Source organism: the organism of the source record quoted next, unplaced genomic scaffold (genome assembly GCF_019419815.1).
Source record: "Pyrus x bretschneideri cultivar Hongxiangsu unplaced genomic scaffold, Pyrus_bretschneideri_v1 Contig3, whole genome shotgun sequence".
In the NCBI taxonomy this organism is placed as follows: Eukaryota; Viridiplantae; Streptophyta; class Magnoliopsida; order Rosales; family Rosaceae; genus Pyrus; species Pyrus x bretschneideri.
The window spans coordinates 8,664,812-8,773,385 of record NW_025999612.1 but is presented as its reverse complement, the minus strand read 5'-3'; the positions used below and the strand labels follow the sequence as shown (position 1 = coordinate 8,773,385).

General features: G+C 36.1%; 7 protein-coding genes, 2 long non-coding RNA genes and 3 pseudogenes across 24 annotated transcripts; 2 read left to right on the top strand and 10 right to left on the bottom strand.

Annotated features, from left to right (window-relative positions):
• Positions 1-5,692: 5,692 nt before the first annotated feature.
• LOC103937133 lies at positions 5,693-14,706 on the bottom strand (annotated as a pseudogene).
• A 3,835-nt stretch (positions 14,707-18,541) lies between these two features.
• LOC108866399 (elongator complex protein 3-like) lies at positions 18,542-20,485 on the bottom strand. The gene is made up of 3 exons (XM_018644968.2): positions 19,958-20,485; positions 19,662-19,731; positions 18,542-19,544 (listed from the first exon to the last, which is right to left on the bottom strand). Exons 1-3 carry the CDS (start codon positions 20,302-20,304, stop codon positions 19,356-19,358), a joined length of 606 nt encoding a protein of 201 aa, XP_018500484.2. The 5' UTR covers positions 20,305-20,485; the 3' UTR covers positions 18,542-19,355.
• A 538-nt stretch (positions 20,486-21,023) lies between these two features.
• LOC103937131 (disease resistance protein RPM1) lies at positions 21,024-27,258 on the bottom strand. The gene is given in 5 exon segments (XM_048589341.1): positions 21,024-21,402; positions 21,900-22,389; positions 22,392-24,658; positions 25,619-25,705; positions 27,225-27,258. Coding segments are annotated over 3 exon segments (2,751 nt in total). The 5' UTR covers positions 24,628-24,658; positions 25,619-25,705; positions 27,225-27,258; the 3' UTR covers positions 21,024-21,377.
• A 3,318-nt stretch (positions 27,259-30,576) lies between these two features.
• On the bottom strand, positions 30,577-37,466 carry LOC103937145 (annotated as a pseudogene).
• Positions 37,467-46,493: 9,027 nt separating this feature from the next.
• Positions 46,494-47,313, bottom strand: LOC103929109. Its single transcript, XM_009338257.3, has 2 exons — positions 46,890-47,313; positions 46,494-46,761 (listed from the first exon to the last, which is right to left on the bottom strand). The coding sequence occupies exons 1-2, from the start codon at positions 47,296-47,298 to the stop codon at positions 46,577-46,579; spliced, it is 594 nt and encodes a 197-aa protein (XP_009336532.2). The 5' UTR covers positions 47,299-47,313; the 3' UTR covers positions 46,494-46,576.
• A 2,395-nt stretch (positions 47,314-49,708) lies between these two features.
• LOC103929146 lies at positions 49,709-52,901 on the bottom strand (annotated as a pseudogene).
• A 3,927-nt stretch (positions 52,902-56,828) lies between these two features.
• LOC103937136 (26S proteasome non-ATPase regulatory subunit 6 homolog) lies at positions 56,829-59,815 on the top strand. Its single transcript, XM_009347048.3, has 8 exons — positions 56,829-57,088; positions 57,198-57,312; positions 57,969-58,059; positions 58,169-58,314; positions 58,407-58,626; positions 58,748-58,856; positions 59,047-59,215; positions 59,363-59,815. The coding sequence occupies exons 1-8, from the start codon at positions 56,953-56,955 to the stop codon at positions 59,535-59,537; spliced, it is 1,161 nt and encodes a 386-aa protein (XP_009345323.2). The 5' UTR covers positions 56,829-56,952; the 3' UTR covers positions 59,538-59,815.
• A 289-nt stretch (positions 59,816-60,104) lies between these two features.
• Positions 60,105-61,119, bottom strand: LOC103937135 (cytochrome P450 736A117-like). Its single transcript, XM_048589421.1, has 3 exons — positions 60,915-61,119; positions 60,789-60,868; positions 60,105-60,503 (listed from the first exon to the last, which is right to left on the bottom strand). The coding sequence occupies exons 1-3, from the start codon at positions 61,117-61,119 to the stop codon at positions 60,105-60,107; spliced, it is 684 nt and encodes a 227-aa protein (XP_048445378.1).
• Positions 61,120-61,801: 682 nt separating this feature from the next.
• Positions 61,802-70,920, bottom strand: LOC103929113. Of its 6 annotated transcripts, XR_007260170.1 has the most exons (4): positions 70,769-70,920; positions 69,309-69,816; positions 67,338-67,413; positions 66,863-67,232 (listed from the first exon to the last, which is right to left on the bottom strand). XR_007260170.1 is itself a non-coding variant. In XM_048589371.1 (2 exons), exons 1-2 carry the CDS (start codon positions 70,848-70,850, stop codon positions 61,961-61,963), a joined length of 552 nt encoding a protein of 183 aa, XP_048445328.1. In that variant the 5' UTR covers positions 70,851-70,919; the 3' UTR covers positions 61,802-61,960. The 6 variants fall into 6 exon arrangements, 3 of the variants coding, with proteins under 3 accessions (XP_048445328.1, XP_009336539.2, XP_009336535.2); XR_007260169.1 differs by lacking the exon at positions 67,338-67,413; XR_665772.3 differs by lacking the exons at positions 66,863-67,232; positions 67,338-67,413 and adding an exon at positions 68,638-69,080.
• Positions 61,890-69,486, top strand: LOC125479676. Its single transcript, XR_007260171.1, has 2 exons — positions 61,890-61,999; positions 69,385-69,486. It is a non-coding gene; the product is annotated as an uncharacterized LOC125479676 (long non-coding RNA).
• An 11,332-nt stretch (positions 70,921-82,252) lies between the features above and the next one.
• LOC103937140 lies at positions 82,253-95,277 on the bottom strand. Of its 10 annotated transcripts, XM_048589364.1 has the most exons (13): positions 95,067-95,277; positions 93,443-94,144; positions 92,627-92,856; positions 88,508-88,577; positions 88,080-88,223; positions 85,956-86,186; positions 85,275-85,844; positions 85,011-85,185; positions 84,143-84,903; positions 83,667-83,763; positions 83,368-83,533; positions 82,744-82,855; positions 82,253-82,600 (listed from the first exon to the last, which is right to left on the bottom strand). In XM_048589364.1, the coding sequence occupies exons 6-9, from the start codon at positions 86,122-86,124 to the stop codon at positions 84,543-84,545; spliced, it is 1,275 nt and encodes a 424-aa protein (XP_048445321.1). In that variant the 5' UTR covers positions 86,125-86,186; positions 88,080-88,223; positions 88,508-88,577; positions 92,627-92,856; positions 93,443-94,144; positions 95,067-95,277; the 3' UTR covers positions 82,253-82,600; positions 82,744-82,855; positions 83,368-83,533; positions 83,667-83,763; positions 84,143-84,542. The 10 variants fall into 10 exon arrangements, 9 of the variants coding, with proteins under 9 accessions (XP_048445321.1, XP_048445320.1, XP_048445324.1 ...); XR_007260168.1 differs by lacking the exon at positions 88,508-88,577 and having other exon boundaries at positions 85,011-85,178; positions 95,067-95,271; XM_048589363.1 differs by lacking the exon at positions 88,508-88,577.
• A 2,662-nt stretch (positions 95,278-97,939) lies between these two features.
• On the bottom strand, positions 97,940-102,848 carry LOC103942805. Of its 2 annotated transcripts, XR_007260167.1 has the most exons (5): positions 102,336-102,848; positions 101,722-101,819; positions 101,486-101,587; positions 101,253-101,343; positions 97,940-98,484 (listed from the first exon to the last, which is right to left on the bottom strand). It is a non-coding gene; the product is annotated as an uncharacterized LOC103942805 (long non-coding RNA). The 2 variants fall into 2 exon arrangements; XR_007260166.1 differs by having other exon boundaries at positions 97,940-101,343.
• Positions 102,849-108,574: the final 5,726 nt, after the last annotated feature.

The window sequence follows — 108,574 nt, the reverse complement described above, 5'->3', positions numbered from 1 at the left end:
TTGGACTAAAAATCAAAATAATAATAAACTTTAATATTACATTATTTAATACATACTTATTAATATTTTTTTATTATGCAACATTTTTCATTTTCTTAAGAACTCTCCCTCTCCCTAGAAACTGTTCTGTTTTTCTCCCTCTTTGACCCTGTCATATTCTCTTCGTTTCTCCATCTTTTTTTTGCATTTCAGATCCTTCAAAACTATTTTTCTGCAAAATTTCACATTCCCTAGAAACAAGCTGATGGGTTATTTCTCCCTCTGATCCATTTATTACTGCCTGGCTTTGTTCTTTCAATCGTTGTTGTTGAAATGTTGAGATGTTTCTTTTATTCAACCATTTGCTTTAGTAGCATTTTATCTCCATTTCAACATATATGAGCTTTAGGAAAGCCTATATCTGCCCTTGATTTGATTTACTTCGTCAATTTCTCTTTTCATTTTTTCGTGTTTCTAAATTCTTTGAAAGGTTAAGATGTTTGGTCTACAGTTGGAGCATGTGGTTGAGACCGCTGTCCTGATTTTGCAGTGTGAGATTGCCTTCTTGCATCTGTAGTGCGAGACCACTGTTGCTATTGATGTGCGAAGGACGAGATCCATGGGTCTGAAAGCAGAAAGGGCGAGATCGACAGAGGATTAGAGGAGCCAACAAAGCTGGTCTTAGCAGTCTGGCTGTTTTTGGAGGGTCTCGCTAAGACCCTTTAGTGAAGGCTTTAGTGAACGTGAGTCCCTCCTAGTCCCACTAATGCTAATCCCTGATACTAACAAACACAGAATTAGACTAGATGTTAGTCTAGTCCAATCCAATGAGGGCTAAGGAGGGCAAACAAACATGCCCTAATTGTACATGACTAGTTAACTATGAAATTGATGCATAACTTGTGGATTGACTGAGAGTGACAGAAAGCATCTGGTGGCAAGAACAAGAACATTATACAAGTGAATGAGGTTTGTAGTAATTATGTGACAATTCTCGTTTGTATTTTATCTATTTATATGAGAATTATGGTTGGTCATGTGATTATATATATGTTTATAAAGAAGTGGTGAACATATGTATGTATTTCATTCAAAGCATATGACTAAAATTGATAAGCATAAGTTTTCAAACTTGTATATAGTTTGCTAGTTTTTCCTATGCCTAAAAAATTTAAACAATATTTTGATGAGTCAAATTTTTATGTGCCATCAGGGGAGAAGAAAAGATATTATTCAAGGCTAATGTATGGCATGTATTGGAGATTTTTCTTTTGGAAGAAAAGAATTTTGGTTGTTCCTTTACTTAATTTGGTATTTACAAGGCTAATGCATGATTTTGATGCTAATGGTTAGGAGTCTTGTACTACGGAAATAAAGGTACAAAAGGAAAGGAACCCGTTTGACTTAAGAAAGCATTTAGGTGATATCACAATTTTGGCTTTTGAATTAAAAGCGATTGTGTTGTTTAAAGTGTTTCCATTTTGAATCTATTAGCTCCATCATGTTTTCTCATACGTGTTGATATCCTTGTGGCGGAAGATTGATATTATAGTTCTTATATAACTTGATCTATATGTGATTAATCTCTTTTCAAGTATGTTGTCAGGTTTTTTGAGATTAATTGGATATTGAAGGGAGTCATGAAGGAGATTATTAAATTAAGGCCATTTGTTGGCAAGACTCGAAGCTTGAATCAGGTTATCATAATTTTGTCACTTACAACTAATTAATCCATGTGACGTTTGTATTGTTTCAGGCTGGAGGTGATCAAGGTCTTGTCAACTAAGCAAGCCGTAGCGGCTTAGCTAGTTGATGCTGGGACTATGGTTTTAAGTTACTTCAATCAACATGGCATCTTAATTAGAATAAAAGAGATTATCTTCTTGCCCGTAGATGTGGATTGTTTCCTTTGTTTTAATTAAGATGGCATAGTATGGGTTTTATTTCAAAAGAGTTTGTGAAAACTTCATCTTGCCCATAGGTGTTGAAGTTTTTTTTTGAAGGTAACTCTTGTGACATATAATCCAGTACTAGAAACTAATTAATTTGCTTGCCCGTAGGTATAAATTAATCTAGCTTCATGAAGTTGATTGGGGATAAAGTTCCATGCCATCAGTTACAAAATCCCACTATGAGCCCCATAATAGGTTGTGGTTTTAAGGCATGGAAATCGGTTGCATCATGACATATTTTGTGTCTCTTCATGAGACTTGTTGACGCAAAGTATTGGATCCATGAAGGTTAATCAAGGATTGCTAAGGTACGCATTATTTAAGTCTTATGCTTGTAAACCTTTTCAATTTGAACTATGATGTTGTTTTTAGAGGATGAAATTTGACTACTAGAGTTTCCTTTGGACATCGAAATTGAAATGATATGAAATTGAATTTGTTATGGATGTATAAATTCATGATAGATGCACATAATTATTTCTGGTAGATTGCGTGTCTTGATTTAAATCAGGTGAATGACACGTTTAATGGTCACAAAATGACCTGAATTTTTGATATGTTCAACATATATATGTCTACTATGTGTCTGCAAATTTTCGTAAGTTTTTTCCATGTAGTGTAATTACGGTGAATTTACTAGTAACCCATGCTCGTACAGACAGTTTTGCTGGCAGATTGTTTTTGTCTTTTGAGACGTCACTTTAGATAATTATTTTGACCTAAAACGGCTCTATATTTTTATTTTATGAAGATTAATATGTCTATTTTGATCTGCAAAATTTTGGTAGCAACTAAGCTTATAAATTAATTATGATAAATTCTAAAGTAAGTGTAACTCATTGCTGAAATTCTGTTTGATAACTTTGTGTTGGTTGTGATGTCTATTTAATTATGTCTAAAATATGAAGCAATTTTGTTTAGGTACATCCTTGAAAGAATATATGAATGAATGTTTGCCCAAGTGGGAGAATTAGTGAAAGAAAATTGGGCTTCACACTCATTAACTTATTTGCAATAAGTGTATAAACTCTAAAAGCTTAGTAGGAGTTGTTCTAAAGTTTTGAGCATAAGTGGACCTGCATAAAGTGTTATTCTATCTTCCATGAATATGTGTTTTGGTTGATGAAATTAGAATTATGCCATGACTCGAATGACAATAATATGTTTAAGTTGCAGAATGAGTACTTGGTGTATGTGTATATTTTTACTTGCAATCATTTGGATGCCTTGATTGATTATTTGTTAATCTTTAGAAAGAATTTTGAGGCTCATGGGGACTTAGCACAAATATGGAATTATTAATGCAAATAGATGGTTGTGAAATTCATGATTTTGTATAAAAAGCGGTGAATGTCTGAGTTTTACCTTTCATTGAGATTATGTTATTTAAGGTGTTAAGGAAAGGTTAAAGAAAGATAATTTTGTTGAGACATGCGTTCATTGACAAAGTAAGGGTGTTCCCACAAGGATATTTCAAAAGTATGATTTAAGTAGTGATTTGCAAATTAAGTGACGATGTTGCAGATCAGTGGGAGCTTAAGTTTCATGTAATTAATGCCTTACATTTGCAGATGACCTATAAGGTATGTATGGTTGTTTGAATCCATTTATTGAGTTTAATCTCCGGTTGGATTCATTGAGTCACATGTTTATGTGTTGGTCAATTATCAGATGGCGATATATCTGATATCTAGTTAAGCAAATTGCATTTTAAATCATAAATGAATGGTTAATCTTCTTGCTTGTAAGTGTGGATTAATTCTTTTGGTTCGACTTAAAATGGCATGAATTGATATATATGTTGTATTAGTTGTGAGGGTTTTTTCATCTTGCTCATAAGTGTTGAAAATTTTCTCATGAAAGTAACTGATATGGTATATGAATCAATGTCAAAACATGTTAATTCATCTTGCTCGTAGGTGTTGAATTAATTATGTTTTATGAAGTTTTGTTTGCAACTGCAGTAGAAGTTTGCATTAAAGAGGACCTGAGATGATAAAAGTTGAGACATATTCAGGTAATTAAAGTTCATCTCTGCAATCATAATTTGACGGTGTTTCATGTGGATGAGGATTTTAGCATGTGTGATTATGAAGGTTTTGGGTTGTGTCAACCTTACAACCTTGTTAGTTCCATGTTGAAAGACTTATTTGACATAAACTTGTATCAAGATAGGATGTTATCACAACTACATGGCCATTAAAGTGATATTAATTTCTAATTTCAAGTATAAACATAAATATTATATGTGAAGACCAGTGGGAGAATGTTGGATTTATTCTGATGTAAATCAACCTTAAATGGTCTACAACATATAATAGGAATGTAATGTTGGAGATTAATGTAGATATTGTGATTTGATTTCTTAAAGATATCAATATTATATTAGGTGTCTTGTAATACAAGTAAGATTGATGGAATCCTTGATTTTATGTGATTATGATACCTAACTGATAGGATAAAAAGGTGGATTTGGGATTCCTTTATGGACGGAACCTTAATACCTTAGTCAGTATAAATACTAAGGTCCCTGCAAACCCTAGATATACAACAAACGCTTCCCATAAAGTAGTTGTATCCGGCTAGGTGCTTTGTAGAAGACTTTGGTGTTGCCGCATCCTACATCATTCGCTTGGTATCCAATAACTATTGCTTCATGATCAGGTCAGCTAACTCCTTGTTTGTGTTTAAATTATATAGCCACATAAAGTTTACAAGTACCACCCATTAAGATGAACTCAACCTGAAAACACAAATTCAGTACTAGTTATAAGGCGACAACTATGCATATTACTCTATCATGGAAATCTGCAAACCCGAAAATACATTCTTTAAGCTCTAAACATAGAAGATGGCCTCATCTATCCTGCTTCTAGCTTGGACATATGGGTTTAGTAAACACACAAAACCAAAGATTGACTACCCAAATTAACTTCACTAATCCATTTTAAACAACTAATTCCTTCAAATATCTCTTCATTACAACGCCTCTTAATTCATGGGGAAAAATCATCAAGCCGAAAATAGAACTTTTGAAAACGAATCACAGATAATAAAAACGTGATTCCTTATCAAAGGTGGTATCGTTAAAATTGCGCATGACGCGAGAAAAGCCATACCTTGCCTCGAATTGCGCGCATGCTAGTTGGCTCGTATCTAGTGTAACACTGAGTGCTGTACTCGAAGTCCGAATCGAGACAGCCGGGGTAGTACACGTAAATATTTTTCTAGTGGTGGTGATGTGGGGGCACCGATGAGGCTTCGACATCACAGCCACGAAGGCAATGCTCGAAGCGGTTCGGACTGGTTTGGCCCATAACTTTGGGAGAAGAGCCTCACGTTCCGACTTCGGTAAAGCTGCAATCATTTCGACCAGCTTCGGCGCACGTGAGAGGCCGTACTTGCGGCACGCGGTGGTCTTGAGGGCGTTTAGGTCGACGTTTTGGCCCTTCCGAGAGAGGTCGACCATGGAGCTGACGATTTCGATGATGGCTCGGACCCGGGCCTCTTCTTCGGATAGTCCATGGGCCTTAAATCAGCCCCGACCCCGTCGGGGTTGCTTTTGGTGGGCTCGGATACTGGCAGAAAGCTTTTAATCCAGCTGTAAGAAACTGCACATATGTTAAAATTTGAATAAAAGTATCACCAGCTGACGTGGTAATATCGTACCATCTAATAATTTCTCAGGTAAAAATCATAGTGAGCTAAAACATCCATAAAAAATTTGCTTCTCTAAAACAATATATATTTGAAAACTTGATAAAAAAACAATAAATATTGAAAATGAAAAATGGTTCATAATCATTGGTTTAGTTAGAATTGGTCTCATCAGTGACAGATTCAGTTCCAAACCAATATTATTACATCAAAATACACGCAAGCAAACATATAAGTTCCTGTTACACAAACAGAATCTGGGCATTATTCTTATTAGTGACATATTCAATTTCAAACCAATATTATTACATCAAAACACACGTAAGCAATCAATAATATAAGTTTCAGTTACACAAATAGAATCTTAGGCATTATTCAATTTCACAAAGGGCAAATAAGAAACCAAGATCGACCAATGTTTGCAACTTCACACAACACACAAACTACGGACGGATTCTTCCTTGCAGGGTGAATGACTCAACACGTATATAGTCAGCTCTGTTATTATAACGAAAGTTGACATTCACCGTAAAATCAACTGACACAAAGGAGAACTCACTGCAGTCTCACAAGTGCTTCTGATGCTTGATTCTACAAAAAGATATTACAAAACAAAAGAAACACAGTTACCGAATAAAATCTCAATGCATGCATATTTTATGTCTTTGCAGACTTCTGTATAAGATTGGACATGCAAATTATAAGGGAAAATGATTTTTACACTCCGATGCACTACTTCCTCTCTTTCGTAGCCTAACAATTGAATAAATAAGAAACACTAACGAACAAAAACAAGAGGAGTGCACAAGAAAAAAAAAAAAAAAGGAGTACGAAAATCATCAACCTTTTAACTTTCTAACGTAATATTTCAAATGATTATGTTGTGGAATTTTTTTTTTTACAAAAATACTACTTTTATCATATTTTTCAAATCACATTTGTTCCATATCTCTAATAGAAATGAGATCTACATATGTCAATGAGTCCTATCTCTATAAAAGAAGTGGTACAAATGTGATACAAAAAATATGGTAAGTCTAGCATTAATCAAATTTTTATATAAGGATAAAAGTGTGCATACCTTTTACGAGAGTGAATACCATAAAAGCTTTCATGACACCACATATTTTCTCTTTCATAAAACAGGTGGATTTCAGGAATATGTTGTACCTTTGGATGATCCATGCCTCCTCTTACGGACTCTATAAGTTGCATTGGAACAGAATCCAGATTCAAGCGTTCTACGTTAGCAAGGAACTCAATGCCCTGCGGCAATGCCTTTAACTCCAGGCACTTCCCAATGTGTAAAACTTGGAGATTTGGCATCGCCCCTTTCTCTATAGCTATACTATTCAATACCGGGAAGCTGCCAAACACCAAATGCTTAAGCTTTATGAAGCCTCTGGAGAAACACAATTTTTCGCCAACATATGCATTAAATAGCTCAAGCCTTTCAAGATTCGGCAATGCTTGAATGTGAGGTAGCACATCTTCTTCAAGTCTAGACCAACTTAGATGCATACGTGTCACGTTATGGAGTGAACTTAACCAAGGAGGTACCCTTTCTAGTTTTCCGGTCAAATTAATCGTTTGAAGGTTTGGAGGAGGCGAAGGTAGTGCATTAACTCGAAGAAACTCCTCTTCATCACTTGCCATTAAATACAAATCGTGAAGGAGCTCTAACTTTGAAGGGAGTCACAGAGGTCCATCTCATCACTTGCTTTCACATTTGTAATACCGAGGCTTGTAAGTTGGGTCATATTCTTGATGCCTTTAATAATCTTTCCTTCTGATTCAACAGAATACAAAACTTGCAGTTTCTGTAAATTACTTAGATCAGATGTTGCTTTTGTCCCTTTGAGATACACAAAGCCATAAGATCATCAGTGCAATGATCCATGTTTAGATGACGTAGGTTTACTAACTTGGAGATTGCTTTCGGAAGTGCCTTTATCTTACTGTCACGGATGTTCAAGGTTTGAAGGTTGCGAAGCCGTCCGATGCATTCTGGAAGCTCCTCAATTAAAGTTCCCCTCAAACTTAAATATCTTAAGTTGAACAAGTACACTAGTTCATCTGGAAATGTATCAATTGGAGCATCCTCCAAATCTAGAACTCTCAACAACTTGAATCCAGAAGGCAATTTCTTTAACGCACCAAAGACAAGAAAGGAGCGAAGCTCTGACATACCTGTGCAAGAATTAATTTCTCTTTCAGTTGTTTGAATTGACAATCGGCGGATTTCAGCTTTATCTACTATTTCTCTGCCAACATATGTAGCAACAAACTTTTCCTTTTTTGCTGTTGACAAAGCAAGCTCACGCACAAGATCATGCATTTTACATGCTCTTAGTCTTCCAGCTTCATTCATTTCAACTTGTAGCATGCTACGAACAATAAGTTCCACAAGATAGCCTCTGCAACTTCTTCTGGTGTGACCCCATCAATTGGTTCAACAAGCCCTTCAGCTATCCACAACTTGATCAACCTTTTTCTTTTGATGAGATAATCTCTGGGAAAAGGGCACAATATAGAAAACAGGGCTTCAACCGGTTGGGCAAATTGTTGAAACTAAGCAACAAGATGCTGCTCATTGGTTCTAGCATAGGATGGTTAGTCAAGTGCCAATTTAAGCTGCTGTATACTCTTCTCCATTCCGAAGATGACCTCTTGGAAGACATTAGACCACCTAGAGTTACTAATGCCAGAGGTAGGCCTTCACACTTTTCCACAAGTTTCCATGCTAATGATTCAAGCTCTGGCGGACAAGATTTGTTATCGTAAGTTGGGAATGCTTTCTTGCTAAAGAGATTCCAAGCTTCATTGTTTTCCAAGGGCTCAATTTCAAGAGGACGACATTCAACTTCAAAAGAATAGAAAGCTATGTCTTTCTTTCGAGTTGTAAGCATGATTCGACTTCCATGATGTCTATTAATAAGTGGTATCCTTATTTCTTGCCAAAGTTTAATATCCCACACATCATCCAATACAACGAGGTACCTTTTAGACTTCAAGTATGTCGACAACATCCCTAACAATTCTTTATAAGTCATGGAATTCAAATGTTCAGGCAACGCTTCCTTTCTTCCTTGGTAGAATTGCCTGATCAGATTTTTGAATAAGTCTTCGATCACGTAAGTTTGAGAAACAGTGATCCATGCATAACAGTCAAAATGTCGCTTTACATTTTCGTTGTTGAAGGTATTGGCAACAAGAGTTGTCTTGCCTGATCCTCCCATCCCGACCACAGACACAACCATTTCATTTTCCTCTCCATTCATCAACAATCCCATTAACGTTTGCTTCTTGTCTTCAATCCCGATTAGTTCGTCTTCCATAATATAAAGAGAAGACTCGGCTTTGTTCTTCACCCATCTGGGAACACTATCCGAACTTGTTCCTTCTATTGTAGAGACACCATATCTCTCATTCCTCTCTGGAATGGCTTTGATCTTTTTTGTGATTTTCTGTAATTTTTTGGCTATTCTATGCCTAAACCAAAGATTCTTTGGAAAGTAAATGGTTTTGTGGAGCCATTTTGCAAATGGAGCTGCACTTTGCTGGTCATATATGTGATACAGGAACTCATCAATGACATTTTCCGCATCGCAGGTCAAATCTCTGACGCTTGTAACCCACGTTTTCTCTCCTTCTGTTCGTAGTTCCTTGCCTTCAGCATCTATTAAGAAAGATTTCATGCTTATGAGCTCCAGCTTAAGCTCATCAACTTCATCTCGAACTGCCACTACGGAAGATGCTTCGTTCTCAAGAATGGCCGCAATTTTCCCAATCAATAGTGATGCAGCTGACTCCATTTTGACCTTCGATACTTGGTATGCAATCTATCTATAGAATAGACAAGTTTCAAAACAACAGAAAAAGAAAAAAGAAAGCAATGGATAAAATTTTGTATTTTACAAACTATGTGCTTAGTTTTCAAAACGAAACCACAAACCAAAAGAAATCAAGATCTAAATAAGGTACCTGAAATTGTCTAGTACTCAAGAAATTTAAATTTCTGTTCTTAGCTTTCATTTAGTTTAACGAAGGGCCTAACTTAGTCCAAAAACTACTTTCTCGAGTCTTTTTTCCAAGAACACAGAATTAAAGAATTTGGTTCAAGAATATGTTTGATAATATTTGAACTCGTTCAATCTAATTCTTCCACCAAATGTCATGGTTTTTTTGTCAGTGTCAAGGATAACAAAAAGTCCCAATTCTTTGTAGGTGGCAGTTGACAAGTTCCACAAAATTGTTGTTAAGTGAAAGTGCATACGTCGAAAAGAAGATGGCATATTGAACTCTACATAAAGGCCTAAAAATATTTTGCACGACCTGTTAATTGAATAGGAAACGATATGAAAATAATAGGTTTTGGGTCAACACGTTATCTATAGTTCAGAAAATTCCCACCTAGCACCGTCTAGGAGCTACGCGGTTGTCCGCCGCCCATATTAATTCCTAAGTATTTGAAAATTAAGAAAGGGCGCCTAGACCTACCTAGGCGTCCGCCTAGACCCGTCGAAGTCATGACTCTCGCTTACATAGAAAATAAATAACTTTTAGGTTGCATTTTATTTTTTCAATAAATTGTAATAGACTTGTTGAACACTTTCATTTTGCATTTTTATTTTTTAATAAATTGTAATAGACTTGTTGAATACTTGGATGAGCACTCATTATGATACACCCCTATCCGAAATGTCCACCTGGACAACCAAATCAAGCTATACAGGTCGATTCCTAGAAGGTGACAAAGCCATAAAGTGATAGTGATGTGGAAAGTATGGACTAATTTAAAAATAGAGTAACTAATTCTAGAGTGTCCATGTGAGGGGCGTTGAACCCTTTTCACACAAGTAATGTCAGAGCATAACTAAATTTAGTAAAAGATAGAGTAAGAACATTTATACCGAAAGGAGAAATCCTCCTACATGTCAACTCTAGCCAACAATCCTCGTCGTCACACAAGCTCTGACACTAAAATCTTGGAGGGGCAAAAAAGAAGGATGAGTAGGACTATAAAAAGTTTTGAAAACGTGCAACACCCTCGTTGTAAAACAAGCATAAGTCACAACTCATTAATATGTAGGCACGTAAGTCTATTGTAGAGATATTCTGACAATGGAACAGGCTGGGCGTAGATTTTACATTGTAGCACTACATCACATAAAGCTGGCGCTAAGCACATCACTACGAGTCTAAAATCTAACCTAGGGATAGGCTAACACCTAACTTTGGATCCAAAGCGAATATCAATGGTACACATGAACATACATGTGAAGCTGGTCCTAGACCCAGGACAATACAAATAACTAAGAGACACTGTGCAAACATGTAATAATGAGCAGATAAGATGTAAGGATGTCATGTCACAAGTTTATGCTTACGAATACTATTATAAAATTGAAGTATACGAAAAGTCTATTTGTAAAACTAAACATGACATGTCACATATATGCACAAACAGTTATCGAGGAAAACCATATACTAGGTTGCAGGGACACTCCAACACGCCCCCAACACGGGTTTGACAGGGTCAAGACACGGTAAAGGCATTTTTGTAAATTTGAAAAATAGTTTGAGTGAGTTTTGGCAACATTGAAACATTTGGGGCAATTTAGAAATACAAAAACTAAAGCCTAAAGGCAACCTGACCAAACCTAACTTGATTCTCCCACTCTTCCTCTCTTTCGAAGCAACCTATGCAGCCCCTTCTTTACGGACAAGGATTGTTTGCCCTCCCACGTCCGGTGCCCTTCTGTTTTGTGTGGTCACGGTTAAGCCACGTCAACATTTTATATTATTTCTTTTATAGAGATAATAAGACAAAAATGAATAGTAATATAAAATGTTAACGTGACTTAACCGTGACCACACAAACAGAATGACACAAGAGGGACCCTTGTCCCTTCTCTACATCCTCTACTCCAGTTGCATTCTATTTTAATTGGAGGTGAGTGGTTGATGTTCCACTCACGCCCTTTATTTATAAATGATGTTAGGCTTATTTTTAAAATTTGTTATTGGGCATAAATATATCTTTCTTGTTTTAATTATTATACTTGTTATTATGTTTGTGTTATTTTAGTTAATATGTATGACGAATTCACTGATGAACATAATTATTTTATTTTATTATTTTTTAATTTTTTTTAAAATGGCACAATTGGTAGCAAGTTACGATTATCTACCCTTTTTGTGTTACATTTTGTCCTAATCGTGTCTGTGTCCTATTTTTTAAGATTTATCGTGTCGCCGTATTGTTGTATAACGTGTCGCCTTGTCCATGTCCGTGCCCATGTTTGTGAAACTTAGACCATATATATATATATATATATATATATATATATATATATAATACTCAGAAAAACCAAAAAACCCACTCATAGTCCATTCGTCGAGTCAAAACCACCTTGCAGGTTTTTGGAAGTCCTTGAGATACGCTTCACCCAATTACGAAACCATTTATGTAAATATTAATTACGATCGTAAATTCAAATATTGTACAAAGTACGGTCATTGAAGAAAATATATTAAAATAATTGAATTTAGGAAAACGGAGGACGATTTGAACTCGGCACGTTGAAAAGCTTAAGGAGGGACCTGGGTTCCTTCACGCACTGCTGTACACACTGCCACAGGGCGGCGACTTGGGAAGTCAGTCCCTCACCGGAATATTCTCGGATTCGAATATAGCTCAGAGTAACTCGGGTCGAAGTCACGCTTAAGAGCTCTGCTCTCATTTCTGGCCTTGGTGGCTAGTAAAACCTTCCATGGTGGCGAGGTTGGTAACGCCAGCCGTAAAAAATGTCGAATGATGGTGGTGTTCCTGCTGCGTTTCTGTGCAGCGTGCGTAGAGATAAGGTCGAAAGAGAGTGTGAGAGAGAGATGAGAGGTTTGGTGGTCTGGTGGGGTGGCCGTTCTCTGGTGCTCGGCTTCTCTGTAAACACAGAGAAGGGAGCGATGACGAGAGTTGAGAGAGAGAGAGACAGTGAGGGAGATAGAGAATTAAGGCAGATGAATGAGAATGAGAGAGTTTGAGTGTTTTAAGAGAATGAGCATGACATAGAAAGAGTGTGAGAGAGAGATGAGAGGTTTGGTGGTCTGGTGGGGTGTCCGTTCTCTGGTGCTCGGCTTCTCTGTAAACACGGAGAAGGGAGAGATGACGAGATTTGAGAGAGAGAGAGACAGTGAGGGAGATAGAGAATCAAGGCGGATGAATGAGAATGAGAGCAGCCACATCATTTAATAGGGTTCATATTATAATATTTTTAATGTATAAAAATTATATTTTTGCCACGTGGCAGCCACATCAGCACAAATGTGGCAGCCATGTCAGCATTTAACAAATCAATGGATAGAAAATCTAACAGAGGTATTATTTTGAAATAAAATAGTAGGTGATGTATGAAAGTGAAATGTTTTAAAGATGTTGTATAGAGTTGTAATAGACCTCAAACATGAGGGTGTATTATGTAATTTACCCTTAAATAATTGGTAATGCATAGATAATAGTATTACAATAATGCCCTTGATGTTCCGAGTTTCGTAAAATCTTCGTCGTAACTCAAACGTAGCGACGAGCATTACGAGAATATGTGTGTGCACGTCTTTGGTCAACCCTAAAAAATAATTAATTAGGCACGATGCCTAATTAAATAAATACTAACGGAGACGAGCCTACTTGCTCACTTGCTTAAAGAAATCAATGAATAGGTTCTGAATATTAGAGTTTGTAGCCTACAGTACTGACAATCCATTGTTATCTCAATAAACAAGCCATGGATTCGTGAGGGTGCAAAATTATTATTTTGCTCCTAATTTGGGAAATGTCCGTAAATCGTTCGATTTACACTTTGTTCACGCTCACGTGTTTGTAAAGACACGTGCTATCTAGAAAGATGTGAAAAGGGACAAATAGTGACAAGGACCCAAATTTCTACTTAGCCCCTAAGGGGAGTTTTTGTAATTTTCCAATGTCATAGAGTAAAATATGTTTAAATTTGGGACGGGATGTGACACATTACATGCTTGTTCCTTATATTTTTAATATGTTCTAATATTTTATAATCTATGTCATTTTATTTTGCAATTTATGTACATACAATTATGTATGTTTTTAAGTATAAGTAGACATTTATTTATATGTTATATAATAAATTTAGGTAATATTATTGGCTACTCCAAAAATCTAGTTGTGTACTTTTCATAACAGTTTTTTTTTTTTTTGTTGAAAGTTTAGACTCTGGAGTGTACAATTAGATTTTTACTACCAATAACAATTCCCTAAATTTAAGTAAAATTAAAAAAAAAAAAACCATCTAGGCCAAAGGCTAGCCCCCCCCTCCCTTAGCCCGTCTAGACGTCTTTGTTTGCCACCCGATTAGAGTTTAGCGTGATTCGTTAACGATGCAGGGTCATTATCGGGTAGTCCGTTAAGAACCTGATAAGATATGGTTTCCATATCTAGATATTAGGTATATTAAATTCTTGCATGGCCTGTTATCTGAATATGAAACGACACAATCGTTTAACGAATTCAATAGTTATCAGGTCACCTGCTAAGAATTCGTTAAGACAACAGGTTTGACACAACACGACATATTAAGATAATGGATATAACATAAAAACAAAATAAAAACACGATAAAGATGACCCATTTGCTTGCTTAAATTATTTAAATAAAACACCAAATAATATTGATTAGACTTGCAACCAAATTCAACTTAACGGTCAATAACTTACCCCTCTTTTTATGCTAGCAAATATTGTTGAAGCCGAAATCGAATTTGAAATCTTGTTTTCAAGGCTGAATACTCGAACCTAAGTGACATATATAATAAGAAAAAACAAGTGAAACAAAAAATCAGATACAGCTCATAAGCAATACTTTTTTCCAGATAATTTCTAGAAGGATATTGCATATGGCAATAAGAGTGCAGAATAACATACTTGAGGGCACTTGGAAGCTCACAAAAAGAGTTGCAATGATACTCCCTTGTCAATGAACTCAATGAAAATATCAAATATGAGACGAAGACACAGAAGTTCACTCTCAAAAATATGTCTGTACCCCTTCACGTCAATCTCACAAGCCTTTTATTCATTTTCATTTGATCACGACGGTGAAGCAAGTAAAATACAAAAACCCACATTAAAATTAAAAATAATCAAGCTCAAACTGGTGACCATGACGTAAAAGCAAGTAAAAAAATACAAAAACTCACGTTAAAGTTAAGAATAATCATGCTCAAACTGATAACCACGACGAAGAAGCAAGTAAAAATACCAAAACTCACATTAAAGTTAGGAATAAGCAGGCTCAAACTAATGATTCGTACCATTACCGATACTTTTTGACAAAGAACAATACTTTTGGAAACGGTGAAACTGAAACCATGTAGGATGGGACTTCGATCCTTTCCTGAGTCCCAAGTCCTGTAGGATGTACTTTGCAAGCTGACAATAATTAACGAGGTGGGGTCCTATTAAAGTTAAAAACTTGGATTTAAACTCTTGCGGTGTACTTCGTTAGCAAATTTAGTTTAAAAGTGATTTTTTTCGGTAGCTATCTGTTAATACATGGGTAAAATTGTACGTTGACATTTTTACTGGATTTTGGTTTAACTGCTATCTGAGTTTTCAATTTCTGATCGGTTAGAATTCTATTAGAGTTGGCAAGCAACAGGAATGGATTCTTACTGTGTGGCTTTGAAAAACACCCATTTGAGAAGACCAAGTGGTTTATGCAATGGTGGTTCTGGGTTTTTGGGGGAGAGGGTTAGAGGGAGTTTCAATAACAGGCTTTGGGCTAATCAGTTGAGAACTGACAAGAGGAAGGTGATACCGGGAGCTGTTCTTGCTGTTCTTACCTCAAAAGATGCGAAGGTTGTCGTAAGTTAATCCTTTCTTACGTTCGATTGCCCATTTGATAATTTTTGAGATAAATAAGTAATTTGTATGATCACTGCCATTTGTGTATGTTAATATTTGTTATTTCGTTAACTTTATATGTATGATGAATTATGAAAAATGTTTTCTTAATCATGGGTTCGATCTCAGACTCTGCAAATGCCATCGTTACCTAGGCGGAGAGTAGATCCGAAAAATGTAGCTTCGATTATATTACGACGAGGAAGAAGAAGGTGCACATGTCAAAGTACAATTTTACCCATGTATTAACAGTAATTAACAGAAAAATCACTTTTGGATTAAATTTGCTAACAGAGTACACCACAAGGTTTAAATCGGAGTTTTTTTAGCACAGGACTATCTTCCGAATACCTTATAACCACATGAATCATTTATTCGATTCGAAAAAAAAAAAAGAAAAAAAAAAAGAAAGCTCTTATTTTACATCCCAAGATTTTAGAAAATCACTCAAGCACACTGGAATTACATTACAAAAGTTTATGATAAATGTTAAAGATACTATTTTAAAAATAGAATTCTTTAGGGACAATCCAACACATTACGTTTTTAGCATAATTCTCTTATTACATTATAAAATATTATGAAAAAAGATGATGTGACAGAAAGTTCATAAGAAATTCTACTTTAAGAAAGTTTCTTTAGTATTTTTAAATTTACACTTTAAAAAAAAAAAATCAACTACTTGTCAAGTCTCTACTTCAACACCGGTAAAATCAAGTACTTTTCAAGTCTCTAAGTCAATACCTGTCATGGATAAGCTACTAGTTCAATAAGGTAATAATCACAATGCATTTAATTCATCGGAAGCAATAATAGTACATGAATGTAATGATTGCTCTTCATTCTATAATGTTAATCCAGTTAACAGATAGCTAAATTTCTCTTTTCATTAGTCATTTTTTTTAAACTCTCAGTCTGCAATTTTGAAACACAATTTGGTCATTTTATTGGACTCTAACTGAAAGGGCTTCGCTCCCTTATTTCGTGACTTTGGGCTGAACATAGATCTTGGTGCTCCGAGAGTCTCTCGACTGCTTTTAGTTTCATGTTTCTATGAATCTCATACTTTCCTAATTGTCGACTCTAACGAATGCATGATCATAGTTATTCATTTGCATTGATACTTTTCCAATAATTTTAGTATGCATGACACATTTATCGTTCATAATAATTCTATATCAACATCCAAATAACATTTCCAACCAATAATTTTCGTCGACGAATATCAACTGAGAAAAGAAGGCTATGTCTTATTTTCGTGTTGTGAACATGATTCGACTTCCAAGCTTCTACGAAAGTGGTATTCTTATTCCTTCCCAAATTTTAGACTCCAAGTAGCTCAACGTCTTTACCAATTCTTTAATTCGTGGAATTCAAACGTTTAGGGATCTATTCCTTTCTTCCTTGATCAAATTTCTTGACCACTCTTTCAGATGTCTTCAATCACATAGGTGGTCATTTTATTTTGTTTTTTGTTTTTTATTAAAAAGTGAGGTTAGTTTTATAAAAAAAAAAAAAAAAAAGTTGCAAAATCGGACAATGGTTGGGCAATTTCTCCGAACGTGGGCATTTTTTTTTTATATCTGATGTATAATAATAATAATAATTTTATCTTTATATTGTAAATATTATGTATTAAAAGTAAGGTTAAAATAGAAAAAATAGGGTTATGATTGTCATTTTGAGAAAGATGTTGATTAAGCCTCTTTGCATAATAATATTACTAGTATATGTGCGTGTGAACATTTATTTTTAAAATGGAAGGAGGGAGAAGATAGAGAACGTGGAAGTGGAGGGAGAGAGGAGAGAGGTTTTTATTTTTATTTTTATTTTTATTTTTTTTATTTTTAAATTTTAGAGATATGCTATATTCATATGTGGGTGAGGCTTTACAAAAAATAGCAATATTTGGTTTGTTTGATTATATTAATGCCCATATTTCCTTTTTATATTCAGTTTTGATTAAAGGGACAAAATGTTAATTTTATGGGATTTTAATTGATTCAAAGTTTCATTAATATGTGGTTTAGATTTTATAGACTAGCATATGGGCACAGACAAAGTGTGTGAGAAATTTTTTTATTTTTGTTTTTGAAATAAGAGAGATGAAGGGAGTGATAGAGAACATGTGAGTGGGAAGTTTTTATTTTTTATTTTTTATTTTTTATTTTTTTTAGACATATGTTAGCATTACATGTAGGTGAGATTTTGAAAAAAAAATTAGCAAAATTTGGTTGTGTGAAATTACATTTATGCCCCATATTTCTTATTCATGTTTTGTTTTAATTAGAGGATTAAACTGGTAATTTCATAAGATTTTAGTTGACAATAAATGTTTTATTAATTAGTAGAGATGTATAAAGTATGCATTTTCAATTAAAAATAAAGAAAAAAAAGCAGCATCTAGCATGGCAAGCACGACACAAGCAGAATTAGATTATTGTTGTGGGGTGCACTGGGCTAAAGGTTTCAAATATGGGATGGGTCAGCCCATCTTGTTTATTAAATGAGCCAGCATGAGCACGACACGAGGCACAATTGAGCTGGGCTTAATTAGGTGTGCATGTTGTAGTGAGCATTGTTTAAAATATCGTTACTGGTAGAAATAATAATATGTAAATTTATGAAAATATCTATGGATATATCGATATTAATATCAATATCAGTTTTTTTGTTTTATGGAAATTATGAAAATTTAAAATAAAACTTTGGAGAATATCAAACACGGGTTCAAACGAAATATAAGAGTTTCTTCGATATTTAACTGATATGTCAGAAATATTGACGAAATCTGTTGATTTTAGCTGAAATGTTAGAGTTCTTTCTATCTAGGGTGATGTTTAGACTCCACCCTCCGTTTCCATATCTTTTTGTGAGAACGTAGGAACCAAAAATTTAGGAACATGATAGGAACCATATGAAATTGAAAAGAGAATGGCCAAAAAAAACACGCTTGGAGATCATAGAAAGATAGTAGTGAGAATGTAGAGTAACATATTCTTGGATATACGAAATCCTGCTGCGTTCAATTTCCCCGTCACCCAAACCTCACTTTTTAACGGTAGTCTTCGAAGCACTACTGCATTTGAGTCCCATAGGCCTCATATTCCAAAGATCAAATCTTCTGCACCCAAAATAGGTGTAGGCTCTCTTCGCGTTTGGTTGTAGGCTTGTAGCATGATGCAATAAATTAGATCATAAAACTATTTCCTTGCTTTAATATGTTGGGATTTAGAACACTTGTCCAATTAGTGCAAGAAGCAACTTCTGTACAAGATGGCATTGTATAACCCGGATAAAGAAACATCCAAGTGATCATCTTTCCTCTCTTAAGATCTGTCTTTTGTCCTTTGGTACTCCTGGGAAGGGTCGTTAGCATCTGGTTCAAGCATACTTACATGATACATCAATGCTTAGCTGATTTATGCGGAGCTTTGCATTGCGATGCTGTGATGAATACCAAGTCGAGCAAAACCAAATGCAATCCTGCAGCTGTTGCACGGAATCACCACCTATGTGAGGTTGCGTTAAGGCACTTTTATTGTTTGCATTGTTGATTCTTATACTTCACCTTGTTTGATCTTTTTTCACTTGTCAGGGTCTTGCCAAAAGCTGTTTTCCGATTAATCAAAGTCCTTGAGCACGCCGTCTTAATGGTATTATTTCTTCGTTGTCAACCGAAGCTCTACCACTTGTGCGTTTATTTTACTTGTGTAGAGTTTTTCTTGCACCAATTTGTCACGCTCATACTTTTTCCTAGAGGAGGAAAGATAAGGTCTCAGTCTCTTACTGCAGTTGGTTTCGCTATAAAGAATGAATTGTGCCGCAGTTTCAATCTTCTGGCTTATGTTCCATCGCAGTTCCAATACATTTAGTAGCACCATGCTCGGAGTAGGCAACTGCCTCTTCAACATTGGCAGAAGTGTGTCCTGATAACGCATCGTGCAGATTTCTAATAAAGTAATCACGGCAATCCGCGGGCAACGACACGAAAGGACCGCCCATTAAGATGAACTCGACCTGAAGACACAAATTCAGTACCAGTTATAAGGCGACAACTACGCATATTACTCTATCACGGAAATCTGCAAACCCGAAAATAAATTCTTTAAGCTCTAAACATAGAACAGGCCAAACCTTGTCTACACTGTGACCCAATCTCTTCAGCTGATCTATCCTGCTTCTAGCCTGGACATATGGGTTGTATCTAAACACACAAAACCAAAAGATTAACTACCAAATTAACTTCCCTAATCCAATTTTAAACACCAATTCCTTCAAAGAATCTCTTCATTACAAAGCTCTCAATTTCATGCTGAAAAATCAATCAAGCCAAAAACTTAAAACTTCGAAACGAATCATGAATAACATAAAACTTGAATTCCCTATCAAGTGTTCGATAAAATGCGTCAATGAACTAGAGAAAGCCATACCTTGCCCGAATTGCGCGCATGCTAGTAGGCTGGTATTCAGTGTAAGACTGAGTGCTGCACTCGAAGTCCGAATCGGGACCGCCGGGGCAGTACACGCAAATATTTCCGGTGGTGGCGATGTGGGGGCACCGATGAGGCTTCGACATCACGGCCACGACGGCAATGCCCGAGGCGGTTCGGACCGGCTTCGCCCGGAGCTTGGGGAGAAGAGCCTCACGGTCGGACTCCGGCAGAGCCGCAATCATTTCGACCAGCTTCGGCGCACGTGAGAGGCCGTACTTGCGGCACACGGTGGTCTTGAGGGCGTTTAGGTCGAAGTTTTGGCCCTTCCGGGAGAGGTTGACCATGGAGCTGACGATTTCGACGATGGCTCGGACCGGGCCTTTTCTTCGGAAAGCCCATGGGCCTCGAATCCGCCCCGACCAGGTTGGGGTTGCTTTCTGGCGGGCTCGGATACTGGCAGCACTGCAGTCGCCATGGGAGGGAAGAGGGAGGGGAGTAAAAGAGGGACAAGGATTGTCTGCCCTCTCCGGTGCCCTCTTGATTGTGTGGTCACGGTTAAACCACGCTAACATTTTATATTATTATTTATTTTTGTTAACGTGACTTAACCGTGACCACACAAAACAAAAGGGCACAGAAGGCATCGAAAATGGAAGTGGGAAGGTAGACAATCCTTGTCCGTAAAAGAGCCTATCTCAAAATTTTAAAACGCCTCTTATTTTTAGTTCTTTTAATTTTGTTTAAACTATAATAAAACTTTAATTTTAAATTAAAAAGGCTTTTTAATCCATACTGGCTTGATAGCACACATGTTAAAATTTGAATACAAGTATCACCGATGTGATAATATCGTACCATCTAATAATTTTTCAGGTGAAACCATAGTGAACTAAAATATCAACCACAAAATTTACTTCTCTAAAACTATATATATTTGAAAACTAGATAAAAAAATTAAATATTGAAAATGAAAAATGGGTCATAAACATTGGTTTAGTTAGAATTGGTCTCATCAGTGACATATTTAGTTCCAAACCAATATTATTACATCAAAATACACGCAAGCAAATAATAATATAAGTTCTTGTTACACAAAGAGAATCTTGGGCATTATTCTCATCAGTGACACTGACAGATTCAGTTCCAAGCAATATTATTACATCAAAACACAAGCAAGCAATCAATAATATAAGTTTCAGTTACACAAATAGAATCTTGGGCATTATTCAATTTCACAAAGGGCAAATAAGAAACCTAGATTGATCAACGTTTGCAACTTCACACAACGCACAAACAACAGGGAGATTCTTCCTTGTAGGGCGAATGACTCAACACGTATATAGTCAGCTCTGTTACTATAACGAAAGTTGAGATTCACCGCAAAATCAACTGGCACAAAGGATAACTCACTGCAGTCTCACAAGTGCTTATGAGGCTTGATTCTACAAAAAGGACATTACAAAACAAAAGAAACACAGTTACTGAATAAAATCTCAATGCATGCATATTTTATGTCTTTGCCAGACTTTGTCTAAGATTGGACATGCAAATTGTAAGGGAAAATGATTTTTACACTCCGATGCACTACTTCCTCTTTTTCATAGCCTAATAAATCAAAACACTAACGAACAAAATCAAGAGGAGCGCATAAGAAAAGAAAAAAAAAAGGAGTATGAAAATCACCAACCTTTTAACTTTCTAACGTAATAGTTCAAATGATTATGTTGTGGAATTTTTTTTTTTTTTTTTTTTTTTTTACAAAAATGCTACTTTTACCATATTTTTTCTACCATGTTTGTACCACAACTCTAATAGAAATGAGACTCATGTATGTCGATGGGCTCTACCTCTATAAAAGAAGTGGTACAAATGTGATACAAAAAAATATGATAAGTCTAGCATTAATCAAATTTTTATGCAAGGATAAAAGTGTGCGTACCTTCTGTATACCAAAAAAGTTTTCATGACACCGCCTATTTTCTCTCTCATACCACACTGGATTTCAGGAATATGTTGTACCTTTGGATGATCCATGCCTCCTCTTACGGACTCTATAAGTTGCATTGGAACAATACTCAGATTCAAGCGTTCTACGTTAGCAAGGAACTCAATGCCCTGCGGCAATGCCTTTAACTCCAGGCAGCACGCAATGTCTAAGCCCCGGAGATTTGGCATCACCCCTTTCTCTATAAATATACCATTCAATAAGGGGAAGTTGACCAAGCATAAATGCTTAAGCTTTATGAAGCCTCTGGAGAAACACAATTTTTCGCCAACATATGCATTAAATAGCCCAAGCCTTTCAAGATTCGGCAATGCTTGAATGTGAGGTAGCACATCTTCTTCAAGTCTAGACCAACGTAGATGCATACGTGTCAGGTTTTGGAGTGAACCTAACCAAAGAGGCACCTTTCTAGTTTTCCGGCCAATAAAACGTTTTGAAGGTCTGGAGGAGGTGAACGTAGCGCATTAACTCGAAGAAACTCCTCTTCATCACTTGCCTTTAAAAGCAAAGTGTGAAGGAGCTCTAACTTTTGAAGGGAGTCACAGAGGTCCATCTCGTCACTTGCTTTCACATTTGTAATACCGAGGCTTGTAAGTTGGGTCATATTCCTGATGACTTTAATAATCTTTCCTTCTGATTCAACAGAATGCAAAACTTGCAATTTCTGTAATTTACTTAGATTCGATGCTGTTTTTGTCCCATTGAAATTTCTAAAGGCCGCCCAATCACCAGTGTAACAATACATGATTAGATGGCATAGGTTTACTAACTTGGAGATTGCTTTTGGAAGTGCCCTTATCTTACTCTGACATATGTTCAAGGTTTCAAGGTTGCGAAGCCGTCCGATAGATTCTGGAAGCTCGTCAATTAAGGTTCTCTTCAAATTTAAATATCTTAAGTTGAACAAGTACACTAGTTCACCTGGAAATCTATCAATTGGAGCATCCTGCATATCTAGAACTCTCAACAACTTCAATCCAGAAGGCAATTTCTTTAACGTGCCAAAGACAAGAAGGGAGTGAAGCTCTGACATACCTGTGCAAGAATTAATTTCTCTTTCAGTTGTTTGAATTGACAATCGGCGGAAATCAGCTTTATCTACTATTTCTCTGCCAACATATGCAGCACCAAACTTTTCCTTTTTTGATGTCGACAAGGCAAGCTCACGCACAAGATCATGCATTTTACATGCTCCTAGTCCTCCAGCTTCATTCATTTCAACTTGTAGCATGCTACGAACAATAAGTTCCACAAGATAGCCCTCTGCAACTTCTTCTGGTGTGACCCCATCAATTGGTTCAACAAACCCTTCAGCTATCCATAACCTGATCAACCTTTTTCTTTTGATGAGATAATCTTCTGGGAAAAGAGCGCAATATAGGAAACATGGCTTCAACCGGTTGGGCAAATTGTTGAAACTAAGCAATAAGATGCTGCTCATTGGTTCTAGCATAGGATTGTTAGTCAAGTGCCAATTTAAGCTTTTGTATACAGTTTTCCATTCCGAAGATGACTTCTTGGAAGACATTAGACTACCTAAAGTTACCACTGCCAGAGGTAGGCCTTTACACTTTTCCACAAGTTTCCATGCTAATGATTCAAGCTCTGGTGGACAAGATTTATTATTGTAACTTGAGAATGCTTTCTTGCTAAAGAGCTCCCAAGCTTCATTGTTTTCCAAAGGTTCAATTTCAAAAGGACATCTTTCAACTTCAAAAGAATAGAAGGCTATGTCTTTCTTTCGAGTTGTAAGCATGATTCGACTTCCATGGTGTCTATTAAGAAGTGGTATCCTTATTTCTTCCCAAAGTTTAATATCCCACACATCATCCAATACAACGAGGTACCTTTTAGACTTCAAGTATGTCGACAACATCTCTAACAATTCTTTGTAACTCATGGAATCCAAATGTTGAGTCACCTCTTCCTTTCTTCCTCGGTGGAATTGCTTGATCAGATTTTTGAACAAGTCTTCGATCACATAGGTTTGAGAAACAGTGATCCATGCATAACAGTCAAAATGCCGCTTTACATTTTCGTTGTTGAAGGTATTGGCAACAAGAGTTGTCTTGCCTGATCCTCCCATCCCGACCACAGAAACAACCATTTCATTTTCCCCACCATTCATCAACAATCCCATTAACCTTTGCTTCTTGTCTTCAATCCCGATTAGTTCGTCTTCCATAATATAAAGAGACGACTCGGCTTTGTTCTTCACCCATCTGGGAACACCATCCGAACTTGTTCCTTCTATTGTAGAGACACCATATCTCTCATTCCTCTCTGGAATGGCTTTGATCTTTTTTGTGATTTTCTGTAATTTTTTGGCTATTCGATGCCGATACCAAAGATTCTTTGGAAAGTAAATGGTTCTGTGGAGCAATTTTGCAAATGGAGACGCACTTTGTTTATCATATATGTGATAAAGGAACTTATCAATGACATTTTCCGCATCGCAGGTCAAATCTCTGACGCTTGTAACCCACGTTTTCTCTCCTTCTGTTTGTGCTTCCTTGCCTTCAGCATCTATTAAGAAAGATTTCATGCTTATGAGCTCCAGCTTAAGCTCATCAACTTCATCATGGACTGCCGCTATGGAAGATGCTTTGTTCTCAAGAATGGCCGCAATTTTCCCAATCAATAGTGATGCAGCTGACTCCATATTGGCCTTCGATACTTGGTATGCAATCTGTCTGCAGAATAGACAAGTTTCAAAACAATAGAAAAAGAAAAAAAGAATGCAATGGATAAATTTTTGTATTGTACAAACTATGTGCTTGGTTTTCAAAACGAAACCACAAGCCAAAAGAATTCAAGACATAAATAAGGTACTCAAGAAATTTAAATTTCTGTTCTTAACTTTCATTCAGTTTAACAAAGGGCCAAACTTCAAAAGTTCGAAAACTATTTCTCGAGTCTTAATTTTTTGCAAGAACACAGAATTAAAGAATTTGGTTCAAGAACAAAAATCTATGATTGAAAATGTCTAACTCATTCAATCTAATTCTTCCACCAAATGTCATGGATTTTTGTCAGTGTTAAGGATAACAAAAAGTTTCAATTCTTTGTAGGTGGCAGTTGACTAAGTACCACAAAATTGTTGTTAAATGAAAGTACAAACGTCGAAAAGAAGAACGGAATGTTTCGGGTATAGTAGATTGAACTCTACACAAATGCCACACAATTTTTTGCCCGACCCGTTAATTAGACATTGAACGATGCACAAATAGGTTTTGGGTAAACACGTTAACCACTGTTTTAAAAATCCCTACAACCCTAAGTGGTTGGCCACCGTCCAGATTAATGCCTAAGAATTTGAAAATTACGAAAGAGCACCTATACTTACCTAGGCGCCCGCAGCCGCCTACATAGAAGTTAGATAACTTTCATGTTGCATTTTATTTTTTCTAGACATTGTAATAGACTTGCTGAATACTTTCATTTTTTCAATAAATTGTTATAGGCTTTACAGAAAATAGATAACTTCATTTTGCATTTTATTTTTTCAATATATTGTAATAGTGTCACGCCCCGATCTTGAGATACGTCCGGAATCGACACGCGCATGTGATCAGTAGCGGTACAATATAAAATACATAGTCACTGGGACTCATACATATAATATACATCAAAGCTCAGCGGAAATAACTTACAACAAAGGGTGGCAAACCAATTCTCAAATGCGATGCCCACATAGCTACATAACCTGCAATCTTCTTCTCTAACCACTACCTATTACTCTGCAAAATAACGGGCAAATGAAACCCGTGGGAATGGCACTCCGGGCAAATGAAACCCAGATAAGCTACGAAGCTCGTGTAAAAATAAAAAAATCGCCTAAGCTCTTGCCTGCCACGGACTAGCGCCTAGTGCAATTCGTTAATGATTAAGGTAATTATCGGGTCGCCTATTAAGAACCTGATGAGATATCGTTTTCCAAATCTAAATAGTAGGTATATTAATTTCTTGCATGACCTATTAAATGAACGTGAGATGACACGATTCGTTAAGGAATTAAGGCGTTATTGGGTCACTTGTTAAGAATTCATTAAGATAACAAATTTGACACGACATTACCTGTTAAAGTGACAAATATGACACGAAAACAACAAAAACACGATAAATATAACTCGTTTGCTTGCTTAAATTACTAAAATAAAACACCAAATAATATTGATTAGACTTCCAACCAAATTCAACTTAATGGCGTATAAATCAATAACTTACCCCTTTTTACACAAGCAACGTTATTGAAGAAGAAATCGAATTTGAAGTCTTGTCTTCAAGGATGAATGCTCATAATCTGAATTACATATATAATAAGAATAAAAAGTGAAACAAAAGTCAGATGTAGCTCATAAGCCGTTATACTTTCTACCATAAAATTTCTAGAAAGATATTAGATACTGTAGTAAGACTGCAGAATAACATACCCTGGGGCATAGGGAAGCTCACAAAAGAGTTGCAACGATATGCTTCAGTTGCTTTGATGTTGTTATTGTTGGGCTCCTTTGTCAATGAAAATAAAAATATCAAATACGAGATGAAGGGATTGGAGCTCGCTAATAGAATATAGCCATTCCTAACCTCTCCCTCTCCCGTCAATTCCACAAACCTCTTATCTATTCTCATTCGACTCGACGGAGAAACAAGTGCAATTAGAGAATTCACTTTAATAGAAACAATTGCAAGTTATGATTGAAGTCATGAAGTCATGAAACAAGGACCAATACTTTTTGGGTCTTACGAATAGTTTCTGTCAAAGACCAATAATTTCAGACGAAGACCAAAACCTTTGGACAAAGATGATAATGCGATGTACGTGGAAATTTGTAAACCGTGGAACTGAAACCGCGTGGATGTGTTTTGCTCGCCGACAATATTGACGTTGCGCTAGCTTCGAATAAATTAAAAATATAATAGAAAACTCTTATTTCAAATAACAAACACAAGATTTTGTAAAATCACTCAAGCACACTGTAATTTTAATTCACATTACGAAAGTTTATATACACTTCCAGTAAAGTTTATATACACTTCCAGGAATTAAGGCGTTATTGGATCACTTGTTAAGAATTCATTAAAATAACAAATTTGACACGACATTACCTGTTAAAGTGATGAATATGACACGAAAACGACAAAAACACGATAAATATAACTCGTTTGCTTGCTTAAATTACTAAAATAAAACACCAAATAATATTGATTAGACTTCCAACCAAATTCAACTTAATGGCGTATAAATCAATAACTTACCCCTTTTTACACAAGCAACGTTATTGCAGAATAACATACCCTGGGGCATAGGGAAGCTCACAAAAGAGTTGCAACGATATGCTTCAGTTGCTTTGATGTCGTTATTGTTGGGCTCCACTTGCAACTGAAGAGTTGCAACGATATGCTTTCAGTTGCTTTGATGTTGTTATTGTTGGGCGATATGCTTTCAGTTGCTTTGATGTTGTTATTGTTGGGCTCCAGTTGCAACTGAAGAGTTGCAACGATATGCTTTCAGTTGCTTTGATGTTGTTATTGTTGGGCTCCAGTGATACCGTTGCAACTGAAGCATACTTTTTATGTCTTACGAATAGTTTCTGTCAAAGACCACTAATTTCAGACGAAGACCAAAACCTTTGGACAAAGATGATAATGTGATGTACGTGGCAATTTGTAAACCGTGGAACTGAAACCGCGTAGGACGTATTTTGCTGGCCGACAATAATTGCGAGGTGGGGTCATATTAAAGTTGCACTAGCTTCGAATAAATTAAAAATATAATAGAAAACTCTTATTTCAAATAACAAACACAAGATTTTGTAAAATCACTCAAGCACACTGTAATTTTAATTCACATTACAAAAGTTTATATACACTTCTAGTAAAGTTCAATTACATTTTTAGTCTCTGACTCAACACTCATCAAGGGTGAGTTGCTAACTCTAGGATGAATTTTTTTGGTCAAATTATGGTGACACCGATTGACAACTGTACCATACTAATTTTGTGTAAATCAATAATGATATAGTATTGTAGCAAACTGAAATTTTAGGTACGATATTGGTATTTGATAATATTACCGACGATATCATCATACCGTATTGAAAAATTAATAAATAATAATTCATATTCATATATAAAAATACATATAGAATAGGATTAAGGGACAAAGATTTTCATTCTTTTTTAGCCATTAGATTTTATAACATTCAATGATCTTAATTAAGACTAATGTTGAAAATTTTAAACCTTAAATGACATGGATGATGATGTGAATTATAAGTAATAAATAGACAATTATATTAAAGGGGCATTTAGATTCAGGTCCAAAAAATCAGCTACTTTTGGATTGAGTCCAGTTAGATATTCTTTCTAGTTTAGGTATAATTGATCTCATCTTATTCCTGTTTTGCCCTTTATAGTAAAAATAAATATATATTTAAATTTCCTAATTTATGCATTATTTACTCAAATTTGAATTTCAAAATTTGAATCTTCGAATTCCTCAGTCTAGCCACAATTTAAGGAAAAAATATTTAAAATGTGTGATAGGTAGATAATACAATTTATCCATGACACAAGTAGTATAAAACACACAGAGGTAGATAAGAAAAAAAATGTGATATATATACCAAGAAGATCCATAGAAAATGATGAATAAAAAGATGATGCTGAGGGAGTAAAACACGAAGAGGTTTAGAATAGAAGAAAAAAAAAAGAACAAAGAAACATGAAAAAAAAAAGAAGAAGAATTAAAGCATACAAGATTGGCTAAATTCTACAAATCAAACCAACAATAGAAACTTGAGGTTGGACATCTTTGATCATCTACGCTTGGGAGCAGGGAGGAGGGAAAAAAAGAAGATATCGTGAGGGATGAGAAGGAGACATCGTGAGGGAGAAAGAGAAGGAAGAATAGGAAATGTTTTAAAGAGAATTAAATTCCTATACTTAATCCGATCATTAAGCATAAGATAATCCTATGAATAAGGATAAAAAATCATCATAAATATAAAAAAATTAATAATATATTAATTACTTAATTAGTCAATTTAGGGATAAATTTGGCAAGAGAAGAAAAATAAGTTGATGTGTACAATGAGTCATTGGACCTAAGTCAATAATCAAGCAAAATTGGACTATACCTCATAAAGGCTCACAAAATTGGACTCATGTCAAATTTCCCCTATATTAAATCAACTAAATCAATTAATCCAATAAAACTCAAAAGCAAAAAAATCAACTGCTCACGAACGTAAGGAGGAGGAGAGAAAATCCGTCTTTACTGCATGTTGATTTGATTCGATTGATAAAAAATTAAGAAGCACACAAAACGTATCGAGCAATTTCGATCTTTTGAATTATTTTGTTCGGTAAACAAAACTCAACCTAAAACCCTAATTCTTCATTTTGGGTATTTTGAGTGATAAATTAGATTGTGGAAGACTTCCAAATCATAAACTGGCACATGGGTAAGACGAGCTTCTTCCGTCAAAGCTCTCCTACCACATTTCCGGGGTCTGGTAAGGCAGAGAAGAGATAAGATCCATGCTCCAATTCTCAACCCCACATTCCCCAACAATCTCCATAGCCTCATAAACCTCCCGAACGCCATGAGCTCTCCCACAAGCTTTCAGCGGCTCTTCTTGAAACGCCTGAACTCCCAACGACACCCTATTCACACCCAACTCCATCATGGTGGGGGCTATGGTTGAGGTATTTTTTTCGAACAGCTGGCGCGGTGTGTGCGAAGCAGGTGAAGGTAGTGCGTGGCGGTGGCTTCGGCGGCGATAGGCGTTTGGCGGGAAAGGTTGAGAAAATGGGAGCGAAGCTTGATTTAAGCATTAATGGAGTCGGAACGAGGAGCGTGAGCGAACAGCTTTCAGCTTGTTATTCCGAAATTGGAAATGGCTTCGCTGGTTCATATGAAACACGAGACGACGACGTTTCAGTGATGTGAAAATATCATTTTCGAATTTGGAGAGTTTAATTATAATTACAATGCCTCATTTTAGCTACTCTGTGAATATCTCCATCCATTTTGACCATTTTACATTTGATTTTGTGTCTCAAATAGGAGAACAACTTACATGAAATAAGTTCATTATCTCTATGACATTTCATCTAATAATACATTATCATGTGCATTATTAAACCAAAACATTACGCGACGTTCAACTGTTCCACGTAAGTCCTCAAAAGTAGACCAAACGAACAAAAATGTATGAACATGAGCCATCCAGGTGAATCAATGGATGACATTTACAACAACCTAAAAAGGTTGGTGATATTGACACTCATTTTACCTCTTACACATTCCTATTAATTTATATCCTTTGATCTTTTTCTATACATTCGATCTGATAGATGAAAATTAAGAGGAGTGAGAAAGACACAAGGGGAAGTGTGAATACGACCACCCTACGTAAAATGGGAAGACCAAAGTCAAAGAAAGGAATTAAAACTGAGAACTTTAACGAAAAATCATATTTTTAAATTAAAAAGTCAATCCTGATACTATTTATTTTACCCTTTATTTTGTCCTTGTCATTAAAACTCAAATTTTCAAGTTATTTTCATTAGTTTTCCTATTAAAAAGAGGTGACCAAAATGAGAGAGTAAATAGCACACACTATTGGAATCTCAAAACAAGCAGACTGGTTATGCAATGCAAGTTACAACCTGTTTAGGATAATGTTACAAAATTGTATGAAAACTAGTTTTCTTTATCTCGTCATACGAGATGTTTCACCATGTAAGGCCCTTCGAGCTCGTAGCCTAATTTCCTATAGTAATGACGAGTTCCTACTCCTGAAATAACAGCAATCTTTTTCGATCTATGCTCCCTGCTTGCGATCCGCTCGGCCGCCTCCATCAAAAGGGTACCATAACCCTGTTTGAAACAATTAGGGAATGGAACATGTTATTAGAGAGCATACTCCTATGACTTTCTGAAGTTTGATGGAGCACATTACCCCCAATATATGCATCTCAACACTTACGGTAACATAAAGAGTTGATTACAAGATACATTACCTGGTGTTGCAGCTTGTCAGAATGCCGCCCATGAACTGGAACAGCAGTCCCATAAACATGGAGTTCACGAACAACAGAATACTTCCCCATGAGTTCGGGACAAGTAGTGTTCGGGCCACACTTTCTTAATCGCAGTAACCCAACTAGAATATCCTGTTTACAAAAAGAACAAAAACAAATCATGGTAAGTGTCAGTACAGACAACCTGCTCGATTGGTAAAACCCAAGCCTTAAGATTCTGTGCACAAATTACTACGCAAATCAGAGAAACAAGAAGTTCTGGAAAAGTGAGATCCTCTGTTCATCTATATATGCTGAAGCGAAATTAAATTAGATATTCTACTCAATATTACAATCATAATCTTTTTAAGTGTTTATCTTCCATCAGCACAACACTTCTGCACATGACAAGCATAGAATGATCATTTCGTTTGACGAAGCACTCTCTCACATATAAAGAACGAATACCAGGCAAGTATCTTCATATGAAAGAAATGTTTCCCATCCTTTATTTGCCATATAATCACGACGAACAAGCTCCACTTCGTCTGGCCTAATTTTGTGAAAGAAATGTTTCCCATCCTTCATTTGCCATATCATAGTTATTCATTTGCATTGATACTTTTCCAATAATTTTAGTATGCATGACACATTTATTGTTCATAATAATTCTATATCAATATCCAAATAACATTTCCAACCAATAATTTTCTTCGAGGAATATCAATTGAGAAAAGAAGGCTATGTCTTATTTTTGTGTTGTGAACATGATTCGACTTCCAGGCTTCTACGAAAGTGGTATTCTTATTCCTTCCCAAATTTTAGACTCCAAGTAGCTCAACGTCTTTACCAATTCTTTAATTCGTGGAATTCAAACGTTTAGGGATCTATTCCTTTCTTCCTTGATCAAATTTCTTGACCACTCTTTCAGATGTCTTCAATCACATAGGTGGCCATTTTATTTTGTTTTTTGTTTTTTTATTAAAAAGTGAGGTTAGTTTTTAAAATAAAATTAAAATTTAAAAAAAAAAAAAACAAAGTTACAAAATCGGACAATGGTTGGGCAATTTCTCCGAACGTGGGCATTTTTTTATTTCTAATGTATAATAATAATAATTATTATTTTATCTTTATATTGTAAATATTGAATATTAAAAGTAAGGTTAAAATAGAAAAAATAGGAATATGATTGTCATTTTGAGAAAGATGTTGATTAAGCCTCTTTGCATAATAATATTACTAGTATATGTGCGTGTGAACATTTGTTTTTAAAATGGAAGGAGGGAGGAAGATAGAGAACGTGGGAGTAGAGAGAGAGGGGAGAGAGGTTTTTTTTTTCTTTTTAATTTTAGAGATATGCTATATTCGTATGTGGGTGAGGCTTTACAAAAAATAGCAATATTTGGTTTGTTTGATTATATTAATGCCCATATTTTTTTATATATATATTCAGTTTTGATTAAAGGGACAGAATGTTAATTTTATGGAATTTTAATTGACTCAAAGTTTCATTAATATGTGGTTTAGATTATATAAACTAGCATATGGGCACACTACAAAGTGTGTGAAAAAAAATTTTATTTTTGTTTTTGAAATAGGAGAGAGGAACTTATTTTATTAACATCCCACATATTCTTGATTAAACCCCACATACTTAATACACACCACATTTGCTTTTTCAATTAAAAATTATTTTAATACACTCACATACTTTCTCATAATACCCTTACACCCCACATTCTCGTACACCTAATATTTTCCGCATATACCCACACTTTCTATACACCCCACATTCTTCAAATCTTATAATACTCATTTTCAATTTTTATAAATTAAATTGACTTAGGATTAAAACCCTAACAATCTCTAAAAAGAAAAGTCTACAATCCAGTCTGTCTGCTAAAAAATGGCAAGTAGGAGGAACCTAACAGAGCAAAAGTAAACCCCAGAAGATGAATAACGGAAAAGGTGTTGCTGGGTTGGCCTCCTATGAAATTGGGTAGTATGGAAAGCAAAAGCAGGCTTAAGTAATCACCGATGTCGTTGAATAATTAAAACAATGACAAATGTGAAATTTTACCTCATTTGAAGCTTCCGAAATATTGATATCGTGTTCCATTCGTTAATTTTTTTTTTCCATCAACATGTTTATAGTTTCAATAGTTAGAATTTTATTCAACAATGGAGTGGAGGGTGAGAGGGGTTTTGGATAGTTGAAGAAGATAAATAATACATTAAAAGTAATTTGGGGTGTATTTAGAAATTTCTTACTTTCTTTAAACCTCATAAGGTCGAAATTGTCATTGCATAGTAGGTTACACAAGTCATTTAATATTAAATTTTAATGTGGGGTGCATTCAACATTATGTGGGGTGCTAATAAAAAAAAGCCTCTTTTTATTTTTTATTTTTTTTAGAGATATGTTATGATTACATGTAGGTGAGACTTTGAAAAAAAAATAGCAAAATTTGGTTGTGTGAAATTACATTTCTGCCCCATATTTCTTATTCATGTTCTATTTTAATTAGAGGGTTAAACTGGTAATTTTGTAAGATTTTGATTGACCATAAGTGTTTTATTAATTAGTAGATATATATTAAGTATGTATTTTCAATTAAAAATAAAGAAAAAAAAAGCAGCATCTAGCATGGCAAGCACAACACAAGCAGAATTAGATTATTGTTGTGGGTTGCACTGGGCTAAAGGTTTCAAATATGGGATGGGTCGGGCCATCTTGTTTATTAAATGAGCCAGCATGAGCATGACACGAGGCACAATTGAGCTGGACTTAATTAGGTTTGCATGTTGTAGTGAGCAGTGTTTAAAATATCGTTACTGGAAGAAATAATAATATGTAAATTTGTAGAAATATCGATGGATATATCGATATTGATATCAATACCGGTTCTTTTTTTATGGAAATTATGAAAATTTAAAATAAAACTTTAGGGAATATCAAACACTGGCTCAAACGAAATATAAGAGTTTCTTCGATATTTAACCGATATGTCTGAAATATCGACGAAATTTGTTGATTTTAGCTGAAATGTTAGAGTTTCTTCTATATAGGGTGATGTTTAGACTCCACCCTCAGTTTCCATATCTTTCTGTGAGAACGTAGGAACCAAAAATTTAGGGACATGATAGGAACCATATGAAATTGAAAAGAGAATCGCCAAAAAAATACGCTTGGAGATCATAGAAAGATAGTAGTGAGAATGTAGAGTAACATATTCTTGGATATATGAAATGAACTTTTAACAGCATTCACCCAATGCCCTCGAAATCCTGCTGTGTTCAATTTCCCCGTCACCCAAACCTCACTTTTTAACGGTAGTCTTCCCGAATAATCAAAGTCCTTCAACACGACGTCTTAATGGTAGTTTTTTTGTTGTCAACCGAAGCTCTACCACTTCTGCTTTTATTATACTTGTGCTTACATTTTGGTTTGTTGTAGAGTTTTTCTTGCACCAATTTTGTCACGCTCATACTTGCTCGGGGAAACGGAAACTTACTGCAGTTGGTTTCGCTATAAAGAATGAATTGTGCCGCAGTTTCAATCTTCTGGCTTATGTTCCTTTGCAGTTTGCAATGATTGTCTGTTGTTTTTTATATCCGTATTTTTCTTTCTTTTGAAGATTTTTGCGTCACGGAGAATATGTTGTCACGTTGCTTTGTTTTTGCAGAAACATATAAGTGTATTCTACCTGGCTATCTCCATACTGACTTTGATGCTGCTCCCCATTTTCTATCTGATAGTGTATTTGCACCCAAAGGCATCACGTTTTTCGGGCACTTGGATTTCACATTTGGATTTGTTGCAAGATTTTCCTAGTTTCTTTGCAATTTGCAGAGAGATGAGGAAAGGAACCCAAGAGCTTAGGCGCATCTCAAAAGTTGGGCAGAAAACAAAACCCTCGTAGTCACTTGTAAGCTATATACAAGTTCATACATAGATAGTTCTTGCTACCATGGAAAATGTGCAAGTAAATCACAAAATGCGACTCGGATTTCAAACTCTATATGTTTCCTATGTTTCAATTCAGGGACTTGGAGTCGATGAAATGAACATCAAGGATTTGTGGAACAATCTATTTCTTCCGTACACCTGTAATTCATCGTCCATAGTTTGTTGTAGCTCATCGTCTAAACTTGTAATTCGGCCTCATGTCGGTAGGTTTTGTGGAACAAAAAACTGAACGAAATGCCTTTGCGAATGATATTTGATTACAAATGTTACAAGCCTTCCTTTTACTACTCATGTTTCAATCGACCTCAACATCTTCTTCTCCGCGATGCCTCCCCAATGCCGGGAACTTGAACCTGTTGGTTTCTTGATATACTCAGCTGGTCGCTTATCACTTGAATGACGCATGTTCCGACCATGGTTCTCTGCTGCACCATTTTCTCGTCGACTATGACAACGGTAGGTGCAAGAGTAGAATCTCTCTTCTGATGCTCTGCTATGTAGAAAATACAAAGCCTTCAGCTTTGATGATGCCATGAAACTACATGAATGCTAGTGTTCCACTCTAGTACTCTACCACCAGACGCTGCAGGTACATGGAATTGCACTTAGCTTACAGAGCTACAACCGCAAATGCAAGCGATATCAATTCATTCGATAAAAGGAAACCATCTGGATCACTTAGCCGAATGTGGGCAGGACTTCTTTCAGTCTTGTCCTCGTTTACTAGCAAGGTGTTGAATTCATCTGCAGCGATGGCCCTTCCCTGCTCATCGAAGAAAACCACATGCCCACTTTCAACATAAGGTTTATAGGCCTTGCAGAGGGAAAGAACGAGAGAGCTAACATATGCTCCTCCGAAATACTTCAAATCCAAACATCTTGAAGTCCTAAGAGAGAGAATAACAACATCCGTGGCCATGTCCTGCACCGTAAGGGGACTCTCACCGCACTCCACCAAATAATTCTCCATATTCTCCATATTCTCCATATTCTCCACATAACCTGTGTACTCTTTCACCCTCTTTGGTCTCAAAAACCTCACGCCACCGACATAGCTAGCGGAGCTAAGGCCGAAAGCATAGAAAGGCTTGTTCTTCCAATAAGTTAGATTGTGTTTGCAGTGATATCCACTCTTGCAGTAACTGCTAATTTCGTAGAGGTTGTAACCTGCATCCGAAAGCGTCCTAGACGCCATCTTATAGAACTCAGCTGACCGTGTTTCTGAAGGCAACGGGAACTCCCCTGGTGTATACCAGCAAACAAAAGAACTCCCAACTTCAGAACCAAATTCATTCCAAAACTAAAACCGTGGATTTCACCACTCGGTCCACTTACAACAACCCGAATTTCGGTCCACTTACAACAACCAGTTATAAGGCGACAACTATGCATATTACTCTATCATGGAAATCTGCAAACCTTGTCTACACTGTGACCCAATCTCTTCAGCTGGTCTATCCTGCTTCTAGCCTGGACATATGGGTTGTATCTAAACACACTAAACCAAAAGATTAACTACCAAATTAACTTCACTAATCCAATTTTAAACACCAATTCCTTCAAATAATCTCTTCATTTCAAAGCTCTCAATTTCATGGGGAAAAATCAATCAAGCCAAAAACTTTAAACTACGAAACGAATCACGAATAACATAAAACTTGAATTCCCTATCAAGTGTTCGATAAAATGCGTCAATGAACTGGAGAAAGCCATACCTTGCCCGAATTGCGCGCATGCTAGTAGGCTGGTATTCAGTGTAAGACTGAGTGCTGCACTCGAAGTCCGAATCGGGACCGCCGGGGCAGTACACGCAAATATTTCCGGTGGTGGCGATGTGGGGGCACCGATGAGGCTTCGACATCACGGCCACGACGGCAATGCCCATGGCGGTTCGGACCGGCTTGGCCCGGAGCTTGGGGAGAAGAGCCTCACGGTCCGACTCCGGCAGAGCCGCAATCATTTCGACCAGCTTCGGCGCACGTGAGAGGCCGTACTTGCGGCACACTGGTGGTCTTGAGGGCGTTTAGGTCGAAGTTTTGGCCCTTCCGGGAGAGGTTGACCATGGAGCTGACGATTTCGGCGATGGCTCGGACCGGGAGAGGTTGGGGAAAGCAAGGAGCACGGAGAAAAAGGAGGATGCCCAAAAAAGTAAAACGATTTCTAGGGTTTGATGGAGTCTGCAGCCAGTTGGACTCGAGAGTTTTATCACTGTGTTGTCGAAGAGAGAGAACGCCAGCTACGAACTCAGCGGAAAGAATGGCAACCTTGTAATAACACAAACTAAGCAAGGGTAAAATCGGAACTACACTGTGCTTATGAACAGCGTTTCAGTTGATTTTCAGTTTTAGTATATATTGAATTTCTTCGCAAAATTCACACCCATGCACCGCACCAAAATCAAAAATCGTTTCTCCCTCTCTCTCTCTCTCTCTCGGTTTCTTTCTTCAGAGACCCTCTCTCTGTCACACTCACGCTGATTCTTTCGCCAGAAAGATCATTCGTCGAAAGAAAGAACAACAATGTCAGGAGACCGAGTAGACGAACAAGAACTGACCAAGATGGCGTTCGAGATTAATGGAACAAAGCAGAATCCATCCATGAAGTCAGAAGTTGATATTCTACTGATGTCTGAGTTTGAGTTTGTTAAACAATCAGTTGCTGGAAAGCTTCGAGGGGATGAAGAGAGGTCAGACCTGCAATGTTTTCAAGAACTCATCAAGGTTTTAGACATTGATCAATGTGGGGCAACCCGATCAGAAGTCGATACACTATTGAGCGCAGAGTTTGCAACCGTTACAAAGTGTATTGCTGGAAAACCCATCACCGGAAAATATCGGTCCTCTGCGCGGCGGAAAACTTCGGAACGCTTCAAGATTTCGGTGGGTGACATCAAGAAAGTAATTCAACGAGTATTCAAATCTGCGAAGATCCTTTTAGAAAGCAAACCAGCCCAAGACCTGAAAGCTTTCATTAACTTAGTTGGCTATATTTCGAAGGGGGTCCAGTGCATTATCTTCATAGTTGAAGCCGCAACTTTCTTGTGTCCATACTTGTTTGAGGGGGTTAATTTCATAAGACAGATGACAATTTTTGTCAGCAAAGTTGTCAGAGCTTATTTGTGTGCAATGAAAGAGTTTCTAACAGAAACTATTCAGTTTGCAACCAATCGTTATAGCTTTCGAGGATTACAGTCTGAAGCAGAAGATCAGCATCAAGATTGAAGAATAAAAAAGTAATAAGAAAAATAGCTAGATAGATTCATTAAGAGGTTCTTCTGGTTCAAGTTTGCTGTTGAAAATTTGTCTTCTTTGGACGTCGTCCAATTCAATGTGCTAACAATAAAGTCTTAGTCATTTGTTGTATAAAGTATAAACTAGTCTTTTTTTGGATTGTTTCCCTTCAAGCTCAGGCAATCTTTTTCTATCGATGCTCCTTGCTAGCAATCCGCTCGGACTCCTCCAGGGTACCATAATCCTGTTTGAATCAATCAGAGTACATTATCACCCAATAAATTAATCTCAACACTAACGGTAACATAAAACAGTTGATGTAGAAGCTACATTACCTGGTGTTGCAGCTTGTCAGAATTCACCCATGAACTGGAACAGCAGTCCCATAAACATGGAGCTCACGAACACCAGAGCACTACTCATTGATCTGGGACAAGTAGTATTCCCGCCAAGCATTTGGGACAAGTAGTATTCTGGCCTCACTTTCTTAATCGTAGCAACCCAACGAGAGAATCCTGTTTACGAAAAGAATAATAACAAAATCATGTTACACAACCTGCTCACCTGGAAAAACTCAAGCCATAAGAACGTGTGCACAAATTACTAAGCAAATCCGAGACACGCAAATTTCACATGACAAGAACAGAATGATCATTTCGTGTGAAGAAGCACTCTATCACATATATAGAAGGAATACCTGGCGAGTTTCTTCATACGAAAGAAATGTTTCCCATCCTTCATTTGCCGCACAAGCTCCACTTGGTCTGGTTTTGGATGTATGTCCTAAATTGCAGCAACCCAATGAGAATATCCTGTTTAATGATAGAATAAAAACAAAATCCTCTTAAGTATCAGTATACACAACCTGCTCATGAGAGAAAACGCAAGCCATAAGATTCTGTCACAAATCAATATGCAAATCAGAGAAACAGCAAGTTCTGGAACGGTGAGATCCTAAGTTCATCTATATGCTGAAGCGAAAATTAGATATTCTACTCAATGTTACAATCATCATCTCCCCAAGTATTCATCTTTTATCAGCGCAACACATTTGCACATAAGAAGAATAGAATGATGATTTCATGTGAAGAAGCACTCTCTCACACATATATATAAAGGAATACGTGGCGAGTATCTTCATATGAAAGAAATGTTTCTCATCCTTCACATGCCTTATAATCACAATGAACAAGCTCCACTTGTTCCGGCCTAATTTTGTGATGTTTGTCCTAGAACCATCAAGAATGTTCGGTAATGTTTTATTCTAGGGTTAGGTCCAAGTCTTCCATCCGAGCCAAAGGTAACTCCCAAAGATTTCCTTTCTCAACCCCAGAAGTTACTATAGGCATTGGAATGTCTCGCTGAACTCTGTAAACACGTGTCCAAGGGGGCACCATGGCTAGGATCTGTGCCAAAATGTCCACAAGTTGCTCAGGTGGGTTATTTCTATGCCTGAATATGGAGATAATAAACTACCACCAACATCGCTGAAAAGAAGGGAATCAACAATACAAACATACCTGCCGGTTCCCAAAGCTCACAGAGTCCAGTTCCACGGATCACGAGTGTTGGATAAATTTTAAGCCCATCTGCTCTGAACGAGGGGCTCTCAAACTCCCGGGATACTACCCATGTCTCACCCTAACCCTTCATTTGGAAGATTAGGCATCATGCGTCTGACAACCAAGAGGAAATGCGTAAAATCATTAGGGTGGAAAAAAAAAAAAAGTAAATCAACATGAACGACTAGCACACACTGCAAAATGCATATTGTAAATAGTCCAGAAAGTACTAGGTATAATCGGCTTTGCATAAAAATTATTGCCATACAAAGCCTCGTCTGAACTTAGAGAAGATGATTGGTAAAACCAAAACCAACTAGAGTTCCATAAAATGTTCGAGCTGAGTTAAGGGAGAGCACAACATATTCTGAACACTGGCGGAGCCAAGTTAAGGGCTGCCCTGGGCTGTAGCTTGCGGTGAAAAATAAAATTTTACATGTAATTTTGATTGATTTTCGAATGTAGCCCATCAAATATTTAGTCACTAATTCGAATTCTTTAGGTTTAACTATATAAAATTATATAATACAGTTTGCAAACCATCTCTTTTTCTTACATTATTTTTCTCATCGCTTCTTGTACGTGTACAAGTTTGGATTTGTTTAATTTTAACACGTATTTGTTTAATTACAAAATTTTTTGGCTCACCTTGTGAATTTTTTAAGCTAGCTGATACTATGAAAAATAAGGTATCAAGTTTCTTTATTTATAAAGATTTAAATTTTTGAGCTAGCCCACCCAGGTAAAAAGTTTCTAACTCCGCAATTGATTCTGAAGTTAAAATTTAGTGAAGTGTAAACCAATTTATATACATGACTGCAAAGATGGGTACTAAGATCTTCAAAAATGAAACTAAAAACTCACGTTTTTAACGGTCATTCCAATACATTTAGCAGCACCGTGCACAGAGTAGGCAACAGCCTCTTCCACAGTGGCCAAATAACGCATCATGCAGATTCCTAATAAAGTAATCATGGTAATCCGCGGGCAACGTGCAGATTTCTAAGATTGTAATCACGGTAATCTGTGGGCAACGACTATGCATATTAAAGCATATCCGAAAGAAGGCAACAACTATGCATATTACTGCATATCCGAAGTTGGAAATACAGAAACAGTCACAACCTTGTCTACAATATTATGACCCAATCTCTTCCGTTCATATGCGTTGTATCTAAAAACGCAAAACCAGACAATTAACAACCAAATTAACTCCACTAATTCTATATTAAAACACCACGTTTCTTCAAAAATAATATCTTAATTACAGAGCTCTCACTTTCATACAGTCAAATTAATCAAGCCGAAAACTTTCAACTTCGAAACGAACCAAGAATAACATAAAACTTCAATTGCCTAAAAAAAAAGTTCGATAAAATGCGCCAAAGAACTAACCAAAGCCGTAGCTATCCCGAATTGCGCGCGCATGCTAGTAGACTCTATCCAATGTAAGACTGAGTGCTGTACACGAAAATATTCGCGGTGGTGGCGATGTGGGGGCACCGGCCGGTGAGGCTTCGACTCCACGGCTCCGACGGCAGTTCGCTTGGCCCGGAGCTTGGGGAGAAGAGCCCCGCAGTCTGACTCAGGCAGAGCCGCGATCATTCGAGCTGCTGGCCGTGCATGGGGCACGAGGCGGTTATTTTCAAAATTCCCGATAAATCCATTAAATATTCTTGGCCGGTTTATAACGTGCTAATTTAAAAGTTGGCTAAATTTGTAAGATAATATATTATAAAATATTTATATAGGTCTCATTCTCATATAACGTACTAACCTTCATGCACGCGCTCATGCTTGTGCAGAAGGCATTTTTTGAATCACGGCATGCTATGCGCGACTTACACGTTTTAAATGTATTTTATATGCGTAAATTGACAAAAAGAAAGTCAAATATTTGAAGCAAACGAATAATCTTAGATCATGAAGAAACCCCTTATAAACTAATTAAAACAGCTGAAGCCACGTAATAAAATCAGTCTCTATTGAATTTACATTAAGAATAGAGAAAATAATATTTAATAAACAACTAATTGAATCACATTATTGCTAGCTCATTGTGAGGCTAAATTCACCCCTCTCTCCCTTAGTCTAGATAATATCGTTTGTTAAAAAAAAAAAAAATCATTTGACAAATAATTTAATTACATTATTATCCACGTCCGGAAGACATTTTTTATAGCCAGCATTACATGTCTTTTAAGATGTTTTGAACGTGTTTAAAAATATAGAAAATAATATTTAATGAACAACTGATTGAATTACATTATTGCTAGCTTATTGTGAGGTACTAATTATTAAAAAAAAACCTGTACAAAAAAATTAATCATTAAACAACACTATTAAAATGACAAAAATACCCCTGCAACATTTGATGCATTATTTGGTTTGTTTTTGAAGTTTTTTGTTTGAGGAGCATTTCTGTCTAATAATTTTTGGTGAAGCTTGTAACACCAAAAAACACTTTATTGGGCCATTGGCTTTATATATAAGATAAATAAATGAATAACTTTTTGATACATAGTACTTATAATCTAGAGTTAATCTCAGTTTACTATCCTAAAGTTTCTTAGTTTTCAACATTTGGTACATGAAGGTTTTTTCATTCCAGAGTGGTACATAAAGTTATAATTTTGGGACACTTTCATACATCTGTTAAGGTTGCTGTTAAGTTTTCCTTTAACTGATGACGTGTCATCCACGTGGACAATGATTAAGCATCACGTGTCACATCCTAATCCAGGCTCCACCACACATCCTAATCCAGGCTCCACCACATCTCGGGCTCGACTCCGCCATAGCACGATATTATCCGTTTTGGGCCCTGACCACGCCATCACGGTTTTGTTTCTGGGAACTCAGACGAGAATTTCCCACTGGGTCACCCATCCTGAAATTGCTCTCGCGTGAACTTGCTTAACTTCGGAGTTCCGATAGAACCCGAAGCCAGTGAGCTCCCAAAAGGCCTCGCGCTATATGGAGGTGGGCATGTACATATAAGGTATAGAGGATCCTCTTCCTTGGACGATATGGGATCTAACAACACGTGGATATTAAAAAGGAAAATAAATTAATAAAATAATAAAAACTAAAAAAATTAAAATAAAATAAAAATTTGGGCGTCTGCACCTACCCTTCTCCCTCACCCCTTCCGACCCCCCTCCCTTATCCCCCATGCACCCACCCTTCCCCCTCCCTTTTCGACTCCACCCACTCCATTTCTCTCTTTCCCTCCCACATCTCTCTAACACACAGCACACTGGGATGAAAAAAACTTCATGTACCAAATGTTGAAAACCAAGAAACTTTAGGATAGTAAACTGAGATTAACTCTAGATTATAAGTACTATGTATCAAAAAGTTATTCATTTATTTATCTTATATATAAAGCCAATGGCCCAATAAAGTGGTTTTTTGGTGTTATAAGCTTCACCAAAAATAATTAGACAGAAATGCTCCTCAAACAAAAAACTTCAAAAACAAACCAAATAATGCATCAAATGTGGCAGGGGTATTTTTGTCATTTTAATAGTGTTGTTTAATGATTAATTTTTTTTGTACCACTCTGGGATGAAAAAAACTTTATGTATTTTTGTCATTATAACTCTATGTACCACTCTGGGATAAAAAAAACTTCATGTGCCAAATGTTGAAGACCAAGAAATTTTAGGGTAGTAAAATGAGATTAACCCTATAATTTAATAAGATAATTATTGATTCTTAACAGTATAACCATACATACTATTTTATTTTAAGCTAATTTAGTAAAAATTTGATAAAAACTTTACAATATTTAATTATATATCAATGACATATTTTTGTTTTGAACTTAATCAATGATATATTTTTATTAATTAGAGACAGGTCAATGATGAATGTCACATGTGCTTTTATGTCATTTTCAATGGGGATGGAGGAGAGGGTGAGAAAAGCAATCGCCAGTGCAGGAAGGGCAAGCGAAAGAGGAGGAAGAAGAAAAGTGGGAGACGGCGACTAAGCCCTCCATGATGTGCCAGTATAGAGGTGGGCCCACTATGTAACTGCCTATGCACATCCCAGCTATCACCAGCCCTGCCTTCAGTATCGTCGGACTCGTCGCCATCTCTCTCTCCTCTGCTTTTGAAATCGAATTGGACTTAGCAGAATTGGGAATCGATGACGTCGATTCTCAATGGTTCGACTGCCGGTGTTTAGTTGGGACTTGCGGAGATCAAAGACAGGTGCTTTCTCATTTGTGAAAGGTTGTGAAATTTTGTAACTTCTTAAGGCCTTTACATCTGTAAAGCACAATGGAGTGATGATATTAAAAACTCAATGTTTGAAGGAAGAATTCATTAAATCAGGAAAACATTTAGATACCAAAAATGAAACTTGAGTAGGATTAAAAGCTATTCTTTTGTAGTCGAGTTGATGTACCAGAGAGGAAATAGTTTCGCAAATTCTTGGAGCTTGTCAATTTCGATTGCCAATTAAGCAATTGAAATTGTTTGGATTTTATTTCTCCCATTTCACAAAATTGTTTCCTTATACGTTCGTGTTTTTCCCACCACCATTTACATGTCTACAATGCGAAATAAAAAAAGGGACATTGTGGTCAGCAATTCAAACGAGAAAACACAGACTTCTATGATCAACAATTGAAAACTAGGAAACGGACACTGCGGTGCAGTCTCTGAATCCAAATGTTAAAAATAGAGATCAGGAAACAGACATTGCGTTGCAGTGTCTGAATCCAAATGTAAAAATCAATAGTCACGTGAGGTGTTAAGCATAAAAGGCATGTGAGTGATGAAAAAAAATAGAACCAGGAAACGAACATTTCAACGTAGTGTCTGAATCGAAAAATAAAAACAATACTAGGAAACAGACATTGCATTACAGTGTCTGAATCTAAAGTAAAAACGGGCACGTATGAGGCATGTGATTGATGGAAAAAAACAAAACTATGAAATGGACACTGCAACATAGCATCTGAATCCAAATGTAAAAACCTGAATTAGGAAACAGACACTACATTGCAATGTTTGATCCGTATTAACCTATTCCAAAATATAAAAAAATATGAGAAAGATGGTGCTAGTTAAAGTGGGTGCCAGCTGTAGTGGTAGATTATGTAATTTTTGTTTAGTTTAAATGCATTTAAGTGTCACAATACATGATTGACCTATTTATAATTGACATAAATATTGATGATCTATTGTCAATGTGGTAACTTTGTATTGATTTTATACAAAATCACTCTTTATTTTATCTATTATAATTTTATACAAAATGTTGCAAAAAAAAAATTATAAAAAATATTGAACAGCAGATACATAAAAGTTCAAAAAATTTCAAAGTCTTACAAAATGTAGGAAATTCAAATTATATTCCAAATTTTTTGAGATAAAATCAATTCCGAAATTTCGATAAATTCCGAAAAATACAAAATTCCTAATTTGGAACTAATATTTGTTCCGAAACTTTTTCGGATTGGCATTGGTTACTTGTTTCCGATCCGACCGGACGGAAAATCATCCCTAACCTTAAAATTAAATTGGTATTATCTTATCGATTATTTAATATTTGCTAAATTGATAGAGGTTCTATTGTAAATGTTGATTAAATGAAAACAACTTGTATTGCATGGCTTTAGTGCCATTGTGGTATCCCGTGCCAATAAATACAAGGATATGTGAAAAAAGCTAACATATGTCCTTGTATTATTTTATTGGCATATGACGCCATGTGACGGTGTATTCGTTCCATGCAAGTCAAGTCCTCCTTAAAATTGAATTGAAGGCCATCTTCGTCCGTTCAAATAACAAATATTAATTGCAACAAAAAAACTAACATTTTTTTAATAGAGCGATAGCATTAGTGAGTTAAAAAATTAAGAAAAATGAGAGTCCATGGAGACGTGAAATATTAAATTTTGACTAAAATATATATATATATATATATATTCTGACAAAAAATGATTTTTTTTTTGAATTTTTTTATAAAAGGAGTATTAGTTGAAAATGTGTGAATTTACCAGTCGAAAAATAATTTTTAAAACTCCCCTTTCTTTTCCTTGCTTATCTCTTCGTTTGTGACTTTTTTTTTTTTTTTTTTACTTTATTCAATCAAACCGCTAGAAAAATAAATAAAAAAGCGCAAAAGAATGAAAAAGAGTGTGAAAATGGTTTCCAAAACAGTTTAGCCAAATTGACTAACCATAATTAGCAAAATCATTGGCCAAACAATTCCACTCCTTACATTTATGCTAAAAATGCAAGCTTAAGCGAGCACTATATCATAGGCAATTTACCGTAAACAACTTTGAGAAACAAGGGAACTTTCGTAGAACGAGTTCATAGGAGATGAACAACATACATAGAGTCTGATTCTAACAAAAAGTGAGGGTATGGCCTCTCTTTTAACCCACGCAATTCGAAATCCTTGCCAAATAAATTTTCTTGGACTCTAATAGTTCGATTATCTATGTTAAAGTTTCAATCACAGTCGTGCTCCTGTAATTAATTGAAAAAAATTACTTCCAAGTGAAGAAGAATAATACATAGATGCTATACTTTAACCATAATGCTAGATATTTTGTCACAAACCGCTCTTTTTTTTTATATTTTATTTTATTTTATTTTGTATCGTAATGTCACAAGTCGTTCTTACCGATGCTAGGTCGTTCAATACGCTCTCCGATAAATGGCGTAGTTATTTAGAAAGAAAAATTAAATTAATAGAGAGAGAAAAATAAACAGAAGCAGCAATTTTAATTTTATGGTCATCCAATCTAACAATCTCTACATACATGCCATAGTAACTCTGAGATCTTCCTCAATCTTCTTCCAATTTGAAGCCCCACATGAACGGTGCCCAATATGGAGTGGATTCACCAAATGATTCGAAAGGTGGAAGAGGATTGTTTACCAACCACGTGCAGAACTTATCAAGGAAGTCGTCATACGAGATCCCCGCGCGGTTTCGTCTTGTGAAGAACAGATAGTGTGCCCGACCGTAACCTGCAAGAAAAGAAACGAAACAAAAAACTCATTGAATCGTTTAAACAAACAGTTGGTGTGCAACGAACAAACAATTAGAAATCAAAGTCCAATAATTTGCAAGTCGAAGTCGATGGTCAGTAACTTACGGACACCGACAACGACGATGAAAAAAATAAAAAGCACTGGGATGCCGATCAAACCAGCGATTCCCACCCTAATCAGCATCACAGCATACATGGCCAGCACACAAAGGGGCACCAAAACGATTGCCTTGGTAAATTTGATTGCCAAATTCAAAACGTTCCGGAAACTTCTGGGTTCCCAGAGCAAAGCTTCCATAGCGACTCTCGCAGATTTCAGAAGCTCTTGGCGTTTGGTTATAAACCAGTCCTGCAAGTTATCTTCCATCCTTAACAAGTTATCTATCATCGACATCGTTACCGTCGGATTCTTCAGATTCCACTTTCTGGAAGGAACAAAAACAGACGACGAGACAAGACGGAAAGAGCCAACGTTAGGGTTTGAAACTTTAACGTCGATGATGTATGTATGCATGTAAATGGTGTGTCTTGTTGTATATATAGGATGTCGAAGCCAAGTACTCAGAGTCCTGGTTGGAGATTGCGTCCGTCTCTCTCGCGGATTTTGATTACAGCCCTTAGATCGATCGAACGGTCAAGATTTAACGACAACACTAAGTAATTACTGAGTTTTAGTTCTAATCCTACTCTAATGTGTTTAAAAAAAAAAAACTTTAACGAAAAACTCTCGGTACTGTTTACTTTAACGAAAAATCATATTTTTATACTAAAAAGTCAATCATGTCACTATTCGCTTTACCCTTTATTTTATCCTTATCGTTAAAATTCAAAATTTTCAATTCATTTTCATTAGTTTTCTTTTAAAATAATAATTGGTAGTGTCACCGTTTAGTGTGCTCTTGATGATACACGAGAGTAATTTACATGACATAAGTATATTATTATTATGACATTTTATTGTAGTGATACATTGTTTTGTACAGAAAAACTTAAACATATCGATGTTGTATTATTAGCATGAAACGTAACAACGTACCTAAATTACTTAAGTCATTATCTCACCCCAAGGCCCTCAAACATTTGTACTTGTGTCCATTCCGAATAGGGGTCTATCTAGCTCTAGGCACATATAATTTAGGGTCTTCTAAACATTTATACTCGACCGACCATGTTGGCCGACGATAAATTCTAGAATGGGCTCGTTGTTAATCATGTGAGAACATTATCAACTGAACTTGTTTGAAACACCATAGAGTCATGTTGTCGTAAGGTCTTCATTTTGATGATATATAAGGACCAAATGATATTAACTATAAAATTGTATTAGTTTAGATCCAAAAACTTAAAATATTTGACAACTTAAGCAAAACAAGAAAATGATTTTTCTAATAGTTCATGGATTTTAAGTTGGTTTTGCTCTATTAAGTTGTCAAATATTTTAAATCTTTAGATTTAAAATAATACAATCTTATGACTAATGAGGACATTATGAGAGTAGGATTGAACACGATAACCTCTAAATTCTAGAATGCGCCCTTTGTTAATATTCTTAAGTAAGTACATAAGTTCCTGCCATTTAATATTACGGTCTAGTGGTACTCCTTTTCATTTATAAGTGAGAAATCTTAGGTTTGATTCTGCCAAAGACAAATTTGAACCACATTATTACTAGCTCATTGTGAGGCTTAGCTTACCTCCCCTCTCATTCTTAGTGTAGATAATATCGTTTTTTCAAAAAAAATAAAAATAAGTTGCTTAGGAATGTTGAGGTTTGTAGGTTTTTAATGAATATAGTTTTTTTGTTATACAGTAATATATTTACACAAATTGGTCAATCATTATTATTATTATTTGGGCAATGTTATACGCATTAAATTTATGCACTAAATTTATGTACTAAATAATGTCACATGTATTCCACTGTATAAATTTTTGTTATAATTATTAATCAAATCCAATTTGAATTAAAATCAAAATGTAATTAGCCACATCATTTAGGTACCGTTTGGTACGTGGGACGGGACGACACAGAGTGGGACAAGGCGTTCCTTCCCACGTTTGGTGCGCCTAAAACGGGTGGAACGAGCTGTTCCACGGAACGAGTTTTGGGTGAATTTTCGTTCCACCTCACCCCCTGGAACGAGTCGTTCCACATTCGTGGAACACAAAATTATAACATCTCCGTCTGCTTCTTCTTCCTCCTTGTTTCCATCCGAGGGCATCTTTGCTCCCGCTCCGTTCTGTTCCGTTCTGTCCTGTCTCGTCCCGTCTGCATACCAAACGATACTTTAGTGTACCTAGCATTATTCTTATTATTTATTTACTTAACAAAAATCACTTCTTTTCATCTAATACAATATATATTTGAGAACTTGATAAAAAAACAATATATATTGAAAATGAAAAATAGGTCATAACCATTTATTAAGCTAGGACTGGTCTCATCAGTGACATATTCAATTCCAAACCAATATTATTACATCAAAACACACGCAAGCAATCAGTAATATAAGTTCCTCAATTCCAAACCAATATTATTACATCAAACACACGCAAGCAATCAGTAATATAAGTTCCAATTACACAAACAGAATCTTGGGCATTTTTCAATTTCATAAAGGGCAAAGAAGAAACCAAGATCGATCAATGTTTGCAACTTTACATAAACAATATTATTACATCAAACACACACAAGCAATCAGTAATATAAGTTCCAGTTACACAAACAGAATCTTGAGCATTTTTCAATTTCATAAAGGGCAAAGAAGAAACCAAGATCGATCAATGTTTGCAACTTTACACAAACAATGGATTCTTCCTTGCAAGGCTAATGTCTCAACACGTATATAGTCTGCTTTGATACTATAACGAAAGTTAAGATTCACCGCAAAATCAATTGCCAAAAAGGAGATCTCACTGCAGTCTCACGACAAATGCTTCTGAAGCTTGTTTCTACATAAGGATATTACAAAACAAAAGAAACACAATTACCTAAAAAATTCTCAATGCATGCATACATTATGTCTTTGCCAGACTTGTGAATAAGATCGAACATGCAAAGTATAAGGGAAAATGATTTTTACACTTCGATGCACCACTTCCTCTTTTTTCGTAGCCTTAAAATTAAATAAATCAAAATACTAACGAACAAAAACAAGAGGAAAATTGCATAAGAAAAAAGGTTTTAAAGTTTTCAAACCCTTTTATTAGTTTTCCTAAGAAAAAATAAGAGTGAAAATCACCAACCTTTCTAATGTAATAGTTCAAATGATTACGTTGTGGAAATTTTTTATGCATGCATAAAAGCGTGCACACCTTCTACGAGAGTGAATACCAGACAAGCTTTCACGATACCACCCATAATCCAGGTTGATTTCAGGAATGTGTTGTACCTTTGGATGATCCATGCCTCCTTTTTACGGACTCTATAAGTTGCATTGGAACAGACTTCAGATTCAAGCGTTCTACGTTAGCAAGGAACTCAATGCCTTGTGGCAATGTCTTTAACTCTATGTAGTCATCAATGTCTAAGACCTGGAGATTTGGCATCACCCCTTTCTCTATAGCTATACTATTCAATAAAGGGAAGATGGGCAACATCAAATGCTTAAGCTTTATGAAGCCTTTGGAGAAACACAGTTTTTCGCCAACATACGCATTAATTAGCCCAAGCCTTTCAAGATTCGGCAATGCTTGAATGTGAGGTAGTACATCTTCTTCAAGTCTAGACCAACTTAGCTACATGCGTGTCAGGTGATGGAGCGAACCAAACCAAAGAGGTACTTTTTCTAGTTTTCCGGCCAAATTAACCATTTGAAGGTTTGCAGGAGGCGAACGTAGTGCATTAACCCGAAGAAACTCCTCTTCATCACTTGCCATTAAAAACAAAGAGTGAAGGAGCTCTAACTTTTGAAGGGAGTCACATAGGTCCATCTCGTCACATGCTTTCACATTTGTAATACCGAGGCGTGTAAGTTGGGTCATATTCCTGATGACTTTAATAATCTTTCCTTCTGATTCAACACATTGCAAAACTTGCAGTTTCTGTAATTTACTTAGATCGGATGCTACTTTTGTCCCATTGACAAATCTAAAGGCCTCCCAATCACCAGTGTAACAATACATGATTAGATGACGTAGGTTTAGTAACTTGGAGATTGCTTTCGGAAGTGCCTTTGTCTTACTGTCATGGATGGTCAAGGTTTGAAGGCTGCGAAGCCGTCCGATGGATTCTGGAAGCTCGTCAATTAAAGTTCTCTTCAAATTTAAATATCTTAAGTTGAACAAGTACAATAGTTCATCTGGAAATCTATCAATTGGAGCATCCTCCAAATCTAGAACTCTCAACAACTTGAATCCAGAAGGCAATTTCTTTAACGCGCCAAAGACAAGAAAGGAGCGAAGCTCTGACATACCTGTGCAAGAATAAATTTCTTTTTCAGTTGTTTGAATTGACAATCGGCGGATTTCAGCTTTATCTACTATTTCCCTGCCAACATATGTAGCATTGAACTTTTCCTTTTTTGATGTCGACAAAGCAAGCTCACGCACAAGATCATGCATTTTACATGTTCTTAGTCCTCCAGCTTCATTCTTTTCAACCTGTAGCATGCTACGAATAATAAGTTCCACAAGATAGCCCTCTGCAACTTCTTCTGGTGTGACCCCATCAATTGGTTCAACAAACCCTTCAGCTATCAACAACCTGATCAACTTGTTTCTTTCGATGAGATAATCTTCTGGGAAAAGGGCACAATATAGGAAACAGGGCTTCAACCGGTTGGGCAAATTTTTGAAACTAAGCAACAAGATGCTGCTCATTGGTTCTAGCGTAGGATGGTTAGTCAAGTGCCAATTTAAGCTGTTATATACGCTTCTCCATTCCGATGATGACTTCTTGGAAGACATTAGACCACCTAAAGTTACCAAAGCCAAAGGTAGACCTTCACACTTTTCCACAAGTTTCCACGCTAAGGATTCAAGCTCTGGTGGACAAGATTTATTATCGTAAGTTGAGAATGCTTTCTTGCTAAAGAGCTCCCAAGCTTCATTGTTTCCCTAGGGTTCAATTTCAAGAGGACGACTTTCAACTTCAAAAGAATAGAAGGCTATGTCCTTCTCTCGAGTCGTAAGCATGATTCGACTTCCATGATGCCTATTAAGAAGTGGTATCCTTATTTCTTGCCAAAGTTTAATATCCCACACATTATCCAATACAACTAGGTACCTTTTAGACTTCAAGTATGTCGACAACATCTCTAACAAGTCTTCATAACTCATGGAATTCAAATGTTCAGGCACCTCTTCCTTTCTTCCTTTGTGGAATTGTTTGATCATTTTTTTGAATAAGTCTTCAATCACGTAAGTTTGAGAAACAGCGATCCATGCATAACAGTCAAAATGTCGCTTTACATTTTCGTTGTTGAAGGTACTGGCAACAAGAGTTGTCTTGCCTGATCCTCCCATCCCAACCACAGACACAACCACATTTTCGTTGTTGAAGGTACTGGCAACAAAAGTTGTCTTGCCTGATTCTTCCATCCCAACCACAAACACAACCATTTCATGTTTTTCGCCATTCATCAACAATCCCATTAACGTTTGCTTCTTGTTTTCAATCCCGATTAGTTCGTCTTCCATAATGTAAAGAGAAGACTCGGCTTTGTTCTTCACCCATCTCGGAACACTATCCGAACTTGTTCCTTCTATTGTAAAGACACCGTACCTCTCATTCCTCTTTGGAGTGGATTTGATCTTTTTCATGATTTTTTGTAATTTTTTGGCTATTCGATGCCTATACCAAAGATTCTTTGGAAAGTAAATGGTTATGTGGAGCAATTTTGCAAATGGAGTCACACTTTGCTTGTCATATATGTGGTACAAGAACTCATCAATGACATTTTCAGCATCGAAGGTCAAATATCTGACGCTTGTAACCCACGTTTTCACTCCTTCTATTTGTGGTTCCTTGCCTTCAGCATCTATTAAGAAAGATTTCATGCTTATGATCTCCAGCTTAAGCTCATCAACTTCATCACGAACTGCCGCTATGGAAGATACTTCGTTCTCAAGAATGCCCGCAATTTTCCCAATCAATAGTGATGCAGCTGACTCCATTTTGGCCTTCGATACTTGGTATGCAATCTATCTACAGAATAGACAAGTTTCAAAACACCAGAAAAAGAAAAAGAATGCAATGGATAAACTTTTGTATTTTACAAACTATGTGCTTAGTTTTCAAAATGAAACCACAAGACAAAAGAAATCAAGATCTAAATAAGGTACCAAAATTGTCTAGTACTCAAGAAATTTAAATTTATGTTCTTAACTTTCATTCAGTTTAACAAACAAAGGGCCAAACTCAGTTGAAAATTCCGAAAACTACATTCTCGAGTCTTTTTTCCATGAAGAATTTGGTTCAAGAACAAAAATCTATGGTTGAAAATTTACAGAATGGACAATTTTCAAAACAACAGAAAAGGAAAAAAGAACGCAATGGATAAATTTTGGTATTTTACAGACTATGTGCTTAGTTTTCAAAACGAAACCACAAGCCAAAAGAAATCAAGATCTAAATAAGGTGCCGGAAATTGTCTAGTACTCAAGAAATTTAAATTTCTGTTCTTAACTTTCTTTCAGTTTAACAAAGGGCCAAGCTTAGTCCAAAAACTACTTTCTCGAGTCTTTTTTTCCAAGAACACATAATCAAAGAATTTGGTTCAAGAACAAAAATCTAGGATTGAAAATTTTCGAATTCATTCAATCCAATTCTTCCACCAAATGTCATGGTTTTCGATAAACAAAAAGCTCCAATTCTTCGTAGGTTTTTTGTCACTATTAAAAAGTTCCAATTCTTTGTAGGTGGTAGTTGACAAGTTCCACCAAAATTGTTGTGGAACTTCTTGTTAAGTGAAAGTATACCAAGAATCATCGTTTTCTGGTGATTGTATCTGTTTCTCAATCTCTTCCAGAGAGCTAATGGATCTTCAACTATTAGGTACTCGCTCTTTAGTCCTTCATCAAGGTGGCGATAGATAAAGATCATGGCCTTCGCCCGATCTTGAGATGATGCATTGTTTTCCTCCCTAATGGTTTCTCCAAGATTCCCTGCCTCCAGATGGATCTTGATATCCACTATCTAAGTAAGGTAGTTCTTCCTAGTAATGTTCAGGGCAGCAAAATCAAGCTTTGCCAAGTTCGCCATTTTCTTTTGTGAAAGAAAGATGAGATGTGTAAGAACTTGCAATAATATGTATTCCTGGAGAAATATAGTGTTAGAAATTATGGTTCTTACAAAATTTTCATTTTGATCTTCGAGCCAAAATAATAAGCATTCGAAATTTCAGGCTCGAGATTTACATGATTAATGAGAATGGTGATTGTACTGCACCATTCTCATTGAAGTAAGCATAGGATGGGCGATTATTTCGCACCACTCAAATTGTAGGAAAATTTAAATATGCAGAGCAGGGTGGGCGATTATACCACACCATCTAAAATTGCAGTAAAATTAAATAGTATGCAAATTAAAATATGCAGGGTGGACAATTATACTGCACCACCTAAAATTGCAGTAAAATTAAATAGCAGGCAAATTTAAATATGCAGGGTGGACGATTATACCGCACCCCTAAAATTGCAATAAAATTAAATAGCAAGCATGGTGCAAACAGTTATTCAGGAAGGTATATCCAGCAGGTGAGGCAAAGGAAAAAGAAGAACAGTAAAATCCTAGGAGGAAACATTTTTTTTCTTTCGGCGAAGGGAAATGAGAAATGGTTAGAGGGTCGTGCTGATAACGTGTTATAAATAGGCAAAAGTTAGAGAAATAACATTTGCTAAAGACAAGAGCAAAGCGGGTGCAAAAGAGAGGGAGGGAGATATATTGATATTATTGTTTTAATCCTTTCTTTCGCATTGTGTTTTGATAACACATGGATCACTCTATTTATAGAGCTACTTCCATGAGAACATCCAAAGATGATATGAAGGCTACTTTTGACAATATTACATAACAACAAATATATCACTATCCTTTTCACCTTTTTCTAAATACATGTGGGATGTGGGCATACACCATACAACTTTTACAACAACTAATAAATTAATTAGAAAATAATAAAGAATTATTTGTATATGAAAATAATTTAGTCTGTAGGTTAGTCCGATATTGTAAAAAACGTTTCATTATTCTTATACTACTTAGTCCATGTCAAGCCAATCCAACTTGGTCTTGAAGTTAGTCCAATCTGACTTAGTTTGATGTAACAAACGCACCCTTAGTATACTAACATCACATTGCAAAAGAGTGTAGTTTCTGGCAAAAATAATCCTAGCCCTTGGAGTGAAACCAGAGTCGGTTTTGAGAATGTGCAAGTGGGGCCATCGCACAGGCACCTAGTTTGGGAGGGTCCTTGATAAACATTTTTATTTTACCTATTTATAAAGAGTGTGTGTGCGCGCTCGCGTGTATTTAAAGGCCTAATAACCAAATTAAACTTTTAGCGTAAGTGTTCTCTAGTTCCACATCTTTTTATATTTTATTTTATTTTTTATTAAAAATTAAAGAGTTTCAGACCAAGTATCATTTTTACTTTTTTTTTTTTTTTTTTTACTACGCTATATCAATTTATGTACAAAAAAATATATATATATATATATTTATATATATAACAACCAAAATTTAGATTTTATACGGATTTGTGTCCAGAGTCTTGCACAAAGCTTCTAAAACCTTACGATCGGCCCTCGGAAAAACCACTCTTGTTTCATCTGCAATTACCAAATGAAAGGTCGAGTCCATAACCGATTAATTTTTTTACCGTGCATCATAGAGTAAAATCATGTGACAAGAGGTTGAACTTAAACTGGTAGCCAAAAATAGCCCCCAGCCCTTGAAGCACCACTGTCGATTTCCTATTGGGGGTGGACCCAACGAATACGCCATTTAAACTTTAGAGGTGGGTGTTTTGGCTCTACAAATGATTCGAGAACAAGATTTCTCATTGACAAGTGAGTAAGAATATCATTAAATTGGAGTATTATGTCGTGGTTTTAATATTAGATTTAAAAGAAAAATGAGTTATCACTTATATATCAACATGTGGCTCAAGTCAAGCTATCTTCAGAAAACCGAAAAATTTGGAATCAAAAGTTGTACTTACCTCTAAATGTTGGAATTAGATCATCTCTAGATCTTTTCATTGGGGATTCTGGGAATCAATGAATAATAATCGTTCATCAAAAATCGTGCGATCATAATTTTTTTAATATTTCTTCATGCAAAACGAGGTGTTTTACTTTTAAAAATATAAAAAACATTCAATTATAGATGCACGATCTTTGATGAACGGTTATTATTCATTAATTCCCCGGATCCCCAATAAGAAGATTCGGAAAGTATCTAATTACCTAAATTTTGACTTAACATGCCTACAATGTACTGGAATAGTTGAGATCATATTCAATGCGAAATTATATTTGCCTTTCAATATAACTTTGGACTTAAAATGTTATTACACTTAGTACCACAGTCTAATGATATTTCTCTTCATTTGTAAGTTAGAGGTCTTAGATTCGATTCTCGCAAAATGCGAATTTGAACCATATTATTATTAACTCATTGTGAGACTTAGCGCACCCTTACTTATTTAATGTAGATAATATCATTTGTTCAAAAAAAAAAATGTGATACAAAAACTCCTATATTTAACTTTAAAATGAACTTAAATTCCCTTCTAATACATAAGAGTTAAAAATTAAAAGCAAATTTAACTTGGTATGCACTAGATATATTGAAACTTCCACCGCCACATTATGAATTTATGAGTCAAATACGATTTTGTAACTTTTTAACTTTTGTAACCAAATTCAATTGAAGATCAACTTTTTAAATATTTTTCCGGTTCTATCCGGTCCGGTTCACCGTTCAAATGCCAACCTCTAGTTATCGTGTCCTAAAAAGACTATAAAGCCACCTTTTACTTCCCTTAATTACCAATTTACCTTTCGTGTTGAAAAAGACGAACCTGTCACCGAGCGAGAGAAGAAACACCCCTCTCGAGGCCGAAACACACTGTCGTTTCACTTCCTCCTCCTTCAAGCAAACACAAAGAACTCCCCACTCGGAGACCTAACTCACCGACCGAGTCTCCACCACCGATTCCAAATGGAAGCCCAAGAGGGGACGCAGCAGCCGCACCTCGTGCTCGCAAACAAACTCTTCCTTCTCTCCCATTCCGATGTCCCGGACATCGAAAAGGTCCAACTCAGGGAGGAGGTTTTTGCCTCCGTCAAAGACGACGGTAACATCGCCGATTTTTTACTAAACTGAACCGGTTTTCGCATTGCCTGTAAGTTCAATTTCGGTTTTTGCGTATCGGGAATTGAGTTTCGGTTTGGGGGATTTTGTAGATATGGCGCCGTTGTACGAAACCCTAGTCGCCGAATCGGTGCTCAAGCTGGACCAGGGCGTTATGGACTCGATGAGGGCGAAGAACCAGGAGGAGCTTAAGAAGCTTGATGAAAAGTGAGTGCTTTATTGGGTTTTTTTTTTTCCAATTTTAATTTTGATTTTGGTCCAGATTCTGTTTGGTTACTGAGAATTGTGAGAAAAAGGAATAGGGATTGAAATTTATGCTTTGAACTCTTCACTGTGAGATTCGAAGCTATGAAAATTCGCAATTACTTAGGAACTTGTTGAACTAGGCTTACACAAGTGATGTATTTTTGTTAGATCGGATGCTGATGAAGCCTGATTTCTCCATTGACTTATTCGCAATCCGTTGGGCGTTTTACTGTTAATTAAGCAGGTTGACAAGATTTGTTTGAACTGTATAGTGTGAAAAATATTGTTGTTTATACTATTATTATAGCCATTGCGATCAAGTAATTTCTGTTACCTAGTTATATGGTCGGCTTTGTTTAGGATTGCTGATGCGGAAAAGAACTTGGATAACTTGTTGAATTAGGCACACAGGTGATTTAGTTTTGTGAGATTGGATGCTAATTGAGTATGAGTTCTACGTTGACCAACCGTTGGGATTTTTACAGTGGCCTAAGTAGAATGACAATATGTGTTTGAATTTTCTAGTTTGAAGAACATTGTTATTTGTGCTATTATTATAGCTGTTGTGATCAAGTAGTTTCCTTTACCAAATAGCTTATCTGGTTGCCTTTGTTTAGGATTGCTGATGCGGAAGAAAACTTAGGGGAAAGCGAGGTTCGAGAAGCTCATCTGGCCAAGTCCCTGTTTTTCATTCGTATTGGCGACAAGGTATATAAGTTGTTACTTATTTGTTCCACGAGTCATATCTGCCTTTTATTTTCCCCCTTTTAGTGGTGTTGTCCAATTTGACTTTAAACTTCTTCCCTTATGAACCTAGGAGAAAGCATTGGAACAACTCAAGGTAACGGAAAGCAAGACAGTTGCAGTTGGGCAAAAGATGGACTTGGTCTTCTATACACTGCAACTCGGTTTCTTTTACATGGATTTTGACCTCATTTCTAAGAGTATTGACAAAGCGAAGAAGTAAGTACTAGTGACATGGATCTGTGACCTGCATTTTTTTGTTTAAATCTGGTAGTTGAGCTTTGTTTGTAACCATTGTATCATGATATCAGTTTATTTGAAGAGGGAGGTGATTGGGAAAGGAAGAACCGTTTAAAGGTGTATGAAGGCTTGTACTGCATGTCCACTCGCAATTTTAAGAAGGCTGCTGATCTGTTCTTGGATTCCATTTCTACCTTCACCACTTATGAGATATTTCCGTATGACATCTTCATATTTTATACCGTCCTTACAAGCATTATATCGTTGGACAGAGTTTCTTTAAAACAAAAGGTAAACTGCTTTCTTACCACATGTTTATGTGATTTCGCCTTCTTGTTTTATATGTTTCTACCATTGTGTTAGTAATGTTTGTTCTTACAAGCAATTATTAATTTCAAACAATATGTTTCAGGTCGTGGATGCTCCAGAAATATTGACAGTGATTGGGAAAATTCCCTACCTTACAGAGTTTTTGAACTCTCTATATGATTGCCAATACAAATCATTTTTCAAAGCATTTGGTAAGTAGATCTATGCAGCGATAAATGTCTGACATGATATATTAATCTATATGATTGCCATGATATATTAGACTTTTGGTTTGCATGTTCATAAGCTACCTGAGCTTCAATTTGGTCCTGTCATATATCAACCAAATCAATAAATTTCATAGTTGTAATTTCTTTCTTTCTTTTCTTTTTTGTTTTTCAGCTGGCCTGACAGAGCAGATAAAGTTGGACCGTTATTTGCACCCACACTTCAGGTATTACATGAGGGAGATCAGAACTACTGTTTATTCTCAGTTCTTGGAGTCCTACAAGAGTGTTACTATTGAAGCTATGGCTAAAGCTTTTGGCGTGACCGTGGATTTCATTGATCTGTAAGTGACTGAGTCTTATGGTTACCTCGTTTCAGGTTTACTTTATATAGTTCAAAAAAATATGGTCCCTGATTTCGTGGAGATGCTGTTAAGTATTTTACTTTTAAGTGCTTTCTGTATGTATCTAACCCATTCTACGACATACAGGGAGCTATCTCGTTTCATTGCAGCAGGGAAGCTTCATTGCAAGATTGACAAAGTTGCCGGTGTTTTAGAAACCAATCGTCCTGATGCTAAGAATTCACTGTACCAAGCAACCATCAAGCAAGGGGACTTCTTATTGAACCGTATCCAGAAGCTATCTCGTGTCATTGACCTGTAGGTAGGCTTTCTGCAATTTGAATGCGGTCACAATGAAATTCAGAGCAGCATAGCAACTTGTGCGTTTTCACTTTTAATTAGATAAAACTAAGTTGTATTTCTCCTTTTCTCCGAATTTGTGTAGAACCGAAGTACTTGTATCGAGATTGTCCTTTTCTTTTCCAAGTGCTATTCTTTCATGGTAGTTTTTTGAGTGTGTGGATACAATCGTATTGTTCTCGACTCTTGCATTGAAATTTTATTGAATTGGCTCGGTGCGAGAATTTGGAACACCTGCTACCTACTGTGTTTAATTGCTGTTATTTCCCTAATTTCTTAATGTTTGTAGCGTCATTGGATTCGAAAAAAGATGCACAAGCATATGATAGCATATACAAAAGTACATACATTCTTGTCTAACCCAATACAAGAATACAGATACAATACAGCAAAAGTATTTATCCAATACGGACGATCGGAAATTAATAGTTATTTACTGAAGTACGGCAACTTCTTAAACCAGTACAACACCAAATACAGCAAATCCAATCTAAACCACTTGTTGGAACCCTACAGCTCCCTCTCTACCTTACACCTTCAGAAAGATGGAATTTTGTACGGGACAACAACGGCCTCGAGAGGGTACTTTCGATGTTCGGTTTTTAGTACGCTTAGGATCTCTTGCAGTCTGCCATACATTGACCAGTACTTGTGTATTGGCTTTAATGTTGCAACCATGTATTTTCACATCTCCGGTCGACAGCCTGGAAATCAGTAGCGGAACTGGGGGGTGTAACTGAAGAGTTTCCTTGATCACCGCCTTCGAGTAGTGCATTTCGACCAAATCATCCTCTCTATCTGTTTTGCTTGCAACTATTCCCCTCCCCTCAGTCTGTGACTTATCAATGACCCTTGGATGCCTTGTAAGCTCAGCCATCGCCCACTCTAGGGTTGTATGCGTGGTATCAGTACCCGCAGTAAACATATCCTGCGAAAACATCGATGATTAGCGAACTAATTAATGTTAATTAATTATCTACACACAAACACACAGAGTATATATTTGTATTGTTAAAATCCTTCAAATATTTGATAAGTTTTTAAAATTATTATTTACTTAATTTGTTATTGTTTCGCTGAAGATCAAGAAGATGATGAAAGCAGGCACATATGATGTTGATAGGCAAAAATTGGATCAACGTGATTAGTGCGGTTAAGCAAGCAATCACCATAGACATAAGAAAATGCCTAACTAAAAAGAGAGGGTACGTACTTGCTGGAGCAGTATGACCACCTTTAAATAATCGACCTTGAAACAAAATCCAGGATTTATTGAGAGAGCTGCTGCACCAACTGGACACCCACAAGAGTAGCCAAGGCCTCCATATGATCTGCATACCCAATGTATGCAAACCCTTGCAAGCTGACGATCGATGTGGAACAGCAATGGAGTTCAAGAGGAGATCCTTTACGCAAGCCATATCTAAATCTTCAGCTGATGTTGGCAGTTTCCGATCGAACTTCTGCACTACATTTGCCAAAGCAAGCTCAATAATAACCGAGGAAAACTGAATTGCTGGGCAGCTCCTCCTGCCAGCTCCCATACGGAAGGGTTTGGAAGTCAATCCCTTTGTAATCTATTAGGCCATCTCCAACGAAAGGAGGGGGTCAAATGACTCTTTGGTCCTATAGCCCTCTAAAAAATTATATTTTAATGAACACTGTCAGGTCATATTTCACATCATCTCCAATCGAATGAGCCAAAGGCCATAGGCCGAATATAGCTCTGTGACAAAAAATCATCTCCAACTGGGAAGGCCAAAGAGTCATAGGCCAAACATAATTTATTATTTTAATTAAATTAATATAGTTAATTAAATTAAAATAAGATTTTGGGACATAGGAAGATTATTAGAAATGAGATAAGATAGTATAGAATTGTGAAAAGTATGTGAGAAATGGTGTAGGAAAAAAATTAGAATTTAAAAAAAAAATGTCCAAAAAAAAAGTAGGCTGGTAAAAAAAAAAAAAAATCATCCAAAAACAAAATAGGCTGGGCGAAAAATATCCTCAAAAAAAAAAAAAAAAAAAAAAAAGTGGGCTGGCTGGAGATGGTCAGCTTGCTAGCCTGATTGGCTGGTTTTGGTCCCATAGGATCCACAAGCCCTTTGGCCTAACCCTCAGTTGGATACGGTTTTTGTGTCAGTTCAAGCTATTTTCGACCCTACGACCCTCAAGCTATTTTCGACCCTATGACCCTTGCGAAGATGGCTTGAAGAAGGAAAAGATAACAACTGAAGAGATAGTTGAAGAGGTAGGAAATGTAGATGAAGTCCCAAACTCTGTTGCAGAAGAAAAAGATAACAACATATATGTAACCTAAAGCACTAAAATGAAATGGTAATTCAAAAGCTGCAGCACACGTGCACCCAGTCCTCCTCAGCTTCAGCAATCAGCAAGTGGTCTATGACCGAGGAAACAGAGGTGCCAGGGCGCATCCCCTCCATTTTCCTCAAGTAGTTTTTTAAAATGCGGGCAGTCATTAAGCATGTGGGTACCAATCTCATGACAATAAACACACTCAAGGCGAACAGCACGACCACGCTCTACTACATAGCCCTTGCCAACCTGAGTAACGCCTTTTGGGAGCCGTTTCCTCCAGGGGCACATATCATACCAGTGGTCAGGCTTAGAGCAAATTTCACAACTAGACGGCATAGAGGAAAATGTGCCTGGCTTGTTTATGAGTTCATCAGCTAAGCAAGTGGGATTATTGTCCTCCTTGAGAAAAGTTGGAACAGTATCCTCCTCCTCAAGCTGGAATTGAGTCTGAGAGTCTTGAGCAGCCTCTACTTTTGTGAGATGAGTCGTTGGAGAGTCTTTAACAGAATCTATTTCTTTATTCTTACCTGCATCTGTGTTTTAGAGAAAAGCATTGATACATTAATCAGTGGCGAACCAAAGATTTAGCTCAAAAAAAAAAAAAAAAAAAACCAAATTAACTGAATATGTTTCAACAAATTATGAGAGTGAGGACATTCGTAACTTGAGACCACTTCAATATTAGAAAGAGAACAAACACTATACCAATAACTAATAACTGGTAAGAAACCTAAAATATGAAGTAAAAAATTTTGACCTTTCACAATTGATAGCATTTTTAACAAGTTAATTTACAATTATCCAATAATGCATTTTAGTTTTCAACGGTATAGATTTGTTTTATGTGAACGCACAAATATTAACCTATAGTCTTATTAGCCTACAAGCTGTATCAACTACATAGTTAAAGTTAACTCTTTGTATAACCAAGTGAGGGTATAAGCTAAGTAAGCCAGAACATCTGGGTTCAGGGCCTTACTTGTATTCTCGATCTCGCTCATTCAATCATCAAGTACTTTTTACTACTTCATGCTCAATTACGTTCTACACAGGTAATAAATAGCTACTTGAAATATTTCTGCACGAGTGGCCGGCCAGGCCAAATCAAACAGAACTGCGATACTTAATTGCTTGAGAAATGAGTATCTAGCTTAGCTACACAATTCGGTTTAAAATTCTACTCAGTAACTGGGAAAACCAATCAAAGTTGCAATACTTAATTGATTGTAAAATAAATCTCTAGCTATTAATAATTAAACACCGAAAAAAATTGGGACCCTAATTAAATTCCAGCACCGGAATCCTAAAAACATATGCAGCCGCAATTGAAATGCATGAAACCCTAATTAAACATAATGCTGCTGCTAATCTTCCTCCACACAAACCCTAAGAACAAAAATTGAAACAGATAATCGTCCTTCTCACAAACCCTATAAACTAAAATTGAAAAGCATACCGATACTAGGACTCTGAACCTCACCTCGGAGCTTCGTGGGTTGGGCCGGAATTGGACTCTCCCCCTCCGCGGGTTCTCCTGGTCCGCCTTCGAACCGGCGTTTCATGGTTTTGCGTTTGTCAGAGAGAGAGGGAGAGAAGGGGGCACGAGTTTGGGTTTGGCGACAACTTTTGTTTATTTTAGTGAAATAGTTTTGGGGATAGTTAAACGTTCAGGGATTTGACTATAATACCCTTCACACTTAACAGATTATGCTTTCTTTTCCTTAGTTTCTATTTATTTATTTACTTATTTTGCGTGTAAAAATAATCATTGACCGTTTGTCAATTCAGAAAATTCTCAAACGCACAAAATGCGTGTCTTGTGCTTTTTTTTGGGTACATCGCATTTTATCTCCTTAGGTTTCGGTGCAATTACAATTTTATATAATATATTTAAAACATTTTAATTTTATATATTTATTATAATATTTATTTCAATTTCATATAACCTGTTACAAAGTCTGTTAAATTAACCGTTAAGTGATGACATAGCAAATATGAGATTCTCATTTATGCTGACGTGACTGCTACATTTATGTCACGTGACTAAACACTTAATAAAAAATTTAGAATTATTAAAATAATTAATTTCTTCCGTCCAAAACATAGTGTAAACTTTCGTTCTTCCTCGGTTAGGCTGCACATGAGTTTCATTGACCAAACTGTTCCGCTCTCTCTCCCCCTATGAACCTCTTATTCGCCTTAATCGTTGAACCCAATTTTTCCAATTCTTGCATTCCAACCTAGAAACCCAGTTTCCACCGACTCTTGAGATTGACGGCGATCACTCAACACAGAAAGGAACGCTCTCCAAATCGATTCCTAATTTCCCACGCTCTTTCAGTTTGGTTCTTCAATTGCCGTCGTTTGTTGTTGTGATTGAATTCATCTTTTACGAATTCCAATTCTTGTTTTTGTTTTCAATTGTTGTTGTGATTGAATTGGTATTCTCTTATTTGGGTTTGCAATTGTTTGGTTCGAGAGTGACAAAGTTGGGTGTTTTGGGTTGAATTTTGTTTACTATTTCAACTGTTTAATTTCGTGATTTGTTTTATGCCAATTCAAATTGACCGTGGATTTGATTGACTTGATTTAGTTCTTGCATCCAATTTATTAATTTTTTAATGTTCTTGAATTGTGCCAAGAAAATGTGGGTTTCGTAGGAATTTTGCCTAAATATTTGAGATATTGTAACTGGACCTCTAATTTTTGCAATTCTTTGATTATATGTTTGATGGGTAATTTGGTTTCGTATCGATATCAAAATGCTGCTTTGGTAGTAGACTGGAAAAGAAACCATACACCTTTAACTTAAGCTTTCGACGGGGTCTGCTAGCAAGTAGGCTAGAGTGGAAAAAAAACCATACACCTTCTAACTTTGACTATACGCTGACACCCAGTCCATTTAAAATATTAAATAATTTTTTTTATAAAATAATAAATTTAAAAATAGTTTTAATTTCGGATAGGATTTTTAACCAATCTCGTTACGCCACGTGTCATTATCCGAACGTATTATTTTGTGAACAGATTTCCGCTAAGATTTTCAACCAATCTCGACAAACCACGTGTCACTTCCTGTTTACAATAATTTATGCAAGATTTTGATAAGATTTTCAACCAATCTTGTCACGTCACGTGTTATTATCCGAACGTACTATTTTGTAGATAGATTTCTGATAAGATTTTCAACCAATCCCGACACGTCACGTGTCACTTCCTGTTTACAATAATTTTGCCAAGATTTAAATAAGATTTTCAACCAATCATGTAGTGTCACGTGGTATTGTCCAAAACCTCATCTTTTCTTTTTTTGTCCATATAAACCCTACATCCCTACATCCATCCTCACACTAAACTCAATCTTTTTTTTTTAGCTCATAATCCTTCTTTATCGTTTTCAAATCTTGAGTTCTTACAATGTCTTCTTCAAGGAGAGTGTATAAACAGTTGCAAGAGCAGTAGAAAAGGTTGTTGGCACAACAGGAAGAATTGGTCAATCTTGACGAAGGTGGAGAGTGGAGATGAGGCATATAAATTACATAAGAAATTACATAAGAAATTGCATAAGAAATTACATAAAAATTACATAAGAAATTAAATAAATTAAAATATTGATGTGGATTGAATGCATATAAATAAATAAAAATATCGTTACCTGATCCGCTAAACTTGTCCCATTATGCAAATTGCTGGAAGCATGAGAGATGACATTTTTCCAACAAGTAACGGATGCGTTGAGTTTTTTCCAACGACCTTGAAGACCTTGACTAGATCTAGCATCTTTTCCATGTACATCGCAAAACGCTTTCGTAATTTTACTCCACATTTCTCGCTTATCCATCTCATTACCCGTAATCGGGTCATGAATAGTGTGAACCCAACATTCACACAACGTAACATCTTCAATGAGCTTCTATGAAGTCATTTTTTCTCTCAAAGTGTACAAAATATTCAAATGTAGAAAGTGTAGAAAATATTGAAATGTGGTGTAAGGTGGAAGATGAGGGTTAGGTATTTATAGAAAAAATTAATTAATTTTTTAAAATTTTTCTGTATTTTTTTTTTTAAAATTCATAATTTTTAATAAATTTTAATGTTGTCAATTAATCTGGACCGTTAGATTTGAAAAATATTCAAATCCAAGAGCCAAGAGCTGCCATGTGGCCAACGGTCAAAATTCTGACCGTTGGGCCTTTTTTTTTTTTTGGTGAAAAAAACGTGGACCGTTGATCTGTGATCGGACAGTCCATTTTAAAAGTCAAACGTAAAATTTTTTTACCGTTGGAAATCCAATGACTTTGAGGAGGGCCACGTAGCCCTCATCCGGGTAAACACAAGTGGGCTGACAAGCGGGCCTTGCCGCCTGCACCCTTGTCTCCTACTCGCGCCTAGTCGGGAGTGTTATGCACGCGCCAGCCAAATAGGCCGGCTTCTGGGTCTGTCCGAAATAGGTTGGTCTGTTGCCTGGCTTGGGCTGGGTGCCAGACTATTTTGCGGGCTGGAGCACTTGGACAGGGTGCTGGTGCTGGCCTTTGTTTTGGACAGGGTGCTAGGCTATTCCACCTCCGATGGAACTACTCTAATGCAGGTAGTGGGATCCCTCACGTGCAGGCTAACGGAAAAGGACAGACGTTAAATTTTGGAATAAATTTTAAAAAACTTTACTACAAGATTTTAAATCTGAATTTTCTTACCATATCATCCAAATACCTTATGACCACTAAAATCATTTATCTGATTTGGCCCATTTAATTATTTTAAAACTTGTTAAAAAAAAAGGGTAAAATGAGTGTTTTCTTAAAATAGTATTGATGGATGAGAGTCAATCAATTGGGTCTTTTTCCGCGTATTTAATTTGAATTTGTCTTTTAGTCTAAAACTGCACTAAAACGGAAGAGGTTTTGAACTCGGATACAATAAGATTAATACGAAGAGGCCCTAGTCACAGAGGCAATCGATCACATGTGCACAAACAAAATAAATATTGATTCATATGAAAAAAAACAGTTTGTCACTACTTATCAAAGCATCCAAAAGCAAAACAAGGATATCTGAGCACTCCTCTCTTTTCCCCATTTTACATAAAACACAGCATCAGCGAAGCAATTATAAACCTTCCTAATCGAGTCGCCAGCTCTCACTTCGATTGTTTGGTTTTCTCAGCCATACACACACTCTTTCTCTTCTACCCCAACACTCACAGATATCGATTCGTCTCTTCCCCAAGTTCTGATTTTTAAGCCGCACCGCACCATCCTTTATCCTGTCTCTTGACATCACGATTCCGCTATATTCGGTCCCCCATCTTTGTTCCAGATTCAGCAAGAGGTATAATCTGGCAGATTGAAACTTGTTACTTTCACTTGATACACGTCCTAATATTCATATTGAACAAAAATGCCTAAGAGAAACTAAAGATATAGTCAAAAGCTACTCTTACTCGAGGATGAATAAGAGTAGCCATGCCTGGAGAAAGTATGTAAAAGTTTACTTCCACCAACCAAAAGAGCACAAACCTGCAAAAACTAGAACTTGTTTTTAGAAAAATAAAATAAAAAAAAACTTTATGAGGCACTTTCACATATATGTCGATCTCATATCTGTCATCACTCGATTTAACATACAAGCATGAAAATTAAATACGCAAGTACTAACAGACCTCTCCATCACGAAGATCTGTCCGTATTTGAGAATTCCAAAAACCCCAACAGACATATATAGAGTGAAAGAACACAATAACCCTAATGACACCTTAACTTGCATATCATAAGTCAAGAAATTAGTTTCCCTTAGGTGATGACAAGCATAGGTAGAGAGGTCCTATGAATATGCCAAAATATGTGATACCTCAATACAACAGAAAAAGAATATCTAAGCCTGAAATGCTCTGGACACTTGCATCATACTAAGTCCAATCGGATGGCAGGTATTCAACAAGTTTTTCCTTTAACAGAAGGAAAAAAAAAAAATTACATAGAAAAAAATATAATCTATTTGTAAGATGAACGTTATTAGCAGGACCAGTTGGAGTGTACATGGAAGTTATTGAGATTAAAAGAGTACAAAAGCATGTATCAAAATTAAAAAACAACAATAACTTTTAAAATAAATAAACAACTAGTGTATGCCCACACACAGAGTGTGTGTGAAATGTCTCATTTTTGTTTTTAAAATTGAAGGAAAGAGGAAGATAGTGAAAGAGAATGTGGGAGTAAGGAGCGATGGAGGGAGGTTTTTTTTTTTTTTTTTTTAATTTTTAAAATTAAAAATGTTTAAATCATTTGTAAGTGATGCTTAAACAAAAAACAGCAAAATTATGTTTTATGAAATTACATTACTACCCTTAACTTTTTTGTTATGATAGAAAACTAAATAATTTTTTCACGTCTTTTAGTTGACAAAGAGAGTTCTATTATAATATGGAGTTTAGATAAGCGAATCATATCTACATGAACTGAGAATAAGTTGTATCAACTACATAGTTAAAGTTAACAATTTGTATAACCAAGTGAGGGGATAAGCTAAGTAAGCCAGAACACCTGGGTTCAGCCGTTCAGGCCCCCTTGTATTCTCGATCTCGCTCTTTCAATCGTCAAGTTCTTATTACTAACACTTATACTTCATGCTCAATTACGTTCTACACAAGTAATAAATAGTTACTTGTTCTACACGAGTGGCCGGCCTGCCAAATCACAAAACTTTTGTTAGTTCTAGAAACCTGATAAAATCGAAAGCTAGACTTGTTGATCAAGGAAAGCTACACTCATTGATCAGTACTCAAACTCGAGGATGAGTAAGAGTAGCATTGTTCCATATATTGGAAAAAAAAGAAATGTGACAGTTCCAAGCGAAATGCTGAAGATCTGTGTAATTGTGCGAAAAAATGTTTGGGAAAATTTCAAGGGTTGATGAAATGCTTGTTTCGAGGCAGAAAAAGAATGAAAATATGCTGGTTTCATATGTGTTGCTGCCTCCCTCAGCTCTCCAGAGCTATACCCCAATGGACAAACTTTGCAAGAGGAAACATTCGCTGCCGAATGATGTGGACTATTACATTGAACTTTTCTAGTTGAATTTGTTTGCATGTTTGACCTTTTGTAACATGGCAAGCCACTGTTGGTCCACTCCTTTCGGACACATTGTAGTACAAAAACATCATCCTTGTCTGAAAATTTGATTTGCCCTGCTCGTAATGAAAAATAATGAACGAAGAGAAAGAAGAAACAAAAAATGCATATATTTTCCATACGACAATTTTTTGGGATCGCAGACATTATAAATTTTATGTAAGAGCTGATTTAATTAGATAGTTATTGAATATCTTCTTAATCAGCTAAATATGACCCTTATTTGATGACAACAATAAAAAAAAATTGCACATTTTTCTATACCATATGTAAAACCGACTCACTTGAAAACGCAGTCTATTTTCATAGTCCTCCTCAGCTTCAGGAATCAGCAAGTGGTCTATGACCGAGGAAACAGAGGTGCAAGGGCGCATCCCCTCCATTTTCCTCAAGTAGTTTTTTAAAATGCGGGCAGTCATTAAGCATGTGGGTACCAATCTCATAACAATAAACACACTCAAGAAAAACAGCACGCCCCCACTTTACTACATAGCCCTTGCCAACCTGAGTTACGCCCTTTGGGAGCCGTTTCCTCCAGGGGCACATACCAGGAAAGTGTCCATACTCAGAGCAAATTGGACAAGTAGACGGCATAGAGGAAAATGTGCCTGGCTTGATTATGAGTTTAGGACGGGCTAGGCATGTGGGATTATTGTCCTCCTTGAGAAAAGATGGAAGAGTATTCTTCTCCTCAAGCTGGAGTTGAGTCTGAGAGTCTTGAGCAGCCTCTACTTTTGTGAGATGGGTCGTCGGAGTCTTTAACAGAAATTTTTTCTTTATTCTTATCTGCATCTGTGTTTTAGAGAAAATGTACAGATACATTAATTAGTGGCGGACCAAAGATTTAGCTCATGTGGGGCATAACAAAAAAAAAAAAAAAAAGAACTAAATATGTTTCAACAAATTATGAGAGTGAGGACATTCGTCACTTGAGACCACTTTAATATTAGAAAGAGAACACACACTGTACCAATACCTAATAACTGGTAAGATACCTAATATATGAAAGCAAAAAAAATTTGACCTTTCACAATTAATAGCATTTTTAATAAGTTAATTTACAATTCCCACTCTCACACTCTCAGAAATATGAAACACGTTTTCAATGGAGAACTGAAAAACTGCTACTCTCCCTATTCATACTATTCTCAAACACAACATCATAAAAGAAACGAGAAGCTCGTGAGGGAAGACGAAACTAAACGAATTGCAATCCCTATGTGGGTGGGTAATTCCTACAGGTATGTCTCAGACTTTCCTCCCGATAGTTCTTAAGGTTCTAAAAGCTCTGTAAGTTCTGCTTTAACTGTGTAAGTATTATCTTCCCAAGTTCTATAAGTTCTGCTTTAATTTTGTTGACAGGAGTTATAAGAATTTCGTGTTTCTGACATCTGAAGCAGCAAAAGCAGTCCTCAAGAAGACAGTGCGATACTTAATTGATTGAGAAATGAGTATCTAGCTTAGCTACACAATTCGGTTTAAAATTCATTGTAAATTAAATCTCTGGCTATTAATAATTAAACACTAAACAAAATTAGGCATCAAGTCAAGCAAAACCTTAAAAACAGGGTGCAGATTGCAACAAACATATGCAGCCGGAATTGAAATGCATGAAACCCTAATTAAACACAATGCTGCTGCCAATCTTCCCCTAAAAGCAAAAATTGAAACAGAGAATCGTCCCCTCACAAACCCTAAAACCTAAAATTGAACAGAATACCAATACTAGGAGTCCGAATCTCACCTCGGAGCTTTGTGGGTTGGGCCGGAATTGGATTCTCCCCCTCCGCGGATTCTCCTGGTCCGCCTTCAAATCGGCGTTTCATGGTTTTGTGTTTGCCACAGAGAGAGATGTTTGGCGACAATGTTTATATTTGTGAATAGTTTTGGGGATGTTTTCTTTTCCTTATTTCTATTTATTTTGCGTGTAAAATTAATCATGGGTAAATTACATTTTACCCCTCAAGTTTGGGGTCAATTGTAACTTCATACAATATTTTTAAAATATTTCAATTTCATACCTTTAGTTATATTTCTTTTCAGTTTCATACATCCGTTAAAAAATCTGTTAAGTTAATCGTTAAGTGATGACGTGACAAAAATAAAGTCTACATTTGTGTTGACATGGATGCCAACCTTGCACCTTTTGAATTAAAAATAATGAAAAAAGGATTAGTTAGTAAAAAAATCAATTTTGGTATAATTAAAAACTAATAAAATTGAAAAGAGGATCTAGGCAAAGCTTGCCCCAATAACCCCATCTTCTCCTCGACTCCATCCCATTTCCTATGTGCTTGTCTGCAACCAAAAATTTGATTCTTGGTTTGGGAAGCTTCTTTCGCCGCCGCCTCCTCCTTGATTCGACTCCATCCCCTTATGCATGTTCATCTCTAACAAGTCCATCAACGACATCATTACCGGCTTTGTCGTCCCCGACGCCGCACCCTGCATGGGACTACTTTCTATAAAGCACTTTAGGTCGCTCTACTACTTCCGTTTCTCCGAACGAAACGTTATTTCCTGTTTCTTCTCCCCCATCGTCGACTTTTTCCATCACAGACGATGCTGTCGCAGCAACCTCTTGCACTGCTACAGCTTCCCGTACTGACAACGATTCCTCCTTGTTCAGCGTCGCCGTCAATCACTATCTTAGCAAGTTTTTCGAAACCTCATCAGCTGCGAACCACACGGAGCTCTAGCACAAGAACATCAAGGCGGGGGTTGTCCACATCCACCTCGTTGGATGGAATCGAGGTGTTGGGGCTGAACCAGGTGGAGCCCCAGCGCCAGATTTGCCTCTCGCCCTACTAAGTCATGTCAAGATCAAACTCGGGAGTGACGGAACGGACCTAGCTACGAGCAAGCTGTGAGATCATAGATTCTGGTGGTGGTGATTGGAAGCGTATAAAAGTGTGAACTGATGAAGAGAACTAGATTATTAAGGATGGTGACCAAAAAAAAAAAAAAATTCCTTCACCAAGCTGCCCAGATCCTCTTTTTAAGTTTTTAATTATAAAAATTTGATTTTTATTAAATAATACTTTTCTATTATTTTTTATTCACATGGTGCAAAGTTGGCATCCATGTCAGCGCAAATGTGAACGCTACATTTGCCACATCATCATTTAACGGTTAACTTAATAGATTTTTTAACGGATGTAAGAAACCTAAGACCTTTCATTTTCAAGTGAAGAAGAAAACCAAAAGAAAACCTAGGGGTTTGTGCGGGTTGGTTTATGTCAGTTTGGGGTCAAAATTGCAAATTGAAACAAATCAATTGGATCTAAAACAGATAAGGTCGATTAACCAGCAATGGCAGGTCAATTTGGATCGTCTTTCGATTTGTGTGAAGACCAAAATACATAACAAATTTCTTTCCCAAAAACTACATAATGAAGCTCTAAGATGTGTGATAGCTCAAAGAAAAACATAAATGATGCAGCCCAAGAAGAGCACTAAAGAGCACTACCTTCTCCAAATGATGGCCCCTATTTTTCTCACACATTGTGTCTGCTTCTATCTCCCAAAATGGGAGAGCTGATTGCTCTTTTTCCAGATGGGAGATGCTAATGGCCTTCATAATTTCGTTCCTCTATGCTTTTTAGGCACATAAAGGTTGCCTTTCCTTTTTGATGTTTGCTTTTTGAATGAAAGGAAAATTGACTTTTAAACTAATCAAGTTTTGTTTTCATGCGGTGAGTACACAGTAACTCTTAAATACCTAATTATTTATATTACTATATATATTAATTATGACTAAAAAAATAAAATAAATATATTTGGGTTGGTTCGGTTAACCACATCCTAAGAATTTTGAAAACCACTTGTCAAAATAATTAAGGTCGGTACGATTCGGTTTAATCACCAAAAATTAAAAAACGAAAAAAAAAAAAAACAAACAGACTAAACCAAACCGCTAGTGCGGTTTTGGCAGTTTAGTCCTTTTTTTTTTTTTTTAATGCCCAGCCCTAAGAAAACCCACAAAATTTTGAAATATCCAAAAAAATAAAAAACAACACAAAAAGAATTTAAATAAAATGTGGAAAAGTATGAAGTAGTTGATGACTAAATTGCTATATTGTTTTTTGGTGAAATTCCATTTTGCCCCCTTAGATTTTGGTGCAATTGCAACCTTATACATTATCTTTAAAACGTTTCAATTTCATACATAAATTTGACTTTTATTGCAATTTCATACATTCGGTAATCATACCGTCAATTTAACTGTTAAATAATGACGCTACACTTATAAGGCCCACATTTTTGCTGACGTGAATTTCATTGACATCCCACATAGGAAAAAAAATTTCAAAAAAATTATGTTAGTATTTTTAAAACATTTAATAATGGGCCTCACCACTACTACAATTTACCTACAACATCATTCTTCCCCTCACGGCCTCACCTGTAACCAACCCGCCGCACCCCCCGCCCCACCCCAAAACAACCAGTAGCTAGAGATGATCAAACATCCCACCCCCAAAAAACCCATATTTGTTTTCAACACAAGAGGCAACCAAATATATATATATGATCTGAAGCAGATTACCCAGAAGAAAAAAAAAAAAGATGGAACCTACAGCCCCTTCCCCTACAAACATCACTGTCGCCCTCCCACCTAATCCCGGCGACCTCCTCCAACTCTTTATTATGTTTAAAACTAATTAGAAAAAGAGACAATTGTATGAGGTTTAAATGAAATATTAAAAAAAGTATGTGAATGAAATATTTTAAAGATGTATGAAATTGCAATTATACTCAAGCAAAAATTGGCAAAATGTAATTTACCCTTGTTTTTAAAATTTATATGCATTTAATTATTAGTGCTACTAGAAGACTAACCTCATTGTCCTATTTCCCTACCACATTATAATCTCACTCACTATAAAAATAAAAAAATAAAAAAAATTCTATTTTTCCACCCACTATTATTTCTAAAATAACCTTTATCACATCATCACACCATTATTATCCTCTTGAGAAATTTTATTTACACTCATTGATTCTCTTTCTACACTAATCTTATTATTTTTTATCTTGAAATTCTGAATGTGCCCAGTAATTCTCTCTTTACACTCAAAATGAAAAAGAATAACAAATAAAAATAAGAACTAAGAAACTCCTGCCACCCCATCTTTCCAACTTCCAACCACTCTCAATTTATACCCCTCTCCAACCCCCCACATCCACATTCCCTGCCACGCACAATGAAAACCCCAAATATCTCAACCATCACCATCCCCATCTAATCTTTCTTGTTTGTACATTCTCTCTTGCTGCTCAAGCATGCAGCAACTACAAGTATCAAGGCTTGCTTCTTTCTAGGTTTTTGCAATGGAAGTTCCATTCATAGTTGGATTCAGTTTGCATTAGAAAAGAGAGTTCAAACAATTGAGTTGGAGTTTTTCACTGACGGTTTTGCTAGCTTCCAACAATATGCATTTGCCCGCAAGCTATTACGTATTAGTATCAATGCAAATAATGAAATAAAAGGTCTATGTTGGAGCAGTTCTTGCATTATGCATGGGAGAACTTAATGAGTTTTGACAATCCAAGTCTACACTCTTGTAGACACATTCCCTGTTTCAAGTCCCTCAAAGTTCTTCATTGCGACAAATTAGAATGAGTAATGAAATTCTTGAATACCTTTTGTCTAACTATCCAGTCCTTGTATGACAAGTTAGAGTGAGTAATGCTTGAGATCTTTGGAGTTTTCGTTGTGGGTGGTAGGAGAGGCGGCAGTGGGGGCTTAGGGACGGGTAGAAATTAAGAGTGGTTGGGGTTTGGAGAGATGGGGTGGTCAAAATTTCTTAGTGTTGTAATTTTATTTTTTTTGTTCTTTTTCATTATGGGTGTAAAAAGCGATTTGTTAGGCACTTTCGGAATATCAAGATAAAAAAAAAAAAAAAAAAAAAAAAAAGATAAGTTGAATGTAAAAAGATGATAAATAAGTCTCAATAAAATTTCCCTTTATTCTTATCTTGTTTCCACCCCTAGTCTCTCTGAAACTTCCTTTAGCAGCAAAATGTGTTACTTTGGCAATCCAAAATCCCAGAATCGAATACCTTAATTAAACTTGTGAAAATCATGAATTTTAATAGACTAAGATTACCTTCAACTCAACAACGCCCATAGAAAATCAGTATCAGCGGACGTAAAGCATTCCATGATTCCTTAACAATTGATAGATACACACTTGCATCGAGAAAATCAAACGACGGAGGTCCAAGTAAAAGAGAAAATTCAGCAGGAAAATGAAGGAAACTAACCTGGAGAAAGGGGTAGTTTTTCAAAAATTGTCTAGTGCAAGTATGAGAGCACGAAAATGTAGACCGCATAAAAGAAGACTAGTAACCTTGCAGTTGTTCTTGTTCCACAAGCTATGAATCTCTAGATTCTGTATTACTGCAACAAATCACTTGCGCTTGTAGCAACTATCAACCAATGAAGTTCAAGGTCAAAAGAAAGAAATTAAAAAGTTGATTACCACTGTGATGACGCTCTCAATCTCCAAACCTTACAAAATCAATGGAAATTGAAATTTACGCTCCAAACGAGAAGAGACGTGACGTGGTCGAGAGGAGACGACTAGTCCTCTTGCCCTTCCTCCATCACCACAACTCTGTAGTGCTCCCCCTGATACTCTATGTTTCCAACCATAGCGGTCGGTGCAGAAGACGATAAGAGAAATGAAATGGAAGATGGAGAAGAACAGGGGAGTGAGAAACAGGGTCGCATAGAAAGTGGGAGATAAATGGGGGTAGGGGTTTAATAGTGTTTTTATAAAATGATGAACATGTTATTAATACGTTTATGTTGTATAATCGACGATGTGTGCAGTGAAATGAATAAAACAAGATACAAAATTTATGAGGTTCCTCTATAGTCAGTGTGACTGGAGCACGTCCTCAGAGCAACAGTGGTGTTTTCATTTATAATTTGGAATAATAGGAGTACAAAGATAATTCTCTCTATCTCTTATTTCTTCTTCTTCTCTTTTCTTTCTTTCTCTTCATTCCTTCCTCTCTCTACCATGTATCATCTCTTCCTTCTTAGCCTTTGAGCCGTATCACTTGGGTTTTATTGCTCTATTCCCTCATCTTCTTTTTATAGAAAAACTAGGAGCAATGGTGGCTCTTAGTAGAATGGCATCTTCTTAGTGGAGCCACCTAACATTCCACCACATTTGCCAGTCATCCACATTCAATGTTTTACAACACTCCCCCCTTGGATGGCCATAAGATGTAATGCCATTGTTGACTATCACTCTAATCATTTTCACTTGCTTTATCTGTCCCTAGGTAGAAGTGGTATGTTCTCTAGTTTTCCCCAGGTAGATGTGGCATCTTCTCTGGAAAACCTTAAAATCTTAATCTGTTTTTGGGTGCTCCCTTTGATGAGTTTCTCCCCCTGATTTCGAATTCTTTAAGCTGATGTTTCACCCAAAGATGGTATACCTTTTTCACTTGATTTACTTGTTGTTGACTTTTAACAGCTTGATCTTGAACTAGGTTGGAAGGTTTCTTGAAGGGCCGGCGAGGCTTGGTCTTCCATTCGCTCAGTCAGCCACCAATTTTCTCCTTTTGGATTATATGGGCTTATCGTTGATCCTTCTGCTTCAGTCTCTTACACAGTAGAAGTGGTGCTCAACCTTTGCATTTGGGTGGTTCATCACTTCTTGGTGACTCATCCATGCTTGGCAGCTTCAGTGTAAAAAGCCAACATCGGACCAATTATTCTGCGATGTTAATGACTTGAGATCCAGTTCCATCAACAGTTGAAGATGGTTACTCGAGAGCAATACTAGGTAAGTAATCAGGAAAGGTTCCAGGCAATCGGTTTCTTACTGGAAGTTTGATTTCAGGTTCTGACTGATTGTTTTCTTTCTCCTTGTCTTGCAGGTAAAAACAAGGGCAAAGTAAAGAACTGAGAGATTGCATGATATGGGATACTCTTACTTTCGTCCCTGATGATATGAGATACTTTTGCTCTTGAAGGAATGAGTATAAGATTTTGATGTTGGTGTAAACATTTTTTATCGAAAGGGGTTTCTTGCTGAGGAAATGAGTTTGGCATTTTTAGAGACTTGGTTGAAAAAGTATTCTCGGAGAAAGAAAACTAAATATATTGAGAGGTTTGGTTGCAGATACATTCTCGGCAAAGAATGAGAGTTAGACGTTTTGGATGTGTGCCTTGCCATGGAGGATGAATATCGACATATATAGGGATTTCCTAATAGCAGGTAATGGTATGGATATGGCCTTGTTACTCACGCTTGTCGGCAACATTGTTGTAGTTAGAATGGTGAAATTCACGCGTTTTCAACTCTGTCAGATATCTTTGACAAAGTTGCACGTGATATCCGAAAAGCTGAAATTGCATCTGAAAAGTGTTGATGGACTTGGTGCAGGAAAATCTGGCTTTTGAATTTCGGAGAGTGACGTCCCTTCGATTTTTGAATAGGTGGCTATGTTGCCTCTCCTTTTATAGAGGCATCAAATGTATTCAAAACGCATGCTTTGAAGATTGCCCACCTGTGAAAATTGTCTCTTTTGTATTTCTGAAATTTCACTATTTCCAACCCTTTTCTTTCATCAATTTCTGAAAATGGCTTGCCCATCTAACATTTGCTTAGATTTGAGTCTTAGGAGTGATATAGACGAGTCGTGTCAGGATAATATATGGCGCCCATATTTCTTATCTTCAAATGACCCTCTTACAGTTGGAGACTATGTGATGAGGGATGAAATAACGGTTACAGTAGTAGGCAGGAACCTTCTCACTCCCAGAGATAAAAGAATGTAAAGAGGACTGATGAATCGGTTGTTCAAGACTCTTTGGCTTTTAGTGTTCAATGTGCAAGTTCTGTATCCAATATAAGCCAGCGTCTACTTGCTCGATCTAGCCAAGTCGAATCATTAATGGTTGAGGTGGCAAGTCTTCGATAAGAGATTAGAGGGCTCAAGTACGAGAATAAAGAGTTGCACAAACTCACAAATATTTACTCGACGAGCATGAAGAGAAAGCTCAACCAGTTGTAGGAATCCGAAAGTCGGATTCAAAGTGATCACCAAAGATTCATGGCTCGATTTCGAGGCCAATATATGTCTTCCCCTTCTAGTGTACTGTCAAGTACTGAGGTTTCACATGAGCAACATTTGTGAAGGCTCGCTCCTGTTTTTTCATTTTAACTCATGCGTATGTATATGTATGTAATTTCTTGGAGATATTAATAGATAAGCTTTATTTCATTCAATGTATTGTGTCAAATACAATAAAGCATATACTTCACTAAGATGTGATACTTCTAGACCAAATATCAATTTATTTTTACCCACACAAAGATAAATGATCATTCCTAGTGTCTAAATAATTTGAGCATTCAACTCATAATCTTCAATCCATATGATTCTTTAATATCATAAACATCATGGATAAGATTCGTGTTGGCATATTGTTCGATCTGCATCTCGAGACAATATTTCTCTCAACACTTTATAATCTTTCTTAACTCTTCAGGAATCTTTATTTAATATCATCATCTCTTCAGGAGTTCTAATTTAATGTCATCGACTCTTGCAAGAGATTTTAGTATGTTGCAACAATATCATAATGATGGTACTCACTAAGGCAATTTATACCATCCATTGGTATTGAGTACATAATTTATGCTTTATCTTTCCATGACTTACTTCAAGCAATCTAAATCCTTCATGGATTTTCTACACTTCATGACACATTTTCCTTTGGAATTTATTCAAAGCAATTTGCTTCAATGTATACTTGAAGGATTTACTTATGGACATAAGATGCGGGCGACTTAAAACCCTTCGTATATAATTCTCCATTCATTTGAACTTGTTTACAAGAGTTTAATTTCAGGTTTCAATTAGTAACCTTGTGTCATATCATGTGAGTATATTTCACTGTATTACAAATGTCCAATGTAACCTCCTTGGTTCAACATATTTTGGCTATTTGTATTGAATTCAAGTATATAGATCTATTTTTCCACATTCTTACAAAATTGTAATGGAATTGCCTTTCTCCATTTTGGCCAATAATTTTGTTGATGGAAAAAGAATGGGACTCAATATCAACACAACTCATTGATGAATTTAGTAGCTACTTGTAAAAACAAAAAATTACCATTGGTTATCATCAATCCGTGATCCCATATTCTCATGTGCATGCTCATGCATAAAAGATTTTCAGTTCTTTTGGATATCCATTGCCTCTTCAAGGGCGTTACACTATCTTTTTCAGGATAGCCATAATTTAGAGAATTCGGATCATAACCTCCTCTTGAGCGTTATAGAGCTTGGATTTTAATCTCCATTGAGTCATTGGAACCTATACGTCTATCATGCTTCATGCATGAGACACCAACATTCCCATGTCTACGGATTGGCCTTCTGGGACATTTATCCATGCGGCGACTGTCATGCTTCTGGCATGCAATAGTTATGCTTTGGGAATGCAATAGTTCAGTAGTGTCATGTTCTTCTTCTTTCAAATGACTGAACCTTCTGAATCTAAGGGTGTACCATGCTTCAGGCGTGCAACATATAAATCATTTGTCACCACATTATTCTGTCCAACAGGGACATCAATTCTTGTAGGCACATTTGTAGCAAGTATATTGATTTTATCACTTTCGGTGCATCATTCAATTATTCTTACTTCATTTTCTCATTGATTGCTTTATGAATCAAAATAAGACAAATTCTCTTTGTTCTTCTGGAACGGTCTTTTCTCATCATTTTTCTGGAATGATATTTTCTCATCATTCTTTTGGAACGATGTTATTTTTTCCCCCTAATGGCGAGAAAACTATCTTATCAAAATCACAGTCCGTAAATCATGTGGTAAATATATCCCCAGTTAAGAGTTCCAAATATTGAATGATAAATAGTGAATCAAATCCAACATAAATTTCCAGTTTGTATTGATGCCTTATTTTAGTATGTTATGGCAGTACAACAGGCACATAGATAACACAACCAAAAACTCGTAAATGTGTAATTTTTGGTTGGTGCCCAAACACGAGTTGTATTAAGAAATATCGATGGTTGGCAACATGTCTCAACCGAATGCATCATGTAAAATTTACATGTCCTCATCTGAAAATTTCGTTTTCATGAGGAACATGGCGTTCAACATCAATGCCCAGTGATATACAATAATCATCAAGCAAATATGCATTATCTCATCATTTACATACATCAAGGAACTTCTGGTCATTATTTAATAGTCTATGGACTGAGACTTTTATGTCCTTTATTACAATTAAGTTGTGGCACTTAGGGTCTTCAAAGTTAAGGTACTCATCAAGGAACTTTATGTTCAATCTTGAGGATCTAGGGACTTCATGCCTGATCGTTTTGCATGATGGAACTTCGAGTCCAATTATTTTATGTGATGAAGATCAAGAAACTTCAAGTTCTTATCTGATCAAGGAACTTCGAGTCCAGTATGTACTCATCGTAACAAAAAAAAGTACAATAAATACATTAAAGCAATAGGCGTTAATTACAGCCATGGTAAATAAATTGTTTTTAAGTAAATAAAGCTTGTGACAAGGGCTTTAATTCAGCACCATTTACATAAATATCAAAGCTTTAAAGCAAATGGCGATAATTCCACCCACTGTAAATAAATTGCTATAAATAAATAGAACTTGTGACATGGGCTTTAATCCAACAACATTCACATGGATATGCCAAAACAGAAAATGCAATGATTAAGTCCCCATCTTTTGCTTTTTCTTTTTTCTTGGTCTGCCACTTTCTTTTGTTTGATTCCTTTTATTTTTATTTTTATTTCACAACTCTAAGTCATTTTAGTTACTTAGAAAGTAATAGTAACAATAAGTTCCAATTGGTGTTTCTCCTCAGTGAGTTTCGAAAAAGTCGAAACGGTTCCCATAAGTTTTGGAGTCAAGAGTGTCTGCAACTTATGAGAAGATCAAACCGTTAGATTTAGTTCAAAGTTTGGTATGATATGGATAAGAGGATACCGAACAACTTTCGTGAGAAACAATTTTGATCTGAGCTACCGAAATGGAATTTTGGTACTCATAAGGTGTCTGTCCAATTTTCTGCGGAAATTGGAAGCTGGTTTGGTATTTCAGGCATATGCGATGATCGCATCGTTGGAATTTTCTGAAAATTTGATATGTTGTAGGTACTGGACGGACGAACAACTTTAAAGAAGAAAGTATTTCAATCCGAGGTTTGAAAGTTGGAGTTCCGAGGCTGTTTACATGGCAATCAGATTCTCTACGAATTTTGAGTCTGTACTCTTTTGCTTCTGCGAAGAATGATATACAATCTTACAACAACATATATATATTTGCTTTAGGAAAATCAGTAGTACAAAAATTTTAAGAAGAAATGAAAAGATTTTCTTATCTATGAGATTCCAGGCAACATAGGTGAACATGATTTGTGGCGTTGTGCTTTCCATTGACACGAGAGCTTCTCATGCTGATAACGTGTTGTAGAATCAACAGTGTGTGCAGTGAAATGAATAAAACAAGACACAAAATTTACGAGGTTCCTCTACAGTCAGTGTGACTGGAGTACGTCCTCGAAACAGCAGTCGTGCTTTCATTTATAATCTGAAATAATAAGAGTACAAAGATAATTCTCACTATTCTCTCCTTTCTTCTTCTCTTTTCTTTCTTTCCCTTCATTCCTTCCTCTCTCTCTGCCGTGTATCATGTCTTCCTTCTCAGCCTTTGAGCCGTATAACTTGTGTCTTGTTGCTCTATTCCCTCATCTTCTTTTTATAGGAAAACTAGGAGCAGTGGTAGCTCTTAGTGTGAGGGCATCTTCTTAGTGGAGCCACCTACATTCCACCACATTTGCCAGCCATCCACATTCAATGTTTTACAACATTTTAAGATTTTTACTAAAATGTGGTTTGAAAAATAGGACAATGAGATAGGATTATCAGCACGCTTAATTATTATAAAATTTGTTAAGAAAAGGGTAGAATGTCTATTTACATACGTCAATCTACACAAAAGTGTTTTCTTAATAATAGTATTTTTGGATGAGAGTCAACCAATTGGGTATTGTCCCACCTATTTCATTTGAATTTTGGTATTTAATTTGAATTTGCCTTTTGATCTAAAACTGCAAGAAAACGGAAGAGGCTTTGAGCTCGGATACAGCGAGATCAACATGAGGAGGCCCTAGTTACGAAGGCAATCGATCACACGTGCACAAACAAAATAAATATAGATTCATATGAAAAAGAGTTTGTCAAAAGCATCCAAGAACAAAACAAGGAAATTTGAGCACTCCTCTCTTTTCCCCATTTTACATAGAACACAGCATCAGCAAGGCAATCATAAACCTGAGTCACCAGCTCTCACTTTGATTGTTGTTTTTCTCAGCCACACACACACTCTTTCTCTTCCACCCCAACACTCACAGATATCGGTTCGTTACTTCCCCAAGTTCTGATTTTTAAGCCGCACCACACCATTCTTTTTCCTGTCTCTTGACATCACGACTCTGATCTATTTGGCCCCCGTCTTTGTCCCAGATTCAGCAAGAGGTTTAATCTGTAGAATAAAAAGATTGACGTGTAAACTTGTTACTTTCACTTGATACACTGACTCGATATATAAAAAACACAAACGGGCTTACAAAAGTAAGCCATTTGTTGAATATCACATATGAACATATGAGGTAAAAGGACAAATACCTCCCCCGAAGAAAGTCTTCCAACTCCATTAGGATCGGCATCTTTGCTAAGTACCTCCATCAACTCAACTAAGGGCCTCAAGGTAGCAATTGTCTTTTTCATTTCTAAATTACTGAGCTCCAATACGAGACAAAAAAGAACAAATAAATAACATATTTAAACAAATCATAAGGGAAAGTTCTATCCATTTTCTATATGTTTGAAGAAGTGGAAAAGAAAACCAATTCTTTGGGTTAAAAGGAAAAATAACAAACAAAACGTATGTCATAACGCAGCAGTATACTGCCACTCACAAAATATTAACTACTTTGAAGGAATTTCCCAAAAGACAGATATGTCAATAAAGGAAAAAACAATCTCAATTTCCCCCTTTTCACTAATTATGAACTTACTAAATTACAGCTTTGAAGCATGGTGCAGAAACTTTGTTCTGTTATGCATTCCGGCACATAATGCCCTAGTAGTTCAAATTCAAGAGTTTCAATATGCGTATCTAGTCTCCGTTTGAATGCATCGCATCTCATTAATGTAGAATACAAACACACAAAAATATGGACAGATTACCCAACAATTTTTCGGTTAAAAAAACAAGTATCCAACTAAAGCAAAAAATGGAGGCCATACTTGCCAAAGTAAGCACCAAAAGTTCCAGATTCACGCCATCTTTGTTCCTGTCTCTGGGATATCATCGACTCTATGCTGTCGCTTGTATCGCTGGTAAAAATCCCCAGAGGTGCTGAATATCAGGATTCCAATCTATTTGACCCCCATCTATTTTTGCAAGTTTTTGCTGAAACAAAATTTCAAATACTCATATCTTCGAATTTTAACCATAAGAAAAGAAAAGAAAAGAAAATACAGCAGACTTGCACTAATAGCTGCCATTTAAAAATTATCAGTCACGACTAGAGCTTAAGTGATACCTTGATTGCAGACATCAATCCGGTGTTAAACTGAAGAACACCTCTGCCATCACTTTCCTGATCCAGCTTTGCGCCATACTATATGCCTGCTCGCACACTAACATCCAAACAATTCAACTCTCGTGAATACATAAATACTCCAACAAAAATACAAGTATCATAACACCACCAGACCAAATATTCCAGCTCGGAAACAAAAGATAGTCCGTAAACAACTTTGATTAGACAGCAAATTGAAAACATCTTTACATCAAAGCAAATGCTACTGAAACCAGCAGCATACTGTAGAATTCCAATCCTCAGAACAATTTTTAAGTTCGATTATGACGATTAGCTAAAGGTAGCTCACTTAAAACTAAATCATAACCGAAATTATACCAGAAATTGTAACAACTCGAACGGCACCAAAAATCGAATTGAGCACGGAAAAATCAGCATTAATTTAAAAAATTCAAGAAAACAAGAGATAGGCTTACGAATTCTGGAGACGTTGGGGTCCTCAGCTTGAATCACATCGGCAGCTTGTAAGATCGCATCGATATTGACGGCGGGACGGCGCCGGCGATTCCACTAGGAACCCTATCGCGGCCTGGCGGGAGCTCCTGAGCTGCTTCAACTTCAACTGAAATCGTCGTAAATCTCAGCCATCCGGCTCAGATGAAACTGGAGCTACTGGATATCAACGCGACCAGGAGAGAAAGGTGGGACGGTGGAAAAGCAGAAGATGGTTTGAAGAAGAAAAAGACAACAAGTGAAGAGATAATTAAAGAGGTAGAAAATATAGATGAAGTCCCAAATTCTGTTGCAGAAATCTATCCTACTTTTATTTATTAAAATAAAAACCTATTCTACTTTAATTTATCATTGATATGATTATCATGGAGACTCCTCGTCGAACAACGTGACTTCTTCTTTCAAAGATTTCAAGAAGTCTTTGGTTGGTTTTCCCATATAAATTGTTTCGAAGTCTTGGAACATTGCCACTTCTTGCTCTGAGAACTTAGCTGTCTTCAATCCCAAAATAATCTCGTTATCCTTGTTTTTCTTCACCTCTCTCGTATCAAGTTTATAAGTTTTCAAATGAGACTTGTCGGTGCTAAATGGTGGACATTCAGTGACCGCTTCACCATCATCAAAAAATGCATTGACATCTTTTGCTTCCTTAAAGATCACGCGATGTAGGCAAAAATCTCCCTCAAGCAAAGCCACGCGATGCCCCTTCTTTTTCACAGGTAAACTACATAAAAGTTTAAAAGAAATAAGAAAACAAAACAAAAATAAAGTGAAAATCTTTGAACAACCTCTTTTAAGTAGAACTTAAATAAATACCAAACATAAACTTACCCAATATTTTCAACTACAAATCCACCAAAGTTTGAGCCCTCAAGTGTTTGACGATAGATTAAAAATAATGTCGTCCGGTCGTGAGCCTCCAAAAATTGAAAATAATCCAGGTAAGTTTTTACAAACCCATATGGTCCCTCCTTTTCGATTGCTCCGTCTACACTGACACTGCACACTAAAGCATAGCAATCAACCAATTTTAGATATACTATATCTATAATAAAACAAAAAAATATATATACAATTTTATTATATTTTAGTTACCTCTAAATGGCGCACCGCAATTATTATCCTTCAAACAAGAATGAATCATTGCTAAACGGGTGATCATTCTCGCTTGTATCAAACTAATCTTCAATTTTTTCTTAATATTTGCAATCTGGTAATCGTCGGCGGCATCAACATGTTGCACCATTTTTCCATCAAAAAATGACATAGATAAATGTTCTTGTGCATCACTTGCACCAGATCCGTCATTATAAATAGAACCATGCTCCAACTCCCTAGCACCGTGTCTAATTCCAACCATTGGACATTTGCAAGTATAATCCTCCTCGCATTTGTTGACATGATTGAAATAAGGTACAAAATAAAAAATATAGCCGTTGGGAACTCGTTCTTTTACGTAGCACATATATGTTGTAAATGCATGCCTACTACGGTGTTGTTCTAGAAAGGACTTTCCACACTGAACAAGCTCTTCAATTGATGCATTATTTGCCTTGGATTTTAAAAGCTCAACTAAATTTTCAGCTGCTTCAAAATCACCGCACAACAAACCAAGAATCGGTGGGCTTTTGTGAATGGTTTGAATTTTGAGCTGATCTTGTATAACTAAAAAATAAATAAAAAAAATTGTACAAAATGCACATATAAGTAAACTGACAAATGAAAAAAATAATACTGGATTAATTGAAAATAATAGAAAGAGATAGAGAATATTACTTCTATCGTCATCAAGATCAACGATCCTCGCATCCGAACCCAATGTAAAGCCAAGGTCTAGAAGCATTGCCGAAACTATGGTACCCGATCCGCTCTTCTTAGATTTATATCGTTCAATGCTGTGGTGCTCACTTTTCGAGCTCATTTTCGACCCGGGAAAATCCGTCATTTAAAAAGCCACTCGTCAAATCTGCTGCGAGCTGATTTCCACAAACCTTCAACACCTTAACACTGCAAACCACGAAAAAGGTGCAATCTTTACTCTGAACATAGCACTACAGATGGAGAGAAAAATGCCAAAAAAATTCTTAAATCCTAAATTTTGAAAAGTCACAAACTTTCAAATCAACTGTAGGCCAAGAACCATGGCGCTGTGCTTTTGTCGAATATTTATGCCGATTCCAAGTTTGGGACGGAGTTAGAACTTGCAGCAAACTATGAAGGCAAAAGGTGTGAGGAAGCTTTCCGGTTGTAGCGTTCTAGAGGTCGATGGAGAAGTTCATGAGTTCCTTGTGGGAGACAAGTCCCATGTCGGTACGATGAAGTTGAGACAATGCTGGGAGAAATCTCCCAGCGGCTGAGGTTGGTGGGTTATGTGGCTAATACATTTGCTATGGAAGAAGAAGAAGAAAGAGGATGCATTGTGTAAACATGGCGAGAAGGTACAACCATAAAATTAACAAAAAAAAAAAAGAAAAAGAAAACATATTCCAAAAAAGAAAGAAAACAAAACTTACAATGCAGACAAATCACAATCCCAAATGAAGTTCCAGTTTTTCCGGAAAAATTTCAAACGATTTGATGAAATACTTGTTTGGAGACAGAAAAAGTATGAAAAAATGCAGGTTTCATTTGAGTTATGTGGCTAATACATTTGCTATGGATGAAGAAGAAGAGAGAGGATGCATTGTGTAAACATAGCGAGAAGGTACAACCATAAAATAAAAATAAAAAAACAAAACAAAACTTACAATGCAGACAAATCACAATCCCAAATGAAGTTCTGAACTCTTCGTGTGAAAATTTTTCTGGAAAAATTTCAAACAATTTGATGAAATACTTGTTTGGAGACAGAACAAGTATGAAAAAAATGCAGGTTTCATTTATGTTGCTGATTCATTTGAGTTGCTGGTGACGGTTTGTAACATGGCAAGTCCCCATTCGTCCACTCCTTTTGTAGTACAAAAACGATGTCATTGTCTGAAATTTTGTTTTACCGTACTCGTAATGAAAAATAATGAACGAAGACCAACCGGAAAACAAAATTTATGTTTGTTAAATATTGGAGAAGTTCTTATATTTCTTTGAAATTAACATTGTTCTTGTCTGAAATTCTGTCGATATTTCCATAAATTTGTGTATTGATATTTCTACCAACATCGATATTTAAACATTGATTTTATGTGAGAGCTAGTTTAATTAAATAGTTACTGAATATCTTCTTACCCAGCTGAATACAACCTTTATAGATGACACAAAAAATAAACTTTTTTACGCATTTTTCTATATCATTAGTAAAAATGCTTCATAAAGGCATGTCTTCAAGTAAATGCTTCGTGCAAAACTATTATAGAGTGAAAAAGAACACAATAACCCTAATGAACTAAAATGGATTAGGGTAGAGATATTTATCTGCAAACTCAGGACACCTTAACTTGCATATCATAAGTCAAGAAATTAGTTTCCATTAGGTGATGACAAGCATAGGTAGAGAGGTCCTATGAATATGCCAAAATATGTGATACCTCATTACAAAAGAAAAAGAATATCTAAGCCTGAAATACTCTGGACACTTACATCATTCTAAGTATTATAATATGGAGTTTAAATAAGTGAATCATATCTACATGAACTGAGAAGACTAATCCGCAAACTGCATAATGTTTTCAGGCTTACATGGTGAAATATGTAACAAATACATTCGGGGAGAAGACGGACTTTGCAGCTTCAACCCATATCAGAAAGCACAAGGAAACCAGAAAAAGTCTCCGGTCCTGATCAATTGCCTCTAAAGTTCTAAATTGTAGAAAATTAAATATGCAAATAGCAGTGTTCATAAGAATGTTTAAAGGATTGTGTGCAGAAGAATTAAGTTTTCAAGCAAGCATTGAAAGTTGAGATTACCTACTCCATGCAAGCCGTGTCCGCGGGTATCCGCAGAATTCATATATAACACATTCTAGTCTCCGTAAGTTTGGATATCTGAAAATCAGCGAGAAGTTTGGGGAATTGCTTGGTATGCCTAAGTGCTGATATTGCACCTCTAACCTGGTGAGATGACCAAACATTCAAAATAGTAAGTCACGAGTAACATATTTAAACGGGATAGATTTGCAACTATCCAATAATGCATTTTACCCTTCAACAGGATAGATTTGTTTTATGTGGCCGCACAAATATTAACCTATGGTCTTATTAGCATATAAGTTGTATCAACTTGTATAACCAAGTGAGGGGATAAGCTAAGTAAGCCAGAACACCTGGGTTCAGCCGTTCAGGCCCCCTTGTATTCTCGATCTCACTCTTTCAATCATCAAGTTCTTATTACTAACCTTATACTTCATGCTCAATTACGTTCTACACAAGTAATAAATAGTTACTAGTTCTACACGAGTGGCCGGCCTGCCAAATCACAAAACTTTTGTTAGTTCTAGAAACCTGATAAAGTCGAAAGCTAGAATTGTTGATCAAGGAAAGCTACACTCATTGATCAGTACTCAAACTCGAGGATGAGTAAGAGTAGCATTGTTCCATATATTGGAAAAAAAGAAATGTGACAGTTCCAAGCGAAATGCTGAAGATCTGTGTAATTGTGCGAAAAAATGTTTGGGAAAATTTCAAGGGTTGATGAAATGCTTGTTTCGAGGCAGAAAAAGAAAGAAAATATGCTGATTTCATTTGTGTTGCTGCCTCCCTCAGCTCTCCAGAGCTATACCCCAATGGACAAACTTTGCAAGAGGAAACATTCGCTGCCGAATGATGTGGAATATTACATTGAACTTTTCTAGTTGAATTTGTTTGCATGTTTGACCTTTTGTAACATGGCAAGCCACTGTTGGTCCACTCCTTTCGGACACATTGTAGTACAAAAACATCATCCTTGTCTGAAAATTTGATTTGCCCTGCTCGTAATGAAAAATAATGAACGAAGAGCAAGAAGAAACAAAAAATGCACATATTTTCCATACAACAATTTTTTGGGATCGCAGACATTATAAATTTTATGTAAGAGCTGATTTAATTAGATAGTTATTGAATATCTTCTTAATTAGCTAAATACAACCCTTATTTGATGACAACAATAAAAAAAAAATTGCACATTTTTCTAAACCATTAGTAAAAGCGACTCACTTGAAAACGCAGTCTATTTTCATAATCTTTACGATAATTATCTTTTGCATAAATAAATATAATAAAGACGAGAATTTTACGTTCAATCGACTACTCAATCTTTTTCCACTCAAGAACTAGTACTACTTGTTAGTTGTTTTCTTGTACGATCAGTATTAAATAAATGTCTCATGATATTTCCTTTTTCAATTTAGGGAAAAAAAGAAGAAGAAGATTGTATGTTTGTTGTATATTTAAAATATATTTTGAAAGGACAGAATATATTTTTCCCCTTCAATACAATTATGAAGGCTTGGGCCATTTGGGGAAATTTGCAAGTATTGTTCAATGGAACCATGAATGCAGCAGCTGCACTGCACAATTAACCCCAACAACAATTGAAACGAAACTAACAGAGAAGAACCATATGCACCCCAACATAAAATATCTACAAAACTCAAAAGACCAACAATAACACAGAAATGCAGAAGCTTGCCTGCTCGAGGGCAAGGTGTATGTGAATAGTTCACTACAATTGTCGATTAAAATCACACGCACACCCTTAAAGCAAAAACACCACCAGTTCAAGCAAATCAAATCAAAGCGAAACATCGATCCAAATTAATAGGCGCTGCACAGTTGATTCTCCAAGGCGAGTACATGCAAAGGACAACCAAATTAAGCACAGAAACACGAAACTATCTAGCTTAATTATTCCAAGACATACGTGGGTCCACAACAACATATATGTAACCTAAAGCACTAAAATGAAATGGTAATTCAAAAGCTGCAGCACACGTGCACCCAGTCCTCCTCAGCTTCAGCAATCAGCAAGTGGTATATGACCGAGGAAACAGAGGTGCAAGGGCGCATCCCCTCCATTTTCCTCAAGTAGTTTTTAAAATGCGGGCAGTCATTAAGCATGTGGGTACCAATCTCATAACAATAAACACACTCAAGAAAAACAGCACGCCCCCACTTTACTACATAGCCCTTGCCAACCTGAGTTACGCCCTTTGGGAGCCGTTTCCTCCAGGGGCGCATACCAGGAAAGTGTCCATACTCAGAGCAAATTGAACAAGTAGACGGCATAGAGGAAAATGTTCCTGGCTTGATTATGAGTTTAGGACGGGCTAGGCATGTGGGATTATTGTCCTCCTTGAGAGCAATCCCAGCGTTGGGTTTTGCTCGGGGGAAGGGGTCCAAAACAATGGCCCGAGGGCCGGTGGCGTCGCTCCAGCATGGGGGAGCCCGATGGAAGGGGGAGGCCCGAGCTCTGGGCCCGTGAGGGATTGCCAACCCTTGAGCCCGAGGTGGGGGTGACGTAAGGCTGACGCCAGGGTGGCGTCAGCGCATTATTTAAATTTTTTTGTGTCAGGCGCGTGCACCCTACCCGCGCGTGGGGGCGCGTCGCCGACACAAAAATCAGAAAAAAAAAAAAAAAAAAAAAAAAAAGAAAGTGTCCGTTACCGTTGGGAAGCCACGTGGCTTCCCACGGTGCGTTAGATCTTAACGGTCACTTAATGTGGACCGTTAGATCTCAACGGTAAAAAAAAAAAAAAGTCAGATTTAATATCCACCGTTCGATCTGAGATCAACAGTGGATATTAAAATGCTTTATAAATTAAAAAATAAATGAAAAAATAGTTTTAAAAATCTGAAAAGTTACCGTTGTGACACGTGACACAATCTGGAGTGTTGGAATTCAAATTTTTTTATATCCAACGGCAGAGATTAATTAATTGAATAAAAATTGTAAAAAATTCAAAAAAATATCTGAAAAATCTGAAAAAAATTGTAAAAAAAATTGTTTTTACTTTTCTATAAATACCTTCTCATTATCATCTACCTTACACAACAATTTCATATTTTCTCAACTACTTTCAATCACATTCCTTTCTTTGTCTCAAAGTTTGAATCCATTTTTTTTCAACAAAATGACCACTGGTGCAGGTACGAATTGGTCGCTTATTAAAGATGTTGCGTTGTGTACTAGCTGGGTTGAAGTTACTCATAGTTCGCTTACGGGTAATGAGATGCAGTTGCGAGAAATGTGGAGTCTTATTCATACCAATTTTCTTGAGAAAATTGGTGGGAAAAGAACCAAAGAATCGATGTCCAGTCGTTGGAAATTACTTAGCCAATCGTTTAGTACGTGGAGAGACGCTTTGGCACAAGCTAGTAGTAATATTCGAAGTGGGGAAAATTACTCGGATCAGGTAACAATATATTATTTATTTGATATCCAAATTTACATTATAATTATTTGTTTGTATTATTTATTTGTTATCTACATAATTTATTATTTATTGTTTGTATTATTTATTTGTTACGTACAAAATTTATTATTTATTGTTACTTATTTGTTACATTATAATTATGTTGTTTGTATTATTTATTTGTTTGTTACATTATAATTATGTTGTTTGTTACATTATAATTATGTTATTGTTACTTATTTGTTACATTTATTTGTTACATTATAATTATGTTGTTTGTATTATTTATTTGTTACTTATTTTCATTAAAATTAATGTATAATATCACTTACATTAAGAAAAAAAAATGTGTATATTTAAGGTTAAAATTATTTACTAAACTTGGAACTCTAGCCTCATGTTATGATTAACATGACATATATATATATATATATATATATATTTGCTAGGTATACATTTGCATGATAATTATTTATTATAATTATTTATTTGTTACTTATTTTCATTATTTACTAAACTTGAAGCCTTCTTACTTATTTTCATTATATTTGTTACTTACATATATATATGTATATATTTGCTAGTTACTTATTTTCATTATAATTATTTATTTGTTACTTATTTTCATTATAATTATTTATTTGTTACTTATTTTCATTATTTACTAAACTTGAAGCCTTCTTACTTATTTTCATTATATTTGTTACTTATATATATATATATATGTATATATTTGCTAGTTACTTATTTTCATTATAATTATTTATTTGTATTATTTATTTGTTACTTATTTTCATTATTTACTAAACTTGAAGCCTTCTTACTTATTTTCATTATATTTGTTACTTATATATATATTTATATATTTGCTAGTTACTTATTTTCATTATAATTATTTATTTGTTACTTATTTTTATTGTGTAGGAACTTCAAGCACAAGCTTGGTACGCTGCCAAAACCAAATGCAAAAAGCATCTTTTTTTTGCACAAAATAAGAATCATGGTTGCAAACAGCAATCATGATTTTGTTGAACAAATGTCGTTCCATTCTAAAACGACGTCTAAAGTACGTATCAAGGAATGCACTATTAGGAACAAAATAATCATTCAAGAGTTCCATACCTCGTCGTTGCCTGCTTCTATCAAGGTTTCTGGAACGGCTGGGCCTGCAGATCTGAGCCGCAGCTTCGATGACTCGACGGAAATGTGAGGCTTTGCCCCTTCTTACTTCGTCATCTCTCATTTGACGCTCCTCATCCTCTTCCCTCTCATTTCTTACCCCCTGGTGATTGAACATTGCTTCTGATTCGTTAAACAATTCTTCCTCTTCCTGATTGAATTCCCACATCATCCTTGAGGAAGAAGAAGAAGACATTGAAAGAAAGAAACAGAAACTATGAATAATGATTCAGATTTTTGTGAATAAGGAAGCAGAAACTATGAATAATGATAGAGATCTTGAGAATTTTGGTGTGAGATTTGTGAGGATGGATGGTGGATTATATAGAGGATTCAGAAAGGATTAGGTTGTGCATAATGCCACGTGGCATGCCGTCATTCATTACAAATCTGATGGAAATCTATCCTCAAAGATTGTGAACAGATTATGACACGTGGCATGTCGTCATTCGTTAAAAATCTGATGGAAATCTATCCTCAAAGATTGTGAACCGATTATGACACGTGGCGCGACGTGATTGGTTAATAATCTTATTAGAAATTCATCACCAATAATTGTATTGTTTTGTATTATTTAATAATACTTCGGATAATGACACGTGACGCAACGAGAACGATTAAAAATCTTATCCGATATTACAATTAAAATTATTTTGTATTATTTTATAAATAAAAAAGATACTAATATTTTATTGCTTATTGCCAGGGCTATTGAAGTGTAACAGTGGAGATGCAAATTCTATTGCCAAGGCTACTTACTGTTCATTAAGGGCAGTTACTGTTCATTAGGTGGATTGAATAGTGTATTGTCAGGGAGGAGGGCTCTAACGCTGGAGTTGCTCTAAGAAAAGATGGAAGAGTATTCTTCTCCTCAAGCTGGAGTTGAGTCTGAGAGTCTTGAGCAGCCTCTACTTTTGTGAGATGAGTTGTCGGAGAGTCTTTAACAGAAATTTTTTCTTTATTCTTATCTGCATGTGGGGCATAACAAAAAAAAAAAAAAAAAAAAAATCAAATTAACTAAATATGTTTCAACAAGCTGGAGTTGAGTCTGAGAGTCTTGAGCAGCCTCTACTTTTGTGAGATGAGTTGTCGAAGAGTCTTTAACAGAAATTTTTTCTTTATTCTTATCTGCATGTGGGCCATAACAAAAAAAAATAATAATAAAATAAAAAAAAAAGTCAAATTAACTAAATATGTTTCAACAAGCTGGAGTTGAGTCTGAGAGTCTTGAGCAGCCTCTACTTTTGTGAGATGAGTTGTCGGAGAGTCTTTAACAGAAATTTTTTCTTTATTCTTATCTGCATGTGGGCCATAACAAAAAAAAAATAAAAAAAAAAAAAATCAAATTAACTAAATGTGTTTCAACAAGCCGGAGTTGAGTCTGAGAGTCTTGAGCAGCCTCTACTTTTGTGAGATGAGTTGTCGGAGAGTCTTTAACATAAATTTTTTCTTTATTCTTATCTGCATGTGGGGCATAACCAAAAAAAAAAAAAAAAAAAAAAAAAAAAAAAAAAGAATCAAATTAACTAAATATGTTTCCACAAATTATGAGAGTGAGGACATTCGTAACTTGAGACCACTTTAATTAGAAAGAGAGTAAATACTATACCAATACCTAATAACTGGTAAGATACCTAATATATGAAAGCAAAAAAAATTTGACCTTTCACAATTAATAGCATTTTTAATAAGTTAATTTACAATTCCCACTCTCACACTCTCAGAAATACGAAACACGTTTTCAATGGAGAACTGAAAAACTGCTACTCTCCCTATTCATACTATTCTCAAACACAACATCGTAAAAGAAACGAGAAGCTCGCGAGAGAAGACGAAACTAAACGAATTGCAATCCCTATGTGGGTGGGTAATTCCTACAGGTATGTCTCAGACTTTCCTCCCGATAGTTCTTAAAGCTCTAAAAGCTCTGTAAGTTCTGCTTTAATTTTGTTGACAGGAGTTAAAAGAATTTCGTGTTTCTGACATCTGAAGCAGCAAAAGCAGTCCTCAAGAAGACAGTGCGATACTTAATTGATTGAGAAATGAGTATCTAGCTTAGCTACACAATTCGGTTTAATATTCATTGTAAATTAAATCTCTGGCTATTAATAATTAAACACTAAAAAAAAATTAGGCATCAAGTCAAGCAAAACCTTAAAAACAGGGTGCAGATTGCAACAAACATATGCAGCCGGAATTGAAATGCATGAAACCCTAATTAAACACAATGCTGCTGCCAATCTTCCCCTAAAAGCAAAAATTGAAACAGAGAATCGTCCCCTCACAAACCCTAAAACCTAAAATTGAAACAGAGAATCGTCCCCTCACAAACCCTAAAACCTAAAATTGAAAAGAATACCAATACTAGGAGTCCGAATCTCACCTCGGAGCTTTGTGGCTTGGGCCGGAATTGGATTCCCCCCCTCCGCGGATTCTCCTGGTCCGCCTTCGAATCGGCGTTTCATTCTTTTGTGCTTGTCACAGAGAGAGAGATGTTTGTTTTTGTCAAACAGAGAGAGATGTTTGGCGACAATGCTTATTTTTCTGAATAGTTTTGGGGATACTTAAACTTTCAACGATTTGACTATAATACCCTTCTCGTTTAACAGAAAACAGATTATGTTTTCTTTTCCTTATTTCTATTTATTTTGCGTGTAAAATTAATCATGGATAAATTACATTTTACCCCTTCAGTTTGGGATCAATTGTAACTTCATATAACATTTTTAAAATATTTCAATTTCATACATTTAGTTATATTTCTTTTCAGTTTCATACATTCGTTAAAAAATCTGTTAAGTTAATCGTTAAGTGATAACATGGCAAATATAGAGTCTACATTTGTGCTGACATGGATGCCAACCTTGCACCTTGTGAATTAAAAATAATGAAAAAATGATTAGTTAGTAAAAAAATCAATTTAGGTATAATTAAAAACTTAAAAAATTGAAAAGAGGATCTGGGCAAAGCTTGCCCCAATAACCCCATCTTCTCCTCGACTCCATCCAATTTCCTCTCTGCTTGTTTGCAACCAAAAATTTGATTCTTGGTTTGGGAAGCTTCTTTCGCCACTGCCTCCTCCTTGATTCGACTCTATCCCCTTCTGCATGTTCGTCTCTAACAAGTCCATCAACAACATCCTTACCGACTTTGTCGTCCTCGACGCCGCACCCTACATGGGACTACTTTCTATAAAGCACTTTAGGTGGTTCTACTACTTCCATTTCTCCCAACGACAAGTTATTTCCCGTTTCTTCTCCCCCATCATCGACTTTTTCCGTCACAGACGATGTTGTCGCGGCAGCCTCTTGCACTGCTACAGCTTCCCGCACTGACAACGATTCCTCCTCGTTCAGCATCGCTGTCAAGCACTATCTTAGCGAGTCTTTCGTAACCTCATCGGCTGCGAACCACACGGAGCTCTAGCACATGAACATCATTAATTATTTATGAGTTACGTAATTTCACAACATGAAAGCAAAACCTGACTAGTTTAAGAGTCAGTTGGAGAAGGACAGGGGGCACAATTTGGAGACGGCATCATCTTGGTGCTCTCCTTGGGCTGCTTCATTTGTGCGTTCCTTTAAGCAATCACTTATATTGGGTGCTACGTTCTGTAGCTTTTGAGAGAGAAATTTGTTATGTATTTTTGTCTTACACAAACAAAGAACCAATCCAAACCAACCCACTACTGTCAGTTAACCAACTTGATTGATTTTAGACCCAATTTAGTTGGTTTCGATTCACAATTTTTGCCCAACCAACCGACACCCACCCCTATTGTGAACTACAATTGTCGATTAACGCACATCCTCAAAGCAAACACCACCGGTTCAAGCAAATCAAATCAAATCAAAATGTCAATCCAAATTAACTAAATATATTTCAACAAATTATGAGAGTAAGGACATTAGTAACTTGAGACCTCTTCAATATTAGAAAGAGAACAAACACTATACCAATAACTAACAACTCTTAAGAAACCTAAAATATGAAGTAAATTTTTTTTACCTTTCGCAATTAATAGCATTTTAATAAGTTAATTTGCAATTATCCTATAAGCTGTATCAACTACATAGTTAAAGTTAACAATTTGTATAACCAAGGGATAAGCTAAGTAAGCCAGAACACCAGGGTTCAGGCCCCCTTGTATTCTCGATCTCACTCTTTCAATCATCAAGTACTTATTACTACCACTTCTACTTCATGCTCAATTACGTTCTACACAAGTAACAAATAGCTACTTGTTCTACACGAGTGGCCGGCCTGCCAAATCACAAAACTTTTGTTAATTCTAGAAACCTGATGAAGTCGAAGGCTAGACTTGCTGATCAAGGAAAGCTACACTCATTGATCACTCAAACTCGAGGGTGAGTAAGAGTAGCATTGTTCCATATTTTGGAATGAAACGTGAAATAGAGATCCACTAACCGCAACCAATGTTCCATATATTGGAAAAATGATTTGCTCATGGAACGGCATACATCCAGTATCTGGTATGCAGCTGGAAGCAAGATTAGCTTCAGCATTATCTAATATTTCATCCAACTCTTTAGCCATCCGTAGAGCCGTAAGTACAAACAGTATACGAAAATGAAGAGATGATATGTTCTCAAACTTCATTAAAAATTTCCTGCCGGAACTTTATTATTCAATTTGGCACAATTAACCACCATTTTTGGTTTTGGAAACGAACTCAAAACTAACAATCGCCACAAAAGATAGAGAAGGACCATATGAACACCAACCACTATTACTTAACCGAAATATCCACAAAACTCAAAAGTCCAATGACTCGGAAATGCGGATGCTTGCCTGCTTGAGGGCAAGGTGTATGTAAATCATTCACTACACAACTGCTCGAGGGCACATATCGATCGCGAATCACATCCTACTTTTTAGAGATTTTTCGTATCGATGTGTCATGTCGTATCGTAACATCGTATCCATATCCATGTCCGTACTTCATAGCTTTCTACCAAAAAACATAGAATATGCTTTGAATTTACTGCTGCTCTCAAGCAACCAAGTACTAGTGAGCATGAACAAGAACAGAGTTTTTTAGACCAAATCATGCCATGATTATCGCAACGATGGAAGGTTCATGATAATTTTTGTTATTTTCACTTCATACACTGACTCGAGAATGCAGAAGCTTGCCTGCTCGAGGGCAAGGTGCATGTAAATCATTCACTACATCTGTCGATTAAAAAACACACGCACACCCTCGAAGCAAACAACATCAGTCCAAGTCAATCAAATCAAAGCGTTGATCCAAATTAATAGGCACTGCACAGATGTGATATTCCAAGGCAAGGGACAGCCAAATCAAACACAGAAAACACCCAACAACAAAGTATATATATCCGCGACGACAACAGAGCTATCTAGCTTAATTATTCCAAGACATACGTGGGTCCACAATAAAATATATATAACATAGAGCACTAAAATGAAACAATAATTCAACAGCTGCTGCATACATGCACCCAGTCGTCCTCAGCTTCATCAATCATCAGGTGATGTATCGAACCAACAGGGGTGCAAGGGCACATCCCCTCCAGTTTCCTTGAGTAGTTTGTTCCAATCCGGGTGGTCAGGAACCCTGTGAGTACCACTCTAATGACAATAAGCACACTTAAGCAGAATAACACACCGCCCATCTACTACATAGCCCTTGCCAACCTGAGTTACGCCAATGGGGACCTGTTTCTTCCAGGCGCATTGATTCGGCCAGTGGCCAGGCTTAGTGCAAATTGGACAACTAGATGGCAATTTGAGAGTAGCCTTGTCTGGAGAAACTAGGTCACAACACAAAGATCTGTCCAAATGAGAAATCCAGGGACCAAGAGACAAATATATAGTGAAAAAGAACACAATAACCTTAATGAACTCCAAATTACTTAGGATAGAGACATATATCTGCAGACTTAGAACATCACGGGGAGTTACGCCTTAACATACATATATTATAAGCTAAGATAAGATAACAAAGGACCATGATTGAGATGAGAGTAAATCCAAATCCTCCACATACAAGCCAAAGTGAGAAACAATCGATATCCAAAATGAAATGTGAAATAGAGATCCACTAACTGCAACCAAGATTCCATATATTGGGAAAATGATTTGCTCAAGGGACAACATAGCTGGAAGCAAGATTAGCTTCAGCATGATCTAATATTTCATCCAACTCTTAGCCATATGTAGAGCCGTTAAGTACAAACTGTATACTAAAATGAAGAAATGGTATGTTCTCAAACTTCATTAAAAATTTCATGCCGGCACTTTAATATTCAATTTGGCACAATTAACCACCATTTTTGGTTTTGGAAACGGACTCAAAACTAACAATCGACACAAACGAAAGAGGAGGACCATATGAACATCATTACTCAAACAAAATATCCACAAAACTCAAAAGACCAACAATGACTCGAGAATGCAGAAGCTTGCCTGCTCGATAGCAACGTCTATGTAAATCATTCACTACATCTGTTGATTAAAAAACACACGCACACCCTTGAAGCAAACAACACCAGTCAAGCCAATTAAATCAAAGCGTTGATCCAAATTAATAGGCACTGCACAGATGTGATATTCCAAGGCGAGTGCATACAGAGGACAGCCAAATCAAACACCCAACAATAACATAGAAAATCGGGTGATCCTTCTTGCTTGGTTTGAATTCATCTTCAATTTTCTTGTCGTAATCTCGTAGTCATCGGCAGTATCAACATTTTTCACCCTCATTCCATCAGAAAACAGTAAATACGAATGATGGTGTGCATCACTTGCACCCGATCCATCATTGTAAACATCAGCATAATGCAACTCCCGATCACCGCATCTAATCCCAACTATTGGACACTTACAACTATAGTCTTCTTTGCATTCTTTGTCATGATTGAAATTAAGGACATAATAAAAAATGTGGCCGCTTGGAACTCCATGTTCTATGTAGCATACATATGTTGAAAATGCAATCCTACGTCTTGGTTTACAAAGGCAGTTCTACTGTTAGCAATTGCTTCCATTGATGCATTACTTTTTGCCTTAAGACTTTAAATTATCAACTAAATTCTCCGTTGCTCCAAAGTCACCGCACACCTAACCAACAATAGATGGGTTTTCGAGGATTGTTTGAATCTTAAGGTTATCACTTATTACTCAAGAAAAAAAAATGCAAAATGCACATCTAAAGACACTGAAAATAAAAAAGAATAGTGGATTAATCGAAAATAATAAATAAAGATAAAGAAAATTATAGAGAAAATTACTTCTAGTGTCTTCAAGATCGACAATCCTTGCATCCGATCCCAATGTAAAGCCATGCTCCAAGAGCATGGCTGAATAGATTACTGCAGAAAGTGACTTTTTAAATGACAGATTTTCCCGGGTACTAAAGTTTTACCCATGCTCTTGGAGTATGGCTTCACATTGGGATCGGATGCAAGGATCGTCGATCTTGAAGACACTAGAAGTAATTTTCTCTATAATTTTCTTTATCTCTATTTATTATTTTCGATTAATCCACTATTTTTTTTATTTTCAGTGTCTTTACATGTGCGTTTTGTATTTTTTTTCTTTAGTAATAAGCTAAAATTCAAACCATTCTCAAAAACCCACCTATTGTTGGTTTGGTGTGCGGTGATTTTGGAGCAACGGATAATTTAGTTGATAATTTAAAGTCGTAAGGCAAGTAATGCATCAATGGAAGCACTTGCTAACAGTGGAACTGCCTTTGTAAACCAAGACGTAGGGTTGCATTTTCAAAATATATATGCTACATAAAACATGGAGTTCCAAGCGGCTACATTTTTTATTATGTCCCTGATTTCAACCATGACAAAGAATGCAAAGAAAACTATAGTTCTAAGTGTCCAATAGTTGGGATTAGACGCGGTGCTCGAGAGTTGCATTATGCTGATGTTTACAATGATGGATCGGATGCAAGTGATGCACACCATCATATATATATATATATATATATATATATATATACTTTCTTTTTTTTTTTTTTTTTGGTTGCTCCTTGTACCTAGCTTTGAAGGTGGTATGTATTTTTAATTAACAATTATAGTGAGTGATTTTGGGTTAAACCATTCATCAGCCTATAACTCCTATGCTAATCTCAATTAAAATCATACATATCAAATTGTGTGTGTAAATTAAGCACCCCACTTCTGCAGTATGATTCTGTAACTATTAATTTATTTTTTTAATTTTGTTATTAGTTTAATTAGTATTTTCTTTGATCTTTAATTGAATAGTATTATTTCATTGTATATAGGTTTTTAATAGACAAAATTATCCGTCCAACAAACAAAAAAGGTGATGAAACAATAAAAGCCTTTCAATTTTAAGTTTCAAGTTCTCATTTCCTTGAAAGTTAAAAACTAAAAATTGAAAGCCAAATTCGAAAAACTCGTGGCCTTTTGACATCTAATTCATTTTCAACTTTTTGAAAATTGAAGACCAATTTGATTACCACTTTCAATTCCCACCAATTTTGTGATATCCAAACTTACAAAGACTAGAATATGTTATCTTGGAATTTTGTGGATACCTGTGGAACTCCGTCAGTTTGGATATCTCAAATCAGCAGAAAGTCTAGGGAATTCCTCGACATAACTAAGTGCTGATATTGGACCTCTGGCCTGGTGAGATAACCAAACATTCACAATTGTAAGTCACAGTAACTTCAACGGTATAACAGACAGATACAAAGTGAAAATTACAGAACTCTCAAAGGGCATGAAGAACAGATGGCAAAACACATATAATTCAGGTCAAACTTACTTCTAGGTAAACTCCAATTGCATTGGCCAACTCTAGACGAACAACATTGTAGGCTGTAACCTCCCCAGATGATGTTGCATCCGTGTTTTTAACACTTCGCACCTAAAACCCCAGATCAATGAAAAGAGTCAATCGCGTACACTGAATCTAAAACAACAATTAGCAGTGTATAAAAGAAATTTTAAATGACTGTACGAAGAATTAATAATTCAAGCGAGCATTATAGCTGATATTACCTATTCCATGTGAGGCATTTCCACAGGCATCTGCAACATTTTATAAGGTTGCCCAAAACTTTTAGAAATACCTCTGTGATTGCTTTCTCGTCTATTTTCTGAGAACACAAAACATAACTATATCAAAATACTTCACATTAACAAGTCTATTTCGATACTCATACGTCCCTTATAACATGAAAGAAAAGATGACCATACCAAGAAGCAATAATCAACAGGAAGTCTGGGGAATCGCTCGGTATTATACCTAAGTGCAGATATTGCACTCTAACCTTGTGAGATTAACTAAATATTCAAAATTTTAAGTCAAAAGTAGCTTCAACTGTGTGACTAAATATTACATGCAAAAAAGTAAGATCAGATACATTAAAACATATTTCACAAGACAAAAGATACTCGTTTATAGTTTTGTGATTTATGATTACTAACCTAAGTATTTTTTGGACCAGCCATGGCCAAAGATAGATAAGATACAACGGGAACGTAACAGGACTCTTGATTGAAAGTAATTCCCGACGAAAAATGCATCTCGAAAAAATCCAAGTACGTATGCAAACATCATATCTCACTGGAAATTTGAGGGAACGTCTTGAGAAGAAGAAGTTAAAGCTTACCGAGTCGGGGACGGTTGGATTCGTCGAGAGTCAAAACATAAACTTCCGTTTTCCTCCGAACGTGGCACGGCCAAGGAGTAGCAGAGGGCCCTAGGTAGTTTTGGGAAGTTTGAAAGGTTGGTCATTGAAGATGGTTTAGTGGCGGTTCTCTGTTTTTCCGAGAGGGGGAAGGAGAGTTATGGAGGGGGAGAGCAGGCAGGACAGGCATAGAGATGGCGAGCAAGGAGAGAGGCAAGAGGGGCAACGGGAGAGGTTTGAGCAGAGTGTGTGATGGATGATGGTTGAAAAGACTGGGCTTTTGAAACCCATCAAAACTATATTTTAATTCCCAACAGCTCTCAGTTTAATTTCCACCAGAAACAAGGGCAGGGCATTCTTCCCTGCACTCAAACGAGAGCAGGGCTTCTCTATTGCTCCTCAAACTGTTTGGACAATCTCTTTACAGAAGATATTGTAAGAACCTAAGATCTAAAAACGAGAAAGAAGGATTCTGAGCTAAAAAGAAGGATTCAGTTTGGTGTGTGAATGATGATCGATGTAGAGTTTATATAGACCAAAAAAGAAAAAGGATAAGGTTCTAGACACTGCCACATGAACACTACGTGATTGGTTAAAATATTATCGAAATCTCAGCTAAATTATTGTAACAAGATAGTGACACGTGGCATGTTGGAATTGGTTAAAAATCTAATCGGAAATCTATCCACAAAATAGTACGTTCGGATAATGACAAGTGGCGTGACAAGATTAGTTGAAAATCTTATCGAAATCTTGGCTAAATTATTGTAAACATATAATGACACGTAGCGTGACGAGATTGATTAAAAATCATATCCAAAATTAAAACTAAATTTAAATAAAATTTATTATTTTATAAAAAAAATTAATAATATTTTAAATGAACTGGGTGCCAACGCATTTTGTAGGGTTAGAGATCGTTTGCGCCAATGCATTTCTAGATTTTGTGCTAGCGCATTTTTTAGAGTTGAAAATGTATTTGACCAATTTACTGTTTATAGAATCTATCAATGTTCACTGAGTGGATTAAATAGGCTGAATGTCAGCGTATTTTTTTTTTTTTTCAAATAGTTGGACTTGCTCTCAAAATTAAATCCGAGCAGTGGTGCGCTTTGCACGAGGGAAATTTCGAATTTGGAGCTGTCCCGCGTAGATTTACACAGTCTCGGTATAACTTTGTTCATTATAATTCTAATTTGAGTTCCATTTCCGGCCATCTGTTTGTTAAAATGAGTACCATTTTAAATGAGTAAAATAAGAGTTGAAAGGTGAAGAAAAATTGAGGTCCACGATGAGGGTTTCCGTAATGTCTCAAGGGCATTTGGTAATTTCATTACTACTGAAAATACAATACATTAAATTTCAAAATGAGATGTCACGTATCATTTATGAAAATAATTTTTTTTTTTTTAAATCATCTTTGTACATATATAAACTCCTATTGGTACATATGTTGATATATAAATATATATATATATATATATAATACCTGCAGCATAAATTAGTCAACATAATTAACCAGTGACAGGGGTCGAAGAAAAATTAAGACAATTTACTTGTTATGGATGTAGAAGAAATTGGGATATAAACTGTGAGTATGAAGAATGATGCACAATATTTAATTTTAGAAAAATTAGTATCCGGTCTCTATTTACTAATGTTTATTGACTGAGATCTTATTAGTTGTTAAATTTTAATCAAGGTCCCTCTTATTAATGTACTAATGAGTCAATTACATAATTATTAAAAATAAAAATTAGTAATTGATTTAGGATTTTAATACTCATACCTTCATTAAACTCCTAATTACTTTTCAATTCAAAGCATTTTCAAAATTAAATTAAAATAAGTTTATACCTATTAATTTTTTATAAAAATAATTTTCAAATTTTTAATCTTAAATGTACACATTCATATAATATTTCAAATTTTAATCTTAAATAAGTTTGTATTGCATCTCTAACGACCTATATAAGTATACCAGAAACCATTTGGCAAGTCAAGGGACCCTGATCATCTGGGCACTATTCTTCCATAGGACCTCCCCTACAGTATCGTCATGAAATGCATAGGATACACACACACACACACACACACACACACACAAAAGTAATTCAAAGGAAAAATAAAAATATTTGATAGGATCATTTTCGGAATAGGATACACACACACACACACACACACAAAAGTAATTCAAAGGAAAAATAAAAATATTTGATAGAATCATTTTCGGAAACATAAAATGTAAGGGGAAAAAAATGTTATGACTTCCCTACAACGTAAATGGAAATGTAAGACAGGATCCTATTAAGAGAGCTCATGTCATGTAGACTAATCTTATAAACGAATGTTATACAAAATCGATCTGTTAAGCTATTTTTTTCTAACCTTTATTTTAAACTTATATTGTCACATCCCGATCCGGGGTCCACCACATCTCGGGCCCGCTCCACCACCGTAGTACGATATTGTCCGTTTTGGACCCCGACCATCCCCTCACGGTTTTGTTTCTGGGAACTCAGACGAGAACTTCCCAATGAATCATCCATCATGGGAGTGGTCTCGTGCGCTACTCGCTTAACTTCAAAGTTCCATGGAACCCGAAGCCAGTAAGCTCCCAAAAAGCCTCGCGCTAGATAGAGATGGGAATATACATATAAGGATCACTTCCCTGGACGATGTGGGTGTAGACATCGAAATTTCGGTGAAACAAATGTTCACCAACGCATTAAAGTTTTGACGTGTCAAGGCATCCATGGCATACGCCACGTGTTGTACAAATTGTACACATGGCGTGTGACTCAACAAAATAGGAAGAAATACCCTTGAAGGATTAAACAAGTTTTTTCTTCTCATTTTGGGCAATGACAAGGCAAGTACATTTCAATCCATTGAGGATCAAAACAAGTTTTTCTTCTCATGTTGGGCAATGACAAGGCAAGCACACTTCAATCCATTACGGATCAAAGTAAGTTTTTCTCATTTGGGCAATGACAAAGCATACACATTTCAAGTTTAAAATGGTGTTAAGTGGGAATTAGGCCATAAGTTACACCACTTCAAGTTTAAAATGGTATTAAGTGGGAATTTAGGCCATAAGTTACACCACTTCAAGTTTAAAATAGTATTAAGTGGGAAATTAGGCCATAAGTTACACCACTTCAATTTCAATATTGCATTAAGTGGGAAAATTAGGCAATGGTGCTTGGAAAGGAAAAAAATATTTTGTGGTGGTGATTCATTCTCAAAGCCTATAAATAGGCTTCTCCATCAAGGTACCAAAATCAACCAATTCACAAATACATTTCTCTACTCCCAAAATGGAAGAGAATACTCCCCACACACCAAAACCTTGAAGCCTTAAAGTTCTAAAGCTCTCAAGAAAATCCCAAAGGATCAAGAAAGCCCTCTTCATTCTTCGTCAAATCCTCCTTCAAGATCAAGCCCGACGGCCCTTGAAGAACTTCCACCAACTCAAGATCAAGCCCCGACGGCCCTTGAAGAAAGTGTTCATCGTTCATCCTAAGATCAAGCCCCAACGGCCCTTTGGATCAACAACATCAACAAATCCACACATCCAACCGTTCTTCAAGATCAAGCCCAAAAGCCCTTGAAAAAATCCACACAACCATTCTTCAAGATCAAGCCCCGACGGCCCTTGAAGAAAGTGTTCATCGTTCATCCTAAGATCAAGCCCCAACGGCCCTTTGGATCAACAGCACAAACAAATCCACACATCCAATCGTTCTTCAAGATTAAGCCCCGACGGCCCTTGAAGAACTTCCACCAACTCAAGATCAAGCCCCGACGGCCCTTGAAGAAAGTGTTCATCGTTCATCCTAAGATCAAGCCTCAACGGCCCTTTGGATCAACAACATCAACAAATCCACACATCCAACCGTTCTTCAAGATCAAGCCCAAAAGCCCTTGAAGAAATCCACACAACCATTCTTCAAGATCAAGCCCCGACGGCCCTTAAAGAAAGTGTTCATTGTTCATCCTAAGATCAAGCCCCAACGGCCCTTTGGATCAACAGCACAAACAAATCCACACATCCAATCGTTCTTCAAGATTAAGCCGAAAAGCCCTTGAAGATCCGCTCATCCATCAACCTTCAAGATCAAGCCCAAAAGCCCTTGAAGAAATCCACACAACCATTCTTCAAGATCAAGCCCCGACGGCCCCTTGAAGAAAGTGTTCATCATTCATCATCCGTTCATCCTAAGATCAAGCCCCAACGGCCCTTTGGATCAACAACCTCAACAAACCCATACACCCATTCTTCAAGATCAAGCCCAACGCCCCTTGAAGATTCATTCATCATCGTTCATCCTAAGATCAAGCCCCAACGGCCCTTGGATCAACAAACAAATCCACACATCCATTCTTCAAGATCAAGCCCAAAAGCCCTTGAAGAAACGCTCATCCATCAACCTTCAAGATCAAGCCCCGAAGGCCCTTGAAGAAACTTCCATCAACCTTCAAGATCAAAGCCACGAAGGCCCTTGAAGAAACTTACAACTATTCATCCAAGATCAAGCCTCGACGGCCCTTGGATCAACAAATCTACATCTTACGGAGATAGAATCAGAGGATCAAATTACAAAGAGATCGTAACCCCAAAATCATTAAACCCAAAAATATTATTTTGTACACGTTATTCTTGTTTCCTGTTTCAAGGAACTTTCGTGTTCACAGTGGGATGTCACAATCCATCCCCCTTACGATTTTGTTTCTGGGAACTCACACGAGAACTTCCTAGTGGGTCACCCATCATGGGAGTGCTCTCGCGTGTTACTCGCTTAACTTCGGAGTTCCCATGGAACCCGAAGCCAGTGAGTTTCCAAAAGGCCTCATACTAAGTAGGGATGAAAATATATATATAAGGATCACTCCTCTGGACGATGTAATATGTCACATATATGGGGTACATAATTTTTCTTTGATTTAAGAATGTTCCCGGTCAAGTTTAATCAAAGAATTTACCAAATTTATTAAGCCTAGTATCTATTATTTTGGTTTTGAAAAATGTACTCATATTTTGGTACAATAATTTTTTAATTTTTATAAATGTACCCATGTTTCTGGCGCTCAAAAATTTTCCCAAAGTGAAGATGACGAGGGAGGGTTCGGCGATTTGTGAAAACTTACATTATGTTTGGATGAAGGAAATAAACTTGGAATTTGGATAAAGTCATAATTTATAAATTGAAATGCACCAATTCCTTTATTTGGATTTATAAATATAGAAATTTAGAATTTATGTGTGAAAAAAAAAAAAACTTGGAATTTGGAGCTTCTAATTCCCAAGTTTAAATTCCATGTAAATAGGTGTCATTTCCCAATTTCTATGATTAAGAGTTTAAAATTAACAAATTCCATTCTCAATTCTATTGTTCTTTTAGATTAACCAAACAAGAAAATTCATAAATTATAGAAAATAAAATCTCATCATTTTAATTTCTGTCATTTTAAAATTTCTTAATAATCTTACATTTTTTCATCCAAACATAGTGCTAAGAAATTTTAGTTATGGGGTAAGCAAACCATTGCATCATAATCCCTTTTACACACACATATACATAATAATACTCCATCATAAATTGCATCTAGCTAGTTGACACACATATATTGAATAATATATACATGATTTATCTAAAATGGCAACACGAAAGTGATTCCTTGTTATTATTTATAAGAGTAATGATATATAATCTAAATTTGCAAATTAAATTATGTGTCACTAATTAAAAATAAGCACGTTAATTAATACTTAAATAATAATCCAATCATCAACTTATGTCATTAAATTTGTAAAATTTGATCTCTCTAACATTACTTTATTTACAAAATGGTACCACTAGATCGTAATTAATATGCCAAGTTTATTGTTAAATTGAGCAAAGAGAAGCACAATACATAAGTACTTAAGAAATAATTTTTAGGGCTAGCTATGGATTAGCATATGTCAATCCAGAACCACGTAACCTCTCATCTATGATCTGATCCATACGTTTTGCCATGTCATCAGTGATGAAGTTCTTCCAATCCCCAACTTGGCCTTTCCTGAAGAAGTCACTGTTCTGAAAGACAATATTGGCTTTAACAAAGTACTGTTGGGTCCTGGAGGTTAAGACTAATAATGTTTTGTTTCGTGTGCAAGAATGATCTTTTAATGATTACCTACATAAAAAAATAAGTACTTTGATAAATTGATCATG

What these genes read in the sequence shown, in the direction of transcription:
- LOC108866399 (XM_018644968.2), bottom strand. Translation starts at nt 20,304, where the DNA reads ATGGTCAACCTCTCCCGGAAGGGCCAAAACTTCGACCTAAACGCCCTC. An exon ending in ATGCGCGCAATTCGGGCAAG is followed by an intron (nt 19,732 to 19,957) that starts GTATGGCTTTCT and finishes TTGTGTGTTTAG; the next exon opens with ATACAACCCATATGTCCAGG. An exon ending in TGGGTCACAGTGTAGACAAG is followed by an intron (nt 19,545 to 19,661) that starts GTTTGGCCTGTT and finishes TTGTGTCTTCAG; the next exon opens with GTCGAGTTCATCTTAATGGG.
- LOC103929109 (XM_009338257.3), bottom strand. Translation starts at nt 47,298, where the DNA reads ATGCATACATACATCATCGACGTTAAAGTTTCAAACCCTAACGTTGGC. An exon ending in CATCGTCGTTGTCGGTGTCC is followed by an intron (nt 46,762 to 46,889) that starts GTAAGTTACTGA and finishes CTTTTCTTGCAG; the next exon opens with GTTACGGTCGGGCACACTAT.
- LOC103937136 (XM_009347048.3), top strand. Translation starts at nt 56,953, where the DNA reads ATGGAAGCCCAAGAGGGGACGCAGCAGCCGCACCTCGTGCTCGCAAAC. An exon ending in TGCCTCCGTCAAAGACGACG is followed by an intron (nt 57,089 to 57,197) that starts GTAACATCGCCG and finishes GGGATTTTGTAG; the next exon opens with ATATGGCGCCGTTGTACGAA. An exon ending in TCATTCGTATTGGCGACAAG is followed by an intron (nt 58,060 to 58,168) that starts GTATATAAGTTG and finishes TTATGAACCTAG; the next exon opens with GAGAAAGCATTGGAACAACT.
- LOC103937135 (XM_048589421.1), bottom strand. Translation starts at nt 61,119, where the DNA reads ATGGGAGCTGGCAGGAGGAGCTGCCCAGCAATTCAGTTTTCCTCGGTT. An exon ending in CAAGGGTTTGCATACATTGG is followed by an intron (nt 60,869 to 60,914) that starts GTATGCAGATCA and finishes GTGGGTGTCCAG; the next exon opens with TTGGTGCAGCAGCTCTCTCA. An exon ending in TGGTCATACTGCTCCAGCAA is followed by an intron (nt 60,504 to 60,788) that starts GTACGTACCCTC and finishes ATGTTTTCGCAG; the next exon opens with GATATGTTTACTGCGGGTAC.
- LOC103929113 (XM_009338260.3), bottom strand. Translation starts at nt 63,459, where the DNA reads ATGAAACGCCGGTTCGAAGGCGGACCAGGAGAACCCGCGGAGGGGGAG. An exon ending in GGTTCAGAGTCCTAGTATCG is followed by an intron (nt 62,431 to 63,353) that starts GTATGCTTTTCA and finishes TCTAAAACACAG; the next exon opens with ATGCAGGTAAGAATAAAGAA.
- LOC103937140 (XM_048589364.1), bottom strand. Translation starts at nt 86,124, where the DNA reads ATGACGGATTTTCCCGGGTCGAAAATGAGCTCGAAAAGTGAGCACCAC. An exon ending in TGATCTTGATGACGATAGAA is followed by an intron (nt 85,845 to 85,955) that starts GTAATATTCTCT and finishes TTTATTTTTTAG; the next exon opens with TTATACAAGATCAGCTCAAA. An exon ending in TTGCGGTGCGCCATTTAGAG is followed by an intron (nt 85,186 to 85,274) that starts GTAACTAAAATA and finishes GCTATGCTTTAG; the next exon opens with TGTGCAGTGTCAGTGTAGAC.